The 137,051-nt window shown below is 54.7% G+C and overlaps 7 protein-coding genes, 1 long non-coding RNA gene and 2 pseudogenes across 26 annotated transcripts; 3 read left to right on the top strand and 7 right to left on the bottom strand.

Moving 5' to 3' along the window:
* Positions 1–12,466: 12,466 nt before the first annotated feature.
* Positions 12,467–24,058, bottom strand: CALY (calcyon neuron specific vesicular protein). 2 transcript variants are annotated; one of them, XM_033842192.2, is made up of 6 exons: positions 23,975–24,058; positions 16,276–16,418; positions 15,234–15,350; positions 14,509–14,622; positions 13,145–13,510; positions 12,467–12,777 (listed from the first exon to the last, which is right to left on the bottom strand). In XM_033842192.2, the coding sequence occupies exons 2-5, from the start codon at positions 16,396–16,398 to the stop codon at positions 13,178–13,180; spliced, it is 687 nt and encodes a 228-aa protein (XP_033698083.1). In that variant the 5' UTR covers positions 16,399–16,418; positions 23,975–24,058; the 3' UTR covers positions 12,467–12,777; positions 13,145–13,177. The 2 variants fall into 2 exon arrangements, with proteins under 2 accessions (XP_033698083.1, XP_033698084.1); XM_033842193.2 differs by lacking the exon at positions 14,509–14,622.
* PRAP1 (proline rich acidic protein 1) lies at positions 22,922–38,539 on the top strand. 2 transcript variants are annotated; one of them, XM_073793764.1, is made up of 5 exons: positions 22,922–23,094; positions 36,746–36,812; positions 37,463–37,512; positions 38,045–38,148; positions 38,278–38,539. In XM_073793764.1, the coding sequence occupies exons 1-5, from the start codon at positions 22,937–22,939 to the stop codon at positions 38,499–38,501; spliced, it is 603 nt and encodes a 200-aa protein (XP_073649865.1). In that variant the 5' UTR covers positions 22,922–22,936; the 3' UTR covers positions 38,502–38,539. The 2 variants fall into 2 exon arrangements, with proteins under 2 accessions (XP_073649865.1, XP_033697717.1); XM_033841826.2 differs by lacking the exon at positions 22,922–23,094 and adding an exon at positions 34,260–34,371.
* A 4,235-nt stretch (positions 38,540–42,774) lies between these two features.
* On the bottom strand, positions 42,775–46,422 carry FUOM (fucose mutarotase). The gene is given in 7 exon segments (XM_033842333.1): positions 42,775–42,850; positions 43,125–43,198; positions 43,781–43,848; positions 43,851–43,878; positions 44,078–44,148; positions 45,542–45,701; positions 46,414–46,422. Coding segments are annotated over 7 exon segments (486 nt in total).
* Positions 46,423–52,243: 5,821 nt separating this feature from the next.
* Positions 52,244–59,481, bottom strand: ECHS1 (enoyl-CoA hydratase, short chain 1). The gene is made up of 8 exons (XM_033842409.2): positions 59,340–59,481; positions 57,970–58,167; positions 57,368–57,495; positions 56,437–56,536; positions 55,108–55,212; positions 54,519–54,638; positions 53,341–53,408; positions 52,244–52,398 (listed from the first exon to the last, which is right to left on the bottom strand). The coding sequence occupies exons 1-8, from the start codon at positions 59,425–59,427 to the stop codon at positions 52,333–52,335; spliced, it is 873 nt and encodes a 290-aa protein (XP_033698300.1). The 5' UTR covers positions 59,428–59,481; the 3' UTR covers positions 52,244–52,332.
* Positions 59,482–59,538: 57 nt separating this feature from the next.
* PAOX (polyamine oxidase) lies at positions 59,539–75,572 on the top strand. 14 transcript variants are annotated; one of them, XM_073793754.1, is made up of 9 exons: positions 59,539–59,619; positions 63,997–64,084; positions 65,030–65,198; positions 68,056–68,542; positions 69,428–69,627; positions 71,189–71,441; positions 72,161–72,276; positions 73,013–73,170; positions 75,184–75,572. In XM_073793754.1, exons 3-9 carry the CDS (start codon positions 65,063–65,065, stop codon positions 75,385–75,387), a joined length of 1,554 nt encoding a protein of 517 aa, XP_073649855.1. In that variant the 5' UTR covers positions 59,539–59,619; positions 63,997–64,084; positions 65,030–65,062; the 3' UTR covers positions 75,388–75,572. The 14 variants fall into 14 exon arrangements, with proteins under 14 accessions (XP_073649855.1, XP_073649856.1, XP_073649852.1 ...); XM_073793755.1 differs by having other exon boundaries at positions 64,995–65,198; XM_073793751.1 differs by having other exon boundaries at positions 63,997–64,700.
* A 122-nt stretch (positions 75,573–75,694) lies between these two features.
* On the top strand, positions 75,695–91,890 carry MTG1 (mitochondrial ribosome associated GTPase 1). 4 transcript variants are annotated; one of them, XM_073793759.1, is made up of 11 exons: positions 75,695–76,375; positions 79,297–79,363; positions 81,788–81,890; positions 83,821–83,901; positions 84,429–84,485; positions 84,704–84,794; positions 86,049–86,110; positions 86,495–86,591; positions 86,894–86,975; positions 91,071–91,161; positions 91,422–91,890. In XM_073793759.1, exons 1-11 carry the CDS (start codon positions 76,132–76,134, stop codon positions 91,506–91,508), a joined length of 1,062 nt encoding a protein of 353 aa, XP_073649860.1. In that variant the 5' UTR covers positions 75,695–76,131; the 3' UTR covers positions 91,509–91,890. The 4 variants fall into 4 exon arrangements, 3 of the variants coding, with proteins under 3 accessions (XP_073649860.1, XP_073649859.1, XP_073649862.1); XM_073793758.1 differs by having other exon boundaries at positions 75,903–76,375; positions 91,071–91,183; XM_073793761.1 differs by lacking the exon at positions 75,695–76,375 and adding an exon at positions 78,016–78,252 and having other exon boundaries at positions 91,071–91,183.
* Positions 91,891–92,029: 139 nt separating this feature from the next.
* On the bottom strand, positions 92,030–96,043 carry SPRN (shadow of prion protein). Its single transcript, XM_033842410.2, has 2 exons — positions 95,807–96,043; positions 92,030–94,983 (listed from the first exon to the last, which is right to left on the bottom strand). Exon 2 carries the CDS (start codon positions 94,965–94,967, stop codon positions 94,521–94,523), a length of 447 nt encoding a protein of 148 aa, XP_033698301.1. The 5' UTR covers positions 94,968–94,983; positions 95,807–96,043; the 3' UTR covers positions 92,030–94,520.
* Positions 96,044–99,854: 3,811 nt separating this feature from the next.
* On the bottom strand, positions 99,855–100,678 carry LOC101321301 (ganglioside GM2 activator-like; annotated as a pseudogene).
* Positions 100,679–101,270: 592 nt separating this feature from the next.
* On the bottom strand, positions 101,271–102,649 carry LOC117308527 (olfactory receptor 6B9-like; annotated as a pseudogene).
* A 3,542-nt stretch (positions 102,650–106,191) lies between these two features.
* Positions 106,192–118,979, bottom strand: LOC117308514 (uncharacterized). The gene is made up of 3 exons (XR_004522590.2): positions 116,992–118,979; positions 115,075–116,209; positions 106,192–114,809 (listed from the first exon to the last, which is right to left on the bottom strand). It is a non-coding gene; the product is annotated as an uncharacterized lncRNA (long non-coding RNA).
* Between the last annotated feature and the right edge of the window lie 18,072 nt (positions 118,980–137,051).

The following is a 137,051-nucleotide window of genomic DNA, read 5'->3' as shown; positions in this document are numbered from 1 at the left end:
CTCTGGTTACCAGTGAGCTTCCTTTAACTCTATCTTGCCCATATGCCATCTTGGTTTTTTAAATGGAGATACAATACACATACCACAAAGTCTTCCATTTTAAAGTATACACTTCAGTGGTTTTCATTGTATTCACAAAGTTATGCAGCCATTACAATGATCTAATTCTGGAACAGTGGTTAAGAATCTGCCTGCCGGGGCTTCCCTGGTGGCACAGTGGTTAAGAATCCGCCTGCCAATGCAGGGGACACGGGTTCGAGCCCTGGTCTGGGAAAATCCCACATGCCGCAGAGCAACTAAGCCCGTGCACCACAACTACTGAGCCTGCGTTCTACAGCCCGCGAGCCACAACTACTGAGCCCGTGTGCCACAACTACTGAAGCCCACGCACCCAGAGCCCGTGCTCTGCAACAAGAGAAGCCACAGCAATGAGAAGCCCACGCACCGCAACGAAAAGTAACCCCCGCTCGCCACAACTAGAGAAAGCCTGCCGTCCCACCTCGAGGACTTTGAAGCCCAGAACCCCTTCTGGGGTCGTGGGGCAGGCCCTGGCCGGGGGCGATCCCTGAGCCTGGAGCTGCACCTGGGGGTGGGCGTGGTCCAGGTGTGGACACAGCTGACCCATGGCAGAGGGGCCCGTCATGTGTGGAGTGACATGGGTGGAGCTCGGTTCTCCCTCCCTCCCTCCCTCTCTTCCCAAATACATCTGCTGCCTGGCAGCCTGGACACAGAGATGCCTGCCGTGTCCACGAAGACTCCATGCACCCAAAAACAAATAAATAAAATAAATCAATTAAAAGAAATAGAAATAATTAAAAAAAAAAAAAGAAATTCAGGCAAGGCTGTACTGGGGCCCCTGCTGCAGCAGGGGGCAGTGAGAACAAACAACAGGCTCCCTTGCTTGCTTGCTCCCTGGCGGGCCGGGGAAGAGAGGGGGCGAGCTGGCTCCTTATATGGGGTGAGGGTAGGGGCGTGTCCAGGGGTGGGGCCGGAGGTGTGGCTTAGGTGGTTTGCCCACCCCTAGGTGGTGGTGTGTGCAGGGGGCATGTGCAGTACTCAGCTTTTGCTCCAGGGCCCCTGCTTTTGCTCCAGGCTCTTCAAAAGTGGCAGTTGGGTTTTTTGGTTTCTCTGTACCTTTTGTCCAGAATTTGTCCCAGCTGCCATGCACGCAGTTCTTTTTAGTCCCACACAGTTTTTTTGCATTTTGTTGCTCCAGGAGATGTGTGTCCAGGTGCAAGCACTGCTGCAGCACTGCAGCAAACGGTCCCAGGTCCCAGCTTGTCTCACCTGCAGCCCTGGGCCTTGCTGAGAAGCAGTCCACAGCTGGGCACTGGGCCTGACCACCTGCCCGGCTGGGAGAGGCTGTGGCCCCAGAGGGATGACACAGGGGTCAGGGCGCACAAAGCTGGTGGCCCTGGGAGTCCTCTTGGGAGGCCCAGAGCCAGGCCCGGCTGGGAGGGCAAGAGGCCCTGAACGGCCTGCCCCTGTGCCGCCTGGAAGGAGGCCTTCCAGCCAGCGGAGCAGTGCTTGCTAATGCCCTGCAGCAAGAAACGCCAGAGGCGGGGCCCCAGAGCCAGGGAGGGGCAGAGAGTGGGGTGCCCTCCCTCTGGGTGAGAGCGGGGCGGCAGGCAGGTGCAGCTGTCGGGGGGTGGGGGTGGGGCTGACTTGGACAGGGCGGGCGCATGTCCCCCCCCACCCGCCGTGTCCCACCAGCCCCCACCCAGCCCTGGACCCTCGCCTTCATTCAGAGCAGATGGGCCCCCTGGGCCACTTCCTTTCTCTTCCTCTGAAGCGCCTTCTGCTCTTCTCAGGGAAGAAGAGCCCGAGGCGGCCGCCCGGGACTAAGTCCAGCCAGCCAGTAAGCCCAGCGGGCAGCTCTGGGTCCTGGAGGCCTTTTCTCCTGTGACCGAGCCTGGTGCCAGTTTCGGCCGTGAGTACACGATGAATTTTGCCTTACTTCCACCCAGGCACCTCCCAGGCCTGTGGGTTTCCTCCCTCCCTGGAACCTTCCGCTGCACTGTTGGGGAGGGGGTCTTCTCTCCAAGGCCATTAGCAGTTGGACGTGTCTCCAGTGGGACATGGGCCCTGAGACCCACATGCAGCTGTTTTTTAAAAGAAAACAAAATTTGTATTCGTGGCACTGAAGCTATTGAGAGGCAGGTTTTCAACGAACACAGTTAAAAATGAGCCACGGAGGTGGGGGCACCTGAGCTGGGGAGAGCCTGGGGACCCCGGGAGCTCCAGCCCTACCCCCTGCATCATGGGGCCCAGAGGTGTTGCCCCTCCTGGGCCCCTGAGGGAACCCACCAAAGGCCGGAGGCAAAGCGGGCGCTGAGGGAGCACAGAGTCCCACCAGGAAGCTCCTGAGGACCACCGGACACTTCCTGGGTGGCCGCGGGAGGCCTGTCGGGCTGGGGGCGCTGTGAGTGGGCTGAGGCACTGGGCTTAGGGTGCTGCTGTGAGCTCCAGGCGAGCCCCCTGGATTCCAGAGCCAGACCCAGGTGGACGAGGGCGCCAGGGACAAGCGGCCTGGCTCCCGAGCTCCCAAACCCTGGGGCCGCCACAGGGTGACCTCGCTGTTACAGGCCTTAACTGTCGCGTGGATGTTTCTTTTCAGGTTACACCGTACTCTGACCATGCTCCCCACCCAGCCCCAAACTGGAAGTCGGAGGTCAGTGACCTGCCAAGCAGAGTTAAGACAAGGCGGGGGCGGCGGTCAGCTTCCGGCCCCGCTCTGCTCACCCCGTCCCCACTCCCCAACCCTCACTTTATCCTTCACCCCTACCCCCACCCCCGTGGACCTGGTGAGTGTGAAAGCCGGACAGAGATGTGGGAGGTTTGGGGAGGTGGGGAGGTATACGGGGGTGGGGGGCTGGAGGAAGCTGGGGTTCCCACGTGCTTCAACCCAGAGCCTGGTGGGGCTGTGCAGCCAGGAGGGCTCTGGTTGGTGGATTGACCCACGCAGACCCCGGGGCTTGGGTGCCCCCAAAGCTGTGGGTGTTGGGGCGTCAGGGGGCTCCCACACAACCTTTCCTGGAGGACTGCCCCGGCCAATGACACTGCCCCCGCCCCGGGCGCCTGGGAGTTCTGCCCCGGGGACCCCACCCTCTGCACAGGTAACGGAGCGGCTGAGTCCCCACCGCTGCCCTCTCCTTCTGGCCTGCTAGCCAGCTGACGAGGAAACTGACCCCTCCCTGCCTTGGGTGCAGGTGCCTCAGGTGGCCTGTCCCCCTTGCTCTGGAAGAGTCCACCTGAGTCGGCGGACGGAACAGGACCCCCAGGAAGGGACGAGTAGTGAAAGTCGTTTTCATCCTTCGAAAGGTGGCGACGCTGGAAACGTAGGTCCCTTGAGATCCCATAGTCCAGGCACAGAGTCGAGTCAGCCGCAGTTACAGCACCTGCGGGATTTGGCCCTCAAAGGGCAGAGCCCTCTTTCCAGGCCTCCGGGATCACAGTACCGGTTCTGTTCCAAACCAGAGGGGACAAGTCTGGCCACCGCAGCTGACCGGCACTGGGCTACGTCATCAGTTCTGGGTTTGGCGGTTTTATGGGAATAAAAGAGTGAGTACCACACTGATTTAGCGTGTTTCTTCGTCAGGTATGAGGTTGAATAGCTATTTTTTAAGTGATCACATGGGCCTGATGGGAGCCTTTGAGGGCCACCTTCCCCAGGTGGGAGGGAATCATCAAGGGGCAGGGCCCCAAGTGACAGCAATGGCCACTCCCCGGGTTACTTAGCGGAACTGCTAAGGGGCCAGGTGGGCTTCCGGAAGCCACAGGAGGGTGCGGCTGCCCCCTCCCCTGGGCCCCAGGGGCCGGGGAAGTTACTGGAGGAGAGTGTGGCTGTTTGCGGAGGGTCACCCAGCAGCTGGGATCTTCCCTTGGAGGAGCAGTCAGCCCCAGGGCACCGAGGGTGCACTCCCAGCCCTGAACCCCTCCAGGCCTGCCCCTCTGAAACCGGTCACCCCAGCCCTTCATGTCGCTGCTTCCAGCCGGAGGGGCTGACCCAGCCCCGGGAAAGCACGGGGCTCCTCCAGGGCGCCCTGGTCACCTGGCACCACCATCAGACGGATTTCGAGAGCACCCTGGCCATCCTGCCTCCCCGCCGTCCGGGGTCCAGCCCGTGCCTTTTCCCAGCGCCTCAACCCCTCCTTCCTCAACCCGCTTCCTTCTTTCATTTTCTCGCTGTTCGTTAGTTTTAGCAGAGATGCCTTCAGAAACTGTTGGCTGAAGACTTCCTTCTGTCTGGGGGAGCATCCCCGACTGCCCCCAGGCCTCCTCGGAGGACTGGGGTGAGGAAGTGGGCAGCGTGAGTGCAATATTCAGACCGCTGGTGCCCAGGACAGCACAGCGGTGGCCTCCGCCTCCTGGACGCCTGGACGCTATGGAAGGAGCGCCCTTCCCCGCTTGGAAGTGCAGGTGAGAGGATCTGGGGGGCGGGCGGGGGACACGACCCTGAATGCCAGGCTCTCCCACCGTGTCCCTCAGAGCCTCCTGCCCTGACGCTCAGCTGCCACCTCCAGGAGGGGACGGCTGCGGCACAAGGGCTTGCTAGCCAGGAAGGTGTGGTGTCTTCCTGCCGCAGGGCAGGCGGCGTCAGGGGTCCCTGTGGAAGGGGAGAGTGGGGAGACAGTTTCCCGGAGCTGCTGGCTAGACCGCACAGGCCTTGCAGGGCTGGCCTAGCCCTCGTGACCCCACCCTGCCCACCCAAGTGGGGAGGGGTCTCAGCTGGGGGCCCCCGGCTGCAGGGAGGTCACAACCCACCTCGCGCCTGCGGGTTTGCAGGGCTCCAGCGGGAGGGCCGCTTGCTGGGGTCACCATGGCTGGCCGTGGGCACGTGAGAAAGCTCCCACGATTGAGCCTTGGGGAGGTGGTGCTCCTAGAGACAAGCAGACAGACCCAAGTAAAGGCAGTTCAAGCTCAGCCCTCCGCTCACTGAATTGGAGCAGCGGCATCTCGATGGGAGGGTGTGTGCAGAGCAGAGGAGGTCTAGTGCCCTGGACAGCGTGGCTGCCCTTCCTGGGCATGCTGTGGGGTGGGACCCGGCCCAGTCCACTCAGCTGCACCGCACCACACCGCAGGAGGTGCTTACACAACACACGGTCACGTCCCACCGCTCCAGAGGCTGGAGGCCCCACAGACCAGGGGCTGCGTGGTGTGGTTCCCTGAGGCCCGCTTGCTGGCTCCTTGACACTGGGTCCTCACGTGGGCTGGGGGAGCTCTCTGGGGTCTTTTTTATAAGGACACTGACCCCATCATGGGGGTTCCACCTGGTGACCTCGTCACTTCCCAAAGGCCCCGCCTCCTTAGACCATCACCTTGGGGGTTAGGATCTCAACACAAGAAGTCTGGGGGGGACACAGACATTCAACCTCCCATGACCACTGACACATGAGCCACAGGTGACTAGAAGGTGTGGCCACTGTAAGCCCCAACCCTTTTGGAGCTAGATGTCCTGTGGACGTCACCGGAGACCCCCGGGTGGGCACAGCAGAGGCTGGTTGCCCAGGGCGCGCTGGAGTGGGGTCCAGGTCACTGGGGTTTGGCAGGCCGGGCAGTAGGAGGCTTCCTAGTGGGAAGGGGGCTCAGGCTGCCCCCCGGGAGGCTGGGTCCTGGAGGTTAGTTAGGGGAGCGTTGTGACTCTCTCTGGTGGGTCCCGAGTTGGAAGGGGGAAGAGTGACAGTCGTTGGCCGCGTCCTGGTGGGTTTGGGTTGTTTGCGGCTTCCAGGGCTGGTAGCAGCTGGTCGTGACTGCGGCTCCACCTCTATAGATGGTTGGCCGTAGTCCATCTACACAGCCAGCCTGTCTGTCTTCGTCTCTTTCAGCCTAAGGGCAGTTTTCTCCACAGGGACCAGAGGCAGATTCAGGGCAGTGCCTGTGGGTTCCAGTCCCAGGGAGGAAGGCGTGGCCCTGGCCATACCCCCACTGAGGCCAAGCGAGAAGTCCCACCTGTTTGTGAGTTACAGCGGCGTGGACGCCACGTGGACCCACGGGCTCTTCAGTCCCTTGGAGGCGGACCACGCGGGGCTGAGGGTCTGCCTGCACGAGCGGGACTTCACACCGGGCAGGAACGCGCTGGAGAACGTGGCAGACTGCATCCAGCAGAGCCGGGGCTTCGTGCAAAGCCGGCGGTGGCTGCTGGAGGCCGACTGTCCCTCTTGGGCTCCTGCCTGGAGGGGAAGCCGGTCATCCCGGTCCTACTGAGGGCCTGCCGGGTCCCGCTGCACGTCGGCCTGACCTACCTGGAGGCTGCAGACAGCCGCTTCTACCCGAAGGTGGCGCAGCTCCAGTGCCTCCCCAGCCACTGTGTGGCGCGCCCCGGCCCTGCGCTCGGCCCCCACCCTCTACAGCGGGGAGACCCTGCTGACCCTGGACTGCGTCAACAGGGGCAACCTGCCCTCGTGGAAGGTGGGCACCTTCAGCACCCTGGGTGCTGGAGGACCCCGAGGTGTACAAGCGTGCCGTGGGCATCGTGAACGGTGCTCCGTCGCCCGGGTCCTGCCTGCGGTACTGGGGCTGCAGGATCACACTTGGCATCGTCCTGACTCTTCTCTCCTTGGCATCACTGTTCCTCCCCTTGCTTTTAGGGCTCAGGGAACACCACCCAGCTCAGCGGTTCCTCCTGATCACCGCCAATGCATTTTCCGGCCCCTTCCTCATGGTCTTAAGTGCTAACACCCTGTGCTGGTTCCGAAAGTTTTCTAAGAGGAAGATGCGGGAGCTGGTCCGCAGAGCTGGGGAGGCCAGCCTGCTGCTGGCGCCGCATTCGGCGCTGATGGGCTAGGAGACCAGAAACAGACTCTGCTTTGTGTATGCGCTGCTGGGGGACTGCAGGCGGGCCCTCCTGGGTGCCCCCGAGGGCGAGGCCCTGTTGCAGGAGGCCCCACTGCAGTTCTCGTCCGGTTACACCTGCTGCCTGGCCCACGCATGCCGCCCCCACCGCGAGGATGCCGCGGGGGCCCCGGGCCACGTGGAGCTGGGCCTGTGCTTCTGCCAGTTCATCTCTCTGTAGCTGAAGAGAGTCGGGGGGCTCGGGGTTAAACCCGTGTGACGGCTGGAGGGCAGGGGCCGGGCCTCTTGCTGCATGTCCGGTCACCCCTCGGCGGGCCCTGCGGACGGGGCTGTGCTGAGCCCTGGCTGGTGTGCACAGGCCTCTCCCCTTGGTTCCCTGTGCTGAGTGTGGCGGCCTCAGGCCCCTGCGTCCTGCCAGGCCAGAGCAGGACTGACTGCAGACCAGGTGCCCTTTCTGCTTGTGGCCTCCCCTCCGGCTCCGCCCCAGCTCCTGAACTGGAGACCTGGTGGCTTCTCCTTCCCCTTCGGGCGGAGGGCGTGCCTGGGGCTGCAGTGACGCCCCCTGGAGCAGGTGGGGTCCATCCACCAGCGCTGCCCCTGAAAGCTGGCTCCGCTTCTGCTGACACTGTTCATCCCCAAGAGAGCAGCCTTGGAGCGTGAACTGGTTCTGGGTGCGGGGATAGCCGGGCCACCTGAGAGTCCTGGCTGAGCGGTGTGGCTCCCATCACTCTGTGCCCCCAGGGGAGCAGGACTCTGGCCGGTGTCCCCAGAGGTCCCTACGCACCAGGGCAGGACGTCGGAGGTGCACAGTGGCCCTGGGGCTCTGTCCTGGGCCTCAGTTTACTGATCTGTAGATGAGCAGCTGGCAGAAGTTCCTGGCCCTCCTCGGGGAGCCCCCGGCCCGCGGCCAGGTGCTGTGCTGGCGAGAGCTTAGCTAAGCCCCTGCGTGGTATAGTGGCCCTGCAGACACTTCATTTGGCTGGCAGCCTTGCAGTCAGCAAGTGCAGGCCGCGGACAGCAGCCCAAGAGTCACAGGCCGGTGCAGCCTCCTGAGGGGCCTTCCCAGCAGCCCGGTGAGCCACAGCGCCCTCCCTCCCTGGCCTGCCTTCCCCTGGCGCCCCTGAGATGAGACCCCCAGGGTGGACCGAAACCCCACTCTTGTGGTTTGAATTGACCAATCCGGCCCAGCGCAGGGACCCCAAAGCACTGCCCCCGTGGGCCCTGATGCAAGCTCGCGCTGCCTGCCTGCCTGACCTCCCCTGCGAGTAATAAACTCGCCTGTTTCATTGGCTCTTGTGGTCTGTTGTTGAACCCGGCTCACCATCCAGCACCCTGTGCTCCGCTTAACAAGGGTTAATTGAACGAAATCATAACACGAGTGTCTTGCTGGAGGCTGGCACAGAGGCTGTACTGGTCGCCTCCGCCCTGGGGCCAGGATCGCACAGAGAGGCTCCCCCTCCAGAGGAGACTGACCTGCAGAGTGAGAGACAGAGAAGAGGAGGCTCTGGGTAGGGGGCAGCATGAGCAAAGGCGCCAGGCAGGCCCCGGACCTCGGGGGCCCCAGAGACGGGCCCTGACACAGCCTCTCTATGCCCGTGGGGCCGGGCTCCCCTGCAAATTTAAGGGTTGGGGGCTGATGGGGAAGCAGCATGGCCAGGACGTGGTGACGGGCACAGCCAAAGGGGGAAGTGTCCTGTGAGCCCCAAAGCCTGCTGGGTGGCTTGGGCGCCGGAACGTTTTAGGGCACAGTGCTTAGCAGCAAGAGCCACCCGAGGGTCCCAGCACCTGGCCTCTGAGATGCCCAAGGAAGGGCACCATCTGGGTCTCACATGGAGAAGGAGCCTCGGAACAGTGGGGGCTCCTGCTGCCTTCCAGCAGCCCCCCTCCCAGACCCCACTGGGTCCTCCATCCCCAGCAGAGTCTCAGCATGGGTCCACCCACCCCTGCTCCAGGCCAAAACTGCCTCTCGGACCGCACAGGTGGTACCACAGTTACAGAGAGGCCGACCCCAGGCCACACTGGCCACGCCTGTCCAGGCCGAGGGTCCACTCAGTGCCCAGAATGTATCTGTGCCAGAGAGCACAGGAGCCCTGGGCACAGAGCTGGGCACTGGTCAGCCTTTAGGGATCAGACTCCTGGGGGCAGCACAGGGAGCCCTGGGAGGCAGTGCCTGGGTCCGGGGACAGAGGCCTACCTGTGTGCACGCACCCACATGTATCCGCACATGCCCACACCTATGCACACGTACCCACATGTAACCTGCACACGCCCACATGTAGGCCCACACACACCCACATGTATCAGCACGCGCCCACATGTATGCACGCACCCACACGTATCCACACGCACACACACATCCACACACATGCACACGCACGGCCCCTTGGCTCGAGCACACCGCTGATGACGTTGGCATTCCTGCCCAGTAGCACCGAGCCGTGCAGCCGAGAGATGGGGAGAGGGACAAAAAGAAGGGCAGTCTGTCACTTCAAAAGGCTGGACTTTTTGTCATGAAATAGCACATTTGTGCAACAAGAAAGGGGAGACGTTTAAACGAGCCTTTCTATGGGACCGTCATCTGTAACGTAGGCTGTGGGAAATCCAAGGCTCTTTTGCACTGTGCCCGCGGCAGGCAGGCCCCGCCTCAGACAGCCCTGCTCCAGTTCTCGGGGCCTGGCCACCCCCAGTACGGCACAGATCCCCCCACTGGGGCCGGGCAGCTCCAGGCAGTGGCGGCGCTAGACCTGGAGAAGTGGTCCCCCCAGAGTGCCCGCCGGGGACCAGGGTCTGGGGGGCCCCAGGCTCGCCAGCCCCCAGCACCCACTCCAGGGCCGTGGGACCCAGGCCTGCCACTCCAGAATGCCAGGACGCCTGCCCACCTCCCCGCAGCCTGGACTCAGGGCTGCCCAGGGTCACACTGCTTGCTCTGACCCTTCGGCCTTGCCACCCGCTCCAGTGGTCGGTGGTTGGGGGGCACCCAGGGCTTTCACGGCGGGGGCAGGAGGAGAGGCCCCTGAGTGCGCAACCTCCGCTGTCTGCCCCAGGACAGAACCCCAACTCACCACCCCGGACAGCTGAGGATGCAGGTGCAGGCTCCGTGGACCTGGGAGCTCCACGCCCTGTAGACGCCCCAGGAAGCTCCTCTGCTGGGTCCTGGACTGGTTCTCAGTGGGGTGGCCTCAGGCAGGCTGGGGCCTGTGAACCCCAGGGAGGGGCTGAGGCTCTAACCAGTGCTGGGAGCCCCCTCACAAGGCTGCTGGTCACCAGGTGCTCCGGCAGCTGTCCGAGGCCGACCCTGCATCCTGGCGCGCCACCCGCTGGTAGCCACCCCACGGGGCCTCTGCAGCAGCCCCCATTTCAGCCCCGCAGTTTCCCATGAGACAGGAGAGGAAGGCCTCCAGGATGAGGCTGCCACACCCTGGTGACCCCCGTCCCAGCTCAGGCCTGGATTCAGCAGGGGTGACCTGAAGCTCTGAATGGACTGTCCCCAGGGCCCCATACGACCCTCCAGGGCCTTTTAGGACCCCCCGACATCCCCAGGACTTCCTAGGCCCCTCCACTGACCCTCCACCTGGCTGGGCTCTGCCCTGCGGGTCAGGTGAGCCTTACCATGGACGGTGGGGCTGGGCCAGAGCTGCCCTCTCCAGGATCCTCCCCCAAGGGGACAGGGTGGGGGTGCAGCGCCCAGGTCAGCAGAGGGCTGTCCTGTACCTGCGCTGGGCGTCCTGAGCACTGGGTCGAGGCCATGAGCCAGGCGCTCTCCCCAGAGGTCCTCCCTAGAGGGGAGACGTGGGCGGAGCCGGGGGGCACCAGGCCCAGCTGGGACGGAGTGTGAGGGCAGGTCCCAACCGCCTTGCTGAGAAGCATCTCCAGAGGTCTTGGGGTCCAGTGTAGTTGAGAGTCTCTTTGGCCAAGGAGACGGCGGAGCTGCGTGTTGCTGTAAGGGGCCCACGCAGGTGACGGGGTTGCCATGAAGGTGGCAGCAGTGGGGTGAGGGGTCCCTCAGCAGGATGCCCTTGGTGGGGCGGGTTGCAGAAGGCACCCTGGGAGCGGGTTGATGTTGGCGCTGCCCAGCGGAGCCTGGGTGACCCCAGGGGCACAGAGAGCCTTGTTCCGGAGCGAGGGAACCCACATTCGTGAGAGCGGCCCTGTCCCAGCACCCCCACAGGCGCCAGCTTGCCTGGGTCCCCATTTTACAGACGAGGAAACTGAGTTTTCAGGGGTCTGGTCCCAAGAGACTGCGCAGCCCCCCGTGGTCGGACCGCGGCTGACTCTCTTCTCTGGCCTAGGTCCCCCGCCCTCCGATTCCCAGCTCCTAGGTGAATGGCAGGGACCCTGAGGCGGGGCGTCCCATCTGGGGGCACAGCCACAGCCAGGCGGGTGGAGGCCGCTTCTGAGGGGAGTCCACTCAAAACACAAGCCAGGAGTCCCCATCCCAGTCCAACACCCCAGGACAGCCGCTACCTCTGCGGGCCTCCGCCCACCGCCCCAGCTGGGGAAGGGTCTTCACCCCAGAAGAACATGTGTGTGCACGCGTGTGTGGGGAGGGGGCTGCATCACCAGACACCTGGGAGGGGGGTGGTGGGAGTATGTGTGCACGCGTGTGTTGGCATGTGTGCGTGTGCCTGTGTACACGTGACTGTGTACCCTCAGGCTCCGCATACGAGGATTCAACCAATTGCCAATCAGAAATATTAAAAAAAAAAAATTCCAGAACTTTCCAAAGAGCAAAAGTTGAATTTGCCAAGCCAGAAACTTTTTACACAGCATTTACATGGTATTAGGTATTCTGAGTAATCTAGAGATGATTTATCGTACATGGGAGGATGTACGTAGGTTATGTGCAAATATTACACCATTTTATATAAGGGACTCGAGCATCCCTGGATTTTGGTATCCACAGACTTGGATATCTGTGGGGTGTCCTGGAACCAATCCCCGTGGTACCGAGGCACGACCGTATGTGTGCACGTGAGTGTGTGCACTTGTGTGCAGAGGGAACCCTGGAAGGGTCACCACATCGCAGGCCGCAGGGCGGGGGAAAGAGTCTTTGCTCGCCTGTTCGACTGCAGGGTCTGCACTGTGGGTCACGCTGCGGGGCCGGGGCTACCGCAGGGGGCCGGGCAGGCCACCCAGAGCCGAGCCCCAGCCCACACCCTGACACTGGCCAGAAGCCACGGCCCTCTTGGCCTGGGTCCGTCCCAGGAGCCTGTCCTGGTGCGGCGAGGTGGTCCGCGGGACCCCGCACACGGCGCGGGGAGGGTGGAGCCCTGCTCCTACTGCCCGTCTAGGCTTAGGTTCGCCCAGAAGTGGTACCAGCAGCATCAGTTCCTGCTGTTCGCTACTGAAAACCAGGGGAAGTCTTAAGAGGATGCGGCACAGGCAACTCGTTTTAATTTGAAATGGCTTAAATTTCATCTCAGCAATCCTGGGTTTTAGTTCCAGGAGGTGAGAGAATTTCAGTTTAAGATCTGACTCCGACCTCGCGGTGTCAGGCGGGTGGGGTCCGCGCTGTTAGATGCTCAGAGGGCTCCTGGGGTCTGAGAGCCATAGGGAATCTAATTAATGAAGTTGTCACTTCTGGGAAATGTCTTTAACAGCTTAGAGAGATTAAATGTATAAATTAATGGCGTATTAATTAAAGAATAAGTGAAGACATACACAAAGGTTACTAGGTTAATAAATGCTTTTAAATTGAGCTTTAAAGCTTGAGAAGAGCTGGGCAACGGGGGACAGAATTCGGGCCCTCGCCCGAATGGGGTTGGGGGGTCAGGAAAAAGGCCGGAGAGCCGAGGATGCTCAGGAGAAGCGCGAGATCCAGGTGGAGGTGAATCTTTACTCAGAGAAAAGCGACAGAGCTAGAGGCTCACGGGGCGGGGGGCGTCAGCGAGGGGGCCTGGGAGCAGGGGCACGACCACGGCGACCACAGCGACCACAGAGCGGCGAGCGTCGGGCGAGGGCGGTCACAGGTGCCGGCGTGGGACGCTGCGAAGACAGAGGGGAGGAGGGGTGAGGCCGGGCAAGTTGGGGCGGGCGCACGACCACACCGCCCACCTGCGTGCGAAGAAATGAGGCTGAACCCCGCCCTCCCGCCTCCAGTTCGCCTGACCCCGCCCCCCGCCTGACCCCGCCCCCCCACACTCCGGTCCCCGACCCCCGCGCCTTGCCCACGCCCCCCATCCCCCATCCTGCCCTGCCCACGCCCTCGTGCCTGCTCCCTGCCCGAGACCCTCACGCGGTCACAGGGGTCGCCAGGGCGGACAGCACCCCTGAGTGAGCCTCCGGCCGACCGGGCCGGCGCCCTGCCCCTCCCGGGGGTGGTGGGGCGGATAGGGAGGAGGGTCCCACCTACCCGGACGGGCTGCGACCCGGAGGCCAGAGGCCATCACTGGGGGGCTGGGGGCGGCGCGCTCCCCTCCACCTTCTGCGCCGCCTCCTTCTCTCCTGGCGCCGAGGCCTCCCCCGAGGGCTTCCCCGAGGGCGTCCCCGAGGGTTTCCTCGAGGGCTCGGTGACCGCCGCCATGGCCGCGCGGGCGGGCGCCTTGTGCGCCTTGGGCGCCTCCTTGAAGGCGTGGTAGCTCGCGGACAACCACGGGGTCTCCGTGCCGTGCTTGCGGCCCACTGGGTAGGCCCCGATGGCCGCCAGGAGGCTGCGGTGGTGCTCAGGGTCCAGCTCGGTGTAGTACATCTCCAGGGTCAGCGGGGTGCAGATCTTGTGCTGCGGAAGGGGGCCGGTCAGGGGCGGGGGTGGGGGGAGGTGTGGCGGCCGCGCCCCTGGGCTCGGGTGTGCAAAACGGGGTGCATTTTTTCTCAGTGGCATCAGCCGCGATGCGGGAGCCACGTCCGTGGGCCACCCGCGGGCGGGCGGTCACCTCTGCTTTTGAGCAGTTCGGTCATACTGTAGACAGTGCCCCTAAATACACTGATTTCTGCCGTAATTTCAAGCCATCAGGGGTAGGCCTGCAATTCAGACCTGGAGGCTCCGCAGAGAGCCAGCCCTTCTCCGAACGCACCGGTGGCCGGTGGCCATGGCCTCCTCCTGAGTGAAGGGGAGGGGGCTCGGCGAGTGCCCCGCGGCCCGCCCCCACCCCGCGGGCCCCCGAGGGAATCCCAGTGAGTGAGGGCCGTTAGCAGCCCGGTGCACCCCTGGAAGTACAGTGGGGGCTCGTGGCCTCTGTGGGGGGAGCGCTCCCCTCTCGGAAATCACGGGGAAAGGGGGACGATTTATCTACTGAAAACTTAGAGTCTTGAAAAAATACACTGAAAATGGTAAAAGTCACCATAAGCAAAGCTGCGAGAAAAGAAACAAGGATGGGGGAACACTTTCCAAGCATACAGAAAACGTCAACATCCTGTGACATAGAAACACACCACATACAAGTGAGGGAGGCTTCCCTCCACCTGGACCTCCTTCCTTATGCTTTACTTTTTAAATTACAAGAAGAGAAAACCTCTCGCTAAAACACCTTTTCTTTTAATTTTTCTAAAGATAGGACTTGAATATACCTGGAAGGTGACGGGGCTTGAGGGCCTTTGCAGGTCACGTTCCCATAGAGCTGGGAACACCCTAGACCAACCCTCCTGGGGGTAGCTTGGGGGAGAGGAGGGGAGGCACCCCGTCCTTCCACAGGACACCCCCCTGGGACCCTCCCTGGCACTCTGCCTGCAGGGCGCGACTGCCCTTCCCAGCCCCGGTGCCCTGTCCACCGGCCTTACCCGAAGCAGGAAGCCGTCGGGGCAGCTGAACTGGTCATACCAGATGGCCTTATACATGATCAGGAGGCAGCCCATGAGCGCCATGGTGAAGGCGATCATCCGCCCTGTGGGCATCTGGGGGTGGGCAGGTGCGGAGAGGAGAGGTGGGGTGGTGAGGCTGTGCAGGGCCCGGGCCGCGAACCTCAGGGCCGGCGCCCATCGCGCACACAGCCCAGAGCTCACCGGCCTCTCAGAAAGGATGGGGAAAGGGGAAAGGGGCAGAGTTACTACTGAGAAATGAAAGGCTTTAGAAATGGTACCCTAAAAGTTATAAAAAAGCCACCATTAGTAAGCTGAAGAGCTAGAAAAGGAAGGGAAAACACATTTGCCAGAGACACAGCAGGAAAAGTGAGCCTCCATCGTCTACGGGAAATCGCGAGTCACCGAGGAAGAGACGAACGACCCACTTGGGAAAGGGTGCAGGGCGCAAGCAGGCACTGTGTCTCCTGCCAGGGGCTCCTCCGAGGGCGGCGGCTGCCCGCACCCCACGTTACAGCAGTAGCAGGGAGGCCGGCAGAGCCCTACCTCTGATGGGGTGATTCCCTGTCCAGCTCTACTGAGAGCAGGGCCCTGACCAAGGGCCCCCAGCCCACCCAGTCCAGAGCCTGGGTTCCCACAGCTTGCAGCTGCCTCTCCACCTCCCCTGCCCTGACTCCCCATGGAATTGGCGGGGAGGGTTGGGTTACCCTGCTACGTGCATCCTCTGGGTGGCCGCCGCCCAGCTTCTGGGCCTCTAGGTCGGAGAACTTTGTCGGCTGGTCCGCGGAGGACAGCTGGTATTCCGTCTGTGTCTTAATGACAACCTGTGGGAAGAAATGATGCAGGAGGACCCTGAACTAGGGGGGCTGGGAGGGAAAGGGGGCAGGGGGCAGCTGCCCGCAGTGGTGTGGGTGCTAGTGGCAGGGCTCTAGTGGCTACCAGCTGACACCAAGGGAGGGGGACACTGGAAGTCGGCCAGGGCCGTGGCAGCCCAGGGCCTGGCCAGATGATGGAAAGAGCCCCTACGTCTGCTGGCTGCCTTCGGCTCTGAGTACGCTAGCTGTCCCTGCCAGAGGCTTCCTCTTGCAGGGTACCACAGCTTGGTCCCCTCCTCCAGGAAGCCCACCACTGAGCCTTCCCTTTGGGAACCAGGTCCAGAACGGTAGCAGGCATGGTCGAAGCCCACACAGATCGCTGGAGAACTGCCCTCGGCTCATGGGAGCAATGCTGGGACGTGCCCCCTGCCCTCGCCAATGGCTGACGGGGGCCTCAGGCTGGGACAACTCTGCGTGCCATTCACTCTCCAGAGCTCCGGTGGGGTCAGGCAGGGCTGTGCCTGAGCTGAGCTCTGCTTCTTACAGGTCCCTTCTGAGAGCTCCCCCTCCACCCACCCCTTGCCCAAGGACCTCATCTCAGGCTGCAATCCAAGAAAGAGCACGCCCAGCAGAGGAAGGGGGTAGTTTTTGCTGCTGAGCCCCTGCTGGACCGCAGGCAAGCTGGGCACTGTCTGTGAGAGCATGTGAATCCTCACCACCACCTGTGGCCAGTTTACCCTGGTTTGCAGATGAGGAAAGGGCAGTTCTGGGTGGCGGGGGGAGCCGATCGGGGCACACAGCAGGCTCAGCCTGGCCCTTCCTCCACTTGCTCAGCTACCCCTTAGAGGAGGCCACACCTAAAGCCACCTTGCTAACGCCCGTGTGTTTCCAGGGCAGGATGACACAGGCCTCCACGCTGGCCCAGGCCCCTCACCTGGTCGGAGAACGCAGGCTGTAGCTGGCTGACATCCAGGGGACTGATCAGAGGGACGCTGTCCATGGTAGCCCCATCCCCGGAGCCTGTCTTCCCCGAGAAGCTGCAGTTCAGCTTCACCATGGTGGATGGCAGTCCTCGTCCTGTCCAGAGGCAGACACAGGGTCACTGGCCACATAACAGATGTCCACACCAGCTGGCTCTGGAGTGAGAGGGCCCCAGGCTGGCCCTTATGCTCCTCACGCCAGAGGTGGGTTGGGCCGTGGGTGGCCAGGCCAACCTCCCCAGGACAAACCGGGTGAGTCCAGCTGCAGGATTCTAGTCCCTTCCTGCCCCCTGGACTCCCTTTGGCCCCCACAGCCGTGCAGGCGAGAGTGCCTCTGACTGGTGACTGCCTGGCAGAGTCTTCCACTGGCCCACCTGCTCCAGGAGATATTCTAAGGGCAGCAACCAACAGAAAACAATCCCAGATAGAAGCCTGGAGAGTAGGGTGGCCAGTACGGTACGCCAGGTTAAATCTGAATTTCAGATAAGCAACGGATGCTTTTGCTTTTTATGATATATCCATGTAATATGCAATACAGGAACATATTTATACTAAAAAGTATTGTCTATCTGAAATTCAAATTTAACTGGGTGTCCTATGTTTTATCTGGCAACCCTACTGGAGATGCAGGAAGTAACAAAGAGCTACAGAAAGAGGATGCTGGTGAATGAATCCAAGAGCTAACTGCACAGAGCGTGGTAGTAATGGTGTACATGGACTGGACCATCTGGGGAGCTGGAACGCCCTGACAAGAACAGGAGTGGGGGGCAGGCAGGAGGTGGGAGGGACCTGCATGGCTTGGAGGAGCACAAAGCTTCCTGGGGGAGGTCAAGATGGTTTCACTTCTAGGCTGACTGATAAGAGAAAAGGAACACAGCAAATGACTTGAAACTGAAAAAACAGAAACACAAAATATACTCAGTCAATCAAAAGGAGAAAGAAATGGTCCCATGTCCACTAAGAAATTAAATCTCTTGTTAAAATCTTCCAACAAAGAACTCCAGGCCCAGGCAGCATCACCCCTGGATTCTACCAATCATTTAAGGAGGAAATCATGCAAATTTCATACAAAACTCATCCAGAGGAAAGAACACGGGAGCACACCCCAGCTTGTGAAGCCAGCACGACCTCTATCTCAGAACTCGGCAAGGACAACGAGACAGAAGACCTCGCAGGCCATGCTACCCACCAACACCAGTGCCAAGGCCCCAGATAAAATGCAAGCATGTGGAATCTAGCAAGATATTAAAAGGCTGGGTGTATTCTGGAAATTTCACATCTGAAAGCAATCATTATTTTCACCATATGAACAGAATAAAGAAGAAAAATGATCTCATCAATTTCAATAGTAGCTGAAAAAGTATCTATTGGAATTCCCTGGTGGTCCAGTGGTTAGGACTTCATGCTTTCACTGTCGAGGGCCCAGTTCAGTCCCTGGTCTGGGAACTAAGATCCCACAAGCTGCGCGGCACAGCCAAAAAAAAAAAAAAAAAAAGAAAGGGAGATACAAGGCCCTTTATTATCAGTTCTATAAATGATGGTGATTTATAGAGGTCCTAGCCAAGCCATATGGCAGGAAAAAGAAATAAGAGGTACAAAGCCTGGATGAGATTAGGTAAGACTCTCATTATTCACAGAGAAAGCATCTTCTGTGTGTAGAAAATCTAAGAGAATCTGCGTATAAATTATACGGGTTGGAAAGTGAGTTCAGCAGAGTTGATGGGCTTAAGGTATTCAGAAATCAGTGCTGTTTCTATGTATCAGTGACAAAAAATTAAAACATAATTTGTTGAAATATTCCACTTACACAGTATCAGAGATATCGAATGCTCAGGAGCAGGTCTAACAAGAGATTAGAAGGACCTCCCTGTGGAAACCCAGAAGAAACCTCTGTCAAGACACTATTGACTGGGACTTCCCAGGTGGTCCCGTGGGTAAGACTCCACGCTCCCAATGCAGGGGGCCCAGGTTCGATCCCTGGTTAGGGAACTAGATCCTGCATGCCTGCCACAACTAAGAAGCCTGCATGCCACAACTAAGACCCTGTGCAGCCTAAATAAATTTTTTTTAAAAAAAGACATTATTATTATTAATTTATTTTTTGCGGTACGCGGGCCTCTCACTGTTGTGGCCTCTCCCGTTGCGGAGCACAGGCTCCGGATGCGCAGGCTCAGCGGCCATGGCTCACGGGCTCAGCCGCTCCACGGCATGTGGGATCTACCCAGACCGGGGCACAAACCCGTGTCGCCTACATCGGCAGGTGGACTCTCAACCACTGCGCCACCAGGGAAGCCCCTAAACAAGACATTATTGACTGAGACCAAATAACTCCTAAATTCCTTAAATAAATGGGGAAATATATGGTCATGGATTTTGGAAGTTTCCATGTTTAAAAACATCATTTCCCCTCAAAGTGTAGCTATAGAATCAATAAATCCCAATCAAAATTTCAAGGTGAAATTTTTTAAAAATATATCAATAGTTCTGTATTTTTAAAATAAATTTATTTAATTTATTTTTGGCTGTGTTGGGTCTTCGTTGCTGTGCGTGGGCTTTCTCTAGTTGCAGCGAGCGGGGGCTACTCTCATTGCAGTGCATGGGCTTCCCGTTGTGGTGGCTTCTCTTGTTGTGGAGTACAGGCTCTAGGCACGCGGGCTTCAGTAGTTGTGGCGCATGGACTCAGTAGTTGTGGCACATGGGCTTAGTTGCTCCGTGGCATGTGTGATCTTCCTAGACCAGGGCTCGAACCCGTGTCCCCTGAATTGGCAGGCGGATTCCCAACCACTGCGCTACCAGGGAAGTCCTTTTTGTGTGAATTTGATAAACTTTGTAATTTTATATGGAAGGCAGAGGGACAAGGATACTCATAACATCTTGGAAAAGACCGAGGGGGGCACTTGTCTGCCAGGCGTCTAGCTTGTCACATAGCCGTGTGGTATCACTGCGTGATGTACAAAGACCCATGTGACACACCCTATACACACGGACCACGGAGATGTCACTGCAAAGCTTGGGGATGGCCACCCAACGTCCACATGGCAAACAGTGGACCCAATCCCCACCTCACACCCCACACAAAAATCTACTCCCGGTGGATAAGCCAAGATGGAAAAGCGTCGTGGAGATAATACAGGAGAATATTTTCCTGGTCTCAGGGAGGGAAAGAGTTTTTCAGTATCACAAATAAGCGCTAACCACAAAAGAAAATATTGATAAAAGAACTACATTAAAATTAACAGCTTCTTATAACAAACGTATGGTTACCAAAGGGGATAGCAGGGGTAGGGGGAGATAAATTAGGAGTTTGGGATTAACATATACACACTACTATATATAAAATAGGTAAACAACAAGGACCTACTGTGTACCACAGGGAACTATAATCAATATCTTGTAATAACCTATAATGGAAAAGAATCCAAAAAGGAATAGCTATATATGTATAACTGAATCACTTTGCTGTACACCTGAAACTAACACAACACTGTAAATTAACTACAGTTCAATTAAAAAATTAAGAGCTTCTGCCCATCAAAACACAGCCTTCAAAGAATGGAAACAGAAACCAAGACTGGGAGAAAATATTTGCAACCTGCAAATGAGAAAGGACTTGTTGTGGGTTCAACAACAAGACGAGCCCAAGCCCTAACCTGGGCACCTGTGAACGTGATCTTATTTGGGAATAGGGTCTCTGCAGATCTAATCAAGTTAAGATGAGCTCATACTGGATTAGGGTGGACCCTGATCCAATGACTGGTGTCCTTATAAGAAGGGAGAAATTTGGACACAGACACACACAGGAAGGAAGCCATGTTGAAGATGGAGGTGGATACTAGAGGGAGGTGGCCACAAGCCAAGGGACTCCTGGGGCCACCGAAGCTGGAAGAGGAAGGAAGGAGCCTCCCCTGGAGCCTCAGGGGAGCTCGGCCCTTGCAGCATCTTGATGTCCCGCCTCTTGCCTCCAGAGCTGCGCAAGAACGAACGTCTGCTGTCTGGAGCCACCCAGCTATGGTGGAAGCCAAGATGGGTCAGGCATCTACCGTATAAACAGAGCGTCTCAAGTTGGTCAAGAAAGACAGGCAGATCACCCAAGAGAAAAATGGACAGAAGAGGATTTCCAATGGCCATGAATACTGAAATGCTGCTCACTCCATTATCCTTGAAGAGACAAATTGCGGGGGTGGTGGTGGGGGAGCGGGGCGGGGGGAAGCCGAACACCAGGACAGGGAGAGCAGGAACACAGGCCGCCACAGGGTGGGGTGGGGCCGCTTTATCTAGGGTGTTGAACCTGTGACGGCCTCACTCACTCCTGGGCAGACACCCCGCAGGAAGGCAGGTGTGCACCCACGTGCACAGCAGCACTGCCCACAGACGCGCGCACCACGGGGCATCTCCACAGTGGAACAAGCACATGAATAGAGGCGTTTCTGCGAGGTCGTCAGAGCAGGCAAGGGAAGGGACCACGCTACCTGCAAGAACAGCCCTGAATCACAAAGCCAGCGTCGGCCAGAAGAAGCCAGGCACACATGAAGGGTCGAGAATAAAGAAACACAACAGCCTTGTTTAGGACCCCATCCCGCGCTCAGGAGCTCGGAGGTGCGGCCAATGCTCCTGCGTCTGCAGAGTCCCCGGTGGTGCCCTTGGGGGAGGGGAGCGGCTTCGGGGCGGGGCGGGCGTTTCCGGTCTTCTCTTGGATGCTGGACGCCTGGGGTTCACTTATGACGAATCATTAGGCTGCACGTTTGCTTCGTGTCCTCTTCTGAGTTCGTTATATTTCACAACAAAAAAGGTTAAAAACAAACAAAACCAAACGACAGCGGGCAGGTAGCAGAGGCACAGCCAGGCCACGCCCTCTCCCAGGACTGAACAGCCTTTTGACAACTGTGCCCTGGCTGTCCACTTCCTAACGAGGACCTCGGGCTGAGCTTTCCGCCCTGGCCTCCGAATGTGGCCCCTCCCTCGCCACTGCCTGCATCCACCCTGCAACCCCCAAACTTCTGTCCTGAGCGACCCTCCTGGGCATCAGCTCCACCACCGCAGGTGCCTGCCAGGCCCTCACTCAAACCCCAGCAGCCAGGCCCTGCTGTGGGTGCCGGTGCGGGCAGGCCAGGTGGGAACGCAGAGGGGGAGCCCCTGCCAGCGGCAGAGTCAGACAGACCTGCAGGACGTGTGGGAGGCACTGGGCAGGGAGGCTCGGGGCGGTCACTGTGGGGAGGGCAGGAAGCCCCCGGCCCAGGCTGGGAGAGGGGCCGCCGCATCGTGGACTCACTCCCCAGGCGCCCGCGGAGGAGGCTTCTCTTAGGGTCTTGAGCCGGCGCCCTTCCCCGGATGTGCGCGCCTTGCCCGTGCCGTACAGACCGGCAAAGCGTCCCCACTCCCCACCCACCCCAGGCTGAGGCGGTGTGCTCTTCCTGAGGTGGGTTGAGGCCTGGCCGGGCCTCGGCCTGTGGATGACGTCCGGGCACCTGGGCACCTGCCCCAGGCGGGCGGGACATCTGTCCTTCTTCGCTCGTACCGCGCGTATATGACGTCCACGCTCCACGAGGCAGAGACGGACAAGGAGCCATCAACATATAAATAAAAGAAGGTCGGGCGATCCGTGCGAAGAAGGAAATAGAGATGAAAACCGCCGAAAGGGGGCCGCGGAGGAGGGCGGGGGGGGGGAACGACCGGGCACTGCAGGGGAGGGCTGTGCGAGGTGGGGACAGCAAGCGCCCCGGCCTTTAGGGGAGCTTGGCGAGGGGCTGGGGGGGGTGCTCTCTAGGGGGAGGGGGCTGGGGGCCTTCACGCAGCAGACGCCCCGCGACTCTCAAACCCAACCTGCGGTTTACAGACAGGAGCCGGGAGGGGCAGAGGGGGCACAGCCCCCACCCCCGCAAACCTGTCAATCTCAGCTTGGTGGCCACGCCCCCTGGAAGGCGGAAGGCCGAGGTCTCCCCCTCCTCTCCCTCAGGACGCCCCTATCCATACGAGCTCCGCCTCTGGGTTCCCTTTAAGCCAAACGTAAGCTCCAACTCCTCTGCCTCTGCATGACGTCCACGTTACGTCATCTTGGGTTTCCATGGCAACAGAGACAGGCAGGCAATGACACGTCTTCTTGAAGAAAAGACTTGGGGGCCCAACGGACCCTCTGTGTCTGACTCTAGGCGCCTTGTTCCAGGCAGAATGCTGGGGTAGGGGCTGGGCTGCATCTGGGAAGCACCCCCCCCGCAAAATTCCTTTCCCTGCCTGAGTCATGCAGACCCTCTGGGCAGGCTGGCTGGGCTCATTCACACGACAGACACTTAGCTCCGTGGAATGGGAGGGGTCTTCCCTACTCCTCCCACCGGCCCCCTCCCTCCACGCTGCGCTGTAATTGTGCCTTCGACAGCGGATCAGCTGCTCCCCGCTCGCCGTAGGCTGCTGGGCTGGGATGTGGGGCGGTGTACGTCTCCTCTACGAGGCTTGGGGAGGGGGCACAGGTTGAGCAGTGAGGTTGTGCTGAGGCTGCGATGGGTGGCTGGACGGGAGGGCACGGACCCTCAGCCGAAAGCCCTCAGGAAGCTTGGCTGCAGGTCACGTCACAGACTCGCTTTCACACATACGCCACCCTGGGATGCTGCGTCACTCGGAGGTATGCACCGGCGCCTGCATGTGCGGGCGGGCACGAGCGTCCTGTGTGCATTGGGCGTGCGTGTGACAACGGAGCGCGGGGGACCTGCGCGCTTTGCCGAACCCGCAAGGCCCCCGGCCCCGCGCCGCCCCTTCCAGGCCCAGCCACAACGCCCACCCAGGTGCGCTCCCACCCGTTGCCCTGCAGGCCGATGGTGGGTTTGACTGCCGGTTGAAGGGCAGGTGGACTGCAGGCGCCAGCCCAGCCCTGAGAGGCCCAGGCGAGCGGGGCAGGTGGGGGGAGGTGCAGGTCTGCCCCCGGCTTCAGCGTCCCAAGTACCAGCCACCTGTGGCTCCGCACCGAGCGCCCGCGGCAGGCGGTTCTGGACAAACGCCCTCTCTCCGCTTCTTGGCCACGTCCCGCCTGCCACGCAGCCTCCCTCACCTCCGCCACCACCGTGCCGTTGCCGGCAGCGCTTCGTGATCTGGTCCGTCGGAAGCCCCTTCTGCCTCCCCCACCCCCTCAGGTAGAGCTGAACCTCAGGTAGAGCTGGAACTGGCACCCCTTCTCCACCTCGGGACGCCCATCTCCCACTGGCTCTCTCAGACCTGCAGAGGTGGAGCTGGCTCGCGGGGAGGGGGCTGCAGTCTCCATGGGACAGGGGGAGCTGATGTCCAGCAGTCCTACCCCCACCCGAGCTGCCCCGCTCTACCGCGGACGGGAATCTGGGAGGCACGTCGGGTCTGCGCAAGGCTGGACACCCACGGCCCTTCTGGAACATCCAGGCAGGGACTCTTCCCGCGGAGGCCCTGGATCCTCGGGGGGGCCTGAGGACAACCTCCTGCGCTTGGGCCGACCCCTGCCCGGCCGGCTGCCAACGGGTCAGCCGCAGTTCCCCCCCCCCCCCCGCCACTCTCTTACCCCTGCACACGCCCCTCGCACATCCGTGCACACACACCAGTATACCTGCGACCCCCGCACACCCAACACTCGTGCGCACACTCGGCCCCCCACCCGCCCCCCAGCTCCGCTCCACAAGGACAAATGTGCAAATGGCTCACAGGCGGCTCCAACGGGCAGCTGCAGCAGGATGCAGTCGCAGGACAAGGATGCGGAGGAAGGATGCGGTTCCAGACGCTTCTCAGCTGGGGCGCGGCGGGGGAGGGGCCGAGCCCCAGACCGAGGCTGCCGTTGTTGCCAGGGAGATGCAGGCTGGAGGAGGCGAGCAGTGCGTCTGCCGCCGCCGCCCCGCCTCCCACGCGTGCCCGTAGGAGCTGTGCCGCCCCCCCCAACCTGTCACTGGCTTAGACACGCACACCGCATCCACCCACGGCACACATCTCACACACACACCATTCACACGCTGCACACACCATATACATACACCTCACACACTCACACCACCGCACTGCAGGCGGGGCGGGGAGGGGACAGACTCCCTGGCCAGCATCCTACCCTGGGGATGTCCAGGCTCCCAGGCACCACTTCGTCGGGCGCGCAGTCTTGCCCCCTTTGGTCCGCTTGGTTCAGGCACAGCTGGGTTGGGCCCCCACCCGCCCAGAGGGCCTCCTCCTCACGGCTCGGCGTCCAAAGCCCCGACTGTCCGCTTTCGGAGGGCAAGCCTGTGGCTCCTGGTAGCCGCTGTGGCCCAGAGCCTGCACAGCGCCAGGCATAGAGCAGCCGCCACGCAGGCGCGTTGTCCGAGTGAGCAGGTGAGCGGGGCCCGTGGTCTCAGGACCCCGGGGCTCAGCCCAGCAGGGTCGGGGCTCCACACCTGGGCTCACAGCTGGCCGAGGAGCGATGGCGCGGCTGTGTCATGCCTTTTTGCTGTTGACTAGTGCCCCGTGTTGCGGATGTGTCCCGTCTTATCTATTCAGTCGCCAGGCTCTGGACTGTTCGTCCCGGGTGTGTCTACTGTTGACAGCGTTGCTGCCAGCGTTCTTGGACTAGTGTTTGTGTGGACACAGGGCTTTCATTTCTCTTGGGCAGGTACTTAGGAGTGGAATTGCTGGGTCGTATGGTAGTTTACATGTAGTTTTTAAAGAAAATGTTTTAACTTTTTTCCAAAGTGGCTGCAGCATTTCATATTCCCATCAGCGGTGCAGAAGGGCTTGGCTTCACCCCCGCCCCGGACGCGTGTTACCATCTCTCCTTTTTGCTGCAGCCGTCTGTATTCGCTCGCGAGGGCTGCCATAACTAAGTACCACAGACCGAGTGGCTTAAACAACAGGAATTATTTCCTTATGATTCTGGAGGTTGGAAGTCAGACATCAAGGTGTCGTCAGGGTTGGTTTCCTCTGGGCCTCTCTCCTTGCCTTATAGAGGCCCGCTTCTCCCTGTGTCTTCAGATGGCCTTTCCTCTGCGTGTATCTGTGTCCTAATCTCCTTTTCCTTTTTTTTTTAAGCCTTTAAAAAATAAATAAATAATTAATTATTGGCTGCATTGGGTCTTTGTTGCTGCGCGCGGGCTTTCTCTAGTTGCAGCGAGCGGGGGCTACTCTTCGCTGCGGAGCATGGGCTCTAGGCACGTGGGCTTCAGTAGTTGTGGCTCGCGGGCTCTAGAGCGCAGGCTCAGTAGTTGTGGAGCACAGGGTTAGCTGCTCCGCGGCATGTGGGATCTTCCCGGACCAGGGCTCGAAGCCATGTCCCCTGCATTGGCAGGCGGATTCTTAACCACTGCGCCACCAGGGAAGTCCCTAACCTCCTTTTCTTATAAGGACACTAGTCAGAATGGATTAAGGCCACCCATATGACTTCATTTTAACTTAATTATCTCGTTAAAGACCATATTTCCACATACTGTCACAGGCTGAGGTCCTGAGGGTTAGGGCTTCTACGTATGAATTTTGGGAGGAAACAATTCTGCTCATAACGCTGACCTCGTACCCACTAGTAGGATGAGTGATATCTCACCGTGGTTTGAATCTGCATCCCTAATAACTAATCTAAGGAAGAAATAGAGAATTTTATTCAAGGCAACCTGAGGATTATAACTCAGAAAACTCTGAGGACTGTTCAGCTTGCTAGAAGTTGAAGGCACAGCTCTATACATTTTCAAGACAAAGCGTTGTTCATCGAAATGACCCTGACATTTTATGTAAAGTTCACCGAAAATACACACTCCAGCTCTACACGTATGAATCGAGTGCAGGTCACCATGACCGTAACAGTACTAGGAAAAGAAGGAAGGAGGGAAAAAAAAAATGATCTTTTTGGTGAGGCAGAGATTCTTGCTCTTGAGGAGGGCCCAGGGCGGAGAGTATGGTCTGCTTAAATTTTCTTGTCTTGTCTTAAAAACATACATTTTATTCCATCATTAACTATACATCTCTTCGTGGGTTTCTTAGCCACCTGTATATCTTTGGTGAAACGTTTGTTTAAATGTTCTGAACATTTTTCAATTGGGTTGTTTGTCTTGTTGTTACTGAGTTTTAAAAACTCTTCATATATTCTGGATACAAGTCCTTCAGCAGGTAGAAGATTTGCAGTCTCCCCCAGTCTGTGACTTGTCTTTTCACTTTCTTGATAGTCTCCTTTGAAGTGCAAAAGCTTGTAGTTTTGATAAAGTCCAAGGAATCAATTTTCTCTTTTATGTGTCGTGCTTTTGGTGTTGTGTTAAGAACTGACCCAAGGCCATGAATATTTTCTCATTTTTTCTTCCAGTGGTTTTGTAATTTTAACTTTTACATTTAAGCCTATGATGCATTTTGAGGTAGCTTGTGTGTACGATCAAGTTATAGGTCTAAGTTATTATTATTTTTTGCATGTGGATATCCGGTTGTCTCAGCACCTTTTGTTAAAATCACTAATCTTTTCATGTTAAGTTGTCTTGACATCTTTGTCAACAACCAGCTGTCCATACATATGTGGGTTCATTTCTGGACGCTTAATTCTGTTTCACTGATGTGTGTCTCAATCCTTATGCCTACAGTATGTCTTTTGCCACTGGGGCTTTGTAGCGTTTTGAAGTGGCGGAGTGTATCTGTTCTAATTTTGTCCTTTTAGAAATTGTTTTGGCTCTTCTGAGTCCTTCCATTTTCATATAAACTTTAGGATCAACTTGTCTATTTCTACAGAGTTCTGCTAGAAATTTGATAGGAATTGCATCGAATCTATAGATTAATTCTGGGAGAATCACCATCTGGACGAAGACTTGAGTCTTCTAATCCATGAAGAAAGACTATCTCTCCATTTATTTAGATCTGGATTTTCCTCAGCTCAAGTCTCGTGCTTCTTTTGTTAAATTTATTCCCAAGTATTCTATTACTTTCAGTGCTACTATGAATGAAAAATTCTCCCTAATTTCATTTCAAATTGTTCATTTCTAGTATATAAAAACAATTGATTTTTGTATATTGATCTTATATCCTGAGATCTTACTAAACTATTTCTAAGTATGGGATCATATCATCTGTAAATAAAGACAGCTATTTTTCCATTCCAATTCAAGCATGATCTTTTCTTTGTCCTGCCTTGTTGTGCAGGCTGGACTCTACAGCACAATGTCGAACAGCAGGGTGAGCGTGGACGGTGACGTCTCCTCCCCACCTGAAGGTGAGAGTTGGTGGTCTTTCACTACTGAATATGATCACCACTGTAAGTTTTTCTGTACATGCCCTTTTACCGGGTTTAGAAAGTTCCCTTCTACTTCTACTTTTTTGAAAGTATTTTTTTTTAAATCATCAATGAGTATTGGCTTCCTGAAAAAGAATTTCAGATTCTTTTTGTGTCTATTAAAATGATCATTTCTTTGTCTTTCATGTTATCTATATAGTATAGTACATTAATTAACTTTTGGAATATTAAACCAACATTGAATTCCTGGGATAAATTCTTTTTTATGTGTTGCTGGATTTCACTGGTAATTTTTTAAATCTCATAATAGCTTTTTATTATGATTTTTAAAAATCAATTTATTTATTTAATTTATTTATTTTTGGCCGCGCTGGGTCTTCCTTGCTGCGTGGGTGCTTTCTCTAGTTGCAGCGAGCGGGGGCTACTCTTCGTTGCGGTGCGTGGGCTTCTCATTGCGGTGGCTTCTCTTGTTGTGGAGCACAGGCTCCAGGCACGCGGGCCTCCGTAACTGTGGCCCACGGGCTCCAGAGCGCAGGCTCAGTAGTTGTGGCACACGGGCCCAGCTGCTCCGCGGCATGTGGGATCTTCCCGGACCGGGGCACGAACCTGTGTCCCCTGCATTGGCAGGCAGACTCCCAACCACTGCGCCACCAGGGAAGCCCTCGCTGGTATTTTTTATTAAGGATTTTTGTGTCAATGTCCAGGAGGAATGTTGGTGTGTATATAGCTTTCTTTCCCCTGTAATGTCTTTGTCTACCTTTGGACGCAGGAGGTGCTCTCACCTCCTCTACAGGCTGTGAAAGGTTATTTTTGCTGTTATTCCTTCTCAAGCATTGTCTGCAGGCCTCTGGTGTTTCTGACAAGAAGTCAGCTTTAATCGTGTTGCTGGTTCTCTGCACAGAAGGAGTAGTTTTTCTCTTGCTACTTTCAAGATTTCCTCTTTGTCTTTGGGTTTTAAAGTTTAACTGTGGGCTTCCCTGGTGGCACAGTGGTTAAGAATCTGCCTGCCAATGCAGGGGACGTGGTTTCGAGCCCTGGTCTGGAAAGATCCCACATGCCACGGAGCAACTAAACCCATGCGCCACAACTACTGAGCCCGTGCTCTAGAGCCCTCGGGCCACAACTACTGAGCCCACGTGCCACAACTACTGAAGCCCGCGTGCCTAGAGCCTGTGCTCAGCAACAAAGAGAAGCCACCGCAATGAGAAGCTCGCGCACAGCATCGAAGAGTAGCCCCCGCTGGCCGCAACTAGAGAAAGTCGGCACGCAGCAACGAAGACCCAACGCAGCCAAAAATAAATAAATAAAATTAATTAATTAAAAAAAAATTTAGCTGTGATACATCTTTGTTTTTATCCTATTTGGGGCTCATTGAGCTTATTGGGTTCGTAGATAAATGCTTTTCATCAAATTTGGAATGGTTTTTGCCATTAGTTATTGAAATACTTTTTCTGTCCCTCTCTTTCCTCTGCTTGTGGGACTCCATGTGTGTGTGTGGTGTGTGTGGTGTGTGCCTGTGCGCGCGCATGTGTCTGTTGCTGTCTCACAGGCTCTGGGCCACCAGGGAAGTCCTTGGGATGCTTTTCATTGTTCTTTTTTTTCTCTTCCTTCAGGTTGGATAATTTCTAGTTATGTCTTTAAGTGTTGATCTAACTTAAAGGTATATACTTAAATATGTCTTTTATTAAGCCCTCTAGTAAATTTTTTATTTTAGTTATTGTTTTTCAATTCCAGAATTCCCGTTTGATTCTTTTTAAAATGTCGTTTATTGAGATTTATTTATTTAAATCACTTTCATCATATTTTCCTTTAACTCTACACATGGCTTCCATTCATTTTTTGCTCTAAGTCCAATGCCTAGGTCCACTAAGAACAGTTTCTATTACCTGCTTTTCTCCTGAATATTGGTCACACTTTTCCTGTTTCTTTGCCTGTCTTGTAATTTTTGGTTGAAAAATACACGTTTTAATTGGCTCATCATTTGTAACAAATATACTAACCAATGTCAGCTACTAGGAGGGGAAATGGGGATGGGGAGAGGGTATTATGGGAACTCTGATTTTCTGCTTAATTTTTCTCTAACCCTGAAATTTCCTATCAGGGGACTTCCCTGGTGGCCCAGTGGTTAAGAATCTGCCTTCCAAGGCAGGTGACATGGGTTCGATCCCTGATTGGAGAACTAAGATCCCACATGCTGTGGGGCAACTAAGTCCTGGCACTCTAGAGCCCACGTGCCACAACGGCAGATCCCACATGCTGCAACAAATATCCCACGTGCCGCAACTAAGACCCGACACAGCCAAATAGATAAATAAATATTTTTTTAAAAAGTCTATTAACCAAAACAACTAGCTGTCTTAGATTATATTTTGAAACAACTATGGATTATGGTATTTTCCCCTGAGGGTAGAGGTTAGCTGTTCAGCAATTTCCTGGACTAAATCTGTAGGCTGTTTCCTTGTGGTGTGTGGCACTGATCTCCCTGCCAGGGCAACAGATAAATGACAAAGACCCTTCCTCTTAGGACGTTATTTTCAATGATACTTGTTAGCGGTACAAGGACCAGAATTAGAAAAAAATACAGACTAGATTCTATGTGTCCAGTGACAATAAATGGGTGATCAAAGGGTTGTCCTCTGCTTCATATTAGTGTCAGTAGGTCCCCTACAAGTACTCAGAATAAACATTGCTTAAGGGGTCGGAATGTTATACATTGTTGTTTTGTTGTATGAAGTATTGGGACAATTGATAAAATTAGGATTGAGAAGATTAAGGACAGTGTGCTCCCTGTTTGTTGTGAATGGATCATACAATTGTGTTTGCAAATAAGAAGTACCATTCTGGCTTGATGCGGGGGGCTGTGTTGAGGAGGTTAGGAGGAGTATAATGGTCTGGGTCCCCTAGAAGTTCGGATGAGACTAGTACCAGTATTAGTGAGATTAGAAATAGGAACAAGGCATACCAGATATCTTTAATTGTGCAGTGTGGATGAAACGGGATTTTGTTCATATCGCATTAGATCCTTGTTGGACTCTTAGAGCCTGTTTCATGAGGAGTAATGGGTGAAGAACTACTAAAGCTGCAGCAATCAGTGAATGGGAGGATAAAGTGGAAGGTGAAGAGCAGGGGAAAGGGTGGCTTTATCCACTGAGAATCCTCCTCAGCTGCATTTGACTGGGTTAGTGCCAATGTAAGGAATTGCTGGAAGGAGATTTGTAATGTAATGTAACTCGCCACAACTAGAGAAAGCCCGTGACAGCAACGAAGACCCAACACAGCCAAAAATAAATAAATAAATTATTTTAAGAGAAAAAAGCTATTAAGCCTCATGATAAGACATAACCTGTAAATGCTGTGGCTATTAAACAGCAGGATGATTCCAACATTTCATGTCTCTCGGAAGCTGTAAGATCCGTAATACAGACCTCTCCCAACATGGGCAAACAAGCAAGCAAAGGATATGGAGACTCCATTTCCATTAAGTATCGGCGAATTCACCCATAGTCTCCATCTTGGGAGATACGGGCTATGGACAAGAAGGCAGTTATTGATACATGATAAAGTATTGCTAGGAATAACCCTGTTAAGATACGTAAAATTAAACAAATACCAAGCTGAGAACCAAATTTCATCATGATGAGAGATTTAATGAGCTGGTAAATCAATAAATGAATCGTTGACAGTTTTGCTTAATGGGTAGGTTTTTCTAATGTTGGTCATTAGTGGGGTTTTTTAAATAAATTTATTTATTTATTTATTTTTGGCTTCATTGGGTCTTTGTTGCTGTGCGTGGGCTTTAGTTGCGGTAAGCGGGGGCTACTCTTCATTGCGGTGTGCAGGCTTCTCATTGCAGTGTCTTCTCTTGCTGCGGAGCACAGGCTCTAGGCACACGGGCTTCCGTAGTTGTAGCACGCAGGCTCAGTAGTTATGGCTCACTGGCTGTAGAGAGCAGGTTCAGTAGTTGTGGTACACAGGCTTAGTTGCTCTGTGGCATGTGGAATCTTCCTGGAGCAGGGCTTGAACCCATGTCCCCTGCACTGGCAGGCAGATTCTTACCCACTGTGCCACCAGAGAAGCCCTGGTCATTAGTGTTTATATAGTTGAAAGACGATGATTTTCATGGCATTGGCCATGGTTACACTCCACATAAGAATAATCATGACATACGCTGGATTTATTTTAAGTACATTTTGGTAGTTAGTTTTGAAGGTTTTCCTTCAAAAGCTTCCTTACTTATGGTGGGCTTGGGTTGATTGTGAGTGGTCGAATTGGTTCTGGCATTGTAATAAGTTTTGGTGGGTCGTCTTTGAGCTTAATGGTTTCTAAGTTTCTTTAGTGGGACTGTTGTTAGTTTGTGGTTATACAACAGCTGTGCCTACGGAGCAGTAGCCTGAGCCTTGTGTTTCTAACAAAACTGTCTTAGGGCTGTTTCTTTTGGGGTTGATAATGGGGCGTGCAGTGATCCTTTTGCTGAAAAAGTTGAGGAGCAGGGATTGTGTTTCAGTTTAAGGGGATGGGAACTGAATAATTTATGCTACGGGAGATTCCGACTTTTTCTGAGGAAGCTGCAGGAACGCTGTGTGGTGTAGGTACGGTATGTGACTGGTGACTGTTACGGGTTGGTCCCTGCTTATTGGTGCTCTGGTTATGATGGAGATCACCCGTGGACATTAAATAGGGTTGTACTTAAGTGTGACGAGGAAGGAGAGCAAACGTAATTTAACTGGGCCTATATGTGTCTGCCGTAGGCTGTGAATAATAGCTTTGGAGCATATACAGAGCGTGGCTTTGAAGAACGCACGTGTGAAGCTGTGGAGCCATGCTAGGCAGGGTTTTCGCTGTCAGTAGTTAGTACAATGAGGCCTAGTTGACTTGAGAGGAGTATGTACGCTGAGGCAGTGATGAATGTATCGACCCCTATTAGGATGATGGGGATGTTGGATCCTGAGATGACGTTGCTGCACCCGAGCAAGGGCGCTTGTCCCCTCGGAGCAGAAAGCAACTCCTGATAGCAGGTGTCTGCAGCAAAGAAAGGGTTTATTTGCAGGCTTTAAACAAGGGCATGAGAGACAAGCCTCAGATCCACTCAGACCAGCTCAGATAAGCCTCCGACCAGCCTGATCTTTGAGGGGATTTTTTAAAAAGGGGAACAAAGAAAGAGGCTGGGATTCATCACTGTTTTGTGACATTTCTGTGACATTTCTGAATCTAGTTTCAGGAGTCAGGCTGTCTCTGGTTTACATTCTCAGGCCAGGCGGTCCATGGCTGGGGGGTCTGTGAGCTCATCTTGCCCTGGAGAAACAACCTGAGTGTGTATTAACGATGGTGTCTACAAGGGCAATTTCAGTACATTAGCGATGTTATCAACAGCAGCCATCTTAGTCACCTGACTCTGGTTGATTAGTGCTCAGTTAGCACAGGATTGAGGTCAGAGGGAACAAGAAAGGGAATAAAGTTTTGGGTGGAGAGACGAATCATGAACTCAGTAAGGGAACTCGGCTTTAGGGGGACTTGGTGTCACTACTACAAATAACTCTCTAATTAAACTGATTGCTGGCGGCAGGGCTGCATTGGTAAGCCTTGGTAATAGTCGTCATCGCCATTAGTGGAAGAAAGGTTTAGGCCATGGGCTAAAATTATGGTACGGCTGTGAATACGTGCGTGATTTGAATGTGCCAAGGAAAATAGTATAGATGATGTGAGGCCATGAGCAGTTCTAAGCCCCTGCAACATCAAGGTGTCCGGTAAGAACACGCACTGCCAGTGTGGCCCGCGGAGAAGCAGCGGTGAGTGGGTTGCGCTGTTATAATTATTCCTCATTAGGATGATGTAAGGATTGGATCTGCTCTGTGGCTTTAAGGGGTTTGGGAGTTTGGGTGCTGCAGCTGCAGGAACCGTAGATCCCACCGTCGGGGCTTCTACACCCGCCGTGCAGTCAGAGGTGTAACGCGTAGAGGGGTGTTTTTACTGTAAAAGCTATTGTGTATGTTAATCGTATGAAAATATTGAATCGAGAGTCAGATGTTGCTTGGGTTCGGTACTGGATCATTAAAAAGTTTGGGGAGGGCTTCCCTGGTGGCGCAGCGGTTAAGAATCCACCTGCCAATGCAAGGGACACGGGTTCGAGCCCTGGCCCGGGAAGATCCCACATGACGCGGAGCAACTAAGCCCGTGCGCCACAGCTACTAAGCCTGAGTTCTAGAGCCCACGAGCCACAACTACTGACCCCGCGTGTCACGACTACTGAAGCCCGCGTGCCTAGAGCCCATGCTCTGCAACAAGAGAAGCCACGACAATGAGAAGCCCACGCACCGCAACGAAGAGTAGCCCCCGCTCGCCGCAACTAGAGAAAGCCCGCGCGCAGCAACGAAGACCCAGTGCAGCCAAAAAAAAAAAAAAGTTTGGGGAACCAGTGATATATCCGAGGGGTCCAGCAACTGCAGCTGAGGGCCCAGAGGGCAGGGTGGGCTGGGACGCCCTCCGGCTTCCATCCAAGCAGTCAGCCCTGCTTCGGGTCCCATGCCCCTGGGTGACAGAGCCCAGGGCCAGGGTGGGGCGGAGGCTGTGCGAGTTCCCGCGTGTGGAGAGGTGGGGGGAGGTAGGGCTGCGTCAGGTGGCTGTAGCGGGCAGAAGTCGGGTGCTGGGGAGGGTCATGCGTGTGACATACAGGTGGACTCAGTCACCTCGTCAGCCCAGTCAGGATCCCGCCCCGACCTCTGTCCAGACACGCCCACACAGGGGCCATAAAGCCTCGAGAGAGAGGAGAGGGCAGGGAGAACGAGGACCGGACGTCTGGATCCCTGGGCCGCTGGCTAGCTGGGTCTGCAGCTGCAGGTCCCCCAGAGCGCTGTCTACACTGAGGAGGGGACCCCAGCATGAGGAGGTAATGCCCAGCGCCTGCAAACCCGGGTCCCCACCCAAACACCCCACCCACAGCTTTGCTGTGTGGTCACTTGGGTCCAGGAGCCCTGGACTCAGGGAACAGCCCCTGAGGCACCTGGGTCCCCAGTGCAGGCCGGTTTCAGAAGGGAGTCGGGGCTCTGTCTGCGAACCAGTGTCTGGCTGGTTCCCAGGAGCGCCGGCTCCTCCCGGGTGTTAAGGGCTTGGGGACAGAACTCTTCCTCCCGAGTCCTCCAGAATGATTGTAGCCCCTGGGCTCCAGCTCCAAAGGCCACCCCTGTGGCTCCCGAGAGAGACCACTGTCCCTTGGGGTCCCTTGACCCTGTGGAGAGTCACCCGGGAGCCCCTGGAAGCGGGTGGGAGGCACCAGGGCCAAAGAAGGCAGGTCTGTGACTGACGAAATGAAAGTGGGGGTCAAGACGCTGAGCCGGGGCTGGAGGCTGGGGGGCGATGCGGGCAGGGCAGCTGGAGCCCAAGGGGTCGTCACCCCGGGAGCTGGGGTGTGAGCCCCAGGGAAGCACTGGGGCTCCTCCAGGACCCTGAGGTCAGAGGCCATTTCTCCTGAGGGGGGTCTCCCTCCGCCCCCTCCACCTGTGGCAGGGGTGGGGGGCCCCTCCCCCTCTAAGCCAGCGCTCTCCCCGGCCCTCCTGTCCTGGGGGTTTCTCCTAGGGACCCCAGCGTGGGCCAGGGGCGGGCTGATCAGTGACATGGGGACCTCTTGGTGTCCAGAGCCTCTGTCTGGGGAGAGGCAGGGTAGCTGACCAGACTGGGCCAGTGCCCTGCAGTCCAGGGCAGGCCCCTGCCCTTTGCCCCCTGGGAGTGCAAGGGAACCTCCACCCCAAAGTGCTGAGTCACCGGGAGGAGCGAAGGTCTTTGTGGGGCTGGAATCGGGGCATCAGGCAGGAAGCCTTGATGGGCCGCCCCTGGCCCCTCCCCCCCAGCCACGTGCTCCCAGCCCGGCCCAGCTGCGGAGCAGAAACTTTCCTGCCCACGGACTGACACTGCCGAGAGATAGATGCACTGAGGCGTGTCAAACATTCTGAGTTTATTTAAGCAAAACTCGATTGAAATCGGGGCGGCATCCAATCTAGCAGACAGAAAGGAGCTCCAAGGAGCTGGACAGAGTGAAAGGCTTCTACAGGCCGGGGGTGGGGAGGTGGGGTGAACAAGGAAGTTCCTGTAAGCGAAGGGCGCTGGTTGTGGTCGGGTCACCTTCCTTCAGGGGAAGGCAGGGCCGCGAGTGTCGCCTGGCGGTTCCGGATTGTCTGGCTCAGGATATTCCATCGCGGGGAGGGAGGGGAGGGAGGGGAGGGGAGGGGAAGGGAGGGGAGGGGAGGGGAGGGGAGGGGGGGGAGGGGAGGGGAGGGGAGGGAGGGGAGGGGAGGGGAGGGAGGGGAGGGGAGGGAGGGGAGGGGAGGGGAGGGGAGGGCAGCGCCCACCCGGTACTGAGGCCTCAGTTTGGTGATGAAGGCTCTCAGCCCAGCAACTCCACTGGGGGCCTGTTGTCTTGTATTTTAATAATGCAAAAGACACGGGGCACATGCACACCACACACGCGCACGCTACGCACACCCACACCACGCACACGGCAATGCACACGCACAGGCACGGGCGGGTACCGTAGCCCAACGCCACGCATCCCCGCCGCAGTCAGCCCCGGCCGTCCTCTGCTCTCCCGACCCGGTCTGTCTTGGGTGAGGCCTCCTCGCTGCTGAGTCCCTTAGTCGCCTTCTGTCCTGTGCGTTCCTCCACACTTCCTGCCTTCGGCCATTGCTCCTCAGAGCCCCTGCTTGGGCTGGGTCCTCGAGCTCCTTGAGGTCAGGCTAGACGTGTCCCGGCGGAGCACCCCATCTTCCCCGCCCCTCCTGGGCTTCCCGCCCAGGTAACGGCCCCGGCGTCCACCCACGGCTCTGGGACAGAGCGAAGTGCTACCTGCCTCTGAGGAGCCACGGGCACAGCCTCAGGGCTGCTGCGGGCTTGAGCGCCTGCCAGCTGAGCCCCAAGCCCGCGCCCCATCAGTGCTACAGCCCCACTGCGCCAGGCCCCGACGGTGCGGCCGGCACAGGCCGCGGAGCCAGAGGCAACGCTGGGACCACCAGATCCACGTGGTAACCCGGGCCTGCAGGGTGGGGTCCGAGGGCCCGGGAGCAGGTGTGGGCCTGTGGAGGCCCCATCTCTGTGCCTGCGTGGCCTGCTCTGTGACGTGGGGGACAGTAAACCACCTGTGGACCTGATCAGGACCCGGCCCTTGGCCCCCCTGGCTGGACCATCGCCAGCCCTGCCAGGCATCATGTCTGGAGGTCGCGGGGCAGAGGCAGAGCCTTGCCTGTCTCTCACTCTCCTCCCTGGTTCCCCAGGCTTCTCCTGATCACCAGCCTGGGTGCTGTGTTTCTGCTACAGGCGAGCTCAGCATGGACCCCCCAGGTACGTGCGGGGTCCTCACCCAGCCGCCCCGTGGCTTCTGCCCTCAGCCCCACCAGCAGGGAGTGGAGAAAGGCACCAGCTGGCCTAGGGCAGGGGAGGCGTGGCACCCATGGGATTGCAGGTCCTGTGCACCGGGCGGGCCCGTGGGCACTGGGGGGACCCTCAGGATGAGGGGAGCGGCCCCTCTGCGGGGTCTGATGGACAAGCCACAACCACCCCAGGTGAGCCAGGTGGAGGAGGGGGCCTGATGACGCTCACCTGTGCTGTGAAGCCCAGGGCACTTCCACATGCAGGGCTGCCCAGGGGCCAGGACTGTGCTGGGGCCGTGTTCTTCACCAGCCGTACACCCTGGGAGTGCCAGGCGAAGACGGAGACACAGGAGGACCAGCACAGCTGTCCCACAGCTGCTGGGCACCGGTCACTGGGCTGGGTCACCCGTTTCATTTGCTCCCCTGCCCCACTGGCCCCGCAAGGAAGTACGGGCAGAGGAACCGGCCCCCCTTCCTCAGGCCACCAGGGGACAGGTGGTGCAAGTATAGACCCCATGCTGTCCCCAAGTCTCCCCCAAAGCCACACGGCCTCCAGCCAGTCCCCAGAGGAGGACCCTTGGAGGACCACACTGAGCCTCACTTGCGACCTCTCTCTCCCAGGTCCTCGTCCAGACCAAAGGCAAAGCTGGGGCTGAGCAGGGCACAGAGGAGTGAGTGTCCCCGGCAGCCTCTTGCGCCTTTCCCTGTGCCCCCTTCGGGCCTGCCTTGAGCTGGGAGCCTTCATGCATGGAGGGGGGATCCTGTCCAGCAGCTTTGGGGAGGGGAGGCACGGGAGCCCCTGAGATCCGTGAGCAACCGAGCAGAGCGCGGGGCCTGGAGGATCCAGTCCCCCCTCCTGCCCCGCCCAGCTCCCCTGCTCCCCCGTAGCCTCCAGGGTGGCTCCCGCCCGGGGTGGCCAAGGCAGCAGACTGAGCCAGCCGTGCCCCCTTCCCCTACCCATGTGAGACGGCCGGCCAGGCAGGAGGACGCAGCACCACCTGTAGACTGGGCTCCGCTGACCTCTGCACAGGAGGGAGCCCCGGCCAAGCCCATGGAGCCTTCTCAAGGCCTCCCCTTCGGGGACCTTCCCGGGCCCGACGTCGGCACGCCTGGCCCGAGGGTCTGGGTTGGGGGTTGGGCAGGGGTGCCGTCCTGGGGTCTCCCGCTGCACACAGTGACCTGACCCAGACGCTCTTGCTACAGGGCCTGGGGCGCCCGAGCGGTGGAGCCTCCGGAGAAGGACAGCCAGCTCATGTGGTTCCTCATGGCACCAAAGCTCTTGGCCACCACCGGGGAGAAGCGGCAAGGTCAGGGCAGGCGCTGTCCCCTGGGGAGAGGGGCGCAAGTTCATGGCAGGGGGCTCGCAAGGGGCCGACTTGGATGAGTGAAGCCTCGGGAGGGAAACTGAGGCCACACTTCCCTGTGTCTGTCCCTAGGTGCCGAGGCCCTGGCAGAGACCGAGGACACCCTGGGCCGTGTCCCAAGCCCCAGGTGGGGCCCTGAGCCTGACCATGACAGCCTGCACCACAGCTGGCCCGAGGAGGCCCAGGGGGAGGCAAGGCCCTGGGCTCGGGTGCTGCCACCTCAGCAGGTGCTTCAAGGGCCAGAGGAGGACCGAGACCACATCTACCACCCCAAGGAGGAGCCCTGGGAGCCTTGACCCCCCCACAGCTGCAAAAATAAACCCTGCAAAGAGGCGGCGGCCACATATGTCTTCAAGAACAGTGATTGTGGACCCCACCTGCTCTGTCTGGGAGAAGGGGGGCCACAGGCTGGCCCCGGGCAGCCCCAGGCTGACGCTTGGCTCCTTGCACCCAGCGCCCATGCGCTGGGAGCTGTCTGCTTCCCCCAGGCCTCCTCATGTGCTGGGGTGCGGACGGAGCTACTCTGGGCTCCCCACGGACAGGACCGGAGAATGGAAAGGACTCAGGAGCAGGGAGCCCAGTCGCTGACTGCTCGGGGACGGGGGGGCAAGTGGACAGGTGCTCAGGGGGACGGGGGACAAGTGGACAGGTGCTCGGGGACGGGGGGGCAAGTGGACAGGTGCTCAGGGGGACAGGGGACAAGTGGACGTGCTCAGGGGGACGGCAGGCAGGTGCACAGGTGAGTGGGGGTGGACTTGGGCCCAGCCTTTCTGTCCTCATTTTCTGGGCAGTTGCCGGCGCTCTCTGAGGTGACCAGTTCTCTGACACGGCCTGGCTCAGCAGGCCTGATGTTGCAGACGCAGGTATAGGGTCACTGGAATTTTCCACAAGTTGTACATGTGCTGGGGTGTGTGCAAGTGCAGGCGGGGTTTCTGTGTAGCAGTCGCGCGCCGGCATCGGGCGGGAAGCACTTGGTACCTGAAACTTCCCTGCCGCCCAGACTGAGCCTGCTGGGGGCTAAGACAGAACGAGGCTCCCGGCTGCTCCAGAGGCCGTGGGTCTGTCCTGGGGACCTCGCGTGCCCTACAGCTCCTATGTCACCCCACGGGTCCCAAGCTCCTGGAGGCCTCAAATGGCAGCCTCACCCCAAGATGCGCTGCTCAGAGGCGTACATGCCTCCCGGCTTCGAGGCCCCACAGACAGAAGCTCTTTTGCCCCCAGTGCCAATGAGGAGACTGAGGCCCCGGCGGTGACCTGCTCAGACCTGAGGTCGATGGTGGCCACGGCCCTGGGCAGCCCAGGGTGGTGTTCGTGGCCAAGTCTCTCTCCAGCCCTGCTGGAGCCAGGTCCCCAGTGGGCACTGCCTGCCCCGAGGGCACAGCCAGAGACCCACAGGAGCAGGGGACTTGGGGGTGAGCAGGAGACACTGGCAGAGGCCACAGGCCAGCTCAGCCCCCTGTGACCCCCGCCCCCCAAACTCCCAGGCGCACTGCCGCTGCTCACCCCTTCTACAGAGGGTGCTGAGCGTGGATCCCCTGCCTCTGCTCCCCGGCGTCACTAGGCAGTACTGCTTCTGCAGAGTGACCGCTGCTGGGTGAGGCATCCAGGCAGGGAATAAGACACCTGAGGTCCTTCCCGGGAGCCGCAGCCCTGGCTCCCCTGATGTAGTGTTCCTGCCGGGGACCCGGGATGCTGCACCTGCGTCTGGGGGCACAGGCTCTTGGCCAGGCAGTGCCCAGCGACCCTCATCCCCACACACCTGAGCCACAGGGCAAATGTGACCCACCACACCTGTGGAACGTTCTTCCTCAGTGGACAGCTGGCAAGGGTGGTCTGTGCTCTTCCCTGAGTCTGAGCATTGGGCTGAACCCAAGACCCTTCTGGTGGGCACTGGGGCCCCCCAGCAAGAGCCTGGACTAGTGGAAAGTACTGTCATACTGTGACTTACAATCAGAAATGTGCGCGGTCTTCATCCCTGATGCTGGCGCCAAGCTCCTAAAACCCTTGGAATTTCCCGAGTGATGGGCGTGATAAAGTTGTCCTTTGCTGTGTGACGGAGGTGACTCTGGGAAGGTCCCTAAGGATGGGGTCGGTTGCAGGGAAGTGACCAGGAATAGAGATTTGGAACCTCCAGCCCCACACCCAGACCTCGGGGAGGGGCGAGGGGCTGGGGGTCAGATCAATCACCAGTGGCCAGTGACTGAATCCAACAGCCTGCGTAGTGAAGGCTCCACAGAAACCCAGGAGGATGCGTCTGGAGAGCTTCGGGGTGGTGAGCACGTGTAGGTGCGGGGAGAGGGGCGCTGGAGAGGGCACGGAAGCCCCTCCCCGTACCTCGTCCACCTGGCTGGTCCTGAGTCCTATCCTTGTAGGATAAGCAGTGATCTAGGGAGTGAATGTTTCCCTGAGTTCTGTGAGCCGCTCTAGAAAACTAACTGAGACTGAGGAGGGGTCAAGGGAACCCTCTATCTACAGCCGGTCGGTCAGAAGCCCGGGTGCCCCCCTGGACTTGGGACTGGCATCTGGAGTGGGGGCATCGCGGGGGGCAGTCCTGTGGGACTGAGCCCTGAACCTGCGGGATCTGACGCGTCCCCGGGCAGGGGGTGTCAGAACCAAGCGGACTGCAGGACACCAGCTGGTGCTGAGGGGCTGCCTGGCGGTGGGGGGAGCCCCCTGCCCTTCCCCCCACGACACATAGTGGAATTGGTGACCGGAATCATTAAACACCCTAGTGCCAATTGGTGACCGGAATCATTAAACACCCTAGTGGGCAAGAGATTGACCACTCATGTCACCAAAGAAAACAGAAGGCACACACACCCATGAGATGTTCAACGCCATTAACGGTCAGAGAACTCACCGCTACAGTCCCCTTAGAGCGGCTCACGGGAAAGACGGGCAGCCAGGATGAGGGCCAGGGGCTGGAATGCACATTCCCAGGGCTGGGGATGTAAACCAGCTCAGCTGCTTTGGAAACGGTTTCGGAGTTTCTTACAAAGTCACACATACACACGCCCTACGGCCGAGACTTGACCAGAGGTGTTTGCTCCAGAAATGAAGGCTCGTGTCCACGCAGACTTGTGCGGGTACGTTCACAGCAAGCTTATCTGCGATAGCCAAGAGCTGCCTGGATGGAACACAGCAGCGTGTGCACAGCAGAATCCCGCTCTGCAGCAAAGTGGAATCATCGATGCACACAGCGCACGCAAACACACACACCCCACCCCACCGCGAGCACGCAGAGGGCATGCACGGCCTTCCACTTACACAGAGTTCTGCAAAGTGCACATTGACCAGCAGGGAGGGGGGCGGACCAGTGAGGGCAGGGCAGAAGGGGGGGATGGAGGTGCTGGTCCAACACCCAAACGAATTTAACTGAATGCTTTGAACGTGAACAGCTTACTGACTGCACGTCAATTCAACCTCAATAAAGCTGCTTCAAGAGGCCCGTGTGTGGCTGGAAGCGGCTGGCCGTGGGGTCAGGGGTCTGAGATCAGCCCCGGCAGTGGTGGGCCCAGAACGTGGTCCCTTCCCCAGGCTGAGCCCCAGACCTCCGCCCAGTGGACCTATCTGCCTACCAGGCCCACCAGCCTCCCCCGAGCCCTGGGGATCCCTGGTCATCCCAGCTCCCACGCCCACATGCTGTGAGAAGGTCTGGAGGAGCAGGGAGAAGGCCCTCAGGGAGGGACCCTGTGCAATGGCCAGTGGGAACCCCGCCCACCCCGGGAGACCCAGTTTGAGAACATGCCGGGAAGCCGTCACAACCTCGCAGGCCCCCTTTGCCTGGGTGCCTCGCGTCCTCCTGTCCTCTACCCGCCGCCCCGGCCATCCCCAGACCCACTCGGGCTCATGCGTATTCAGTAGGCGCTCAGCCACCAGAGCGAGGGAACACAGGCACCGGGCCCAGCGCCCCCCACCCCAGCTGACGGTGTGGTCAGCTCCCGGAGGCTCCAGACCAGTCTCTGGGGCTGAAGGAGCAGCCCTGGCCCCCTCTTCAAGGGCCACCTTAGTGACTGCAGCCCACTCAGGGCTGCCTGGGTAGCTGATGCACCCACCCCCAGGCCCCCTTGCCATGTGCTGCGTCACCCAGGCCCCTGCCCCGGCCCTCTGTGAGATCTCCCCACGCGAGGGTCTCGACCTGTGTGAACTCTCATCCCAAACCCAGGGACTTGCCAAGTCAGGTGACCCAAACCTATCGGGAGGAGGGAGGCCTTACTTCCCACCTGAGGGTTCACCAAGAGTGGGTGGGGTCTGCCCTCCGGGGAGCCCACAGCCGCTGTTGCACTCAGCACAAAACAGGCCTTTGTGAGTGAAGATGGAGCTCCTGTTTAAACCTTTGGACTGTATGTTGGCAAGTCACTGCACTTTTCCATCATTTTCCTGAACTGGGATAATGCCAGCCCTGGTCAGCAGAGTCCCCCCCAGGACCCGCTGGGCCCCTGGAGCCCCTGGCTGGGTGAGCTTTGAGCGCTGCCGGGCAGGGCCAGGCCAGTTCATCTGCCGCTGGGCACGCCTGCTGGTGGCGGCGTCGGGTTCAGGGTTCCAGATCCCTCCCTGGGCGGGTGGTCTTCAACAGGCCTGGAACAGGGCATCGGGGGCCGGCAACCCCTTCTTGAGGATGAGGCTTCCGTAGAGGGCCGCCTCCCTGCATAAGGAGCAGGCTGAGTGCCGAGCTGGGATGGACAGGCCTGGGGTGCCCAGAGCCCTGCTCTGCCACCCACCCTGTGCACTTTCAGCAAATCCCTCGGCTCTGCCATTCCCCGTGGGGCATCTAGTCTCCGATGGGGCAGGGGCTGAGTAGAGGGTGGGGAGGGCTCTGCAGTGGGAAGGGGTAGGGGCCCAGGCTCGGCCCAGATGCAGCCGGACCCAGCCAGACCCAGGAGGACCCAGTGGACCCAGCAGGTCCAGCCAGAGTTCACCCAGTTGTCACAACAGCAACAGCCTTTCTGGTCCACTCATAAAACTCCAATCTCTCTATCGTGGCCAGGGGGCTCTGGAAGGCAAGGGGGGCGGCTGAGGGCCCCAGGCCCAGTGGGGCATCAGCACATTCTCCAGGCTGGGGTCCCCAGGACGCTGGGCTCCTGACCTGCGAGGGCTGGGCGGACAGGTGCACAGGGGGCTGTGGTGGCCGCCTGCCTGGGGCCCTTGAATCGTCTGAGCTGCCCTGGGGGTCGGGGTGGGGCTGCTGTCCAGGACAGGAGCCCCGGGTCCTCTCTTCAGGAAGGTCCTGCCCAAGATCTGCTGGTGGGTGGTGCCGGGAGGACAGGCCCGGCCCCTTGAAGGGTGGGGGGCTGACAGGCAGCATTGGGCCAGGCCTCTGACCACAGATGGGGCTCCCCGCTTTCCCCTGGCTCCGCTCGGACAGGCTGGGGTGGGTGAGGACCCCCGGGCAGAGATAGGTCAGGGTCCTGGAAGGGAGCGGGGAGGCCGGGGCAAGGGGTGGCCATACGCCCGGGTAGAAGCTCGCACAACCATGGTGCAGGGTTCGGGGGGGGCCTGTCTTTCACTTCTCTCGGGACTCCAAGGAGGCACAGAGGATCCCTGACCCCTTTCCTGGTGGGGATCTCAGGCTCACCGCACAGCCGGCCCTGGAGAGGATGGAATGGTAGCTTGGCCACACTGGGGTCTGCAGGCCCCTCTCCCGTCGCTGGGCACCAGCTCCACGACCACAGCCTGGAGACAGAGGGGGGGTCAGCTCTGTGGCCCACTGCTCCTGCCCTGGGTGCCTCCAGGACCCTTCGTTGGGTGACAGCTCAGGGCTCCTCTGATCAGGCTCAGGGGTCTTTGGGGACACGGGTCCTGCCCCCTACCCAAGGCAAGTGGCCCCCCTGAGTTCTGGCAAAGGGTAAACTGAGGCCCAGAGCAGCCTTACCGGGCTCTCCATGTAGCAGTCCAGTGGTAGCGGCTGCAGCACAGCCTCCAGGCGCTGAGGGATGCCCAGGCCTGAGGGCAGAGTGCCGACCTCAGACGCCGCCGTCTCCCACCCGGCCACCTGCTGCGCGTGGGGTGACACTTATTGAGGTCACATTGGTGTCTCCCCACCCTGGCCACGGCACCTGTCACTGTCTTGGCCCTGCGCATCCCCCTTCACTCTACCACACGGGTTGTTGTTGGTGACCCCCAAACACTCGTCCACCAGGAGGGGCACCTGGGCCACCTCCTTGAACCCAGAAGGGCCTGGAGATGACCTCCTTGTGACGAGGACAGTGGGGTCTGGAAGAAGGCCCCTCTGGCCCCAGGCTGCCCCCAGACCTGCCCCACTTGGCTCCAAGGGCCCCTGCTCTCCCGAAAGTTGGTTTCTGATTGTTAAGCTAACGCGCGCTCATTGTACAAAACCAGGAAAAACAGAAGCGCACGAAGAAAAAGAACCGGCTGTGATCTTACTACGTAAAGGAAACCCTGCTACTGTCGGAGTGCATTTCCTTCTGCCGTTTTCCCTCGTTTCAGCAAGGTTAGACTTTTCTGCACATTGGACGCTGAATGCTAACTGCTTGTTTGCCGGGGTGTGTGTGTCACTTCTGGGGGCTGCACCGTGATTCACTTATGCCTTCCTTCTCTTCCACCATTTGGGCCTTTCTGTGGCCCACCCCGCGGAAAGGGAGGAGAGCACCTCGGGTTACCTGGCTCAAGGTGTAAACCAAGGCACAGCGGGCTCAGCTCCCTGAGCAGGGGGGAAGCTGGGGCCACCAGGTCGGGAGCGCCCTGTCCAGGGGGCTGCGTTTACCCCACATTTCACATCTCTGTGCCTTTAGTGGCCTGAACTCTGCAGGGAGAGTCGTGTTCCTGCCTCACAGCATTGCTGGGGGTGGAGGCATCCAGGCACAGCCCAAGCCCAGCCCATGCCCCCCGTTACCCTCAGGACTGCTAACCCCTCTCTTACTGTTACCTCCTGGACCTGGCTCCAGGGCCCTCCCAGCCTCACCTCCCACTGGCCCCTGGGGGGATGAGAGGGTTTTAAGAGACGGAGTGTGCGGACACCTGGAACGTTTGGGGCCCGGTCACGAGTGGTGGGATTCTAGAGCAGAGTAAAGGCTGAACACCTGACCTGGACCAGGAACCGCTGCCCAGCCAGCCAGGACGGTGCCAGGCCTTAGCTTCCCCATTTGTAAGAAGACACCAAGTGGTGTGTGAGATGGGGCAGGAGGCCCAGGCTCACTTCTGGGGACTGGGGGCTGCAAGGAGAATCCTGAGGGTCCTGGCACTGAGATTTCCTGGGTCACTGGTGGGTTATTGAGGAATTGGTGGGGGTAGGAGCAGAGCTGCAGCACCTGGGCAGCCCAGAGGCCGGATGACAGCCCACCCTCCCCACCAGAAGCTCTGCGCCCGCCGCGCTCACCGATCTCATCTCCGTGCCCCATCCGCGCCAGGGCGTAGAGCGGCTCGGGGGACGGCAGCGCGGGGACGCCCTTCAGCACCACCCTGCTGGCTGGGCCTGAGAGGGCGGGGCGGCCACGAGGGACGGGGCCGGGGAGGGCGGGCCGCGTGTGGGGTGGATCCTGGAGGGGAGAGGGGCCAGAGGGGGCGGGTGCATGTAGGGGCGGGGCCCGGCGGGAGATGGGCGTGGCCTGAAGGGAGGGTCCCCCGGAGTGCGGAGGACTTAGGGTTGCCTGGGCCGCCTCGGGGCGGGGTCGACCCCAGCCCAGCCCCGCAGGCGCCGTCTTTCGAGGTCTCGCTTACCCGGCCAGGTCCAGGACCCGGGCACCCATGTGTGTTTGTGTTGGAGCTCCCCAGCGCCCTCCGTGCGTGAAGGCCTCCTCTCCAGCCCCCGTTCCGCCCCCAGGCCTTGGGGACTCGTCCCCCACCCCCTCTAGCCCGCAGGGTCCGTGGCGCCCTGGGGTGGGGAGGGCTGGGTGGCGGCACAGGGAGGATTTACTTCTTCACCCAACACTGTTCACACTGGAAGGACCCTGAGGACAGGTGGGTGCGACCTCTGGGCCAAGCGGGTGTGCTGAGAGCACCCCTGCGCTGTCTTCCAGGCGTCAGCCTGCTGAGACTCCTCAGGTACCTGGCTAGGGTGCCGCACCCCTGCCCAGGGAAGCAGTGCTCTGACTCCCCGTTGGGGCCCCAGCGACCTGGACTCCACAGGACCCGCCCCACTCCCGCCCCCACGCCCCCCAACCCTAGGTGTCTTAATTTTGCGGGGGAGAGGTCACCTTCAGCTGGCCAGCTGAGGTGCATATAAAAGGAAGGATTTCAAGGAGCCCATACATCTTGCATCTTCCCATACATAGGAAAGCACTAAATTCATTAACTTGAGATGTCTGGTTTTCTTTAATTAGCAGTAATATTTTGCTGTTCAGACTACCTGGTTTTTTGTTTTGTTTTGTTTGCAAAAACTCCTGTACATACTGGCTCCTCCTGTTACCCGAAAACTGGGTTCACCTCTCGGTGGGTGTCGAGCCGAAAGACAGCCAAGCCAGCAAAGGTGGGGAGAAGGAAGAATTTATCACAGCAAATAAGGAGAGCACGGGGGCCTTCCCAAAGCAGGGTCCCCCCCCAGCAAAACTGGGGACGTTTTAAGCTAAGGGCACATGCATATTCAGGAAGGGGCTTGAGCAGAGAATTTAGCATAAAGTTGGGGCAAAGGTCAGGTCGACAGAGTCACGTCTTTGTTGATTTAAGTCAGGACGGTCAGCATCACCATTCCACCCTCCACCTGGGTAGGGACCTTAGTTCCTGCACAACTCCAGGTATATTATTATGTTTATCCCTTGAGGAGGACCTAGGACTCTGCTTTATCACTGCCTTTTCTCTGTCCCTGTGTTCCTCTGTTCGTTTAACATCACTGATTACTGAGACCTGTTCAAGGGCAAGCACCAGGGCCAGGCTTAGACCACAAAATGGCACAGGCCAAAATGGGTTCTCATATGTTCAGAGAGCCATTCCTGGTTCTCTTTCTCCGGGGACCCCCTGCCCTATCTGCTTACACTCCCTCACCTCTTCGGAACAGTCCCTGAGGGCTGAGAGGCTGTATCCTGGGCTTAAGTCCTCAGCAAGTCCACCGAATAAAGCGTAATTCTCAATTTTTAGGTTGTGCATTTATTTCAGTCGACAGGTATGATTGTGTTTCCCCAAAATGGCAGCACTGCCGCCATGTTGTATCTGACACGCCACAGTGAGCGACGCGCCTCCCCTGAGGCGGGTTTGTCCCCTTGCTTGAACCAGGTGGACCTTTGTGTAACTGCCTCCAATAGGATGCTTCACATGCTGCTGCCTGGCTGCTGGGGGCAGGTCATAAAAGGCAGTATAGTGGGACTTCCCTGGTGGCACAGTGGTTAAGAATCCGCCTGCCAATGCAGGGGACATGGGTTCGAGCCCTGGTCCAGGAAGATCCCACATGCCGTGGAGCAACTAAGCCCGTGCGCCACAACTACTGAAGACCGCACGCCTAGAGCCCGTGCTCCGCAACAAGAGAAGCTGCTGCAATGAGAAGCCCAGGCACCGCAATGAAGAGTAGCCCCCGCTCACTGCAACTAGAGAAAGCCCACGCACAGCAACGAAGACCCAACACAGCCAAAAAAAAAAAAAAAAATGGCAGTATGGCTTCCTCCTGATTCTCTCTTCAGAACACTTGCCCTGGTGTTATAATCAAATGCATCTGATTTTCTCCCGAGGAGACAAAACCAGTTAGACAAGCACAATTTAATTTAGTTTATTTTGCAGGACAAGAAAGGTCAACTTGACCTGGGACAGTTCTTGTTTATGCTTCTGAAAATCATAAGCAAAACTTAAACAGTTCCCCCAACTGGCATGGGGTAACCACTAGCCAACTCTCTTTCATTTAAGAAAATTCGAATCTTGTAACCAATCACTATAAAGAATCACTGCCCTCACACTACATATGCTGCTTTGTAACAACATCCTCTGAGCCTCATCCCATGTTTTGGTTTGAGTACTCCTGGTTTGCAAACTGTCTTTCTGGTGTGTGCACAATACACTTTTACTAATCTCTACCTAAGTAATTTGTTAGTTTTCCTTCTGTTTTTTGTGAACTTCTGCCACTGGGAATGCAGACACGGTGCTGGCAGGAAGCCGAGGGAATGAACGTGGTGAGCCCTCCTGTGGGCATTCGGCCCACAGCCCCAGCTCAGCCCAGTGATGCTGCATCAACCACCAGGCCAGGGAGCGATTGCTCAGGCGGGGCTCCAGCTGAGGCCCCAGACTTTGTGGAGCAGAGACACGCTGACCCATGGCGGCCTGTCTGGATTCCTGACCCACACAAACTGAGAAAGGAGAACTGATGATTGTTCCTGTAAGCCACCGAGTTTAGGGATCATTTATTATGTGGCAGCAGCTGACTAATGCAGGTGGCTCCTGTGCCCTGCCGAGATGTCACCAAAAGCCCTGCTGACGCTGCCCTTGGCCTTCAACCCTGTGTCTGCTCTCTCTCTACCCCGCTCCACACATGCAGGCTTGAGTGCAGACCCCAGTGCAGATGCCCGTGCCTGCACCGGCCGGATCATACCCCCGCTTAAGAACCCCAAACCTAACTTCACTGCCCAGCCTGCAAACGGGCTCTCGCTCAGGCTAGCTGGCTCTCAGCCCTCCAGGCTCTGGCCCTCCTTACGGGGCTGCCCGGTTTGCCTGCCGGCCACCTGAGTACTTACTGCTGCCTGTGCCGCAGGAAACAGCCCAACCCAGAGCCGGGACAGGCCAGGCTCTCTCCCCTCGGAGCCCGCCCCCTTCCACCTCATTCCCAAACGGACCCTCAGCCCTGCGGTGACACGCCCGGAGGCCTGGCAGCTCCTGCGGAAGTTCTGTACGTGAAAGATGGCAGAGAACCGGAAGTCAACAGATAACCCATGTCCACTGCCCGGCCCTGCGGAGCCTCGCTGGTCAAGGAAGCTGCCCAGGGAGGTGGTCCGCAGGGCCCACACTCAGGCCGCCCACAGTGGCCAATTCCACCCAGTGTGAGCAGTTTCTCCTCCAAAACCTGAGTGGAGAGACTTGAAGTTAACATTCCCTGAAGCTTATCTTTTTAGTAGGAATATAAGAGGGAAAAGCCAATTTTATACGGGTAGATGAGAATGCAAGGTCTCAGCTTCAGAAACAAATCAAAACCTCCAAACAATATGGTGCCAGAGGTCAATTAACTCAAGAGGGAGTGGAGGGCTCTCTGGAGCTTGTGGTCCTTGAAGTCCTGCTGGGGTTTGCCTTCAACCCCGCCACCCACAGCAAAGCACGCAGTCACACCACTGGACGGTCCCCAGTCTCCCCAAGTAGGGGCCACCACGCAGCCTGAAGAGAAGATCCTGTTCCCTGGGCCTGGGGCTGGGGCCCCGTCCCTGCCACGTGCTGGATCCCAAACGACCCTGTGGGTGCAGACCTTTGAGACACACACACTCTCATGTACGGGTTCCACGTCGAGCCCTTTCTCGGCTTCCGGCTGAGCTGCTGAGACAAGGGTACCCGCGAGTCTTGGATGGGCCCCTCACAACTGGCCCCCCAGCACTTGGAGCTCTGTTGTTCGGAATCGGTTATGAAGGTCACCGCCCAACGCGTGTGAAAGATTAAACTAATGCACGGACTTTCTCAACTCTAAGGTTTCCTGCTGCACATACCTCTGCTTGTTCATTCTAGATGGCATGTCACTAGTGCAAACCCCGGTTACACAGCTTTAACAAATGGGGTTCCCACCTCTACTGCCATGAAGACCGCCCGGCTGGGCCCGGCCTTCCTGACCCCAGGGGAGAGCCTGATCTCGTGGTCCCCTTGTACCTACTCCCTTGCCCACCGTTCAAGGGCGACTCCATCAGAACTCTGTCTGCTGTCTGGGGAGGGTCTTGTGCCGTAACAGAACCACTGCGCCCTTCTCAAACTCCCGACCACGGCACACACTGCAGAATGACAGGGCCTGGGCGGAGACTGCAGAGCTAACCTCCCCAGGCAGACGGTCAGCAGAGCAATTCTTTTTGGGCCCCCCAGCTGCGCAAATATGACCAGAGCACAAGGGCGAGTCATTGAAGGTGCTGGGCGGCCAGAGCTCCACTGGCCATCTCAGCTCTTCCTCAGATGCAGGTGGGTCTCTCTTGGGTGTTCAGCATGGGTCCTGGGTAGGGGGAGGGTACACACTCTGGACCCAGCCCTGCCCAAGGCCATGACTGCAATCCCACATTCAGAAACCTCCGCTGGGCAGGCTGGTCAACAGGCTACCTGCCCATGACTGGCAGCAGGACAAGGTGGAGGAAACGCCTGTACCAGGTGCTCAGGTCTTTGCTGGGTGGCGGCTCCCGGAGGAGGGCTCTGAGGCCCGATTCCCAGCAGGCAGGCGCATGTCTCACCGTGCAGCGCTTGCTTAGGCAGGGCTCTGCCCTGGGTTCTGAGCAGCACCCGTCATGCCGACAGCTGAGGCTCTCTCTGCAGAGCAAGATGGATGGGGTGGGGGTGGGGGCACAACGAAGCCAGCAGAGCTCACCCCTCACCTGGCCGTCTGTTCACCTGCAGCTGCCTTGCAGTGGGCACCGCACCAAGATCCAGGGGGATCCTCACGGTGCCGGCCTTCGCTCCCAGAGGTGCAGCTGCTCTGGCCTCACCTTGGAGGGTCTGAGGACATTCTGAGGTTGGGGGGCCCTGACCCAGGCCAGTGACTGCCGTCTTCACCTGTGCAGCCCTCCCAGGCAGCAGGAGGATAAGGGCCTTCATCCTGTGCTCCAGGACTCATACGACTCTCCCCCTGGACACCTGCTCGAGAATCTGGTGTAAAATGGAGGGTTTAGAGTTCCGAGCTGGGCTGTGACTTGAGGATTAAACAGCAGACGTCTGGTCGGGGCAGAGGCATTTCCCGGTACCTCGGTCACTCATTCACCCAGGGTCCTGCAAGGTGACTGACTGCACGGTGGCCCGGGGGACGCAGCTGGCCCTCCCGGGGATAAGGCCAGCAGAGGAACCTTGGTGTGTAAACTCTACGTCCTCCCACAGCAAAGGGCACTAATCCTGCGCCAGGTCTGGGAGCACGCATTTTAAACCAACGCCCCAGGGATTCCGACACAAGCAGTCCTCACACCAATCTGGGAGCCTCGGCCCCCAGCAGCCCAGCCCCACAGTGCCGCCCTTCCCTTCCAGACGCACTCGAGCTGAAATGCAAGGATTTGTGCAGGGAATGTTCGCTGCACCGTCGCCACGGCGGCTCTGAAACAAGAAGCTGGACACGGTCTAAACATCCAACACCATGTGAACACGCAGATCACGACATACACACATCATGAAATATTTCAGGGCCACTGAAAGGAGTGCTAGTAGGAATAGTATTCAGCCATGACACGAAATGAAACTGTTAGTGCTACAACCTGACGGACCTTGGAAATATTATATTAAGTCCAGTGACAGAAAGAAAGTGGAACAGAGGGCCCCAGGGCCGGGGGCTGGAGTAGGGAGTTAGTGTTGAAGGGGTGAGGTTTCTGTCTGGGGTGATGAAACAGTCTGGAGATGAAGAACACTGTGAATACACTGAATGCTGCGAAAATGTACATTTAAATATGGGAAAAATGAAAACAAATGCTAGTCAAACAGAAGGATAGGGTGCATTTGTGTGCTAGGAGCAGACGGTGATCAGTGCACCTTGCAGAAACGTGTACGTGGAGAACCATTTCTGTTCAAAGAAAACGGAATTTCACACCGGAGCATGTGTTCATGCTTGTGGGCACAGAAAGACACCTGGAAAGGCACGAACGTGTGAGCAGTGGTTACCCTCGGAGTGGGACGTGGGTGCCTTACTTTAAGAGCCTTGTTCTGTTTGAATGTTGTTACTGAGAATGACAAGATTTAAAAAGTGACAGAACATTCAAATCTAGCGATAACTAAAAGAAAGGCATAATGTGACCTGAAGTTTGTCATTTAGTCAAGAGCACGTCTCTTTAAAGGCTCAGCAGCGAGGCCATCCCTCTGAGCGGCCACGTCCACCGGCTGCAAACGACACCGCGACCAAGCTGGGGGTCCTCACGAGAGCCGGGTGAAGGCTCCCTGCTGCTCGGGGGGGGTGAGAGCCCACACAGCCCCCCAGGGCCCCTCACAGCTGGAGAGAAGCTGTGTGTCACTGACACCGCGTTTGAAAGAGGATTTATTTGTTCTGAAGCTGACAGGCCATTTTTCCTCTTTAACTTGAGGAGCTGAGGCACAGGCAGCCAGCTCCTACTGGTCCTTGAAGCTGGCCTTTCTCTTCTCCACAAACGCGGACATCCCTTCCTTCCGGTCTTCCTGGTGAGAGAAGGGGAAGGGCAGAGATGGATGGTCACTCTGCGTGGGGTCCAGGCGCCAGGCTCTGCCTGTGTCAGGGCTGCTCCCTGCCCTTGGCCGTCCACTCACTGGGTTCTGCAGCGGGATCACCTCGAAAACTGTGAATGATCCCAGTTCCCAGGGGCGGCTTGGGAATGGGTATTTTTCCATTAAACACCCCCGCCCCGCCTTTGTGATGGTCATTCAGGAACCACTAACCTATGAGTCGAACAAACTCCCATCTACAGAGAACCTCAGATGCACATACTTGGGTCATTCACCAAATCATGACCTGGATTTAGCCACGCTCTAGGTCAGGTGGTGTCCTGAGGGTCAGGAAGCAGGACACGAGAATCCAAGCTCTACCTCTGCATACCTTCCTCTGTGTGCACATGTGCACACACGCACCTGCACTTCCTCAAGAGCTAAAGCCATTTTTAATCTTTTATAAAACACCTAGATATGACTTTCTGATAATAAAAGATCAGTTTTAATGACTATTAAGAGAATGATTTCCTTTGAGTTACTGGCAGATATCCTAGAAAATAATGCTCCAAGGCTTCAGATTACGACAGTATAATATATTCGAGCCCCATTCCAGGTAACTGGAACAATCTAGGAAAATTATGAGTAAATGGATTGCATTTTAAATACAGGAGTTGCTGTTTAAGGGTGCAATTTGTAAGATCTTTTGTAATAGGAAATAACCCTGTGTAAGTTTCTGTACTTTTGAACTTCCACACACTGTACTTATTTGAAAAAAAATCAATGCTCAGTGATAGAACACATGTGGTCCAGTTACAGGGGAAGCTAAGAGTTCTGACCAAAGAGAAATGGTATTTAGTGATAAAACCGATAAGGAAATGCCAGGAACGTCTATGGCTGGACCGTGTGTGATTCTCCACGTGAATGAGGCTTACTTACGGTAGCAAAAGTTGAATAGAAGAGTTTCTTCTCCAACTTAACGCCCTCTGTTAATGTCATTTCAAAAGCTGAAAAAGAAAACCCTGAAGTTAGGAGCTGAGATGCCAGATGTGGGAACGCAGAACGTTTTCGTGGAGGCAGGACACACCCTCGGGGACTGATGTGGACTTTGACTTCACCGATGACGTTTAAAGTACAGCCTCGCTGCTCAAATGCACCACCCCAGCCGAGATGCCCAGTGAATACTGCTCCCGGCCTCCCAGTGTCCTGCACGGGGACCTGGATGGAAGGTGGGACGGCAAACTCTGTCCAGTCACGAGAGGGCTGAGGAAGCCCACGACACTGAACTCAAAAACCATGACAAATAATTAAGGACAACACCCAGAAAACAGAACTCTGTGCAGAACAGAGTGAGTCCCGGGCCATCTTTGCAGTGGAGGTGATGCAGGTGCGAGGCTCACGGAAGCGTTTCCTTGGCGGCACCTGTAGCTGGGTCCCTGCGGCCAGCGCCCAGCCAAGGTGACAGGTGCCTTGGGCCTGGCGGCACGTCCCCTCCCCTGCTGCACGCTCCACACGCTAGTGCCTGTGTGAACGCTTTGGCCGAGGCCGGGGGCCTGGGAGGCCGGTGAGCAGAGACGGGGGGCAGAGCGGCTCGCCGCAGGCACACACGGCTGTCCCAGCTCACCGTCCTCTTGAAAGGTGACACGGAGCAAAGGGACAGCCTCACTCCAACGCTGAGAACAAATCGTCATGTTAACACTCTAGCGATTCTGAGGAGGGGCGGTCAGAGCTGCCCCGCCGGCAGAGAGAGGACGCCCAGTCCACAGCGACAGCCGGGAGCATGCTCTCTGCCCCCAGCTCATCCCCGACAGATGGGCGGAGCTGCTGGCCGAGAGGAGCCTCTTCCTCCCAGGTTCCCCAGGTGACCCTTCCCGGGCTTCCCCTGCACGCCAGCCCCCTGCCGCCTGTCCCCCAGGCTGGCCCTGTTCTCGGGTCCTGCTTCCAAGGGGAGCTCAGGCCATTTCAACAGAATTTGTGAGCGAGCAACTAGAAACCAGAACTCTACGAAGAACCAAAATCGAAATACCAAGAATCCTAACAATTTTTGTCGAGACCGGTTAAGATGCATAATTCTGACCCCGCGCTGTCAAGCCTCGCAGCTCCGCTCTCCTCCCTACCTGCGTTCACTGACTCTTTGGCCATCGCTGCTACAATTTTAGAGTTGCTGGCAATCTTTTCTGCACACTTTATGGCTTCTTCCACCAGTGTCTCAACAGGAAAAATTTTGCTTACAAGACCTAAAACACAAAAAGGTAAACAACACGTGGCAGCAGCTGGTTCTCGTTCTCTAAGCCACAGCACAGGCCTCTGGGTGCCGACAAGGCAGTGGGGACACAGGAAAGGGTCCACGGTGTCCCCTGGTAGGGCCGCCACCCTTGGCTGCTGCGGTCACTGGGCTCTTACAGTCACAGGTCACTGAGGGTCCAGGAGAGGGCATGCCTGCGGAGGGTCTCGGAGACCCTGTTGCTGACCTTGGCTCTGGGAAGCGGGGCGGTTTCACTATTGCTCTTTAACCTGCATGCATGTCTCAGTCAATCCTTTGAGCATGTGGTATTTCAAATAAAAAAACAAAGGCAGTGAGTCTCCTGGGCTCCCAGGACACGGGAAAGCTCTGTGCTCATCACCGGTGGGAGGCCCTGGACGCAGCCCTCCCCCCTCCACTCAGCTTCCTGAGGGGGCAGCTCCACGGGAGGCTGTGGCCCGTACCTGCTTGCTTGGCATCCTGGGCCGAGATCCGGTCACCAGTGAGGACCATCTCCATGGCCAGTGACTTTCCGACGGCACGGGTCAGTCTCTGGGTGCCCCCTGCACCTGCAGGGCAGAGGGCTGCTGGGCACGGATGGCTCTGCAGCCAGGATGCACAGACGTGCTGTCCCCAAGTGCCCCAGGGCTGAAGATGGGCCCCTTGGGTGGGGTGGGTGGGCAGAACCCAGGCGTCCAGCAGGTGGGGAAGCCGGGGGAGGCTCCTTTCCACACTCGGGACCCCTTGCCTGGTGCCCTGGGTCCCCTGCACCAGTACCTCTCATGCAGAAGTCAGACTACGGACAGACACAAGGAGCTCGCGGCCCAGGGCCCCAGACCCTGACTCAACCCAACCCAGGGGGCAGCTGGGGGGCAGCCTTCGAGCACGGCTTGCTCTGCTCCAGGTGTGGGACGACGCTCCTCTCTTCCGGGTTCCCGCCTCCCTGGCCTCGCTCCCCACCCGCTCCTGCTCACTCCACGGCCTCTAGCTGGAAAGAGAGTGGTCTGCCCGGTCATCCGCCCGTGGTGAACCCCAGGGCTGCCAGACCGAGCCAAGGAGCCACCTGAGGGGGGCAGCCACAGTCCAGCAGACTTGGACACTGCCTCAATGCAGTGGAGACCTCAGGCACTGGGATGGGAAGACCCTGGTGGTCACTCTCAGCTGACCTCAGACACGCTCTCCTGACCCCACGGCTGCTCCCTGCCCAGCCCAGCTGGCTCGGGAGAGGCTCTGGGCTCCAGGCTCTACACCCAAGGCAGAGACCCCGTGGGGACACAGCCCGAAGTCCTCGTCAGGTGGACCGAGGGGCAGAGGTGTCACTGTTGGCCCACTGTTCCTGTCGCCCTGCCCATGGGGGATCTGATTCCCTGCTCTGAACCTGGGTGAGGCTATGGGACTCGCTCTGGCCACTGAAACGTGAGCTCTCAGTGTTGCCCCGTGGTCAGCGTGTTCTCTTCTCTGAGCTGCTGACCAATAAAGATCCAGCGCAGATGTGGCTCATAAGCAAGACTCTGCGGTTAGAATCCACCATGTGGCCAGCCTTTCCTATTCGTGTCGGACAAGGGACCCAGCCACTCCAGAGGAGCCGGCACAGCTCCGAGGCCCCCAAGCCACTCTCAGCGCTGCTGTGCCCACGTGACCTTAGTGTGCAGACAGGCAGCCACCATCCAGGCTCACACGACAGCCCCACGTGCTTTTGTCTGACACTGGAACAGCCCAAATGCCCCCAAGATGCGGGCAGATTGTGGACGATGACTTGAAGAACCAATACCAAAGCTACCATCAGTCTTTACCTGGGATGGTTCCTATTAGGATCTCTGGCTGCCCAAACTGGGCTTTCTCTCCAGCATAAATGATGTCACACATCATAGCAAGTTCACAGCCACCACCAAGCTGCAAAACAGCACGAGGTTCCACAGAGGAACCCGGTCAAAAATCACTGCTTATTTGAATTTTCTATTAAAGTGAAACACAGTCTAGGGTACAGCAAAGATTAACACAGAGATGCAAAGTTAGTTAACTGTTCCCACAAATTACCTATACAGTGGATGCCAGCAAACTTTCTGTAAAGGGCCAGACAGCAAATGCTTGCGGCTTTGCAGGTCCTACAGTGTCTCTCGTGGCAACTCCACTCTCTGCCGGGGGGGCTCGAAGGCAGCCAGGAGGGGGAGAACCGATGGCTATAACCTCTGCCCGCTGACCCGCTGACCCCAAGGGAGCTTTACTAAGGAATCGTGAGTTCAAACGCCCTCCTGGCTTCTCTACAGGCCACAACCAGTCCCAGAGCCTCTGAGCTGTCCAGGCGCCTATAGGAGACCCCGATGGACCAAACAGGGGAGGCAGAGCTTTCAACAGTGATGAAAGAGGTTAGTGTACAGGGCAGTGCAGGTTGGGAAGCCATCAAAACTGCACAGAGAGCCAACACGTGTGCCCTTAACCTTGCCGTGGGGGAAAAGCACTCCCGGGGAGCCTCAGGACTGGGGGGACTTTACTAACAAAGGAATCTGAAGCCCAACAGCTGAATCCCCACTAACACGGCAGATGCTGAAACACCTCCTCCCTTTACAGCTCTTGGCTCTTCAGCGTCACTAGTCAGAAAAGGCCTGCGAGCCTAGGAACGAGACTCAGGTCTCCCCCAGATAAAAATCAGTTCTACTGCACACACACAAGTACAATTCCTTCAGGTGTTCTGAGTGCAAGGAGGTGGCATGGGCGGGCACTCACGGCGTAGCCATTGACAGCAGCTATGACCGGCTTCTTGACCCGAGAGAGTCGGTCCCAGTGGCTCAAGAACTTGCTGGAGTAGCAGTCCTGGAACGTTAGATTCTGCATTTCCTTGATGTCGGCTCCAGCTGTGGTGGAAATGAGGTCCCAGTTACCAGAGCAGAGACCCCACAGCAACAGGTAGCTACTGTGTGTGCCCCGCCCGCAGGCACCAAGGGTTGCAGGGGATGGCCACGTGGACACACAGCTGGGCTGGGGGTACAGTGCAATACGCTGTGATACGAGCTGATGGAGGTGATGCAGACGGATGTGGACAGGAAACAGAGCGGAGGGGGACTCAGAAGAGGCAGGGCTCACTCACTATTCACCCGCACCCGAGACGTGACTGCCCCTGAACAGACTGGTTTTGCTGGCGGGGCACATTCAACGTTAAACGTCAGACGGGCCCCTCCAAGCAGCCTGGGGTTTGGTCCCCTTTACGTAAGTAAACCCCTGAGTCGCAGAACCTTCCTGATGCATTCACGGAGGTGTAAGGCTGCCTGCCTCATGCCATGGGTGCGACCGCACACCTGGGCAGCCTGCCACCACACTGCCCGCCTCACCTGCAAACGCCTTCTCCCCGCCCGTGAGGACGATGGCCCCCACAGCCGGGTCCTCCTCGAAGGCCTGCAGTGCCTGGTTGAGCTCCATGATCAGGCCATCGCAGAGCGCATTGAGTGCCTTGGGGCGGTTCAGCTGGACCAACCCCACGTTGCTGTTCTTCCCCTTCTTGGCTGTGATGATGTATTCAGAGGCTGCGCCTGGGGGGAGAGGGGAAAAGGGGATGTCCACTCACGGAGGCACCAAACTGGGGGGATGCACCCGTCAGTGGACAGAGTGACCCTGACAGGACCCCTGAGGGCCCCTGCTCAGTCCCTGGTGGCTGCATCATGCAGCTTGTAGCTGCATGGGTGGCTTTTACAGTGCTCTCTGCTTTCACAGATATTGGAACACTTCCTTAAGTTAAAAAAAAACCCAGCAATGAAGAGCAGCCTTCCTTCTCCTGAATGCCTTGGTCAGCGCTTCCCAGGATGCGCACTAGAGACAGACTGGGATCCTGTAGAAACAAGGAATGAGGAAACGCCTTCTTTAAACAAATGCCAACTAGGTGAGGGCAGTTAAGCTGCAAACAGAACAGAGTTCCAGCCCTGCTGGGTGGACAGCCTGGTGGGAGGTACTCAGGCAAAGGGCAACTGCCAGGGTCTGGGCGGGGGCGGCCCGCTCAGAGCTGGGGCCAGCAATGACCTGGAGAAGAAGGTTAACCAACGTGGTGGCTTCCTTGAATGGGGAATCAGGGATCGCGGTACCTATCCCATGCGCTTGTGAGGACGTGACTGAAATCACACGTGTAAAGGCAGCATGCCTGTCACATACAAGACCAGGAATGATGGCTGGGTACAGGCCAGGATGTAGAAGCGGGTGGTCAAAGAGAACTCAGGTAAAACCCACACGACCTGGTAGCTAGGTCAAGTGGACACACAGGTGAAGGCAGAGGCCGCAGAGATTCTTTCCCAGCGACATCGACATGGCCAAGAGTTCCTGCTAAATGAGGGGTGGGGGGGTGGCGAGTGCGCTCAGGAGAGAGGAGGAGGGGCGCCCGGCTGGCTGGGGTGGGGCAGAACCGGAAAGACACACCCGGGGAGAAGCCGTGGACATGGGGAGGCCTGGGCAGGAGGCACTGCAGGACAGCACGTGCGACCCTTTCCAATTGCAGAGGCGCTAACCGCACGTTCTCTTAAAGTCTGAGGACTTTCACACCGAACGCTGAAATGGCCAGAGGTCTTGGCACTCCGTCCCGAGTCCTCGGAGTTGAGACGCTAGTGACCCCAGGGCTCCGCGAGCTCAGGCAGCAGGTGCTGGGAGGGGTCCGGCCCTGGGATGAGGGCCCGGAGGACCCCCACCGCGGGCCCGCCCCCCTCGGCCCCGCACTCACTGGAGGCGAAGGAGCGCGGCGCGGGGCAGCCGGGCCAAGTGCACAGCAGGACGCGGACGCTAGGCTGCAGGGCGCGCAGGGCGGCCATGGCTCTTGCGTGACGATAGGTCGCTACGGCCGCCCGCCCCGCGGAGCCACCGCCCCCCGGAGCCGCCCCCCGGCCGCACCAGTCAGGGCCCGCCCCGCCCACGGGCCAGCATCGCGAGATCTCGCAGGTCTCGCGAGATAAGCCGGGCGGCGGAAGTGGCCGGGGCGACGGGCCTGAGGTTTAGGAGTGAAGGTCAGTGTTCGGGGACAGGGGTCAGGGGGCGGGGGGAGGGGCACCGGTGTCCAGGAGGAGGGGTCAGGGGGCGGGGGGAGGGGCACCGGTGTCCAGGAGGAGGGGCCGGGGCGGGGACGAGGGCTGGAGGTTCAGGTTCAGGTGGGTACCCTGATCCGCGCCGCCTTTGGCGGACCCCAAGCCGTAGGAAGTAGCCCTGAAGACCTGAGAGCAAACCCTCCGGGCTGGCCGAGCCGTGGGGGTGGAAAGACGCGTGGACCGCGCGCCGCAGCCCGAGCTCGGGGTGTGACCGCTCGGGGCCGGCCGGGACGCCCTCGTGGTCGAGAGGGACCGCCGGGAGGCCTCTCGAGTGCGCAGGCCCGCGGTGCTGGCCCGCCGGGCTCCTGGCGGAACTGTCCGCCGGCCTGCGCCGCCTCTGTTCTTCAGGCCCCGGCAGTGCCCTTAGCCTTTGGCCCTTCCCGCCGTTTCCGGGAAACGGCGTGTGTCTGGGTGCGGGGCAAGCGTGTCGTCCCCACACCCGGGTGACTGCGCCTCGAGCCACAGCTGGGTCCCGGATTCGCAGCTGGAGGCAGTGGCTGTGGGGCATGGAAAGCCAAACTTGCTGAGGACGGGTAGACTGGAGCTCGCTAGAGCTGGGCGGATACACTTGTGACCTGAAGTCAGCCCTCAGGGCAACGTGCAGTTGTAACCAGCGCAGAAAGCCAGACTCTGACAGCGGGCGTTTATAGGACATCAAGCAAAGGAGTGGGAGACAAGCCTCAGATCCACTCAGACCAGCTCAGATAAGCCTCCGACCAACTTGATCTTTGAGGGGATTTTTTAAAAAGGGGTACAAAGAAAGAGGCTGGGATTCATCACTGTTTTGTGACATTTCTGTGACATTTGTGAATCTAGTTTCAGGAGTCAGGCTGTCTCTGGTTTACATTCTCAGGCCAGGCGGTCCATGGCTGGGGGGTCTGTGAGCTCATCTTGCCCTGGAGAAACAACCTGAGTGTGTATTAACGATGGTGTCTACAAGGGCAATTTCAGTACATTAGCGATGTTATCAACAGCAGCCATCTTAGTCACCTGACTCTGGTTGATTAGTGCTCAGTTAGCACAGGATTGAGGTCAGAGGGAACAAGAAAGGGAATAAAGTTTTGGGTGGAGAGACGAATCATGAACTCAGTAAGGGAACTCGGTTTTAGGGGGACTTGGTTTCAATAGCACGGAGAAATCAGAGATAATACTGCTAAGCAGTGTGGGAAGGAGTTGAGAGGCACAAAGTAAGTGCTTAGACAAGGAAAAGATAAATTATTAACAAAATGCTTCCTTTTAGAGGCATCATGTAACTGAGTTTTTCATTGCCAAGCACTGTGGCAAACATCCACCTTCTTATTTCTCTTCCTGTCCCATTTCGTGGTCCAGGTGCTCATGAAGTGTGTGCAGTATTATTCATAGCAGCTGCACGAGGTGGCTGAGGAACATTTTGCAACATTAAACAATTCATATCACTCTGAAATGTATGTATTTATAGGTCTAGATATAACAGGAGTGCAGCATAACACTCTTTACATTGGTAACTTGGTATCTATTGAACACTAGATTGTGAATAGTTTTATTTGTATAAAATAAGATGTAATTAAACTTTAACAATGAAATCATTAAATTACTTTGATTTATAAATTTCAAATGTTTAGACACATATTATTGGCCTCCGTTTGTATTCGTGCCCAAGTTCTGCAAATTCAAGGGTGGAGATAAAAAGATCAAGTACGTGGGAATCCCCTGGCGGTCCAGTGGTTAGGATGCTTTCACTGCTGCGGCCCGGGTTCCATCCTTGATCAGGGAACTAAGATCCCACAAGCTGCGTGGGGAGGCCAAAAAAAAAAAAAAAAAAAAAGAAAGAAAGAAAGAAAGAAAAAGGTCATCTACAAATGAAGAGCAAAACGGATATTTTCAGGTAAATAATAAAATCCAAATCAGAATTGAATACTCAGCAAAACTTTATTTCAGGGCTGAGGATAGACTAAAGACATTTTCATGCAAAGAGAAACATTACCAAAACTCTTTACCAAAGGAGCCTCTGTCTTAGTATGGGCTGCAGTACTGTGACAGGTACCCAAAGGGAAATGGCTCGAAAGTAAAGGAAGTTTTTTCCTAACCCCCCCAGGGCTGGTGTTGAGGTCAGGTGGCTGCTATCCTTCATGAAGTAATTTAGGGACAAAAGCACAAGTGACAAAAGAAAAAAATATATAAATTGGACTTCACTCAAATTAAAAACGTTTGTGTTTCAGAGGATACAATGAAGAAAGTGAAAAGCCACCCCACAGAATGAGAAAAAATCTTGCAAGTCATAGATCTGATAAGGGTCTTGTGTCTCGAATATATAAAGAATACTTTCAACTTGCTAACCTAAAAAATAAAACAGCCAGTTATTTTACCAGTTTTCTCTATTTTATAGAGAAAAAGGAGGAAGTTGGGAGGGGTTGTTTTGAAGAAAAGTCAGTTGGAGGAAAAGGAGAGCTCAGGGTGCTGACAGCTTCTCGTTGGCCTGGCAGCTGCGCCATCACTTTCCTGTGAGATGCAGTGAATCTCCTGTTGGTGATCCTTCTCCTTAGGTCTGTAACTGACAGTCAGGAGGTACCTGCCTGGGCTTCCCTGGTGGCGTGGTGGTTAAGAATCCGCCTGCCGATGCAGGGGACACGGGTTCGAGCCCTGGTCTGGGAAGTTGTGCCACAACTACTGAAGCCCACGCGCCTAGGGCCGGTGCTCCTCAACGAGATAAGCCATCGCAATAAGAAACCTGCACACCACAACGAAGAGTAGCCCCTGTTCGCCCTTGACTAGGGCCTTGACTAGGGCCCTTGTTGCATGGCCAGTGGCAACTGTGAAGGGATGGGAAAGCCAAACAGAGGACACAGGGTAGTTTCAAAGGTGACAGAGTCAGCTGATGGGACGAGGACAGTGGGGCTGCAACCTGAGAATGTGGCGGCAGCCATTGGGCCCCGCTGGCAGCCCAGAGAGAGGCCCCAGTGTGCCCGGAGTGGCCCAGGCCCAGCAAGGAGGCCTCCTGCACTGCAGGATGAGCACACAGACATGCTTCTCACAGCCCCACGAGGCTGCACCAGTAGCTTGATTTCAGGGGTTACACCAGGGACCTCACTGTGGGCATACCTGTGAGGGACCCAGAGACCAGTGGTGTATTTGTCTGTGGAGCTGGGACCCAAGGTCTGCAGGCTGAAGCGTCCCCAGGGTAGACCAGACCACTGGGACGTTGGCAGCAGCCCAGTGACCCCGCTGGGCTTCAGCTTAGCTGACCCTTGGGGGAACCTCACAGGAGGGAGCTACACTGAGCTGGGGACTTTGCTTCAGGTGGCAGAATGGGGGGTAAAATTTCCCCCTGCAAACAGGGGCACCAGGGTCAGGGTGGCTGCACGCAGATGGGCTGTTTCATTAGAGTAGCCAGGTTGCCTGGGGTTTCCTCATTAGTTGCGGGATGTCAGGCTGAGTGACAAGGCCAGTGTCTGGCTCAGCGTTATGGCTGGTCCCAGGCCCAGCGCTTTAGCTAGGAGTTGGCGCTGCTGACCCCGCGCCGCCTCTGGGTCCAGTGGTCACTGCCATCGCCGAAGGCGCGACTTGGGCTCCCTGCCGGGCTTCGTGCCTCTCCTGCCCTGCGGGGACCGGACGAGGTGAGCCCCCGCCCGGGACGGGCACGCATGGCGTCCTCTTCCGCTGCGAGCGGGGCGCTTCATCCTGGCTCTTTCCCTGCGGGAGGTGGGGGGACCGCGACCAGCGTGAAGCGCGCGGGGCGGGGTGGGGGGGGTCACCAGCCATCTCTCGCGGGCCGCGGTGGGGTAGGAGCTTGGGGAGGCAGGACTCAGAGACGGGGGAAGGGCAGGGGGTGCTCCGCGGGTTGGGGTGTGCAGGGGTGGAGAGTGAAGAGCCCAGGGCCACGGGCCCAGCAAGCAGCACGCAAGCCACCCTCCGCTGCTGCCGGCCCCCGGGTAGCGGGCCATTGCTAGCAGTCATGCCGCGGGCACCTTGACCTGCTTGGCGGCCTGTAAGACCAGCCACCGAAACTGCTCAGGATCAGCAGCCGGTCAGCCTGCAGTCTGGGCACAAAATGGGAGAGTTTTCAGGGACTGCTTCGGGTCCACGGCAACAGCTCTCCCCAAGCCTTTCTTTGAAAGGGCAGGCATCCCTTGCATGCACATTTCATTGGAGAAACGACCACATATTTATGCGACTATTTTCTGTCTCCACTCACTGAGCTCCATGAGGGCTGGGATTCTGTCCATTACTCAGGGGTGAGTCTTCACAGCTTGATTATTTGCATAGGTACTGTCTTATTGCTTAAGAAGCAGTTAGATTCCTAAACCCCTTTTCACATTCCAGGAAGTGGCACTGGGTGACTGGCAGCATCCTGGGAGGCTATTCTCTGCAAACAGGGATTCCAGGAAGGGGACAGCAGGCACAGTTGGAGGTGGGTCTACTGCATCCAGTAAGCTGACCCTCCCCACTCCTGTCCACTCTTTGGCTCCCAAAGTATTGGCAGCCAGGTCTATATGCTCCACGCAGGAGACTGGAAGACTCTTCCCAGGGAGCATGACCAACCCAAGAGGAAAGACCTAGGGATATGGATGGAGGTTCCCCAAATAACAGCCTACCCAGAATCAAGCTCAAATTTGATGAGCCCCACTCACAAACAGCCATCTGGTCTACCATTCCTCATCACCAGCAGACAGACAAACATAACCTGACATCTCAGAGAGCTTCTTCCTGGAAGACAGAGCCAAAAGAAACAGGAAGAAGAACCCAGAGCACAGCAACAGAGCAGAAGCATAGCACTTCACGCCTCCAGACCAGCGAGGACAATCTCCCTGGAAGATGAAGCAAGAAGACACCCTCCCCTTTCTAAAAAGAAGCATTTGTACGAGAAGAAAGGGCTCCTGGAAATGAACACTATGACAGCAGAAACGAAAGCCTCAATGGAAGAAATCACACAGAAAGTGTCACCGGGTTGACGTGCGTTATAACAAAATAGCGCTAACCAAGGAGGTCAACGGAAGACCCGGACCAGCAATCTTGGTTCCGCGATAGTAAGCAAAGAATAGCAAACTACCGCTTTAAGCTTAAGCATAAAGCTAAGTCTATTTAAGCATAGGTACACTCCCAGAGAGGGGGAGAGAGAGAGGGAGAGAGAAAGCGGGCTGTTTCAGCGAAGTGAAGCAAGACCAAAGCAAAGTTTATCAAAGCAAAGGTACACTCTGAGAAAGAGAGAGAGAGAGAGAGAGAGAGAGAGAGTGGGCTGTTTCTGTGAATTGAAAGCAGCATTCCCGTACAGGCTTAAGGGTGATATTTATTTATTTATTATTTATTTATTTATGCTGTAGCGGGCCTCTCACTGTCGCGGCATCTCCCGTTGCAGAGCACAGACTCCAGACGCACAGGCTCAGCGGCCATGGCTCACGGGCCCAGCTACTCAGCAACATGTGGAATCTTCCCGGACCGGGGCACGAACCCACGAACCCGTGTCCCCAGCATCGGCAGGCGGACTCTCAACCACTGCGCCACCAGGGAAGCCCCCAGGCTTAAGGGTGCTTTTAAGGAGCATTTTGCAGGGAGGCGGGGGCGAGTGACGGGGATCATTATTTGATCGACAGTCCCAAGCTCTGTAACAAGTTTACTGCTGCGCATTCTCTCATCCTTCAATCGCTAAGAAACGCCCATGGGGGCGGGGGGCAAAACCATACATGGATTTTATTATAATGATGGTATAATGAGTTTGGGTTTACTATAGGTTATACACCTGTCTGGTCTGGGCATGCGCAGCCCAGGGAAGTTCCCTTGTGTTACTGTGCCCCTCTTTAACAGGATAAGCTGCCCACAATATGACCATAGTTTCAACTGTTCTGGGTGGGGTCAGGGGAGAGTCCCCAGATGGTTGGGTGTGACTCGATTGCTTCTTCTCGTCTTTCTCGCCACTGTCACCTCCTTGCTGCTAATGTCTGACTAACTACCTAACAAAAGGAGAGCAGAAATGTAAAGGTGGGAAACAGGAGAGAACATACGTGAGCATTCAAGGGCCAGGCTCAAAGTCTGACAGCCTGAATTAAGGACTTTAGGAAGAGGTAAGAGTAAACCCTCAAGAGCTTGCTTAGGGATGAGTCATCAGTAGAAACAACTGATTAGTGAAATAATCAATGACATCATTTGCCAGGATTGAAGGATGGGAGTTTCCAGACTGAGGGCCCTTTGAGTGCCCAACACAGTAACAACCGAGGGACATGGAAGCACCACGTTGTGAAACTTCAGGAGAAGATCTTAAAAACTTCCAGGGAGGAAAATGTCCCCACTGCTTGTAAAGGATTAGAAATTAGAATAGCTGTGGATTTCTTCACAACACTCCTAGGAGGGAAGAGAAAGGGAGCAATGCCTTCAGAGTTTGAAGGAAGGAGATTCTGACCTAGAATTCTATGTCCAGGCAAACTACAAATCAAGTATGAGGGCAAAATGAAGACATTTTCAGCTTTGCAATATCTTTAAAAAAATGATCTCCCAGACACCTCTTTTCAGCTTCACCAAAACAGGAAAGTGAATCCAAGAACAAGAATATATGGCTGAGGAGGGCAACACAGGGAGCGAGAAGGGCTCCTCCTGGAGAAGGAGGAACACCCCAAACAGAAAGACTACCTACCCAGCCTGGGAGCTAGCTCCTCTCCCTGACTACCCTCACCCCACAGGGAACAGGTGGCCACGGAAAGTCCACGGAGGCACGGGTGCGCCGTGGTTTGGAGCAGCGGTACCCAAGTGTGGCTGAGAAGGAATGATGTGCCCTAACTGGGTTTACAGGGAAGCCTGAGGACCCTTTTAGCAGAAGGCAGGAGCTTTCTAATCCCTGCAAGGCAGTAGGGGAGACCTGCGGGAACTAGAGGAATTCTCCAGAAATGCCGCAGGCTTGAATGTGTCTTCCTCTCCTGGGGCCGGAGGGGGAGGGGGGACGTAAGACTTGTTTCTCCATTTACCGTTTATCTTGAACTTTGTACTTTATGTGTGCTGCATCCTGTGTTTGTAGACTTGTGACTGTGTATATACACACACACAACACACAAAAGTGTCGTCGCCTGGAGGCTTTCTCCCCGTCCCGCCCTGACATCTCAGCACCCACCGTCCACGCGCTCCACCGGGTCGGGAGGTGACGGCGCTCGCCTCCGCGTCTGAAGCTAGGAGGCTCCTCCTCCGCCTTCTGGTCGCCGTCCCCACGTCTTCTTAGGAAGGGGACACAACCCGACTGGCCAGCCGGCCGCCCCGATTCTCCCTCGGTGGGGACGCTTGCCCACACCGGCCGGTACCGGGGAATACTCACGGACCCTTCTGCACTCGCCCTCGCCCTCCCCGGCGGCCTTCCGCTACCATCCTAGGGCGTGGGCCAGACTCATAGGGGCTGCCCCAGGCCCAAACCAGAGGGGCGCGCGGAGCGAAGGGGGGCCGACGCGGGGGGGCAGCCTTGCCCCACGCCCCTTGCTCCACCTCCAGTCCCGCCTTCCGCCCCGCCCCGCGCCCCCATCCACTTCCGGCCCCGCCCCAAGTGCCCGGCCCCGCCCCGTGTCCCGGCCCCGCGCCCTGAGCCCCTGTCCACCTCTGGCCCCGCCTTCTGCCCCGCCCCGCGCCCCGAGCCCCCTTCAAACTCCGGCCCCGCCCCGCGTCCCGGGCCAACTTCGCGTCTCTTCCCGGCTCTCCGAGCCTCCGAGCGGCGGGGACGCGCGGGAACTGCCCGGGACGGCGCGATGCAGTCGAGTGACCGTCAGGCGGAGGCCCCTGGCCGCGGCCCGCGGGTGCTGGTGGTGGGCGGTGGCATCGCGGGGCTGGGCGCGGCGCAGAGGCTCTGCTGCCACCCGGCCTTTCCGCACCTGCGGGTTCTGGAGGCCACGGCCCGCGCCGGTGGCCGCATCCGCTCAGAGCGCAGCTTCGGTAACAGCCCTCCCGGAACTCCTTCCCGGACCCCCTTCCCAGAGCCCAATCCGTGCCGCCAGAGCTCTGCCGACTCCTGGCTCGGCCTCCGTCCGGGATTAAGCGATCCGGAACCCTTATCTGGCCCCTTGAGTGAATCCTCGCACTGCTTCAGTTAATAAACCGAAGTTCACTGGTCCCCGAAACTCAGCTGCCCGCATGAGCAGGGCCGGCCCCTGCCGTGCATGGGGAACCCGTGGCAATGCACAGTTGCCCCCGGTTCTGGCCCCGCAGGTAGCTCCCCCTCCAGCCTCCAGGTCGCCCCTCCCGGGTGTTCCTCTTAAACTAGGTCTGATGGGCCCTGCCGGGAGAGTCTGTGGTCCTCAGGGACCGTGCGGGCCTCCGGCTGATTTTCAGAGCATATTTGGGAAGGGCAGGGCTCCGTGTACAGAAGAAGGGCTCAGGTGAGGGAGCCTCACAGTCGCCTCTCCTGCTCCCTCCCAGGTGGTGTGGTGGAGGTGGGCGCTCACTGGATCCATGGGCCCTCGCAGGGCAACCCCGTCTTCCAGCTGGCTGCCAAGTACGGGCTTCTGGGGGAGAAGGCATTGTCGGAGGAGAACCAGCTGATCGAGACCGGGGGTCACGTGGGCCTGCCCTCTGTGTCCTATGCCAGCTCCGGGGGAAGTGTGAGCCCTGAGCTGGTGGCGGAGATGGCCAGACTGTTCTACAGTCTCATAGACCAGACCAGGGAGTTCCTGCATGCGGCTGAGACCCCCGCCCCCAGTGTCGGGGAGTACCTCAAGAAGGAGATCCGCCAGCACATGGCCGGCTGGACAGAGGAGGAGGAGACCAAAAGGCTCAAGCTGGCCATCCTGAACAACTTGTTCAACGTGGAGTGCTGTGTGAGCGGTACCCACAGCATGGACCTGGTGGCCCTCGCACCTTTCGGGGAGTACACTGTGCTGCCAGGGTTGGACTGCACCTTTCCTGGGTATGTGCGTGCCCCACCCACCCAGACATTCCTCCGTGTACCCAGACCCCTCCGTGCCTCCCAGGGGTCCCCCCATGCACCCCAAGTACCCCCCATGCACCCCAGGGGTCCCTACCCGTACCTCAGGCCAAGCTTTGGCAGGCAGGGGATGGGTGGGAGAGACATGGGGCTGTTTGTCTTCCCTGTTTTAGGGAGATTGGTCATTTACTTCCCTAGTTTTGCTCACTTATGAAAAAGAAAAGAATTGTTCTCAAAAACAAGTGATTAAGGGCTTCCTTGGTGGCACAGTGGTTGAGAGTCCACCTGCCGATGCAGGGGACACGGGTTCGTGCCCCGGTCCGGGAAGATCCCACATGCCGCGGAGCGGCTGGGCCCGTGAGCCATGGCCGCTGGGCCTGCGTGTCCGGAGCCTGTGCTCCGCAGCGGGAGAGGCCGCGACAGTGAGAGGCCCGCGTACCGCAAAAACTCCTCCCACATTTAGGAGGCCGCCTGCTTGTAAGCACTGTGCGGGGGCTTCGACCTCAGAGATGGGCAGACAGGCCCTCCTCTGTGTCGATGTGGCTGTTCCCCCATGGGGCACTCACAAGACTCTCCAGGACTGCCCTGCACAGGGAGGGCACTGTGACCAGGCAGATGCCCAGAACAAGAGCCCTGGGCTTGGTGAGGAGGGACCTGCTCTCCACAGGTTACCTTCGCATCCCTTTGCTCATTTAACCCTCCCATGAGACCCCCTCCCTCCCTGCTCTCCCCCCTGGCTGAGCCAGGCCCCCAGGCCAAGACCACAGCCCCTTGCAGCTCCTTGATCTGGTGTGAGCTTGGAGGGCTTGTTTCAGAGACTCACCTCCAGGGCCTGGTCGAACCACGGGACACCTCTGTCTCTCCCAGAGGCTACCAAGGACTCACAGACCGCATCATGGCCTCCCTGCCCAAGGACGTGATGGTTTTTAACAAGCCAGTGAAGACCATTCACTGGGATGGGTGCTTCGAGGAAGCTTCTGCTCCTGGGGAGACGTTTCCGGTGCTGGTGGAATGTGAGGATGGAGGCTGCTTCCCAGCGCATCACGTGGTCGTCACCGTGCCGTTAGGTAAAGGCTCTCCAGCTCCCACCCCAGGGGCCCCTGGCCTCTGGCTTTCTTCAGCCTCATTGGCTCTGGGGCGTTTGTTGGCTGCTAAGCCTGCGTTTTCCTTCTGAGTTTAGGACAGAGTTACTTGGTTGTGCTTTGTAGCAGTCGAGTGCTTTGGAATAAAGTTTCACAGGAAGAGAAAATGCAGGGCAGCAAGTGTCTTACTCCTTTTGGAGGTAATTTATGGAAAGGTTGGGAGGTTCACCAAACTGCTTCCTTAGCGGTGGAGAGGGCGTGAAAGCCAGGTCTCGAGTTTAGGTCCCGGTGGTAATCGAGGAAGGAGTCGTGTGTATAATCCTATTTGCTTCCAGATCTGATGCTTCACACGCAAGTCTTGGAGTAGGAGTGGGCAGTTGGGTAAAAGGTGGAGATGGTTGAAAGCAAGTCTGTGCCTGCTCATCTCATTTACTCCTGAGGCAGCCGGGGACACATCTGCCCCATCCCCATTTGACAAATGCGAACAGAGATAAGTCACTTAATTGCCCAAGTTCACAAAGCTAGCAGGTGCCAGAGTGGATGGAAGATGAAGGGCAAGAGTCTCTGCCCATCTCCCACAGGTCCCGCCTGTCCCCTCGCAGAGAGTTGGGTGTGGATAAGCCTGCTCAGTGCCCGGCTCCTTTTTCCCACGGTGGAATCACACCACGCGTGTTAGCACAGTGTTCTGCTGCTCCTTCGTTTCCGAATCAGCACAGACAGGTCTATCGTGGTGTGTTTTCTCTTACGTGGACGCCTTGTTCATGCACAATTGTGGTGCGTGGTCACTGAAGCTGCTGCAGTCAGTAGGTGCATCGCTACGGCTGTGTGGTCACTGTTCACAGGGGGCCAGGCACCTGTCCCGTTTGTTCTTTACAGCCACACTGTGTTTTCTTGTATGTAGGTGTCGTTACTTGATACTGATGCAAATTTAGATGGTGTTCACTTGTTCTGTTGCACACAGTGTTGTACACGTGCGTGTTTAAAAACACTTGTGGGCGCGTATGTGTAGGATCAATTCCAGTAGCAGGAACTACTGAGTTGAAGCTCTGCACTGAGAGGGCGGCCGTGGAGGGACGGTCCCCTCTGTGCATGCTCACGGCTGGTGCCTTGTTTCCTGTGGGGTTGTTCGTCCTTTTCTTGCAGACCTGCGAGGTTGGCTTGTGCTGCGAATGTTTCATCTCCTCGCGGTTTGACTTTGGGCTGAACCTGCTTAATTTTCAGGTGGCTTCTGGGTAAAGCCGGTATGTCTCGCTGCCCCTCCAAGCTAACCCTGGGCAGACTGAGAGGCAGAAGGCTCAGGGGGGAGAACTGTCCCCACAGAGGAGTCCGGGGGCCATGCGACCTGTTCCTGCCTGGCCAGGTGTTCAGGGGGCCTGTTGTGTCCCTCCGCTGAGGTGCTGGCCAGGATTCCCGATGGCCAGCCTGCGTGGGTCCCAGACACCTCTTTCTCTGACTCCTGTGACGGGGTCAGGGTGCCTTACTGTGGCTATCAGTTCTGGTTTAAGCGATTGACGTGGTGTAAACCGAGTCTACTTATGAATTCCAGGTTTTCTTAAAGAACGTCTGGACACCTTCTTTGAGCCACCGCTGCCCACCGAGAAGGCGGAAGCGATCAGGAAAATAGGCTTTGGGACCAACAATAAAATCTTCCTGGAGTTTGAGGAGCCTTTCTGGCAGCCAGACTGCCAGCACATCCAGGTGGTGTGGAGGGACACGTCGCCCCTGGAGGACGCCGCCCCCAAGTTGCAGGATGCCTGGTTCAAGAAGCTTGTTGGCTTTTGGGTCCTGCCTTCCTTCGGGTACGTGCTCTTCCCAGGTTTCTCCAAGGAAACCTGGTGTGAGCTCTGCGTGGGGTCCAGCGCTATGTCGATTCTCTGTGAGGTGTTTCTGGAGAGTTGGAATGGGTAGGGATCCCAAGGGTACCTTGAGTGGTGAGACAGACACCCTGGGCCCACCCCGTGCAGGGACAGATGGAGACCCACTGTGTGCTGCTTGTCAGCATCTCTTGGGACCTGGAACGTGTAATAAATACTTGCAGTTGTTTTCCTTGTAAGAGACACACTTTGCTCATTTACAAGAAAGTGTCTGCCAGATACCCAGGCCCGAATGCCCCTGGCAGCCGAGCCAGGGTCCGCATGGTGTGCCCCGTCCCCTCCGGCCCGTCACACGGGGTATTAGGAAGACACGCACCCGAGGGTCAGGACTTGATACAGTTAGTGACTCGCTGCCTCACGGGACACTGCAGTGGTGGGGCGTTTCCCAGTGCGTGTGGGTGGCAGGGAAGCCACCGGCTCTGTTCATAGGTTCTGTTGAGTCCCCGAAGGTGCTGGGGGTGGCCGTCCCCACCGGCGCTCAGTTGTGGAGACAGAAGGAATCGTCTTAGTGCCCCGAGAGTTCTGACCTTGCAGACCCCATGTCGAGGGGCCCTGGGAGTTCACGGCCACACTGGCGGAGCCACTGGCCCTGGTGGAAGCCGTCTGGGTGTTGCGGGTCTGGTCCCAGCGCTGCTTCTCTCCAGCAGGGCCAGCCAGGCGCTCTGCGGCTTCATCGCAGGGCTCGAGTCTGAGTTCATGGAGACGCTATCGGACGAGGACGTGCTCCTGTCTCTGACACAGGTGCTCCGCAGGGTGACAGGTACCGACTGCAGGGGCCATGCCGCCTCCTGCCCTGGTGGCTGGTCTCTGACAGGAACCAGACCTCTCACCAGACAGGAACTGGGTTCAGCCCTGAGTGTCTGGGGACTGTCCTTCCCATTAGTGCGTCACTAAGAGTTCTTGTCTCTGAGGGACACTTCCCACTTCTCTTTTCTAAAATTTGCCACCAAGATGAACACAGTTGTCCCTAATCAGAGCTTCACAGACAAGACGCTGAGGCTTGGGAAAGGCGGCGGTGCCTGTCGGGGGCTCTGCTTCTAGGGCCTCATGCGGGGAGCCCCTTACTAACACCCTCCGGGCCTTGGTTTTCTCCCGGGCAGTATCTCTCGCTTTTAGCTGCTAAGAGTCCTTAAGGTGAGAGGCTCCTTGGTGTTGCTGTTGTTGTTGTTGTTTTAATTAATTAATTAATTTACTTTCGGCTGCGTTGGGTCTTCGATGCTGCGTGGGCTTTCTCTAGTTGCGGCGAGCGGGGGCCACTCTTCATTGCGGTGCGTGGGCTTCTCATTGCGGTGGCTTCTCTTGATGAGGAGCACGGGCTCTTCTAGAGCGCAGGCTCAGTAGTTGTGGCGCACGGGCTTAGTTGCTCGCGGCACGTGGGATCTTCCCGGACCAGGGCTCGAACCCATGTCCCCTGCATTGGCAGGCGGATTCTTAACCACTGCGCCACCAGGGAAGTCCCAGAGGCTCCTTGTTAATGCGAGTGTCTCTTGGTCTAGGGAATCCCCGGCTCCCCGCACCCAGGAGTGTGCTGAGGTCCCGCTGGCACAGTGCCCCATACACCCGGGGCTCCTACAGCTATGTGGCCGTGGGCAGCTCCGGGGACGACCTGGACCTGCTAGCCCAGCCTCTCCCTGCGGACGGCAGGGGTGCCCAGGTAGGACGCAGCTGCCTGGCGAGGGCACTGGGGTCCCGCTGAAGGCCCAGGGCCCGGGATAGGTCCCACGAAGGCCAGGGATGCTGGGTGCGATCAAGTGGGGGGCTGGGGCCCCGAGACTCAGAATCCATTTTCTTTTTGAAACTAACAGTAATTTTACAATGTGTTATTTTTATCAGAATTATACATACATGTGGCTTAAAGCGTCAGAGGATTCTATGGTGCTGGCTAACAAAATGAAATAAACAAAATACAGCACTCTGCTGGGGGGCATGCCGTTGCCCCTTCCCGGACTGTTCTTCAGGCTGATTCTGCTCTAAGTAACAGGCTTGTGCTACCACTGTTTTAAAGCCATTTTATAAAATCGAAGTATAGTTGATTTACATTGTTGTGTTAGTTTCAGGTGTACAGCAGAGTGAGTCAGATACGCACACACACAACACGTATTTTTTCTCAGGTTCTTTTCCATTATAGTGCTACCACTTTTTACAAAACATCTAACTGTGTAAAACTTTAAATGTTACAAAGGTTGGCAGAACCTTTGGGTTCCTGTCTCCAGCTTCACAGCTGTCTGTTCCTGGTGTCTCACTGCCCTGGCCTCCCCCATACCTTTACTAGGCATGTCCCACAGGTGATGTCATTTTATTTGCAGATGTTTCAGTGTGCGTCTCTAAAAGATCAAGGACACAGCACTGTTATCACACTTAAAAATTCACAATAGTTGCTCCACATCATCCAACATTCTGTGTTCAGTTTTCTAAGCCTTTTTCTTTTTTGGCCGCGCCTCGAGGCACGGGGGATCCTAGTTCCCCGACCAGGGATCGAACCCGCGCCCTCTGCACTGGAAGCGCGGAGTCTTAACCGCTGGACCGCCAGGGAAGTCCCTCTAAGTGCTCTTTGATTTTTCAGTTTTAAGAATTACTGATTGAATTCTCACCACGGCACATAAAGTTTTAGCTTTCTTGCACTCATCTGCCCACCCAGCCCTCAGACCTCTCCCCACCCTCCAAGGTGTGCCGCAGTAATTTTGCTAAGACTGCTACTCACTGTTGACACATCCTGTTTGCCGTGGGCACTCTCCACACCTGAGCTGGCAAGGGTGCCTTTGTTTCTTTTCCAGCAGTGGAAACAACCACTTCTCTGGGCCGATGGATTCTGTAGGTGGGCACCGTGGGACGGTTGTTTCTGCCCCACGACATCTGGGGTCTCAGCTGGGAAGATGACGGGCTTGGGGTGACTCAGGGCTGGGGCTGGGGTCATCTGAGGCTGCCTCTCTCATGTCTGTCCTGAGCATGGCTGGGACGCTGGCTGGAGCACCTGCCCCAGGCCTCTCCATGTGGCTTCCTCACAGAGTGGTGGCCGTCACGCTGCCCTGTGGCCGCCTGGGGCTCCAGCGCAGGCCTTCTGGGGAGGGGCAGCTGCATCGCTCCAGTGACGGAGCTGGGAAGTCAGGAAGCACCACTCCTGCCACACCTGCTGGACAAAGTGGTCAGGAACCTGCCCAGATTCAAGGGGCCGGACACAGACCGCACTTTCTGTGGGAGGAGTGTCCGAGGATTCACAGCCGTGTAAAGCCCCACGTTGGGTGTAAATGCTGCTTGGAGAGCCATGTCCCTTAGGGTTTTGAAGACGTTCTCCAGCGTTGCTGCTGGAAGCCTGAGGCCGTTCCGATGCCTTTCTTCCCTGTGTCACCTGGTTTTCAAATCTCTGAGGAAGCTTGAATGAGCAGGAAGCCCCACACTCACGCTCACTCCGAGCCCAGCGGCGCTGCCTTCTGGCACATATTCACTCGTCTGGGATGCTCTTGAATTACCTCACCGTGGTTTTTTTTTTTTCCTTTTTCTTTTTCTGGATTTCTGGTTGGATGGTGGGCTTCTGAGTTGGCCCTTGAATTTTCTTATCTTTTTCCTGCTGATGTCTGTCTTTTTGGTTTTTCGCTCTGTGTTTGGGGAGGAGCGTGTGAGGCTTGTGGCCGACCCCTGGCACCCACCCTAAGCCCACCCTTCTTTGCAGCTCCAGGTCCTGTTTGCAGGGGAAGCCACACACCGGACGTTTTACTCCACCACGCACGGAGCTCTGCTGTCCGGCTGGAGGGAGGCTGACCGGCTCATCGCTCTGTGGGATTCGCAGGCACAGCGGCCTGAGCCCGGCTCTGAGCTCGGCTCTGCTCCCCCAGTTCCCGGGTCCCGGGGAGGCTGGCCCCACCCTTTCCTTTGATGGACAAGGTTCAGTCGGGCTTGGGATTTGGGATGTTAATGTCACTGGGGTCAGCTCCCTCCTTTCCCAAGTCGCTGGAGTCCGGCCAGGGCTGAACTTGAGCTGAGCGCGAAGTCTTCCTGGAGAAGGGAGGGGTGGGATGCTGCTGCTGATGCGGTTGGAAGAACATAAACTGTGTAAAAGTGTCCTTTGTCCAGAGTCGTCCTTATGCCTCGGAGCTGCAGCATGGGTTGCTCTGTCCTCATCGTGCCCCGGGCTCAGGTCACTGCAGGGCCCTGTGCCCCCAGCACGTGGCCCGCCTACCCCGGCCACCCTGGACCCTGGGTGTGTTCACGGGTGTCTGAATTCTCGTTGCTGGTGGCAGCAGAGCCAGTGGACCTCCCCGTTGTTCAGGCACTGGCTGCCCTACGGTCTGGGCGAGGGCCAGTGAGTGTGAGACAGGAGTGTGTGGGGGAGGGGGCACCCTTTTCTGACCCGAGGGCCCAGGGCTTTCTGGAGGAGGTGAACAGTGAGGCCTGAAGGGTGCAGAGGAGTGGGTGCCCTGGGCGGCATTGCTGTGAGCGTGTGAGGGTGCGCTGGGCGGCGCTGGGGTGAGCGTGTGAGGGTGCCCTGGGCGGTGCTGGGGTGAGCGTGTCAGGGTCTCCTGGGCAGTGATTGGGTAGATGGTGGGGAGTGTATCGGGGGCCTGGGTGCTGTGCTCAGCTTCTCTCATCTTCCCTCGCTGCATCCTCAGAGCCCCAGGGAATGGGCTGCACGGCCCCCATCTCACAGCTGAGGAAAGGACAGAAGCCTCAGGTGAGGGTGGCAATGGCCAGTCTCATGGCTGCCACGGCAGAGCTTGGGCATCTTTCCAGGACCATCCCGGGGAGGCGGTGCAGCTGGAAGCTAGCCTGTGCAGGGAGGTGCAGGAGCTGCAGAGGCTGGGACTCCGTGTGGCAGGCACGGGGCCCACCGGCCTGGCGCCCACCGGCCTGGCACCTACCTCGAGGTCAGTGGCTCCTGACCCTCCTCAGACCTTGGGCTGCAGGGTGTGTCCTGCTTTGGGTTGGGGCCCTGGCTCCCTGGAGGAGTATATGCATGCCTGGAGAACTGCCTCTGGGCTTCTCTTCAGCCCCAAGTGGCCAGGCTCTGGGCCGTGGTGCCAGACACGCCCTCCATCCTTCATCCTGGCACCTTCTTATTGACTTCTCATCTTGGGTCAAATCACCCTCCCAGGGACCTTCCCTCTGCCCCCAGAGGTCTGTCTGTGTGTCCACTGCTTTGTGTCCCTGGAGTTGTCTCACTTGGGGCACCTGCCTGTCAGACAGCTGAGAGAAATCTGGGCTTCAGGAGGGTTTTTATTTTCGTTCTTTGGTCCTAGGGCCATGGAAGAACACAGCGTGCATCAGGCACAGAGTTCTGTGTTGTTGACGTCTCACGTTTCATGAGTCTGGGTGCAGGACTCAGGCTGTCTGGGCTGGCTCAGGAGGGGTGCTGGGAGGCCTGGCAGGAGGCCCAGATGGTCTCAGTCAGGCACCTGGAGGGCTTGTCTCAGCCCCAGGAACCATTAGCTCTGAGTATTAGGAGGTTTAAGGCCATCAAGATGACAGTAGTGATATCTTTGTGCTGAGAATCTGAGCATCTTTGGAGTTTTAGGAGCTTGTTTAAAAAATTCCATTAGGGCTTCCCTGGTGGCGCAGTGATTAAGAATCCGCCTGCCAATGCTGGGGACACGGGTTCGAGCCCTGGTCCGGGAAGATCCCACATGCCACAGAGCAACTAAGTCTGTGTGCCACAACTATTGAGCCTGCGCTCTAGAGCCCGTTGGCCACAACTACTGAGCCCATTTGCCACAACTACTGAAGCCCACATGCCTAGAGCCCGTGCTCCACAACAAGAGAAGCCACTGCAGTGAGAGGCCCGTGCACCGCAATGAAGCGTAGCCCCCGCTCGCCGCAACTAGAGAAAGCCCACGTGCAGCAACGAAGACCCCACGCAGACAAAAATAAAATAAAATAAAATAAAAAATTACATTATTGTCATACTCTTGTAACTCGAAGTGCAGTCAGTAGTTACTCAGACTTGAGGTATAAAGTTAAAATCTGGTGGCCTAGTGGTTAGGACTCTGGGCTCCCACTGCCATGACCCAGGTTCAACCCCTGGTTGCACAACTCAGATCCTGCAAGCCATGCTGCGCGGCCAAAAAAAAAAAAAAAAGTTAGAATCTGACTACATTTATACAGAGTGTTGGGACAGTGAAGGGAATTTTGAGGCTGTTTGTACTAATAGGTTTAATTTAGCAGAACTGCAGTCAGTTTTTGCAAAGGTTTGTTTGTTACATTAAAATCCAGAGTACTTAGAAAAGGATGTTACACTTGTAAGTTAAATGTTAAATATCTGAAAAATTTTGACCAAGTTTGTAAAAAGGGACCAAACTGACAGCGGACTGCTAAATTTTGTTACTTATGCTCAGGATACGCTTAGGAAGAACCAGGATTTTTTAATTTAATGAATTACTGAACCCTGGACCCCGATAACCCCCGGGACTGCGTGGGTCCGCCCCTGGCTCGGAGCCACGCCCCTGGCTCATAGCCCCGCCCACGGGCCCCCGCCCCCTCTCGGGGTCCGCCGCTAGAGGCAGAGTCGTTCGCGCACGCGCTGGCCGCGCTGCGGAAGCTTGGAGCGTCGGAACCCTTGTGTGGGTCGCGGGCCCGGCGGAGAAGTCCGTTGATGGAGCGGTCCGCGGCTCTGCGCGGAGCTCGGGACGCGGCGCCATGAGGCTCACCACGCGCGCGCTGTGCGGCGCCGCCCGGGCCGCCTGGCGGGAGAGCTTCCCCCTAGACGGTCGCGACGTGGCGCGCTGGTTCCCGGGCCACATGGCCAAGGGTGAGGTCCGGCGAGACGCGGCGGGGCCCACGCTGTTTACCCGGCTCTTCGCAGGTCGCCCGCGAGCGGGGAGGGCGGGGGTCGTAAGGCCCTTCTGCCACTCGGCTCCTGAAGCCTCAGTTTACACATCTGCTTTGGAAAAGATAAAGTCCTGACGTTACTTTGGAGACTAGATGAAGTAGGGGTAGGAAAGCACTTTACAAGTTGTATTCAGCTATTCAGTCACCTCAAAACCTTTGAGACGTAGATCGAGTTTGTTGTCTTCTGCCCAAACCTCTCTGGGAGTTTCTTACCGTTCATTTGTCAAAGTTTGGCCCCAAGAAGACATGTAGGACGGGTCCAGCCCTTCCCCGTGTGACGGATTGCCACGCTCCCCCTGCTCCCGCCCCCTTTGGCGCCTGCTCTGCCAGGCTCGGTGACGGGTGCTCCGCGCGTCGGTGCTCGGGAGGGACGGGGCGCCCGCGGGGGGCGGCATGTGGGGTGAGGTGAGATGTCTGAGGATGTGCATAAATGACAGGGCTTGGCTGTGGGAGGGGAGGCTGAGGGGCGGTGTCACTGCTGAGCCGCAGAAGAGGAGCATTGTTGTGTTCCTAGTGCGGGGTGAGTTCAGTGCCTTGTGTGTGCGTCGTCCAGGGTGAGTGGCTCAGGTTGGTACCTACACCATCGTCATCTCCACACAGTATTGAGGGCCCCATGAGTCAATTAGTCAGTGTTTCTCTGCTTTATAGATGAAGACCCATAGAGGTTAAATATTCCACCTAGAGTCGCCCACTTGTGGAAGTGGTGTAGACGGATGGGCTCTGACCTCACCCTGTGATGTGCAGGTGTCCCTCAGGCAGGGACCTGAACTTTCTCTCCTCAGCCACCAGGGTTGAATTTGAAGGAGACACAGTTATTGTTTAATAGAGCACTGCACTCAGATGTATTCATTTTAGGTTGTTTATGATGGTGTGTCATTCTTGACAGTTCAACTGAAATCTTCTACCTCTCTTAAAAGGCCATGGACCCCTTTCTTCCCTTAAGCGTCCTTCTTCTGTTTTCCAGGGCTGAAGAAGATGCAGAGCAGCCTAAAGCTGGTGGACTGTATCATCGAGGTCCATGATGCCCGGATATCCTTTGGTGCTTGTGACATTGTGACTTATAATAAGCAACACATATTTGGTCTGTGTCCTGGTTCTGGCACAGAGCTCCTGAAAGTCTTGGAATTTCCTAAGTGAGGAGCTCGTTAAGGTGTCTTTTGTTATGTTAATGAGGTGATTTTGGAAAAGACCCTAAGTCACCTAAGGTGGGGAGCTGGTTGCTGGGGGAACCAACCTTGATATGGGAGCCTTAGAACTTTCAGTCCTACCCTCTGACCTTACGGAAAGGAGAGGGGCTGGAGATTGAGTTCAGTCACCCAAGGCCAGTGATTCATTCTGTCCTGCCTGTGTAATGAAGCCGCTGTAAAAACCCAAAAGGTTGAGGGGTGGGCTGGGGACAGCTTCTGGGTTGGTGAGGTGTCGAGATGCAGGCATAGTGGCATATAGAGGGAATGGAAGCTCCGGGTCCCTTCCCCGTCCCTCGCCCTATACGTGTTTTCCATCTGGCTATTCCAGAGTTAGGTCTTCTTATAATAAGCCTGATCTAGTAAGTAAAATGTTTCTCTTAATTCCTTGAGCCAGTCTGGCAGACTGATATTGGTAGGACCCAAGGAGGGGGTCGTGGGAACCCTCCTTCCATAGCCCGTTGGTCAGACAGCATGTTGGTTGTCACCAGGTGACAACCTCGACTTGCAGTTGGTGTCTGAAGTGGGGGGTGGTAGCAGTCCTGAGCCCTTAACCTGTGGGGTCTGATGTCATCTCCAGGTAGATAGTGGCAGAACTGAGTTGAATACTAGGACACCCAGCTGGTGGTGGTGGAGGATTGCTTGGTGGTGAGGGACGTCCCCCAACCCCATTGGCATTGGGTGCAGAACTGTAGTGCAGGGGAGACCCTCCTGAGTCAAGCAGGAGGCATTCCTGGCTTGTTACCTTGTTTCTGTCTACCTCCTCTGGTCCCTGCTCTGGTCCAGTCAGCACCACAGTGGTCAGCGGCGTCACCTGTCATAATTATTGGCATTTGAAGCAGTGGTTCTCAGTCCTCGTTACGCACGAGAATTCCCCCAGGAGGCTTTTGAAAATACCGATATCTGGGCCCCTTTACAGGCCAGTGAACCAGAATCTCTGTGGGGCCCAGAAAGCTCCCCTTTGCTATGCAGGTGGCATCGTTTCTCTCAGACCTCTGCCTGGCACGCCCAGGCCTTCCAACCCAGTCCAGGTGGGATATGAAACCTCCATTAAAACGTTCCTGCCAACCAGACTTTTCCCGCTGTACTTGAGGCGTGGATTGGCAAGATGTAGCCATCTCGCTCAGTATACTTTTCAGAGCCTGCTTTTGTTGTACTTACCTGAGCTGTGTTTAGATTTTCCTTGTACGGCGAAGGTGTTGGCTTGAGAGTCATTGCCATCTCTAGGGTGGAGGGCGAGGGACTGTTTTCTCTTTCAAAGGCCTGTGGGAATTTCTCTACTGTAGGCTAAATGTATCAGTTCGTACAATACCTCATGCCAGTCCGAAGGGCTTACTGGCAGTTATATGTCTGATTATTGAAAAACAACGAAACCTGCCCTTACTGCTCCGTGTGCTGTGATGAGAGGCCGCCTCTGCTCCTTTAGTCCCTAGACGTTCGATTTCTCCACCAGGTCGGCGCCGTGAGGGAGTCTGGAGGCTCTCAGCGTCATGAATTAGCACAGGCTTGGCTAGCCTCTGAGGGAAGAGGGCTGTTTACGGAAAGTCCCTTTGTTGTGTGGGTGAGGGCACAGCACTTGACTGGGTGCCTAGACCCAGGGCACGTTGAGGCCTTGGCCTCGTAGTAGACAAGCACCAGGTAGGGGCCGAGTGCTCACGAGATGAAGACACAGACAGACCTCCCTCCTGCCTGGGTCCGTGTCATGGGAGGTGGCACTTGGCAGTGAGCGCCAAGGGCCCCTGGCTGAGGGAAAAAGGGCCTGCCCATGGCAGTAAGGAGGCAGGTTCACTGGAGGTCTTCGTGGGAACTCCACAGGGTGGTGGCGGTGGGTGGCGGCGGTGGTCTGACATATACTAGTTAGGACTCTGTGGGAGGGACTTTTTTTGAGCCATCAGATCGTTTTGGCAACTGAACAATGGTCTAGTCGTAAAACCTTCCAGTGGGCTTTGTTTTTTGCTTTTGCCACCGTCGTTCCTGTTTGAGAAGCCACTTGAGGGCCACCGCCCTGTCTGTGCTCTGCCTCTTGTCCACAGGAAGTGGCGAGGGGCCTGCAGTGGCTCCTGGCACTGGCGGGGCAGGCACGCTGGGGGGTTGGTCTTGGTGGGAGGCTGGGCTGGCCCGAGCTCGCTTGCTCCCAGACTGGGCTTCCTCTGCCCTGTCCCTTCTGAAGGTTTCCTTTCGAAGGTGGTCCAGTCTGCGTAACAAGACGAGGCAAAGTACGTTAATTGGCTGGTAAAGCTTTGAAGGAATTTTGCCTTAATTTGGCCACATCCCACTTTCAGGCCGAAACCCTCTGTTTCAGGAGACCCTTGGGCTTAAGCCTCACTTGCTCGTCCTCAACAAGATGGACCTGGCGGATCTGAAGGAGCAGCAGGTAATGCCCCGCAGGGCCTTCCGCGTGAGCGCCCCTGAGTCGGACCGGATCACTGGGCGGACGTGGTGTCAGGCCGCCCGGGCCCGCCGGCTTTAGCAAACTACCCTTTGTTTAACTCATGATCCAAGTGATCGAAGCATGCGCCTCCTGTAGCAGGTGGCCGGGAGGTGCGGCCGGAGCCGAGAGCCCCACGTGGCGGCCACTGGACCCGCGAGGCTGTGAGCACGTGGGTCGTAGTTGCTGCTGTGAGGCCGACGTCCACGTTTTATTTCACTTTCATTCGCTAACGTTTCTGTTGCCTCATGAGGTGAGTGGTCGTCCCCCGGACAGCGCTGGCCTGGAGGCCTCCTGGTGGCTGCATTTGCCCCTGGTGTCCTCGCTGGCCAGCCCCACGGCTTCCCAGACCCCTGGCTGACCTGTGGGCTACCTGCTGCCCACCGAGTGATCTGGAAGCTGGAAGGCGGGTGGCCCAAAGCAGCTAGGGGATTTCCCTCAGCCCTGCGGGACGGGGATACAGTGACCAGGCCGGAGGTATGTTTCGCCTTGTCCCTGAGTAAGAGAAACGTGAAGATTCAGGAAATGTTACTTGTGAAGTGTTCTTCTCTGCTTTTCTTGCTGTTATCAAATCCTTTGTAAAGAGTAGGTGTCAGAATCTTGAAATCAAGCCAGTTTTTTTCTTTTGTGGAGCTTTTCCTTTCACAGCAGCAAGAACACGTTCCTGGTTTCTTAGTTGGCTGTGGTACATTGAGTTATTTAAACCCCTGCCACAGGCCTGTAGCACCCGGTTTCCAGGGAGATGCAAGTGCTGAAGCCACAGGGTGCTTTGTTCATTGAGAACCCGAGCGGAAGACGTCGCCCATCAGGACCCTGCCCCTGCCGTGCAGGCGTCTGCTCACTGAAATCCCTCCTGCCGAGCGCGCTCCGCTCTGAGAACAGAACCCCACGGGTTTCACTGCAGGGGCAGTTGTAGTTACTGGTGATCACAAGTTTTCAGCTGCTTTGCTTCGCTGAGACTTGGGTCGTATCAGCCATCAGTTGTTCCTGCTCCAAAATGCTGATTTTTGTGGAGTGACGGGCACACTAGGTGGCCTGACAAGGGGACACGGGGGTGGGGGGGTCTCACCTGTGGGAGGCGGCTGGGGTGTTTGCCCCTCCTCTCAGGTGCTGCGGCCAAGGGCTTGGGGAGGAGAGGAGAGGAGAAGCCCCCAGGGTGGCCCTCCGTGTCTGCCTCTGTGGAGTGGGTGGCAGCGTCCCGTGCAAATCTGTACACTTGAAGCGCAGCTTCACGTGTGTCTGTGATGCCTGACCTTAATCTGCGTCCTCATAACAAATAACATAAATGAGTAAAACTAAATGAATTAATGAACGATTTCTTTGTTCCTTTAAGTAACTCAGTAGCTGATCAAAGAGTGCAATACTGGTTGTAAAAATATCAGTCATGCGCTGATGTTGCTTCACGTTACGGCCAGTAAGTTCATATTAACCTTAGTTTACTTAGGGGCTTTTAAAGTATTCCTTGTACTTTGTAATCGGATGGGGCTCAAAGCTTAGTTTCAGTGGAGCTCGTTGTGTGGAAGCTCGTTAGGAGGAGTGGGAGGGATGGTGCGACCAGACAGAGACCAGCGCTGAGCAGTTCCAGTGCTGGGAGTGACTTGGAATGACCTGGTGTGGCCTCCTCTCTCTGTGTCCTCACATGGAGCCAGCCGCCCAGGGCCACCCCGGGGCCAGGCTGCCCTCCTTGGACGTCTCCTCAGGCAGCCTGGCCCTGGTGCTGCGTTGCCCCTTGCGCTGCCCGGTGGGCCCAGCCTCCTCCCTGAGTCCCTGGCCGCTGCGGCTCTGGGCTGGCGAGCAGATCTTGGGCGTTAGCGTGTGACACTGCCCATGTCTTCATTTAGTGTTTAAAATGGAAATTTCGTCTTGTCTCTTTCAGAAAATTATACAACACTTAGAAGGAGAAGGCCTAAAAAATGTCATTTTTACCAACTGTGTGAAGGATGAAAATATCAAGCAGGTGGGTTTTTCTGTTTTGTGCTCTAATGCTCTGCTTAAATACGTTAAAGAGACGCCACGCATTAGGCTGTGCTTCTGCAAGAAGCACAGTGTCGGAGACGACCCGTAATTGCTTGGGTCTGGGCACGCTCATCTCCCGGTGCCAAGGGCAGCACGGGCCTGACGGCTGATGGTGGGAAGGGAGCAGAGTCAGCCTGCGAGACACGTTCCGGGGTCATAAGGTGGAAGGGCCTGTGGAGGGTCTAGTGCCTGTTTTCCCAGTTGTATTTGAGAATTTCACCGGCTGACGTGCATCTTGTTAGCAGGTGCTGGCAGTCACAGCCGTCGCCCCATGGGGTCTGTCCTGCTGGTTCCTGGTGGAGGGACGAGGTGGGCACAGGCGACCCCCACCTCCGCCTGCCGTAGCGCAGCCTGAACCTTGACGTGTTTGGACCTGAGCTGTCCGGTGCTGGGCGCTGGAGTGTCCACCTCCAGAAGCTAAGGGTGGCCAGTTCCCCCAGGAAAGGGCCTGTGGTCTGTTTCTTGCAGATAATCCCGAAGGTCACGGAGTTGGTTGGGAGCAGCTACCGCTATCACCGAGGAGAGGTTGGTGGTGGGCCAGTGCCAGCTGTGGGACGTCCCTCCCGCTGGGGAGCCCCAGACCCAGCTACCGAGCACAGCCTGGGGAGCCCCCTGTCCTCCGGGTCTCCGTAGGTGGGTGAGCAGGGCTGGTGCAGCGACTGTCCTTCCTGTTAAGCTGGCCTGGGCGTGCGTGGGTCTGGGGGGTCTGGCTGGGCCGCTGATCCCTGCTCTCGCGCCTGCAGAACCTGGAGTACTGCATCATGGTGATTGGGGTCCCCAACGTGGGCAAGTCATCGCTCATCAACTCCCTGCGGAGGCAGCACCTCAGGAAAGGTAGTTCCCCGGGGCAGGCTCTGGTTCTTGTGCTGGGACAAACTTCAGAGCCCGAGACCCCAGCTCGTCAGGGGGTCTTTTCCCACCAGGAGGAGGTGACAGCCTGGCATGCAGTCAGCTGGTGAGACACAGTCATTCCCTTATACATTTTATGCTTCATTCGCGTTCTCTCTTCAAAACTAAATGCTTAATTATAGTGTTTAGTATGTGCGATGACTTTCCTAAACGTTGGTAGTCTCGTCCTTTCATTTATCTGTCTCTGACCCGCTGTGCTCAAGGTGTGTAGGAAACGTGGGGTGCGACGTCAGGCCGGGACCTGGGGAGGGGGAGCCCCAGGCCTGTGTCCTTGTCCCACGCCTCTCAACTTTTGAGACCAAGTCTGCACGAGTGTGTCCTTCGGGCGCCACCCCAAAGCCCGAACAGTGCCAGACCGTCATCTCGGGCTGTTTCGCTGCCAACTGGGGAGCTGTTACAGTCAGCTGTTGTTTTGTTTATTTTTCTTTAGTTGTGGCTTTAAAAAACATCATTGGCATTAAGTACGTTAAGTGCTGTGCAAACATCACACCACCTATTTCCAGATTTTTCCATCATCTCAAGCGGAAACTCTAGACATAAATGGTAGCTGCCCTCCTGAACTCCTGGGAGCCTCTGGTCTACTTTCTGTCATGTGGACTTGACAGCTCCGGTGTCACATAACTGGAATCACAGGATTTGGCCTGTGTCAGGCTTATTTCACGGAGCCTAGCTCTACAGGGTCCACCCGCGTTGTAGCGTGATTCATAATTCATAATTCCCTTCCTTTTTCGGGCTGAATAATACTCTGTGGTGTGGACGGACCACATTTCGTTTATCCGTCTGTGCCGACGGATGCATGTGTCTCTTTGTTCTTGTGTTGATTCAGCAGAGGGTGCAGAGTCTGCTTGGGACACACCCTGAGCTGGGCCCCAGGGCAGCCAGTGTTCAGAGCACAGGCGGCCTCTTGGTCAGGAGTGGCCCCACCGACAGGCTCTTCTGGGTGGTGTGGGGGCAGATGCTTGGGACCCGGTCTTGCAGGGAGGAAGGTGATGGCGGCGGGCAGCTCCGGTCCAGACGTCACGGCCGTTGCTTAGCAGGTGCTGGGCCACTCTCAGGGCCGGGAGACAGTTCTCTCCTGGTGTTGGGGGGCCCTCCAGGTCTCCACGTGTGTCGTTGCTCATTCTGTAGCTTACCTGCCTGTGTGTTTAACAGACACTGACACCCTCTTTTATCCTGCAGGAAAAGCCACCAGGGTGGGCGGCGAGCCTGGGATCACCAGAGCTGTGATGTCCAGGATTCAGGTAGGGGCCCTCGGCTGCCGGGCCTCCACCGCCCCTTCCCTCTACTCTGTCCGCCAAGCGCTGCCCCAGTCCTCACAGCAAGCCTGGGGGAGGGCACAGGTGCCACCGCATCTCACAGGTGAGGGAAGCTGCCCGAGGGCACACAGGGTCAGGGCAGAGCCCGTCCTCCTGGGAGGAGGGCAGCTGCTGGGTTCCTGCTCTTATTCGTTCTCCGCATCACGCGGGAGTGGCATCCTGTGGGGTAGCTGAGAGCTGGTGGCAGTGACGACACTGGCGGGCAGGCTCTGGGGCCTCCTCAAGCCTGTGGGGCCCAGCAGAGGGCCTGGCGGGAGGGGCTGCTTGAGGCTGCTCGAGCGGCTGGCCGACTGCCCTCTGTGCCCACAGGTGTGTGAGCGGCCGCTGATGTTCCTGCTGGACACCCCTGGGGTGCTGGCTCCCCGGATCCAAAGCGTGGAGACAGGCCTGAAGCTGGCCTTGTGTGGTGAGCCAACCCCCCACAATAGGCCCCCAGGCCCCCAGGCTGGGCGCCTCGTGCCAGCCTTGGCCCGGCTGCCATAGAGATGTCCAGAGTTGTGGTGCAGGACGTCTCGGGCAGCGTGTGTGATCCTGGCTCACAAGTGACACACTCTGCACCCTCTGACGCCACCAGTCCTCTTGGCCTGCCCTGGAGGGGCGCCCTCCTCCTGTTTAACAGGTGGGGCGGGGCTGGTGGGGGCAGGTCAGGCCACGGCTTGGCCTCCTCAGCGGCACGTGTGTGCGCTCACCCTTGCTGCCTGTTCCCAGGAACCGTGCTGGACCACCTGGTGGGCGAGGAGACCCTGGCTGACTACCTTCTCTACACCCTCAACAGGCGCCAGCTCTTGGGGTGAGTGTGGGAAGGCGGGCCCTTCCTCTCCCATCCCAGACAAACGTGACTGAAAAAACAGAACCGTTAAAGTACTGTAGACAGATAGCGTGCAGTCCTTTGAAGTGTACAGTTTAATAGACGTGTGAAAGCGTTCCACAGTCCAGAAAACCCCCCCAGTTCTTATGCTGCTTTGTAGCCCCTCCTTCCCGCCCCTTCCTGCCCCATCTGCTTCCCATCACCTAGAATCTCACGAGTGGAGCCACATGGTGCGGACTCCCTGCTCAGCCCCGTCGTCTCGGGATTCATCCGTGTTCTAACACTGGTCACCACTGGGAGGTTTCATTGTGCAGACATCTGGTTGGTTCGTTCTTGCTGCTGAGGACGGTGTGAGCGCCGGTGTCCCGTGGGGCCCCAGAGCTGTCCTTTATCACAGGGGTCCCCAACCCCCAGGGGACCCAGTACCGGTCTGTGGCCTGTTAGGAACCGGGCCGCACAGCGGGCGATGAGTGGCGCGTGAGCGAGTGAAGCTTCCTCTGCCGCTCCCCGTCGCTCCGTGTCGCTCGCGTTACCGCCTGAGCCACCCCATCTCCCCCCAACCCCGTCCGTGGAAAAACTGTCTTCCACGAAACCGGTCCCTGGTGCCAAAAAGGTTGGGGACCGCTGCTTTATCACCTTGAGGACATCAGGCACAGGTTATTGACTGTCCCCAGAGAACCAGCTTTTGGTTTCATTGACTTTCTGTGTTCTCTTTCTTCCTGGTTGCTGTTGGTTGATTGCTGTTCGGTCCCTGTTCCTTCCTTGTTTCCGTGTTCCTGACTCTCTTCCTGTTTGTGCTGCCCGTGGGGAGACGGGCTCTCCCACCACCGCCTGGGCTGCTCTCTTCCCCTGTGTACGGCCCCGGGCGTCCCCGGGAGTCCCGACCAGCAGGACAAATCCTTGTGAGTCCGAGGAGGAACCTGTGGGGGTTGAAAAAAGGGGGAAGGGCAGGAGACGCGAAAGAATGGAGGCAAGACAGAATCCTGATCAAGCCTCAAACTTTTATTGCTGCGGTAGCTGTATTTATACACTGCAGAGAAAGGGGGGCGGGATTCAGAATGAGGGAAGTACTTGGCTAATCATCATTGGTGCTGCGTGCGCGGGCTTTCATTTTAGGCGCGAACTTCTATCTCATAAATCAGGAAGAGAAGCAGGGTGTCGGCCATCTTCTAATGGCGAAAACTTCTTGGCTCCCAACATTCCCCGCTGTCCTGGCAGCAGCTGCTTCATGAGTTTCCAGGCTCCGTTGTCGGGGGTGGAAAGCGTCAGGAGGTCATTGGGTTCTTCTGGTGGTTTGAGGACGTGACCCCCCTTATCCTTCAGGAGAGTCTCTGTGTGCTCATCTTTCCTGTCGCGTTGCTTTGAGCTTGTGCGTCTTTACTTTTAAAATGTGTTTATCGGCTGCTTGTAGTTGGGCCTTGCTTTGTACGCAGTCTGACCGTTTCTGCTTTTATTTTGGGTAGCCCATTTACATCTGATGTGGTCACTGACGTTAGGTTTCCATCTGTCATCTTGCCATCTGTCCCAGCTATTCTTTGTTCTTTTTTCCTCTCTCTCTCTGGCCTGTTTTATGATTCCCCTTTGTCAGCTTGTTACCTGTAGCTTTGGAGGAGGTAGCTTTAGGGTTTGTAGAACACTTTTCGGGGGTGTTAATGCCGGGTGTGGTGTGAGGGCCTTTCCGCTCTCCTCACCCTCACCTCTGGGCTGGTCTCGTCACACCTTTTGCTTTTATGTAGCAGACGTGCTGCCGAGCTTTGTTTATGCACAGATGTAAGTGGAGGCTCGATCTCGGCAGTTTCCTCTGAGCCTCGCCAGTCACGGCTCCTTGTCTGTGTGTGGACCCGCCCTCCCTCTGGGGCCATCTTCCTGCCCGAGGGTTTCCTGTGACGCTCACAGTGACGCAGGTTGCTGTTTGTCCGAAGATGTGCTCATTTCACCTTAGTTTTTGAAGGGCGTTTGCCCTGCGTGTAGATTCTAGATGGACGGATTTCCTCAGTCCCGCAGAGCGGCTGTTGTTTCTGATGAGAAGTCTGTCTGTCTGTCTTTGTTCTCTGTATTCATGGCCCTCTGGCTGCTGTTAAGATTTCTCTTTATCAAGTTTTTGAGCAATTTATGGCGCTGGGCCTTCGTGTGGTTTTCTGCATGTTTCTTGTGCTTTTAGTTCCTCGGGCTCTCGCATCTGTTGTGTAGTTTGTATCACATTCGGATGATCTCTGGCCATTCTTCCTCTCTCCCAGGACTCCACCACCCAGGCACTGGCCGCGGGTGCCGCCGGCTCAGCAGTGCTGGCTCTCCAGTCCCCTCACCCTCTCTTCTGCAGATCTGACCTGCTTTAATCCCGAGTGTGTGTTTTCACAGTGCTCTCCTCTAGATACTGGGTTTGGATCATTTTGTTTTTACTATCTTCTGCGTGTTTTCTTAACTTTGTAACCACGGGAACGCAGTTCTAATAACTGATTCAACGTCTGGGAGTTCTAACATCTGGGGCAGTTTCAGGTGACTGGTTTTCTCCTCGTAATGGCTCTGTTTTCCTGCTGTGTGTGCCTGACAGCTTTTGACGGGGGGCAGGCACGTGAATCGGACCTTTCTGGTGACAGGTGTCTTTATATTCCTGTTCTGGGACCGTTATTTGGAAACACTTTGGTCCTTTTGGACCTTCCTTTTACAGTTTGTCAGGTGGGCCTGGAACAATTCCCAGGGCGTCCCGCCCCCTCCCCAGCCTGTGGATCTTGGGTTCCGTCTGTCCCGGCTGCTCCCCTCCTGCCTCTTGGGTGGCTCTTCCTGGCCTCTGGCCTTGGGAAACTTGCTCTGCTGACCATCTGAGGGTGGCTGTCTGCCAGTTTCCCGAGCCCTCTCCCTGGGCAGCTCTGCCCTGTCTGACTCGCCTGCAGCCGGCAGCTGCCCTTGGTCCCCAGCGCCGTCTCTCCGCTCCGGGCTCCCCGGGGCCCCTCCCTGCACTCCTCCTTCCCATGGCTACACTCTTTGTGGCCTGATGTCTGGGCCTTGAAAACCATTGTTGTGTGAAGTTTTGGTTGTTTCTTCCTTTTTTGTTATTCCAGGTGGCGAGTAGACCCAGTCCCTGTTAGCCCATTTGCATGGAAGTGGGATTTGACATATGTGGGTTTTTTTGGGTTTTGGTTTTTTTTGGCTGCATGTGGCTAAGCGTGTGGGATCTTGGTTCCCCAGTCAGGGATTGAACCCGTGCCCCCTGCACTGGAAGCACGGAGTCTTAACCACTGGACCGCCAGGGAAGTCCTGGAAGTAGAATTTGAAATGTCATGTTTTGCTTGATGTTCGAGGCATTCAGTTTGGACCTCCGCTGTCCTCGGTGTTTCTGGGAAGCGTGACAGCCGACTCCCTGCGGGTGGCAGGTCTTGGGCGTGTGTGGGTGGGAGTCTTCCTTGCCTTTGATCTCTTGGGGACAGAGGGGCCTGCGCAGCTGCTGCTCTGGGAAGTTTGATTTTGGACGCGCATTCCTCGGGGTTGTCGTTCCGAGACCGGCTCCGATGCTCACGTGGGGTCCAGGCGCGAGGCCTGAGGCCCGTCCGGCCTCCCCCACTCTGCAGCTGCAGTTCACATTGCAGCCCTGCCTGCCCGGCGGGCGGTGAGGGGGAGGGGCCAGCGCAGGTGCTGGTCCAGGGGTCCTGGCCCCGGGGCTCAGGGAGGCACGTGTCCGTGGAAGACGCTGGTCTCCTTTGGCCTCTCAGCCTCTGATGTGCCGCACCCGTCCCGTGCTGGCTCTTCCCCCCAGGCCCAGAGCACCAGTCAGTGGGGAATACCACCGTCCATCTCCGGCCAGCCGCCTAGAGGCACCAAGGCAGCCTCGGCAGCAAACTGAGTGTGTGCCAGTGGCCGGGCTGCCATCGTGGGAGGCCAGCTCAGGGCCAGGGGATGACACCGCTGGGAGCAGCAGCCTTTCTGACCGCCGCCCCAGGACCCCGGTGGGGGAGGGGGTCTCGGGCAGCTGGTCGTGGCCACGCGGAAGGCAGGTGTCGGTGAGGCCCCCAGGTCCACGTGGCGGTCACCCGCACCCACGAGGGGTCATTGGTGGAGCTGCTGACCATCGCCTGTGTGCAGGTACGTGCAGCACTATGGCCTGGGTGAGGCCTGCGACGACATCGCCAGTGTGCTAAGGCGTGTGGCCGTGAAGCTGAGGAAGACCCAGAAGGTGAAGGTGCTGACGGGCACTGGTGAGACCCGGTGGCCCCAGGCTGGGCTCGGGGGGCGGAGCTTCTGGGGGAGGGGCTCTCGGTCTGGGCTGGGGCTGGGGCAGGGTGCGTGGGGCGGCCCCACCCTCTTCCTGTGGCTTCTGGAGGCTCCAGCTTCCCAAATGAGCAGCGCAGGCGCCCACCTGAACGGGCCTGAGGTGGGTGGGCTAGAGCTCCCGAGTGGGGCTCCGTCCTTACTGGGCCCTCCTGCTTTCCCCAGGTGACGTCAACGTTGTCCAGCCCAACTACCCTGCGGCCGCCCGAGACTTCCTGCGGGCCTTCCGCAGCGGGGTGCTGGGCCCCGTGATGCTGGACCGGGACCTCCTGCAGGGCCCCCCTGTGGCGGAGCCCTGACTAGTCCAGCAGGAGGGCCTCGCGGCTCCACGGCCAGGGGTGGGCACCCGGGAGTCCCCTGTCCACAGGCTCCTTGCTGGTCACTGTATACTCCCCGGTCTCTGCTCTAGGAAGGAGGCCATGCCCTCCTGCTGCCCAGCCCAGCCCCTGCTTACAGGGGACTGAGCCTGGGTGTGGACATCAGGGCAGTGGACGTCCCTGGGTTCCTGGCGGGGGGAGGAAACTCACTCATGTTCAGTATCTCCTAAATATTCTCTTGAGGAGAAGCTGGTGTTTTCTCAGAAGGAGTTGAAAGTGTAATCTGTAATTTTAAAATTAAAAGGCCTGTCTCTGTGGTTGGCCCTTTCGTTGTGCACCTGTGCAGCCCCTTGGGCCCCTCACCAAGGAAAAACGGAACGTGAACCACTTAGTACCCAAGGCTCTTGTGTAAGAATCCCGACACGGAGTCCTGGGTCCTGCAATAAGAAACAGTCTCATTGGCAACAGAGTGTTTATTTCACTACTAAAACGTGCAGACACACACGGACAAGAGGTCCCAAGTAGCCGTGGCAGAACCCAAGGACCACCTGTCCCCTCGGTGGCCGGGGCCGCTCTGCTCACAGCCCAGCTGCACACAGGCCGGTGTGGTCAGCGGAGACCCTAGGCCTCCCCACCGCCTCCCAGCACCTTCCAGCTAATGAGACAGCAGGACTTTTTCCCGGAGGCGGTGCTCAGCATTGCTGTGGTCGCACCTGAAGGGGTGCAGGAACATGACCACCAGCTTGCATTCTGGAGAGGCCGGAGGGGGGAAGGGGTGGGGATTGGGTAGGCTGCACCTGGTCAGCAGCCCCGGCCCTTCCTGTAGGCGCCCCTCTAGGTCCTGCCGCCCCGTGTGGCTGCCCCACCCCCAGCGCACCTGCCAAGTCTCCTGAGACACCCACCGGCCTCCTGCCGGAACCCTGACCCATAGGGGTGGGAAGCATTCAGAGACTCGCAGCTGTGCCAGATGCCAGATGCCGCTGGAGTCGGGCTGGTGTGTGGAAAAGCTTGACGAGTGTGCTGGCGGCTCACGCTGCAGAGGCACGTGAAGGTCTGGGCCAGCCACAGTCCAGGTCCGGGTGGGTCTCTGAGGCTGAGCACAGCCTGGCCGGGCCCATCAGGGAGAACTGAGTCAACCGAGGGGCCGCCCTGATGGGTCCCCCTGTTCAAGATTTTAAAACGGTCACGCTGCCTCTGAGGCCCCGGCCAGGGCTTGGCCACGACCTGTTGGTCTTTGGGAGCGTTGAGCTTGGTTCGGGAGGACAGAGCGCATCTGGGCGCCGCACCCAAGAATGCTGGCAGTGTGGACACAGGAGGCTGCAGGGAGCTGCGTCCTGCAGCGGAGCGCCTGGGTCTTCGGAGGAAAGTGCTTGGTCCAGGTCCCGCGGATAATCTGGAGACCTTCAGTGTAACCAGAGCCGAGTGCCAGCTGTGGGAGAGCAGAGGTGGCACGGCTCCTGGGAGATGCTGGTCTTGGCACTGGCGTCCATCAGCTGAGCCCAAGGGCCCTGCAGCCCAGGGGCAGGCGAGGGCAGATCCTGGAGGCAGCCCTGCCGGGGAGGCTCCTGCTGAGCACAGGAGAGCCTGAGCCGGAAGCCAGACCCCGGGGCCGTCCTTCCGAGGGACAAGAGGCTATTCAAGCCACAGGACATGTGAAAGAGCTGGGGCCCCAGGCTGAGCTCACGGCCAGTGGACCAGGCTGGCGGCTTGAGGGAAAGGCACCTGAGAGGTGAAGGGCTGGCCTTCCGCGCGGGTGTTGAGTGCCAGCCGCAAACCCTTGTCAGGAGGCGCCCTGTGGTTTCTTCAGAGGCCGCTCTGGCCTCGCTCTGACAGCCCTCGGGGTGTGGAGGAAGCTCAGCTTCTGGGCTTTCTTCTGCTGGACAGGTGCCCTCACATCTGGTGGCACTTGCTGGGCACTGGGCCCTGCCTTGTGGCCATGCCGGCCGTGGGTCTGACTGGAGCCCCGGCCCCTCCGGTCCACCTCGCCCTCAGCTTCCGAGGGGCTGCCTGCCACAGCTGCCGTCCCCGAGTACAGGCGGGGCTCTTATCCTGGAACGTGGACCTGGAGCTCAGAGCAAATGCAAAACTCTTGAAGTTTAAACAGATTTTCTTTTTCTTCCAAAATAGGTCCAAGAAGAGCTGTTTCAAGTCAGAGCAAAGTGGCTTTAAGGGAGCCCCTGGCGACGGGTCTCGCAAAGCGTCTGCCCGTGGGGGGACACGGGCACGGGCCCTGGGCCCAAGGGCAGGGGCAAGGCGTGGGCAGTTCCTGTGGGCGAGGGTATCCTGGGAGCCGTCTGGAGAACCACGGGGCCACGTCTGGGCTCACTAATCCACAGATGTGGCCCCCTTCCTTTCTGAAAGGCAGCACACTACAGCCTGCGAGGGAAACCTCTCCTCTCCCCCAAATCCTCAAGTCCTTTGGCCCACTGGGGCTGTTTCTGGGGGGGATGCCACCACGTCCTCAGGGGTGTGGCCGAACCAGCCCAGCCTGAGGGCCCACCTCTCTGCCTGGTGGTCAGCACCGTCCACACCTCTCAAGTGTCCAGGTGGGGTCAGGGGAGCTAGAGTGGCCTGAACAGCTTGTAGAGTGGTGGGCAGCTGGCCAGGATGGTGCAGGAACCTCAGGACACCTGCCTTTCTGGCTGGGGGGGTACCCTAACCTCCAAGTGGCAGGCAGGGCATCCTGGAGCTGAGGGGCCACTGGTCCCCTGGTAGGGTGGGAGGTGCGGAGGCTGGGGAGGGGATCGGGCAGGAGGGGGAACAGGAGGTGCCTCTGGGTCATAGGAGGAGAGGCTGCTGGACTGTCGGGAGTTGGCCACGCAGCTCCTCTGGGCTCAGAGGCCTTGGGCAGTGGAGGCAAGGGGCGCTCAGTGCTGGGCAGCCTCTGTGGTGGCTCGCGGGGCAGGCGCGGGCTGGGGGCAGATCTGGCCCCCGAGCCCAGCCCGGCCTAGGTCCGCAGCAGCCCCAGGGCGCCCAGGGCACCGCCCAGCAGCAGGCAGAGGTGAGGGTCGCCCATGGGCCCCGCGCCCGAAGTCCACGCCCGGTAGCTGTAGACGCTTCGGTTCGTTCCGTTGCCGCCGGGTGCGCCGTCCTCGTCGTCGTCTGGGCCGTGCTCCCCGGGCCCCGCGGCCCTCCTCCAGCTCGAGCCCGCCGCCAGGCCCGCGGCTGCCCCCGCCGCTGCCCCCGCCGCCGCTCCCGCGGCCACGCGCAGCGAGGAGCCGGCGTAGCGGGGCGCAGGCCTCACGCGCACCCTCGAGGCCCCGCGCGCGCCCCCGCGCAGCCCGCCCCGGGCGCTGCCGCGAGCCCCGCCACGGCCGCCCTTGGCCGCGCCGCTGTCGCAGAGGAAGGTGGCCGCTAGCAGCAGAGCCCAGCACGCGGCGGCAGTCCAGTTCATCTTCGTGGAGCAAAACCTGCGGGAGGATGGAGGAAGGGACCTCAGCTTCTGCGAGGCCCAGGGCGCCCGGGGCCTGGGGACAGGGGCTCAGCATTTGGTGGTACATGGGGCCCCAGCACCTTGGAGCACTACCGGACCAGGCTGGCGTGGGCTAAGAGGAGGAGGTTGTAATGCCTGAGGATTAGGGACTCAGGCTTGGGGAGGGCGTGGGCTCTTGTTCAGTAACTGGGAAGGGGCGGCAGGGGGTGAGAGGGTTCAGCACCTGCGGGTTATTCTGTGCTTGGGGGGGGGTGGCGTAGGGGCAAAGAATGGGCGGTGGTGAGCACCCTCCGGTGGACGGGGGGCGCTCAGGCCTGGGGAGGGGGCCCCGTATTCTGGGCTGCTCTGGAAGGACCGACTCCGGTCTCCAGGGCTCGGCAGGACCAGAGGCCACCCTGGGGTCTCAGGGACCGAGGGTCCCCAAGGAACCAGATCGGGGTCTGGAGAAGGGACCAACGGTGAGACTCGACCCGGCCCTCCCACCCCTTCCGGGGCTGCGCGGGGCCAGAGCCGGTTCGGGCCTCGCGGGCTCGTCACCCTGTGCGGACCCCGCCCCGCCGCCGCAGGCCCGGGCCCAGCTTAGCGTCGCCTCCCGCCCGCTTCTGCCTCGCGCTCCCCCCCCCCCCCGCCCCCACTGCCTGGCTCAGCTGCTGGGCCGGGGGACCGGGATGCGACCACCTGCCGGAGGCTCCACCCTCCGCCCGGGCCCTGTCGGCCCCTCGCTGCGTCTTCATTTCTAGCCCGGCGGGCGCCAGCCCCAGCCTCCCGGTGCGCGCCCACATTCCGCCGCCCGGCCTTACCAGCCACGGGCCTCGCTCGGAACCGCGGCGGCTGCTCCAGGGACCGCTGCCGAGCGGGAAGGACGGAGCTGCGGCGGAGACTGCACGGAGCGCCGAGCGCCGACCGCCAAAGCGCCGACCGCGGAGCCTGGCTTTTGCGTGAGGCATCCGCCCTAGGCTTGGGGGTGGGCAGACGCGGAGGCGCATCCCCCGGGAGACGGAAGGGAGGAGATAAAGGCAGGCGCTCCGAGGCGCAGCACCCCGTCCTAGCGGCCCCCCCCGCACCCCCCCCCCCGGGTCCTGTCTCTCGACAGGACCCTCTCCCCCGCTGTCTTCAGCACCCGGTGCGCACACCGCCACCTTCCCACAGTCCATCCCACTCCACCCGCCCCAAACCCTAACCTCTCCCACCCCACCCTCTCCCGTTCCTCATTTCCATCCTTCCCGGGGTGGGTGTGTCCCAGACACAGGGACCACAGAATGCGACGTCGGACCCTGAGCTCCTGACCGCGGTGCACAGAGAGGGGAGGACGGCTCTCCAGGGCCGAGTCCCAGAGCAGCACCCCCTCGTGGGCCCCCCTCCTCCCGCCCTTTAGTGCCCACTGTTCAGGCTCCTCCGGGGGTCCTCAGGTAGCCCCGCCACCGGTAACCCGACTGCTCAAGCCAGCGGGCCTCCCCGGTCCCGGCCGGATGGGACTCTGGGGCCACGTCTGAAATGGTGCTGTCTTGCTTCCCAAGGTTGGTTTGTCCTCTGGAATCTCTTCCCCTCCACCCACTGACTCTAGGCCTTCACCCCAGCCACTCCACCTGGGGACACCAGGCCCTCTTGATGGTGTCGGAGGTGGGCACAGGGACCTCCTGAACTTCAGAGGGTTGTTATGTGATTCGATCTCTCAGCTTCCATCAGACCCTCGTGGTCCCTGGAGGCTCAGCACCGCTGCTCCACACGTTCTCCTGGGCAATCTCAGGGCCTGTGGGTTTCAAATGCCACCTGGGCCAGAGGGGCAGCGGCCAAGTAGAGAGCCTCCCGCCCAGCCTCAGGGACTGGGCTGCTGTGGTGATGGATGGCAGGAGGGGTAGGGACAGAAATGGGGGTTCGTCCAAGGTTTGCATTCTCTGGTTGAGCCCCCCCCACCCCCGGTCCCACGCACAGAACGGCCCCCAGCGTGTTGCTCACCCCAAGGAAACAAGGGCGTTTCTCTGACGGTATCAGGAAGCACCTGGAAGCCCCGGCGCGGTGTGGGGCCTGCTGGGGACAGCTGCCGCTTTGGCCTCTCAGCGTCCTTTCCCTGTTCCGGTCAAAGCATCCTTGTGTGTGCCCTGGGGAGCCAGCCCTCTCTTATGTTCGGCCCATGGGTCTGACTGTGACTGCCCCCTCCCCTGGTCTTGTGAGGGGATGTGGCATGCCCTGTGGCTCTTCCTGGCCACGTGGAACTGCTTCCCGGTGTAAGGCCCCTGGCCGCGGTCTGAGCTGCTGAGAGAGGCCGCTCTCCTTCCGCGGGAGGCTGTGCCTGGAGCCGTTGCATGCGAGGACCTGTCACCCTCGTGGAGCCTTCACATGGAGCCCGAGGGCAAGTGAGTCGGGCCCTGTGCCCCCTCGACCTCCCGGGTCAGGCAGCGCCACAGCTGACGCCGTGGACCTTCTCTGGATGAGTGCTTTCCGTCACCTGCACTTAGAGGGTCCCCAGCCCGATGGCCCGTCCCTGCCCCCTCATTCTCAAGGGTCCTGCCGAGCACAGGGAGCTTCCAGGTAGCCTTCCCACTGCTTTGCTTTAAAGTGTGAACAGCAAACAGCGTTTATCAGGCATCCAAAGACAGAAAGTCTGCAACACAACAGAGAAAGGCCAAGGTAAAGAAATGGGGTGAAAAAAAAGGCTCAAGAAGTTTGAGGAATTAGAAGAAAACCTAAGAAACAAACAAAAAATATTCCAACTCATAGGCTCAGAAAAGCTGGGGGGATACTATTTATATAAGAACAGGATGCTGTGACAAAGGTCGCGGCTAAGAACGAACCTCTGAGAAACAACCAGGAGAACTGAATTATAAAGGTAAGGAAATTTCCCTGCATGAGCAGCAAACGATAGCAAATATGAGAGAAAGGGCACGGTTTTGGGCTCTGAGTCTGACAGATAGTTGTTCGGAGGAGAGAGAAGAACCAAGGGCACCACGTAGGAGGAGCCACGGGCTGAGGCTTAATTAACCCTTTTCGAGACCCTAAACCTTTTCTCTTAAAATATGTAAGGGAAGCACAGAAAAAAATTTAGACTATTTTATGTTTAAATATCAACATGAAAAATCTAAATAAAATGTTAGCCACTGAGCCCAAGAGTACATCGGAAGCAGGTCGCACCACTCAGGTCCAGGTGCTTTCAACATCGTCAAGTATGCGGACGTGCTTCACTCACTGCTGCACCAAGGGAGAAGAACGCTCATGATTTTCTCAGAAGGAGAATACAAAGCATTTCATTTCTTAATTTTTTTTGTTTGTTTTTTGGGGCGTTTTTTGCATGTGAAAATGTATTACTATCGTGCCGTCACCATCAAAACTTACGATATTGGTCCTTTCTTCTAACCTTTGCGTTAAGGCCAAAAGAGAGACATTGGCTACTTTGACAACCTACAAGACGACTCCAGGAATGTCACCAACAGCATGACCTTTGCGACCAAATCCAGCAACCAGAACTTCATCATTTTCCTCCGTAAAGTTCAAACAACCATCACTGGGTGCAAAGGCTGGGACTTGGGGGCCATCCTTCATTAACTGAAGCCTGACACACTTCCCTACGGCAGAATTTGGCTGTTTGGCTCCAACCCCTACTGTTCTGAGCACAGTTCCCTTTGCGTGAGAAGCGCCTCCGTAAGGGCTGGCCCTCTGGGCTCTGGTTCTTGTACTGTTTATCAGGCCACTTCTGATCTTGTCAGTGGCTACGGAGCTTCCTGGCAGGATGAAGACATGCCATGGGCCTGAGCAGAAGAGAGCCATTTCTTAATTTTTAAATGTTATTTTTTAAATTGAAATACACATGACATGTAACATGTTGTAAATGCAAGGTGTCCGACATGTTGATTTGGTGCATTTGCATATTGTCATACGATCACCACTGTCAAGCGTTTGATTTCCATCAACGCTCATTGGTGGGAAAAATGCCAAGAACACTAGTCGTTGAAATGAGTTTTTTAACTCGATTAAGGCTGTATTTCAAAAAAACCCTCAGCAGACATCATACTTAGTGGAGAGCCTTTAAATGTGTTCCCTTAAAAAATAGAACAAGAAAAGCTTCCTACTCTCACCACTTCTGTCGATCAGAGTAAAGTCCGGCCTGAGACCAGGAGACAGCCATGCGCTGGAGAAGCCACAGGCTCTGCAGTTCGACTGCTTACCACCCCCCGCAGCTGGGGAGCCAACGACCAGGCAGAGCTGACGAAGCCTGCATCCTCCTGTGGTGCTTACTGGCTAGAGCTAGACAGCAGCTGTCCCTACGGACCGGATGTGCCCTTTCCAACTCACCCCCGTCCCCTCATCCCTGATTATACCCCCAGCTCCAGACTGGGCAGCAGCTGCCTCGGATCGGTTATGTTATACGAAGGAAAGGATGGAAGATGTGCCCGGAAACAATGTGATGTTCTGCGTGGTCCACTGATGTCTTGCGCTTTGCCCTGCAGGCACCTGAGATCGCAGACATCTTAAACACATAGAGCATTCTCAGATATCTCTCCCATCACATGCCGTGCCTCCCCAGGATACACTGTGCCCCACTGTTAGCTGGGCAAGTCTAGAAAAGAACACTAAATCATAGAAGTTAATGGAGGAACAGACTGAGATCGACTCCTTCAGACCCTTCATTGTAAGAGGGGGTGGGAGTAAAATGAAAACTGTTAGTACTCTCACTCTGCTTTTAGGTCGGTGACACACACACAAAATCAATGAGAGAAGTCATAAAGGTACTTCAGGAGACCAAGACTGGGTCAGTCTGAACAGGGGGTCACAAAACACGTTAGCCCCCTTCCTTGACTGTTTAGAAAATGAGTTGAGTTCTTAGAGAGAAAGCCACGGGGGTGAGGAGGAAAATGCAGGGGCCAGCCCAGTAGACGTCCTGGGCTGTCAAAAACCACCAGGCTCATCCTCGCTTCGGTTAGGGCTGCTGGCCCACGCCTAACGATTTTGTAGGTGGCATAAAATGACTTTCAGCGGGGGAGTGTCATCATTGTAGAAAGGACAGAGAGTAGAATCTGGCCTTGGCCAACGTAAGACAGAGGGAGAGGATGCCTTCCTCACACCCCTTCATTCTGCTGTGACAAGTGCCACCTTATTTGCCCTTTAGGGAGGCGGAGACTCTGACACAGCCCAGACGCTTCCCGTTGCTCAGGATGATCTCCGACGGGTAGTTCCCGCTGCTGAGCCAGCTGGGCAACTGCAGGGCAGGCAGGAAGAAGTTAGACTTGGGCAGTGAGTAGGTGCCTTCTTTGAAGGGACAGTGACAGGGAAGCCCACAGGTGTGCAGGGGTTCTGGACAGGGATTCTCAAGGGGAGTTAACACTTCAAGCACATTACGGAAGTTCTCGTAGGCGCAGCTACCAAGTTGCTCCACACCTGGGACTTTGACCCAAAAGCCAGCCACTTCGTTCTCCGGAGCTAATACCACTTTCAGAGGATCTTTGAGGCCCACAGTGGTCCTGACCGCAGCATTGATGGTCACGTTCCTGGGAATGACAATGGGGTCAGGTTCCACAGTCAGGCTGTTGACCACCGCAGGGTGCTTCCCCTCATCGCAGTTACCCCAGGAAACGCCACCGAGCCTGGAGAGCCTTCGAGAGGATGTGTGCAGGAGCTGCTGGGCCGGCGAGAAGCAAGCCCAGGGAGATGGGGAATGGGGCCTGCATCAGGGCGTTCATCACAGAGGGTGGGTCCTCACTGGGTTAACTACAAGTTCTGTGGAGGTGACAACGCCTTTAAATGCCTGCCCGTATTGGTTATGCAAAGCTGTGCGTTCCAACATACACGCACTTCTGAAACCAAAAGGAGAGGAAGGAAGAATAAGGCAGATGCAGTGTTTAAGGAGGTAATGGCTGATAACTTTCCAAGGCTGATGAGAGAAAGCAAGTCTCGAATTCTAGAAGCGTGACAAACTCCAAGCATGATAACTACACACGCACACACACACACAAGCATACCCTGGACACCAAACACAACAAGAAGATCTTGAAAGCTTCCAGGCGTGGGGGAAAGCCAGAGATTGACCAGGTCACAGGTGGTCGGGGGAGTGAAGGTGGAGGGGGACCTTCCCGGGAGCTCGGAGTGAGCTCGTCCTGGGCTGAGGAGCTGTCCCCTGATCGGGTGCTGAAGCTCCCTGTGAGAGGCAGCTGGAGCCTTCGGAGTTTCGGCAGCTCCCACTGTGCTCCCGTCTCAGGGTGAGGGGGGAAGAGAGGAGCTTGCTGGCTGCACTGGGAGAGAGCCATGGCCTGCCTGGTGTGGGCTGGTGGCTGTGAGCAGATGCCGGGGGACGGATTTGAAGTTCCTCCCCCTGCAGCTGGTGCTAGGAGGGGCCAGGGGCCTGGTGGGGTTTGGCCAGGGCCTCGCTGATGTCGTGGTTCGGCAGGCAGTAGATGTTGGGGTTGAGCCGTGGGGTCACAACCAAGTAGACCCTGAACACCAGCTTGTTGAAGTCGAAGGAGCTGACGGCGTGAGGCCAGGTGTGCGTGAAGATGGTGGTGGTGTAGAAGATGGCCACCAGCGCCAGGTGGGAAGCACAGGTGGAGAAGGCCTTGTGGTGGCCGGAGCCTCCTGGAATGCTCAGCACTGTGGCCACGATGTGGGCATAGGAGACCACGGTCACTGGCAGGAAGGTCGCGAGCACAGCCAGGGCTGCCACGAAGTCCAGCACTTCGATGGTGATGGTGCCGGAGCGGCAGAGCCGCAGCAGGGGTGAGATGTCACAGAAGAAGTGGTTGAGGACGTTGGGGCCACAGAGCCTGAGGCCGGAGGTGAGAGCCATGGACACAAAGGAGACCAAGAAGCCACCCAGCCAGGCGCTGAGGGCTAGACTCAGCAGAGCCTCGAGTCCGTGATGGCCGGCTAGCGCAGCAGGCGACAGATGGCCAGGAACCGGTCACAGGCCATGGTGGCCAGGAGGAAGCACTCAGGGGAGCCAAGGCAGAGGAAGAGGAGCAGCTGGTGAGGCAGCCTGAGAAGGAGACGGTCCTCGCCGAGGCCAGGAGGGCAGCCCGCAGCTTGGGGACAGTGACCGAGGTGTAGAGGGTCTCCAGCACCGACAGGTTGGCCCAGAAGTAGGACACGGGTGTGTGCAGTGGCTGGCTGGCTCTGATGGTCACCACGATGGCCAGGTTCTCCAGGACAGTCACCATGTAGATCGTGAAGAATGACCCGAGCAGTGGCCCCTGAAGGTGGCACAGCCCAGGGAAGCCCAGCAGGATGACATCTGTCACCAAGGTCTCAGTGGAGTTGGTGGAGTTTCTCATAGCCCTCCCTGGCAGGGGGGTCACTTCTGAGTACCCTGGACAGCAGAAAGATGCAGGTGTGATGTGTGCTGGGCAGGGGGCCGGGCCGTGAGAGCTGCATGGGGCACTGTAACCCTTCTCAAAGCCGCTGCAGCACTGACCCCCTCTCAGCCCAGCACGCACCTCGCCCTGAGCTAACACCTGGCAAGGGGGCCTCGGTGCCTGCACACCGCTGCGCGCAGATACACCTCTTACCTCCACACTCATGTGGGTGCTCTCAGGTGCGTACTGTTCCCTGTCCCAGCACCAGGTACACGGACAGGCATGGGAGTGCGTGTGCCCGTGCGCACACACACACACACACACACACACACACAGGTGCACTCCTGCACACACCCCCAGGTACATGCACACACACTCACACACAGGTGTATGTGTACACATAGCAGGAGAGAAGACCCATTCTGCCTGCCTGGTGTGCCGTCTTAGGCTGTGTGTCTGGGCACTTCCCTGGCCTCCTCCACGTGGGCCCTCAGGGACTGCTGATCTGTGCTGCTCTCTGGCCAGGGCCCCTCAGGCCTCAGGAAGGACACCACTTCCATCAGATGGCCAGCCGGCTCTCCAGGGGTGAGCAAAACCTGGGCCAGGGGTTTGCAGGGCTGGGGGTGTGGGGGGAGGGGTGTGGGGGAGGGGGTTTGGGGGGAGGGGGTGGGAGGGTTGATCCCCACTTTTGGTGTCCCCACATGACTCTCCGTGAACCGACCTGAGGTCTTTATCCTGTGTTTTCTGAGCATCAAAGTGGCCTTTGGGGGATGGTGGAATCGGTCCACTCAGAGCCTTTCAAGGGCCTCGCAGTTTGGGACTTTCGTGCCAGGACGCCCAGGAGTTGGGTGTCTGACGGATGGGCGAGTGGCAGGGAGGTGGGCGGGCTTGGGCGGAGCCGGGCAGTGCTCCCCGCTGGTGGGTGAGGGGCTCCTGGGGCCTCAGCTCCTCTTCAACCCCTCCCCCGCTCTGCGAGGTTGGGGTCTGTCCAGCAGGACCGGGGGCGCGCTGGAGGGGGAGGGTGATTCCCGCCGGCAAGTGTACTTCTTGGGCGACCCTCAGCCGGTTCCTTCTACATTGACCTTCCCTGGGCCGGGGCTGAGCTGGTGGCTGCTCCTGGCTCACCTCGAAGGGGCTTGGAGACCCCCACTGATGGCGCCCAGTGCCCATCCCCCTGGGATGGGGCTGCAGGAGGGCTCAGAGCTGGTGGGGGGTGCAGAGGGGACTGAGGACTGTGTCCCAGTCCCTGGCGATGTGAGACCCGTCGGCGATGCGGCAGAAGAGGCTGGGCCTGAGAAGGGGCTGCAGAACCGGGGTTGGTGGGCCAGCTTGGACATGGGACATCAGGGCTGGGGGCTCCAGGAGCCCGTGCCCTGCTGTCTATGCCGTGCAACTTGGTGGCAGGTGTTGGGGGCACCCAGAAGGTGCTGCCCTCGTAGCACCCCCAGACCCTTTGCCTCAAGACCAAGGTCACTGCCAACCTACCCCACCCCTCCCCTCGCAGAAGGTCTCCAGGGAGGGTCTAGGGGAAGTGCCGCATCTCATTGGGTCCTGCTGCCTCAGGGCCCAGGTGGCTTTTCTGGGGCTCATTAGAGGCTTTGCCCCCCGCCCCCCCAGCCCTGTCTTCTGGAGGATGCTAATTGGCATTCTCACCAGCGGGACTCAGAGCAATTTGCAGGGTCCACGGAGGGGCTGTGAGGGGGGAATATGATGTAAGGGGTGGGACAAATAGAGCCCGGCCTGTCACCTGCCCTCCAGGTGTCCTGGCCCTGGTGACGCCTGAGACTGGCTCCCAGTCTCAAGGCCCTTCCCTGAGGTCCAAAGGGGAGGGGCTGCTACCCTATAGCAATCGTTTTATTTCCTCTCCATGCAGAGCATTTATTTATTCGTTGGTATAAAATAAGGTAAGGGACTCTTGTAAACCGGCTCTCCACTCAAGACCTACACAGTGGCTAATAAGTGACCTTAGTTCCTCCCCTCTGCCACCCCTCCTTCCCTCTCAGAGGGACCACTCACGGGGGTTCCCCTGCTGCCTAAAGCATTTTAATTATAGATAACACATTGCTTAGTTTTGCTCGTACTCAAACGTCATAACAAAGGGTATCATGCTACATGCTGTCTTCTGCGTCTTGCTTTTTCTGTTGCGAAGATTCTTACCCTTCGTGGCAGCTGTGCTGCGCTCATTCTGACGCCTGCGCAGTAACATTCTATCGTGTCTGCCTCGCGGTCTGTGCATTTGCTCTCTGTGCGCAGCTCCTGAGTGCGGGGCGCCAGGGTTTCTCTTGCAGCCACCCCTATGAATGGGGGTGCTGGGGCTGAACTTCACATGCAACTGCAAGAAAATGCCAAGTTCTTTCCTCAAAGTGGCTGTAGTGATTACACTCCTACCATTGAACTACATCCTCTACAACAGATGGTGTTGGTGGATTTCCTAATATTTGCCAATTTGGAGGCTAAAAATAGCATCTCACTGTGAATCGTCTTTCGCTGCTTCTCTTGCTATGGTTAGTGTCAGTGAGTGTTTCTGCTTCTGTGAGATGCCTGTGTGTGTGAGTGTGTGTGTGTGTGTGTGTCTTTTGCCCATTTCTCTCCATGGTGCCACCTTTTACTTATTGATTTGCAGGAGTTCTCTGTATATCCTTTTCTAAATTTCTTTATTGAGGTGTAATTTACACAGTGAAGTGCACAGACCTTAAGTGTTAAGTTTGATGAGTTTTGACGAATGCACACACGCATGGAACCCGCACCTCATCAAGATACCCCAGAAGCATGCTCCTTCCCAGTCAACCCTTAATCCCCCACTTCAAGGCAGCCACTGTTCTGATTCTTTTCTTCATAGATTAATTCTGTTTCTTTCCAGAATGTAAGAGAAACGGAACCACCCAATATCCCCTCTTTTGTCTCTGGCTTCTGTCAGCATGTTTTTGAGGCATGTCCAGGGTGTCTGTGCCCGTTCCACTATATAGATAGACCATGGTTGTCTGGAAGAGTGTTATTTAATTTCCAAATATTTGGAAATTTTCTGGAGATATTTCTCTAGATATTTTAATTTCATTGTAATCAGAGCACATCCTTTGCATAATTTTGCATCTTTTAGAGTTTGAGATTTATTTAATGCTCTAGAATATGGGCCTGTATTGGGAAGTGATCTGTGTTCATGGGTCTATTTCTGGATCCTGTTCGGTTCCATTTGTCCCTCAGCTCGTCCTCTCTGACGCCGCACTGCCTCGATTACGGCAGCTTTACAGGCTTGAAGCAGCTGGTGCGAGCGCTCTGACTGTTCTCGTTCTTCAAAGTAGCTTTGGCTCTTTTAGTTCCTTAGCTTTTCCATAAATTTTAGATTCAGCTACTTGATTTCTATAAAAAAATTCTGTTGTAATTTTTATTGGAATTGCATTGAATCTAGATCAGTTTGGGGAGAATTAACATCTTTACAATATTGAATCTTCCAATACATGAACATGGTCTATCTCTTCATTTTTTGGTTCATCTTTGATTCACTTCATTAGTGTTTTTTAATTTTTACCATGTTTTGCAAATATCTTTCCCCAGGTTATAGCTTTTCTCAGTTCCTTTAAGATGTCTTTTGATGAACAGAGTTCTTAATTTTTCAGTTATTTTAGAACAGTTTTAGATTTGCAGAAAAGTTGCAAATTTAGTACAGACAGTTCCCGTATACCCCATACCCAATTTCCCCTAATGCTAATGTCTTACATTAGTGTGGGGTATGTTTGTTACAATTCATGAACCGATGTTGATACATTATTATCAAGTAAAGTCCATCCTTTAGTTGGATTTCCTTAGTTTTACCCGACGTTCTCTTCCTGTCCCAGGACCCCCTCCAGAAAACCACTTTACATTTAGTTGTCATGCTTCCTTAGTTCCTCTTGGCTGTGAGCTTCTCATACTTTTCTTTTTTTTTGACAGTTTTGAGGAGTTTGGGTTATCTCTTTTATAGGATGTCCCCAAATTAGGGTTTGTCTCATGTTTTTCTCATGATTAGACTGGGGTTAAGGATCTTTGGGGGGAAGACTACAGAGATAAAGTGTCCTTCTCATCACGTCGTATCAGAGGTCCATAGAGGTCCATACTGTCAACAAGGATCGTCAGTGCTGGTGCTGACCTTGATCACCTGGCTGAGGCCGTGTGTCATCTCTCCTGTCAGGTTACCCACCAGCCTTCCACACTGTCCTCTCTGGAAGGAGATGATTACATCAGCCCACACTTAAGGAGTGTGTGGGGGGGGGGGGCGGTCACGCTCTCCCTCCTTGAGAAAGGAATATAGACCTAAATCACTTGCAGTTCTTTTGCATGGAAGATTGTCTTTTCTCCTCATTTCTTTATTTATCCAATCAGTCCTTTATATCAGTACAGACTCACGGATTTTATTTCATACTTTGGGTTATAACCTGATGCTATTCTAATTATTTTGTTGCTCGAACCATCCCAGCTTTTGTCACTGGGAGCTCTCAGATGATTCCTGGGCCCCTTGGACACGCCCCGTCATTTTGGCTTTTCTTTTGAATACTTACTTTCTGGTGCTGAGATGCCCCAGGCTCATCCTGCACATTTCCTGCTATACCTGGAATCAGCCATTTTCCCAAGGAGCCCTGGTACCTTTTATTATACGATGATATTAGAAACCAACCTCTGGGGACTTCCCTGGTGGTCCAGTGGTTAGCACTCCGAGCTTCCACTGCAGGGGGCACAGGTTCGATCCCTGGTCAGGGAATTAAGATCTCTTGTGCCACGAGGCATGGCCAAAAAAAAAAAAAAAAAAAAAAGAAAGCAACCTCTGGGTGCCAGCAGTGCCTGTCGCTACTAGGATACTGTTATCTCTAGGCCCCCTTGCCTGACAGAGCAAGGAGACCTGTGTGTACAGTAACCTGTGTGCACACACTTCCACACGTATTTCTGTATGTAACACCTGTATCTGTGCTAAGCCAAACAGGAGACCTTACTGATGTCTCCAGCTCTGATCCGTCACCACATGGACCATTCCATCCTCCGTGCTGCGCTTATCTGTAGATGTCCACTCCGACAGTGAAACCCCTGGCTCCCACTGCCCATCATCCATTAACTTAATTGTCCAATTCCAGTTACATTCCAATTACATGCAAAGTGGTGGTAGAATTGTTAACCTGTACTCTGCTAGGAAAAATCTTTGTCAACTAGAGCACAGTGCTGTGTAGTTTCTCCTGCCATTGGTCTTACAGACTCCACTCATTTCCACGGTTACTTAGACTAGCACCTTTACACCCCACGTCCTGCAGTGAGGTTTTTCTTGCATTCCTTATACAGTTCAATTGTTTGCCACCTTCTGCATTCCATCTAGAGTCCCCGAGCCTCCTAAATGATTTTTTTTTAAGTTTATATACATTGAAGTTCACGTTTTGTACAGTAGAGTTCTGTGGGTTTTAACAAGTATCAATATCATGTATCCACCATTACACTATCACAGAAGAGTTCCGCTGCCTTAACATCCTCCGAACTTCACCTGTTAAACCCTCTCTCCGCCCCCAGCCCTTTGGCACTTACTGACCTTTACTGTCTCCACAGCTTTGCCTTTTCCAGAATGTTATAAAATTGGACTCACACGGTGTGTAGCCTCTTCAGACTGGTGTCGTTCAGTTAGCAATGTACCTTTAAGATTCAGCCATGTCTTTTCGTGGCTCGATCGCTCATTCCTTTTTAGTGCTAAATGACATTCCACTGGATGGAATTAGCACTAAGTGGACCACAGTTTATTATTTGCTCACCTATTGAAGGGCATCTTGGTTGCTCCCAGTTTTGGGTGGTTATGGGTAAAGCTGCTGTAAACACTGGCATGCGGGTTTTTTCGTGGGCATAAATTTTCAGATCAGTTGGGCAAATACCTAGGAGTGTGACTGCTAGATCACATGGCAAGACTACATTTAGCTGTTAGGAAGCTGCCTAACTATCTTCCACAGTGGCTTTTTCATTTGCTTTCCCGCCAGCAATGAAGCAGAGCCCTTTTGCTCCACATCCTTGCCAGCATTGTGCATTGTCAGGCTTTTGGATTCTAGCTGTTCTTATAGGTGAGTAGTGGTATCTCCTTTTTAAAAAATTTATTTATTTATTTATTTGGCTGTGCTGTGGGGCATGTGGGATCTTAGTTTCCTGACCAGGGATCGAACCCGTGTCCCCTGCAGTGGAAGCGCGGAGTCTTAACCACTGGACCGCCAGGGAAATCCCTGCTTTTTTTTTTTTTTTTTGCGATACGCGGGCCCCTCACTCTTGTGGCCTCTCCCGTTGCGGAGCACAGGCTCCGGACGCGCAGGCTCAGCGGCCATGGCTCACGGGCCCAGCCGCTCCGCGGCATGTGGGATCTTCCCGGACCGGGGCATGAACCCGTGTCCCCTGCATTGTCAGGCGGACTCTCAACCACTGCGCCACCAGGGAAGCCCATCCCTGCTTATTTTGATTTGCAATTTTCTAGTAAATTTTGTTGACCATCTTATCATAGGCTTCTTTTTCATCTGTGTGTCTTCTCTGGTGAGGTGTTAAAGGTCATAATTTTAACACAGTCAAAATTTTCAAGATTTATTTTTTTACAATTCACATTCTTTTTTTTTAATAAATTTATTTTATTTTTTTAAATTTAGTTCTGGCTGTGTTGGGTCTTCGTTGCATTGTGAGGGCTTCTCATTGTGGTGGCTTCTCTTGTTTTGGAGCATATGGGCTCTAGGCTCATGGGCTTCAGTAACGGTGGCTCGTGGGCTGTAGAGCGCAGGCTCAGTAGTTGTGGCGCATGGGCAGAGTTGCTCTGCGGCATGTGGGATCTTCCCGGATCAGGGATCGAACCTGTGTCCCCTGCACTGGCAGGCAGATTCTTAACCACTGCACCATCAGGGAAGTCCCTGATTCACATGCTTTTAAAGGACATTCTTGGCTACTCTGAGGTTAGAATAATGTTCATCTATATATTCATGGAAATATTTTAAGTATTTCCTTCTTTTTTGACATTCTTTTCTTTTTTCCTTTTTAAAAATTGAAGTGAAATTCACATAACATAAAATGAACCAGTCAGCTCCCAATTTGCTTTCTGTCTGTGGATTTACCTATCCTAGATATTTCGTATAAATGACATCAATATGATATGTAACATTTTGTGTCTGGCTTCTTTCATTTAGCTTATGTTTTCAAGCTTCATCCATGTTGCAGCCTGAATCAATACTTCATTCCTTTTTATGACTGGATAATATTCCATTGTAAGTATATACCAACTTTTCTTTCTTTATCCATCTCTTAGGGTTGTTTCTACCTTTTGGCAATATGTGAATAGTGCTGCTACGGACCTTCGTGTACAAGTATTTGCTTGAGTACCAGTTTTCAATTCTCTTGCACCAGAAAGTGATTCAGTTATACATACATATACATACATACATATATATATTCCTTTTCAGATTCTTTCCCATTATAGGTTATTACAATATATTGAATATAGTTCCCTGTGCTATACAGTAGGTCCTTGTTGTTTATGTATTTTATATATACTAGTGTGTATCTGTTAATCCCAAACTCTTTGGTAACTGTAAGTTTATTCTCTATGTCTGTGAGTCTATTTCTGTTTTGTAAATAAGTTTGTATCATTTTTTTAGATTCCACATATAATTGATAACATATGATATTTGTCTTTCTCTTTCTGACTTACTTCACTTAGAATGATCATCTCTAGGCCCATCCATGTTGCTGCAAATGGCATTATTTCATTCTTTTTTATGGTTGAGTAATATTCCATTGTATATATATACCACATTTTCTTTATCCATTCATCTGTCGATGGACATTTAGGTTGCTTCCATGTCTAGGCTATTGTAAATAATGCTGCTATGAACATTGGTGTGTGTGTATTTTTTAGAATTGGTGTTTTCACTTTCTTTGGCTATGTACTTAGGAGTGGAATTTCTGAATCATATGGTAGTTCTAATTTTAATTTTTTTGAGGAAACTCCATACTGTTTTCCAAAGTGGTTAATATCATTTGCAAATATTTTTCTCCCATTCACTAGGTTGTCTTTTCATTTAGTTGATGGTTTTCTTTGCTGTGCATACAATGGAATATTATTCAGCCTTAAAAAAGAAGGAAATCCTGCTATATGTGACAATATGGATGAACCTGGAAGACATGCTCGGTGAAATAAGCCAGGCACAGAAGGATGAATGCTGCGTGACTCCACATATACGAGGCATCAACAGAGTCAAACTCATAGAAACAGAGGAGGATGGAGGCTGCCAGGAGCTGCGGGAGGGGAAAGGGGAGCTGTGTTTCAATGGGTATAAAGTTTCTGTCATGCAAGGTACGTTCTGGAGCTCTGCTGAACACATGGTGCTTATAGTTAACAATAGTGTGTTTGCACCTTAATTTTGAAGAATGGGACAGTGGTGTGGTGATGGGGCCTGGGGTAGCCTTGTGTTCCCGTGCTGCACAATCCCGAGAGTGGATAGGAACCTTCCCCTGCCCCCAGAGCACGGACTTTATTGTCCAGCTAGTTGCCAGGTGTTTAATGAGGCCCGGCTCTTGTCCTAGGTACACCATACTAGGTGTAAATACAGCAGTAGGAGACACAGTCCCTGTCCATTTGAGGCATATAATCCAAGTATTTCTCAGGAATTACTCCATGGTCAGAAATAAAATCTGGACTTAGCTGCCTGTATTGCAAGGAACATTCTTTAAAGTCAACATTTTAAGGAAAAACATTACACCCTGCACTTACATAGTAGGAAATTTCTTCCTGGTAACATCAGCTTCATCATTATCAATAAACAAGGTTTACTTTTGTTAAAATTCACCTTACATTCCCCTCCTCTGTAATTTGAATAAAGATTTTTAAAAAATTAATTAATTAATTTTTGGCTGCATTGGGTCTTCATTGCTGCCTGTGGGCTTTCTCTAGTTGCAGTGAGCGGGGGCTACTCTTCGTTGCAGTGCACAGGCTTCTCACTGCACTGGCTTCTCTTGTTGTAGAGCGCGGGCTCTAGGTGCATGGGCTCAGTAGTTGTGGTGCACGGGCTTTGTTGCTTCATGGCATGTGGGATCTTCCTGGACCAGGGCTCGAACCCGTGTCCTCTGCATTGGCAGGCGGATTCTTAACCACTGTGCCACAAGGGAAGTCCCATAAAGATTTTTTGAAAAGGGAATTTTATGAGGTTAAGCAGTGGAAGGAAGGGCTTAGGTATAAATTTGGCCAACAGTTGTCTGGGCAAAGGAGCTCTAGGGTGTTGAGTGAACCCAGCTCATCTCCAGGCCATTTTTACTAATATTTTGAGGACAACAGAAAGCCCCTGAGGGTGGATGGGAACCAGTAAGCATGCAAAGGTGGGGGGCTGTCCCTCCTGTAACCACGGTACGTCCTGTAAGACGCTGTCTGAGCTTGGCCCTGCTGGTCCTGAAGAAGCAAGCCACCATCATGAGAAGGCCTGTGGGAAGGCCCCAGGGCAGGGCACGGCGGTGGCCTCTCGGGCCGAGAGCAGCCAGAAAGAAAATGGGACCTCAGTCCCACAGCTGCAGGGAGACAAATTCTGCCTGAGGGTCCGGCCCTGGTCAAGCCTCAGATGAGAACTCAGCCCACCTGACTGCAGCCTGGGGCCCCGAGCAGGACCCAGCTCAGCTGTGCTCAGGCCGGCGCCCCACAGAGACCGTGAGATAACAAATGTGTGTTGTTTTGAGCCACTAGGTTTGTGGTGATTCGTCGCTCAGCGCAGAAGAACACAGGTGGTGAAGGAAAGGGTGCTGGTGATTCGTCGCTCAGCGCAGAAGAACATAGGTGGTGAAGGAAAGGGTGCTGGTGATTCGTCGCTCAGCGCAGAAGAACACAGGTGGTGAAGGAAAGGGTGCTGGGCTGTAAGACTGAAAATATTTTTAGAATCAGCAGTTACCTGAAAGGCGTTCCTGTGTCTGCTCTAGCAGGTCTTCACTGAGAGTAACCTGAGGCCTACAGCACCTCTCCAGGTCCACACAGGTGCTGTTGATCAGGACCAGGGGAGGAGCACAGCAGCCAGAGCTGGCGGGGCAGAAGAGAGCCCCCTCAGGAGTCTCCTTTGAGGTCTGTGCCAGTCGGTCCTGAATGTCTTTACAAGTGGCAAATCCCCGTATCATCAATTTTATTGATGCTCTCAAAGAACCAGCATTTGTTTTCATTGATTTTCTCTCTTTTTTTTCTGTGCTCCATTTCACTGATTTCTGCTCTGATCTTTATTATTTCCTTTATTCTGCTTATTTTTGTGCTTAGTTTATTATTATATTTCTAGTTTCTTAATATGGAAGCTGATATCATTGATTTAAGGTCTTTCTTCTTTTCTAACATAGGTGTTTGATGCTATGAATTTCCCTGAGTACTGCTCTAGGAGAATCCCACAATTTTTGATATGTTGTGTTTTTATATTCATTAAAAACAGTTTCTTATTTCTCTTGATTTCTCATTTAACTAACAAGTTATTTAGAAGTGTACTGTTTCCAAATATTTGGAGACTTCCCAGGTATCTTATTCTTTTATTGGTTTCTATTTTAATTCTATTATGATCAGAAACATACACTGCATCACTTTCAATTCTTTTAAATTTGAGACTTGTTTTACAGCCTAGAATAAGGGTCTATCTTGGTAAGTGTTCCATGTGCACTTGAAAAGCATGTATTCTTCTGTGTCTTGTGGCGTGTCCTCTAGGTGTCAAGTAGGTCAAGTTGATGGCTGTTCAGTCTACTGTGTCCTCCCGCTTCTGCTTGTTCTGCCCCCTTGGGTTTCGTAAATACAGTTGTTTCGTCGAGTTTCTCCTGAGTCCTATGCTGGCAGCTGCTCGTCATCTTTCACTTCTTCACGCGCCTTCTCACCTTTGATTTTGTGCTGAAGATGATATTTGAAGCAATATTTGAAGGAATGACTGGCATTACTCTGATGTAATCCCTCCCTCCAGGAGGGATTTTGTTGGTTTTTACTTCCTCCAGACACATGGTGGTGCTGGTTGTTTAGAATCCTGTGACTCCAAGTTCAAAGTCTGCACTTTCATGCTCTGAGGATTCTCGACTTGTGGTTGTCCTGGGCCCCGGGGAGCTGGATCTTGCCTGAGTCACCCTCGTTCCCAGGGTGCAGCCCCTCCCTAGGCAGGCTGTGGGTTTGCAGGGTCACCGTGTTTGTGGGGTCTGTAGGGCCTCAGCTGGCCTGAGGGCCGAGTCTGGGCTCCCCGCACTAGACACCGGTGGTCTTTGTTCCTCAGCCTGGCAATTTCTCACTGACTCTTGTCCCTTTGCTGCTTTTAGGATTAAAACGTGGTTCACTCCCCTTATCTGGTTGTCCTCCAGGAAAAGGTTAATCTGAAGTGCTCAGTTCTCCAGCCTGGGTCTGGAGCTCCCCATGGTTTCCTCTGCGTCTCTGGTACTCTTGCTTAGATATCAGATCTCCAGGCCAATTCCCTGATTTTGAAACGTGTTTGGTATCCATTTTGCATGTCAATTCTTGCCTTGATTTTCTGAACGATTTCTTCAATTCACTTCTAATCCTTACTGAGATTTTATTTCTGCCATCATATTTCCAGTTTGCAAGTTTCTCCCTCTCACTCTCTCTCTCTCTCTCTTTTTAAAAAGTTTTTATTGTTTCAACAACGCAATCCATGTTTTCTCATGTCCGAGGATATTCACAAAATTCTTTCCCTTTGAGCTCTGCTTCCTCTGACTTCCAGTCCTTCCTTAGTTTCGCTCCATCTTGCCTGCTAGAGGCTCTCATCAGATGTCTGGTGACCCTCAGCTCTCAGCCTGCACTGGAGAGGCCCAAAATGCTGACTATACCCAGGAAGGGTCACTGGGCTGGGGCCCCCACTGTCAGTGTCCTTGGTTCTGGGCATTCGTGGGAAGTTTTCTCAGAGAAGTTCCATCCAAGCTCCCATCTGGAGGGACCAGGGTGCAGGACTGGGGTCTCGCCATCAGATATCTGGGTGTGTCCTCCCTGGGCCTCTGTCTCTGGAGTTCTGGGCACGTGTCACCACCAGAGCAGCTGCTCTGCTCCCTCCTGTTGGGTCCCTACCCCCTGCCCCACGTCAGCCTGTCGCTCAGTCCCAAGAACGGGCCCTCCAGACATCCTAGTGAGCTTCCAGGTCTCCAAAGCCCATTTAAAAGTCAGTCCAGGGACTTCCCTGGTGATCCAGTCGTTAGGACTCCACACTTCCGCTGCAGGGGTCGCGGCTTCGATCCCTGGTTGGGGAACTAAGATCCCACATGCCACATGGCGCGGGCAAAATAAAAGTCAGTCCACTCATTTGTAGTGTGGCTGGGGTTTTAGCTTTTTGTCTGCACTGTACGGGACTCAGAACGGGGCCCTGTGTGGGTCCACACACTTGACGTTGAAGTAACACCCAGTCGAGAGCCGGCTGCCCAGCGAGGGCGGGAGGGGAGCCGACTTCTGTCTTTAGGACCTGGTCCTTTCAAGCCCGTGAAGACAATTCCTTGTAACAGGGGAGATGCTGCCGCCAGCCCTGGCCCCTGCTGGAACAGGCTGCATCACGTGTGCAGGATGTATCTGGAGAACAGAAACCTCAGCCTCGTATCTCTGCCCTTGTTTCGTGTCTGCTCCAGGTGGCAGGAACCCCCCGTTTTCATCCTGCAAAGACTTTAGGAGGTAGCAGGGCCCCGAGCTCCAGGGTGTGGGCTCTGGGATGGGCAGCTCGGGTTCAAACCCTGCCCTCCCCCGGCCACCTGAGCCTTGGACAGGACAGCTGCCCTCCCCGCGCCTCTGCTCTCTCAGCTGTCCCGCGGGGTCATGGCGGGACCCTGGCTGAGCTCACCTGCTACAGACCCTGGGGTGCCTGGTGGCTACAGGGGCGGCGGCGACTCCAGGCAGAAGAGGGAGCCTCGTCAGACCTCGGTGGTGTGGTGTCAGCTGCCGGTGTGGCCAGGGCCTGGGTACCACTACCCCGGGCCCCCGTCTCCACTCTCCCACTATGGCTCCTGACAGCCATGTCTGCTCTGAGCTGCCGCTGACTGGCTGTGGGACTTGGAACAGAGATCTGTACTCACCCAGCTCCTGTTTCTCAGTCTGAAAGATGGAGCAGAAGGGCCACTTCTTTGATGGGGTGGGAGGTGGGCCTGAGTTCTCATCACACAGATGCACGGGGACAAACCACAAGGTCCCCGTCTTGCACCACCATGTACCAGTCAACACACGTGCTCCCCAAACCCAACACGAGCGCAAGAGCCACACACCGTCCCCCAGACTTAGATTCACTCACAGGTGCCTGCACCCTCCGCGCCCAGCCCACAGGCCCCCGAGCAGAGCAGGCATTCACGTGGACACCACACCCCCCGGCAGATGAAGACACAGAGACAGCAGTGCCCGTGCCCCAGAGAGACACTCAGACGTCCCTGTACACATGCCACCTGCACAGAAACACATGGACAAACACGGCTCTGACACAAGGGTAAACCCCCTACCACAGACACGCTGCCCTGCACACGGGGGCCAGTCAAGACACGTACCCGGCTGCCGACAGCCCTGGCTGGCTCGCTGCCCATTGTTGCGGGAATGGGCACACACAGGCATGCGCTCGGACACGGGAACACAGGCACACACACCCTCAGCTCCACCTGTGCTGAGACTGATGCAGTCTCAGGCGGTGGGGCTGGGTTCAAGCCCCAGCCCTGCCCACGCTCTGCTCACCTGTCATGGGGCGCCCGATAGTTCTCTGGGGCAGGGGCCTGGCAGACGCGGCTCCTTACCTGGTCCCGAGCGCTCAGAGGGACTCAGGTTCTGCACGGGTGTTCGGTTGGGTCAGGGCAGGCAGAGGCTGACCAGGGGCTCCTGCAGCGTGTGTCCTGCTGACAGCTGAACCCAGCTCTGGACGCCGGGCCTGCGGATCTCCCCATCCCAGGACTGTTGCGTTCCCTGCGACCATCCAGGTGCATCCCTCCCAGGATAGAGCTCTGAGGATGCAAAAGGGATGAGCCTGGCTGCAGAGATTCCCTCCACAGTAAAGAGACCGTCTCGGGGGAGACAGCAGCCGATGCCTGAGATGGAAGCAGGCGCCTCCTCTGAGGTCCCTGTTTCACAGCAACGGGAGTCTGGTCTTCTGGGAAAGCACAGCGGACCACAGCCTCCTCTGTGCGGGGAGAGCGGCCGGGGGCTGGGCAGCCTGGGAGCCCACACCACCCGCCTCCCAGCCCACGAGTGTGTTTCCAAAGGATAACCGAGTCTTAAATGGGAGGCTGACGTCGATCCTCAGTCACTTTCTTCTCACATGAAAAGAGCCCACAGAAGGGAGAGGCAGGCGGAGGAGGACAGGGCCAGGCTCCTCCCCCTCCAGCCCCCACCCGTCCCAGGGGCCGGTGCACAGGACACCCACACGGCCCGCAGCTCCTCCTGGGAGGCCAGGCCTCCGCCCAGGGGCCCTCCTGTCCTGTGATTAGCTCTGTCAGCCAGAGTGGCGGGAATCAGAGCCCAGAGGGAAACCTGCCCTCCCCCGCTGTCCTTGTGGGACCACAGCCGGTGTGACAGAGGTAGGATGTGGGCGCAGGTGGACACCCTGCCATCCAGCGGCCGCTCAGTGCAGCAGAGGGGGCTCGGGTAGAAACCACTGCCCACCCCTGGCCAGAGCTGGGGGCGCAGGAGCGGCCTGGGCCGTGCCCCAGACCCTGCTGTCCTGGGTGGGCTCCACGCTGCCTGCTCCGAGTGGCTGGGGCTCCCGGCCGGCCGCATGGTCACCTACCTCCTTGCTCTCCGGTGGTCCACTGTGAGGGTCACATGAGGTGGACGGAGAAACCCTTTAGTGAGGCACGAAGGGGTGTCGGCCCTAGGACCCTCTGCCCAGGAACCCGCAAGGGGCCTCGGCCGCTTCCTGGCACGTGGGGCGCAGACCTCGCCATCAGTCTCTGTGCTGAATCAGAGAAGGGGTCCCACAGGCTGCAGGGGACAGCTTACCGGCCCCTTAAAGGTGGGAGAGGGCCCTGCTGCCACTCCAGCTGCCCCGCTGGTCCCGGGTGGGGGTAGCTTGGCTGTGTGTCCCTCTGCCCCGAAGTCATTTTACAGAAGTCCTTTACTCCTTCATCGTTCAGAGGCGTTTGCTGGGTCCTCACTGGTCTCCGCCTGGGCTCTCAACTTCAGATGCAGCAGTGAACAGACAAGTTCCTGCCACGCGGAGCTGGGGTGCTGGAGGAGGTGGATGGCAGGCTGGTGAGCAGGCCCTCCTGGGGCCCACGGGTGGTGACGCGTGCCGGGTGCAGGGCAGGGCTGTGGCTCGTGCCGACTCCTGAGGGCCCAGGGGCACTGGAGGTAGCAGGGGAAGGAGGGCCAGGCAGAGCCAATGGTGACTGCAAAGGCCTCAGGGTGCTGCGGCGTGGGCTACGTGCTGGGGAGGGGCCTGGGGCAGAACCACGGCCGAGCTCAGAGGTGGGCGCCCCTCAGTGGTCAGTGCACATAGCCTGCTGGTGTCCTCGGCGCTTGGCTTTCTCAGGGAGAGGTGCAGGGCTCTGACCAGAGCGGGGCCAGATGCATCTTTGCTTTAAAGGAACGAAGCGCCAGGGTCTGGTCTGGGGCTGTGGCTGCAGGTTGTAGCGTGCACTCTAGTGTGACTGTGGTGGGTCAGTCACATCCACCACAGGATGGATTCTGGGGCAGAGCCCGTGGGCTTGGCTGATGGATTGGACGTAGGTGTGGAAGAGCCAGGAGTCCCAGGCTCTGGGAGCCATGGGATTGAGGGGTTCGGTGGAAGTCAGAAGTAAGTTTTCTGTATGCTTATTTGGAGATGAAAGGACAGTCAGGTGGAGACGTGGACGTGTGAGACTGGAGTCCAGAGCTGGGCTGGGGGTGGAGGTGAGCCTTCGGGGGTCCGTCTGGGCACGATGGCATTTCCTCACGAGGCTGAGAAGAGGCCCAAGGCCTGGGGCCTCCCACGGCCGAGGGTGTGGGATGGGAAAGGAGCCTGGAGCGGGCAGGTTGGCGGGGAGGAGTGAGCCCCGGCGAGGCTGGTGAGGTTGGTCTTCTTTAGCTGTTGAGGATGTCCTTAACCTCGCCTGGTCCACCATGTTCTCAGGATGCCAGAGCTAATGTATTCAGGATGTAATTTTAAGTGACTGAGCACGTGGCCAGCCCTGATGACCACGGGAGGACGCTGAGACGTGGCGGTGGTGTGGGTGGTGTGTCCACTCTCACTCTCTTCCTGCTGGGCCTGGGCGCAGCGGCGCAGCTGTGGGCTCCGGGGCAGGGCCGCCCACCCTGTGCACCTCTGTCTGCAGCACCGTGGCCTCAGCCTCCCCCGGCTCTGCCTGCGGCGGAGAGGCCGCTAGAACCTTCCAGGGGGTGTGGCTCCGGCCCCACGTGAGCCTCCCTGGCCGCCCACCCGCGCCACCAGTCCGCTCAGGGCTTGCTCTCCTAGGGCAGGTCTCCCCACCGCTGCGCCTTCCTACCTGCCTGGGACCTGGCACCGCCGCGCACCCACAGAGACTGACGGGTCGGATGTCTCTCCCGGAGGCCTGTTCGGCACGGGCTGCCTCAGGCTGCAGAACTGCTGGGACTTCTCGCTTGTTTGTTGACGATTTTGGCTCACGGTTGGAGATTTTCTTCTCGGGAGCCCAGGCATCCGTGGACAGCCCTCTCGGCTCACGGCCGCTGGTTCAACCTCCACTTCCCAGGGCCCTGGACCCCACGCCTCGTCAGCCCCTCCGCACTGACACCCCGGCTTCCCACGGCCCACAGCTTCCGCTCTTGGCCTGCCTGTTTCTTGGGTCACTCCCACAGCACCCCTGGTCCCACCGCAGTGAGCGCTGCCCCCCTCTCCAGGGTTGGCACTCACCCACCCCCTGCAGAGCCCCCATCTCTGGCTCTGCAGCATGAGCTGCCTTCCCGGAAGGCTTCCTCAACTCTACCCCCAACCCCTTCTCGGAAAACAAGCCACAGGCTGGCCGGACTTCCTGCCTCCCCCAGAGACCTTATCTTTACCCAGTAGTTCCTGCGCCAGGGCACGCTGAGCTCTCCACCCCAGCCCCACACCTCCAGGGCCCTCGTCCATCTCGGCTCCTGGGTCTTCACCTCCTTTCCTTCCAGCATCAGCATGGAAATTCCCACCTCTGCCCCTTGGTAACCGGCACCCTTACTTCCTCACCCCACGGAGGCCTGCCTGGCCCCTGGAGGTGCCTGGTGGTGTCTGTGGGGAGGAGGGAATGTACTCCTAGACGCTGCTCTCTGCTTCCACCCCACGCTGCCCAGCTGGCCCTTGTAGGAGACCCCCGACCACCACGGACCGCGTCCAAAAGGGGCTGCTGAGGGCTGCTTCTAGTTGACTTGGATGATATTCCCACTCATTGGATTCCGTGTAAATTTTAGAATCATTCTGTCGTCTAGTCCCCCTCCTTCAATAGTTTAATTCGGGAAAATTTTACGTCTTTGCAAGACTGAGTCTTCTGTGAACTTGGTGCCTTTCCTTCCTTCCTTAAACTTTCCTTCAGTGTCACTCAGTTTTCTCATAAAGCCTCCACCTCTTTCATTAGAGTAATTCCTAGATATTTAATATTTTTGTTGCTTTTATAAAGTGTATCTAGTTAAAAGAATTCATTTTCTGTTTATTCTCACATATAGAAAAACGAGTGACTTGTTTATTGACAAGTTATCCAGTTATCTCGATAAACTTTCTTCTGAGTTCTGCTAACCTATCTGCAGGTTCTTCTGGATTTTCACATTCCCAGTGGCCTTGTCTGTGAGAATGACAGTTTCCAACACTTATGATTTTCTTCTTAACTTACTGCGCTGGCTAAGACCTCCAGGGCAAAGTCAGATAGAAATGGTGAGAGTAGTCTGTTTTTGATCTCAGAAAGTAGGACGTTGGCTGTGAGCTGTGTTCTGGTGACACTTCTTATCAGATTAAGGAAATTCCCTCCCACTTCTAGTTTACAAAGTCTTACCTTATTTATTTATTATCAAATGTATATTGAATGTTATATACTTTTTTTGCATCTCTGAAGATGACTGTGATTTTTCTCTCGTAGTATTTCAATGTGGGAGTTTACAGTGATTTTCTAACGTTAAACCGACATTGCGCTCCTGGAGAAAAGCCGGCTTGGACGTAATTAGTATGTTTTGCACACATTGCTGATTCTGTTGCTTCTGGGCCTGGGGTTTTCTCTGTGGGAGGCTTTTCCTTCTTTAAACACAGCATTCTTGAGGTGTAATTGACACACTAAATAGCACACATAAAAAGCATACAGTTTGGTCAGTTTTGACGTATGTGCACACCCAGGAAACCCTCACCACGACCAAGAGAACATGCATTTCCACCAGCCCAGAGCTTCCTCCTCTCCGCCCCCGGCCCCTCCTCTCCAGGCAATACTGACCTGTTTTCTGTCCCTGTCAGTCAGTTTCATGTAAATGGAATCATGTCCCTGTGGCGTGTAGTTCACCCTTTTTATTCTGTTTTTATTCTGTTGTGTGGATTTGCCACATTTGCCTGTTGACAGCCGTTTTTGTTGCTTGAGTTTTCGGCTGTTGTGAATAATGCAGCTATGAACGTTCCTGTACAAGACCTTTCATACGCACAGGCTTTAATTCCTCCTGGGTAACTACCTAGGAGTGAGACGGCGGGATCGCGTGGTGGGGTGTGTGTAACTCGCTGTGAAATGCCGCACCCTCCCCGGGCGGCTGCAGACCGTGAGCGCGGCTGCCCACGTCTTCACCGATGACGCTCGGCGGTCTTTGAATTCCAGTCCTTCTGACAGGCCTGTAGGGGCTGCATTGTTGTTTTAATTTGAAATTCCCCAGAGGGTTATTTGCCATCCATGTTTCTTCTTTGGTGAAGTTCAAATACTTTGCCTATTAGATCATTGGGTGATTTGCTTATCCTTGCGTATGAGGGTGCATTATATCTTCTGAATATCAGTCCTTTCTTAGATGTGTGCTTCTCAAGTATTTTCTCTCGGTCTGTCGTTTGTCCTTTGCGCTCTCTATTTCAAAGAAAAGTTTTAAATTTTGATGTAGGCCATTTATCTATTGGTTCTTTTATATTTTGTATTTTGGGGTCATATCTAAGAAATACTTGCATAATCCCAGGTCACAAAGGTTTTCTCCTATGTTTTCTTCTAGAAGTTTTATAATTTTAGATTTTACATTTAGGTCTATAATGCATTTTGAGTTAATTTTTGCATATGGTATGAGGTATGGATCAAAGTTCACTGTTTTCTACTGAGTTGCTTTGATAAAAATCCATTGTCCATATATTTGTGGATCTATTTCTGGTCTCCCTATTCAGTTCCATTCGTCTGTTTGTCTGTCTTAACACCAATGCATTTTCTTGATTCCTGTAGCTTTATAATAAATCTGAAATCAGGTGGTGTCAGTCCTCCAAATTTGTTACCCTTTTTCAAAGTTGTTTCGGCTCTTCTAGGTCCTTTGAATTTCCACATGAGTCTTAGGATAAACTTGTCGATTTCTACAGACAAGTTTTCGGGAGGCTTTGGATGAGATTACATTGAAACTAGAGATCAGTTTGGTGAGAAGCGATGTATTAATGATGTTGAGGCTTCTGGTCCAGGGACACAGAGCATCTCTTGATTTATTTAGGCCTTTAATTTGCCCCAGTGGTCATCTGTAGTTCTCAGTGTGTAGATCTTTCATGTCTTTTGTTGGGTATATTCCTAAGTAGTTCATATTCTTGGTGATGTTGTAATTGGTATTTTCAAGTTTTAATTTGCAATTGTTTGTTGCTAGTATATAGAAGTACAGTTGATCTTTTGTACATTGATCTCATGTCATGCAACTCACTTAGTAGTCCAAAAAGCGAAGCAGAGACATGGAAGATACATAAAAGATCCACACCAAACTTCTAGAGATGAAAACCAAATGTATGAGATGAAAGTTACACTGGATGGGACAATATATATTTGTTAAATAAATTATAAGAAAAGATGAATATAATGTGTAAGGAGAGGAGAGTTTCAGTAAGATATGGATAAACAAGAAGAAAAACAAATGAAAATCTTCCAACTGAAAAATACAGTATTTGCTATTAAAATCATTAACAGAATTAGTATCAGATAGGATGTGAAATAAAAGGATCATGTGAAATACTACAATATTAATTCAAGACACGCTGTCGTGGGTTTGGGATGCTTATTGTATAAGAAATATAGCTAAAAAGTCAATAGAAATAAAATGGAATACTAAAAAAGCAACCCAAAAGAAGTTAGGGGAAGAGGAGCGAAGAGCAGCTGGACAAATAGAAAACAATGGTACGGCAGACCTACACTCTACCATGTCAATAATTGCGTTTAATGTAAATGGACCAAACAAGCTAATTAAATGGTGGAATGGCTAAAAAAACAAGGCCACGTTTCATGCTATTTACAAGAGATGTACTTTAAATAGAATGACACAAATAGGATAAAAATTAAAAGATGAAAAATGTATACCATGCAAACAGTAAGTATATGAAAGCTGGTGTGGCCACACGAATGGCAGATAAAATAAACTTCAAGATGAGGCGTATTACTGAGATTGAGGAGCGTCTTGTAATGACAACAGGGCCACCTCTCCAGAACGACAAGGTAATCTTACAGGTGAATGCAGCTATTAACAGTTTCAAGATATGTGAAATGAAAATGGACATAACTAAGAGCAGAAATAGACAATACCACATCATAGTTGGAGGACTTACTGTTCCACGCTCAACCATTGCTAGAAAATGAAGACAAAAGATTCAGTTATTCATAGGAAAAGTAAACAACACTACCAACCAAAATGACCCAAGAAAAATTCATAAACCTTACACTGAACCCCTGCACAGTACATATTCTTTTCAAGAGCACATGGTATAGTCACCAGTGTAGACTGTATGAGGCAATACAGTAACTGTCAATAAATCAGAAAGGATTGAGATCAGAAGAGTATATTCCCAGACCACACAGAATTAAACTAGAAATAAATAACAGAAATATATTTCGAAACTCCCCCAAATACTTGGAAATTAAGCAACATACTTCTCAGAAACCATGGGTCGAAGAAGAAATCACAAAAGAAATTAGAAAATATTTCAAATTGAGTGATGAGGAATACAAAACAAGCCTTTTGACAAAGATGACTTCACTGGTGAATTCTGTCAAACACTTAAGGAAAAATATTGCCAGTCACCCACAAATTGGAGACAAGGAATAGAGGAAAAGGAAATACTTCCCAAATCTTTCCATTAGGCCAGCATAGCCCTCAAAATCGACCAGGAAATACAGAGCAATATACTTTGTGAACATAATATTTGCAATTAGACTTTAGCAACATATAAAACAGATAATATAACATATAAAACAGATAATATAGCACAACCGGTTTCAGTTTGGCCCAGGAATGGAAGATCAGTTTAACATGCAAAAGTCACCACAGTAATCTTTGAAAACACTGAACGTCGTTTTGAGCGCCAGAGTTGGAGGAGAGAAGACGGATTGCCAGCAAGTTGGGTCACTCCTCTGGATGAGGGACAGCACGGCCCTGACAAGTTCATTACCCCATGTTTCCTTGGGTGGTTAGCTAAGGTCCCCCCATTCAGTGGAGGGGTGTGAAATTTAAAGAAGATTGTGTATTGTTAGACTGGGCCAGAGTCTCTCGTGAGACATGTAAGTCTCGTTCCCAAATCCCCCATCCCTGAGATAGGCTTTGGGTATATGTAAGCCAATAGCAGCCCCACCAGTGACCCTTTGGTCTCACAAGTTACCCTTTGGTCTCTGCCAGTTGGCCTTTAATACGTTATACAGGAAACCAGGGTAGCGACATCAATGTCCAACACAACGGACTATGAGGCAGAAGGTATTTTCAGGCATACTAACGTCAACGTACCTGATAAAACAGTCGCAAAGTCTCTCAAAGGAAAACTGATCGGCCTACTGGGAGAGATCTGAAGCTACTAATAGTGCTCTGTCCATCACGAAGTCAAGCCAACAAGCAAGTATTTTTGATAGCAAGAAAGACACTTGAATAACCTCCCCATCACAGCACATGCGGCTGTTCAAGCGCTACCTGAACATTTACATAAATGGGACTCATTTGGGCCAGTGCCTCTCTGACTATCTGTAGTAAAGAGTTGGTGTATTGCATGGTTTTTGTTACTTTGCAACCTGTTATGAGCCAATATTTTTTCAAAACATAATAGAAGTGACTTACTGGAAAAAAAATCATGTGCTCGGTAAGCACAGCAATGTCGAAGTTTCTATGTCACTGCCTCCTCTCAGTTTCTGTCCTGGTCTCAGCACAGACAGAGCAGACCATTCACAGACAGCCTCAGTCTGTGCGCCACACTTAAATTGCATGTACGAGCCATAAAGCCTAGTTGATAGTCATGGGATGAAACAGATTTTACCCTTAGCGCTTACCGTACACAAAAATCAGTTCCACATGGATTTAAGATGTAAATGTGAAAAGTAAAACTTTAAATATGGGCAACTATCTTTCTGATATTTCCAGGGCAAGGACAGATTTTTAAAAACGCCATAGTGTGAAAAGGAAGCCCCCAAAGGGGAGACATATCATTGCAACACACAAAACTGAGAAACGGTCATTAGCTACCATACATAAAGCAGTGCCACAAACCACGAGAACAAGACAGAAACCACAAGAGAAGAGCGTGTACACGAGCACGCATTTTACAGAAGAAGATCCAAGTCTGATGAATAAACATATATAAAGAGATTCTCTACTTCATTCATAATCAGAGAAATGCAAATTGGGACCAGAATTAAATACCATTTTGTGCCCATTAGTCGGGTAAAAATTAGGAACTCCGTTAGTATTAAGTGTTGTGAATGGACAGGAACACTTGGACATGCTGGTAAGAGTTGAACGGGTTCAAACACTTAAGAAGTGACATGGTGTCATGTATGACGTAGACCTTGAGACTCCTGGCCTAGAGATGCTCCTGCAAGGTGTTCCAGGAAGCATGCATTAACGGCCTGAGCATCACTCCTTGCAGCAGCAGGAACGTGGGAATAATCTGATGGGTAGTGGACAGTCCTGGTCACTGACTCCCAGCCACGGCTCACAGGGCGCCTAGAGGTAATGATGGAATCATTTCTAGAAATTCAAAAATAAGAAAAATGAAACAATGTGAAAACATTGGCAAGAAAACCACCGAGAATATCAGAAGGGAAATTCGGGGCAGTGGTCACCTCTGGAGGCACAGGGACAGGACGGAGGCAGGCAGGTGCAGCTGGAAGTGAGGTGCTCGTTCTGGGATTAGCAGCGGATTGCTTGGTGTTCACTGTTCTTATACCTTGATTTACATGAGGAATTCCTCATACATTCTTTTCAACGTACCAAGGATGATATGAAAGATAATAAAGGACAAGTTTGCTTTAGGCTTTTTCCTTTTGCCTCTCCTCTGGGCCCTCTGGTAGGTCCTGCAGTGGCTGGTCCTCTCTCTGGGTCCATCCAGCTTCCACAGGCATCACTGCCCTTTGGGGGACCCTTCTGTTGCCAAGCCCCACCACTGCTCTGTGCTGGCATCTCCTTTGGAGTCTCAGTAAGCAGAAGCCACACCCCTGGAATTCAGGAGCGCGCCTTCGTCCACCACGCGGGGCTAACTCTTCTGCACGTAGGGAAACTGTGTTGCTTGCTCCCGGAATTTTAAACAGCAGCTCTGAGACGAATGCAGAGCCAGGGGACAGATGAGAGAACACACACTTATAATCCCCAGTCCCTTTGATGTGAAAATTCTGCTCCCGGGCCAAGCCAGCTCACCCTTTGGACCCTGGGAGGTTGTGTGTTCTCTGCTTTTGTTTTACTTGGAAGAGATTTTGGCTTTGTCAAGGTCATTCTTTTTAGCCCAGAGTGCATTAAATGTCACATACTTACCTGCCCATATTTCTATGTGGCTCTTCGCAAACCTTTTACCTACAAAGGAAGAGGGAATTTCCAGGAGAGCATCCTATTTTCAGCTCCAACTCTACTCCGCTCCTTCTTGCTTATCCACAGCCTTTTGGGTGCCCAGAGAAGTAATACTTTTTACGTCTGTGGTCTAAGGATTCATGGCTACTGGGTTGCCTCTTAAGGAACTTCTGGGATAGTTGTGTGTCTTCTTGTGAGTAAGAAGGAAGGGGAAGTCAGTGCACAAAATCAACCTGGTAGAAAATACTGTTACCACAGAATCTACCGCTAAGGAGAGCTTGGCCCATGGAGGGAGGTCAAGGAGCCTGCGGGGGTTACAGCCCAGGAGCAATCTTGAGGGGAAAAGGCTCACTGGATATTGCAAACATGTAGTCCATCCTCTCCCCGTAAGACTTGTTTGAGCGTAGATTTTACACTTCTAGGAGGCTGAATCCAAGAAAAAGATATAATGTAAAATTAACAGGCAAAGAGACCAGTAAAGTGTATATTTAAAGGAAAATAATGACTTGATAAGATGGCTATAAATATTCATGCAATTGCAAAAGCTGACTTTCAAAAATAGAAGAAAATAGGAATTTCCCTGGTGGTCCAGTGGTTAAGACTCCACGCTCCCAATGCAGGGGGCCCAGGTTCAATCCCTCGTCAGGGAACTAGATCCCACGTGCTGCAACAAAGACACGGTGCAGCCAAATAAATAAATGTTAAAAAAAAAAAAAACAGAAGAAAATACATTTAAACATACTTAAAACTAATATTATGAAACTAAAATTCCTGAGTCGGGGCAGAGTGGTATCTTGCATGGAAAGTGGGGAGGAAAAGTATGCTGAAGGTCTCTTTTTGCTCAGCTCAAAAGAACTCTTCAGGTTAATAAGTCTATGTGTACTTTCAAACTTAAGGGTAATCATTAGCAGAATGACAACAGAACATAAAGACACCAAAGCATCACAGAAGAAAAGGAACAAACAGAATATGACAAATTCAGCAACTAATAGGGAAAGGATATATGTCATAAGGCCATATTTACCAGCAGTCACAATAAATGTGACATAATTCTCCTGTTAAAAAGAAAGAATTTTTAATTATGTCAAACCAACGCATTGTACCAGGCATTTCTCAAGGACAAAATGGCATAGAGATCTTAAAATGCTGGGATGAACAAAAGAAAATATGTGTCAACAATTATCAAAGGGGACAAAAATATGTTTCTGCTGCTAAAAGGTACAATTTGTTAAAAGATAAATCACCAGTCTTAATGTGCATTGAATATATCAAAGTAACTTTTAAAATAAAGCAGCATTTAACAAAACATGATTATAATGTGAGAAATCAGCACATCTTACTTAGAAATGACAAGATCACATTGATTTAAGACAAGTGTTAAATTACACGATTAAAAAGTAATTAACAGAGACAAAAATATAACAGAAGTGTTTTGTAATCTCAAGATAGAGGTCTTTTTTTTTTTTTTTTAATATTTATTTAGGCTGCACTGTGTCTTAGTTGCAGCATGCATGCAGGATCTAGTTCCCTGACCAGGGATGGAAACTGGGCCCCCTGCATTGGGAGCGTGGGGTCTTAACCACTGGACCGCCAGGAAAGTCCGAGAAAGTCTTTTTAAGCATGATCTAAATTTTGAAAGCCATAAAGGAAAAGTTCTGAAATTTTTAACTACATAAAAATCTAAATGTCTATATGACAAATCAAACAAGAGACTGGGAGAAATTATTTTCAACGCATAAAACAGGAAAATAACAAATATTTATTTGATATGGATATATAAAGAGTTCTAGGACAACCGGCAGTCCAGGGAGCGGGACCCATCGGAATCGCTGGGCGGCCGGGACTCGTCGCCGGACCCCCTGGCGCAGGGCCTGGTCTGGATCCTCTTGGCGCGCATTTCTTCACTGGGGGCCTCCGACTGGGGACCAGGGACCAGGCAACTTTTTTTCCGAACGTTCCTGGGCGCGGTACGACTGCCAGGGAAGGGATGGAATTCTCTTCCAAGTTTCACCGCGGGCCGCCCTCAGCCCGGGAGAGCAAACTGAGCAATTTTTGCCCTGTCCTCTTGGGTCGATAGCACACCCTTTGCGCAGGAAGAAAGTTTCCTTTTTTCCTCCCTCCCTGACGCCACAATGTTTTCATAAATGAAACAAGTAAAAGTATGATAATATTTAAAATAAACCTATACCTATTTTTTAAAAGTTCTAAAAACCTCATAAGAAATATATTAAACACGATGAGGATATGGGGAGGGGGAGGGGTGAGCTGTGACAGGGCGAGAGAGAGGCATGGACATATACACACTACCAAACGTAAGGTAGATAGCTAGTGGGAAGCAGCCGCATAGCACAGGGAGATCGGCTCAGTGCTTTGTGACCACCTAGAGGGGTGGGATACGGAGGGTGGGAGGGAGGGAGACGCAGGAGGGAAGAGATATGGGAACATATGTATATGTATAACTGATTCACTTTGTTATAAAGCAGAAACTAACACACCATTGTAAAGCAATTATACCCCAATAAAGATGTTAAAAAAAAAGAAATATATTAAACACGAATATAAAAAGGGAAACATATATAGATATTTTATTAAATTAAAAATTAAAATAGCTAATAAATGAGTGAAAAGCTGATGAACTTTATTGATCAGAGAAATGCAAAATAGAGTAATGAGATAGCATTTTCTCAGTTGTCAGTAACTGACAGCATCCAGTGTCAGAAAAAATGTGTAGAAATGAGCACGCCTGTGCTACTGTGCAGGGACTACCGTGCAGGGACTGCTGTGCAGGGACTACTGTGGAGGGACTACTGTGGAGGGACTACTGTGCAGGGACTGCTGTGCAGGGACTACTGTGCAGGGACTACTGTGGAGGGACTGCTGTGCAGGGACTACTGTGGAGGGACTACTGTGCAGGGACTACTGTGCAGGGACTACTGTGGAGGGACTACTGTGCAGGGACTGCTGTGCAGGGACTACTGTGCAGGGACTACTGTGCAGGGACCACTGTGCAGGGACTCTGAAGCGCCGCAACCCTTCTGAGGAGCAATTTTATGTATCTATTCACATCTTAAGTCTGCACGCCTAATGATCTAACAACCTCACTCTCACAGAACTATCTTATGGAAATATATGCACTTCTGAACAAAAATACATGTGCAAGGATATCATTGCAGCACCGTTTGTAATGGCAAAAGGTTGGGGGAAAACTAACTGTTCATCAACTCAAAATCGACAAATTATGAAATATTCACAAAATGAAATATTCTCCAGTCATTAAGATGAATGATGAAGAGCTGTATGTTCCAGGTCTAAAAATACATACCTGTGGTATGATTATTGCTAAGAAGATAATTTTGTGATTACTGTGATACAATTCTCTGGGAGGGAAATGTGTGTGTGTGTGTATTTATATAAGTTTTTAAAAATCAGAAGAATACACAGAAGACTGCTAACCATAACAGGGCACACGCTATTAACTGATAATCTAACATCCATTTCCAATCACTTTCTTCTTTGAATACATCCACTTTTTAAAGTCTGGAAAAGCTAAATGCTCACATTCCAACCTCTTTTGCACATAGGAGTGGCTACGTTCTAACCAATAATAAAAGCAATTTCAGGTTTCCTGGACGTTTTTTGGAAAGCTCTTGAATAAGCGCTGACAACGGGATAAAGGGAGAGGCAAGAGAAGCACTTCCAGAATGGTGGATTAAGAACTCTGAAAATCTGCTCCTTCATAACTGTGATGAAAACACTACCAAAATGTCAAAATAAAGAAAGATGAACACTGCCTCGGAAAACTGCAGGACATCATCAAGAATACCCACGTATGCATAATGGAAGCCTCTGGAGGAGAGAAAAGAAGAAGGGGAGAGAAAGACTATTGGAACAAATAACTGCTAGAAACTTCCAAAGTCGAAGACAAACATTCATCTGCATATGCAAGAAACTTAACAAACTCCAAGGAAAATAAACTGGAGTGCCACACCTACACACCTCATGGTCACACTGTCAGAGACAAAGACAAAGAGGGAACCGTGGAAGCAGCAGGAGAAAGTGAACCCCATGTGTAAGCAATCCTCCATAAAATAACAGTTGACTTCTCACCAGAAACTGGAGGCCAGAGGCAGTGAAATGACATAATCCAAGTGCAGAAAGAAGACAGTTGACCCTTGAGCAATGCTGGGGTTAGGGGTTCCCACTCTCCACACAGTCAAAAATTCGCATGTAACTTATAGATGCTCCTCTGTACACTCGATTCCTCCATATCCCTGGTTCCAAATCAACCAACTGCACATCGTGTAGCACGGTAGTATTTACTATTTTGTATTGCGGTATATTTGCTGCACAGTAGTATATAAGTTACAGGTGTGCAATATCATGATTCACATTTTTGAAGGTTACACTCCATTTATAGTTATTATAAAATATTGTCTATATTCCCTGTAGCTTCTTTTATACCTAATAATCTGTACCTTTTACTCCCCTCCCCCTTTATTGCTCCTTCCCCCTTCCCTCTCCCCGCTGGAAACCACTAGTTTGAGTATTTACTATTTTTAAAAATTCACAAAGGGCTTCCCTGGTGGTCCAGTGGCTAAGACTCTGTGCTCCCAATGCAGGGGGCCTGGGTTCGATCCCTGATCAGGGAACTAGATCCCACATGCCACAACTAAGATTTCACATGCTGCAGCTAAAAATCCCACATGCTGCAACAAAAACAGAAGATCCCGCCAGCCACAACTAAGACCCAGCACAGCCAAATAAATAAATAAATATTTTAAAAAACCATAAAACAAAACAAAAAAAATCCACACATAAGCAAGTGGACCCACACGTGTTGCTCACCCATGTTGTTCATGCGTCAACTGTACTGTCAGTCAAGAATTCTATATCCAGAAGTACAAGCCTTCAAAAAAGAAGGAGAGGGGGCTTCCCTGGTGGCGCAGTGGTTGAGAGTCCGCCTGCCGATGCAGGGGACACGGGTTCGTGCCCCAGTCCGGGAAGATCCCACATGCCGTGGAGCGGCTGGGCCCGTGAGCCATGGCCACTGAGCCTGCGCGTCCGGAGCCTGTGCTCCGCAACGGGAGAGGCCACAACAGTGAGAGGCCCGCGTACCGCAAAAAAAAAAAAAGAAGGAGAGATTCAAACATTCTCAGATAAACCCAAATTGAGAGAATTCACCACTAGCAGGCCTGCCTTACAAGAAATCTTAAAGGGAGTACTTCAGGCTAAAATGAAAAGATACTAGACAGTAATTTAAATCCACATGAAAAATGGAAATTGACAGTAAAAGTAACTACATATGGCATAAATGAATTTTCATTTGTAACTCTTTTCTTCTATCTAATTTAAAACACATAACTCAATAATTATAAAAGTGTCAATAGACTTACTATGTATAAAGATGTCATTTGTATGACAAAAATTACACAAAAGCGGGAGAGAGAACAAGGTCAAATTGGGGCAAATTTTGAATAATATTGAAATTAAGTTGGTATTAATAAAACTAGATCATTTTAAGTTAAGATGGTCATTGTAGTCTCCAGGGCAACCAATAAGAAAATAACTCATAATTATAATATAATAATATATAATTTATAGTCTCTATTATAATACATTAATTATACTATAAAGTAATGTAATGTATATGAATATATAGCTTAAACAAAGAATGGAATTAAAATAGCATATTTGAAAATATCAATTTCATACACACACACACACACACACACACACACACACACACACACACATGAATAGAGGTTAGAGGACCAAAGAAGACATCAGACACACATAAAACGAATAGAAAAATGGTAGATGTAAATCTTACCTTATCAGTAACTTTATTAAATGTAAACAGACTATACACTCAAATCAAAGGCAGAGATTGGCAGAATGGATGTTTTTTAATGATTTTTTTCACACGATCTACAAGACATACATTTTAGATTCAAAGACAGCAAAAGGTTGAAAGTAAAGGATAGAAAAAAGTGTTATGCAAACAGTAACCAAAAAGAGCTGAAGTTCTATAGTAATATCCGACAAAATAGATTCTATGACAAAAATTATTGCTGGAGACAACAAGGATATTTTGTTATGATAAAAGAATCAATCCATCAGGAAGATACAGCAATTATGAATATACAGGTACCTAACAACAGAGCCCCAAAATTTAGATTAATCAAAAACTCAGATAATTGAAAGGAGAAATAGACAATTCATCGATACTAGCTAGAGACACCAACCTTCCCTTTCACTAATGTATATAGAGAACAACTAGGCAAAATATCAGCAAGGAGATAAACGACTTGACCAACAATAAAGCCCAACTCGATTTAATAGTCATCTAGAGCAAGGGCTCCCAACCTCCGGGCCATGGACCGCTACCGTCCATGGCCTGTTAGGAATGGGGCTGCACAGCAGGAGGTGAGTGGTGGGCAAGTGGCTGTATTTATAGCTGCTCCCCATCGCTCCCATTACCGCCCGAGCTCCGCCTCCTGTCAGATCAGTGGTGGCATTAGAATCTTGTAGGAGCGCAAACCCTGCTGTGAACTGCACATGCAAGGGATCTAGGTTGCGCGCTCCTTATGAGAACCTAATGCCTGATGATCTGAGTTGGAGCTGAGGCGATGATGCTAGCGCTGGGGAGTGGCTGCAAATACAGATTATCATTAGCGGAGAGCTTTGACTGCACAGAGACCATAATAAATCAACTGCTTGCAGACCCATATCAAAACGCTATCAGTGAGCGGCAAGTGAAAACAAGCTCAGGGCTCCCACTGATTCTGCATTACTGTGAGTTGTATAATTATTTCATTATATATTACAATGTAATAATCATAGAAATAAAGTGCACAATAAATGTCATGCGCTTGAACCATCCCGAAACCATCCCCCCTCCCCGGTCTGTGGAAAAATTGTCCTCCACAAAAGTGTTCCCTGGTGCCGAAAAGGTTGGGGACCGCTGATCTATAACACACTTCACCCATCAGCAGTGACATATACATTCTTCTCGAGGACACATGGAACATTCTCCAGGACAGCCTGTGGATTAGGCTGTAACTTAGGATCTCAATAAACGTAAAGACATTGAGTTCATACAAGGTATATTCACTGACCACAAGAGAATAAAATGAAATATCAATAACAAGGAAATTTTGAAAAGTAAAAAATATGTGAGAAGTAGACAATACACTTCTAAATAACAAGTGGGTGAAAGAAGAAATCACTAAGCAAGTTAGAAAATATTTTTTGGTGAATGAGACTGAAAACACAACATGTGAAAACATAGGAGATGCAGCCAAAGCACTGCTTAGAGGAAAACTTATACCTGTAATGCATATACCATTTATACCTGTAAACACCTACATTAAATAAGAAGAAAGATCTCAAATCAATAACTTAACTTTCCATCCTAATTAAGTAGAAGCAGAAGAGCAAGTTAAACCCAAAGCAAGCAGAAGGGAAGATGTAATAAATTCTAGAGTAGAAATCAATTGAATAGGAATACAAAAACAATAGAGAAAAAATTTAAATCAAAATTGATGATTTGAAAATATTATTTTAACATATATGGCTAGAATGATCATGAAAAAAAGAGGGATGATTCAAATCCTTAAAATCAGGAATGAGAGTGAGAGCATCACAAGTGACCTTACAGAAATAAAAACATGATTCTACGGGATACTATACGGGATGCTACAAGCACCTGTGTGCCAGCAAAATAGATAACCTAGAAGAAATGGACCAATTCCTAGAAAACCAACACATTTCTAGACCAGCTGCCAAAACAGACTTAAGAAGAAAGAGAAAATCTGAATGTACCTATAATGTTAAGAGATTGAATAAGTAATCAAAAAACTTCCAGCAAGGAAGATTCCAGGCTCACATGACTTCATGGTGAATTCTACTAAATGTTTAAAGGAAAATTAATACCAATTGTTCACACACACTTCCCAGCTCATTTTAAGAGAGTTGTATTACCCAGTTACCAGAACCAGACACAGATATCATAAGAAAAAAATACAATGTCTCTTATGACTACACACTCAAAAGTTCTCAGCAAAATACTAGCTAACCAAATCCAGCAACACATAGAACAAATTATATGGCACGACCAAGTAGGATTTATCTCAGCAATGCTAGGTTGATTTAACATATAAAAGTCAATGTAATGCACAATACTTACACAGCGAAAGACAAAAGCTGCATGATCATCTCAATGGATGCAGAAATACTTTTGACAAAATTCAACACCTTTTCATCACAAAAACACTACACAAGCTAAGAATATGTGGGAACTTCCTCAAGCAGATAAAAGGCATCTACTAAAAACTCACAGGTAACATTATACTCAATGGTGAAAGATTGCTTTCTCCCTAAGACCAGGAACAAGACAAGAATGCCCGCTCTCACCACTTCTACTCAACAGAGCCCTGGAGGTGCCCGAGCAATCACGCAAGAGAAAGAAATGAAAGATGTTCAAACTGGAAACAAAAAAGTGAAACTGTGTCTATTCGTAGATAATGTGATCCTGTATATAGGAAGTCCTAAGGAGTGTATAAAAACGATTAGAACTGTATGAGTTCAGCAAGGTTGCAGAATGCAAGGTCAGTATACAAAATTCAGCTGTATTTCTAGACACTACCAATGAACTATGCATAAGTGAAGTGAAGAAAAAGCTCCATTTACAATAGCATCAAAAAACAAAATAGGAAGAAATTAACAAAAGAGGTATAAAACTTGAACACTGAAAACTATAAAACCTCACTGAAGTAAATTAAATCTAAATACATGGAAAGACTTTCCCCCTCTGTGGATCAGAAGACTTAATATTGTACCATTGTTAAGGTGGTGCTATGGGCTGAATTGTGTGTCCCTCCCCTCCGCCAAATCCATATGTTGGACTGCTAACCCCCAGCACCTCAGAACGTGACTGTATTTGGAGACAGGGCTTTTAAAGGGGTGAGTAAGTTGAAATTAGGCATTAGGGTGGGTCCTAATGCAATCTGGTCTGTGTCCTTATAAGAAGAGGAGATTAGGATCCACAGAGACGGGGGGACCTGCGCACAGAGGAGAGGCCATGTGAAGAGGTAGCAAGAGGGGTGCTGCCTGCATGCCAAGGAGAGAGCCCTCAGAAGAAAGCAAACCTGCCAACACCTGATCTTGGACGTATCTTCCAGAACCGTGAGAAGAAATTTCTATTGCTTATGCCGCCCAGTCTACGGTGCTTTGTTACGGCGGCCGCAGCAAACTCATACAGACAGCTCTTCTCTCAAAGTGATGGACAGACTTACTGCAATCCCTTTCAAAATCCCACTTATCTGTTTTGTAGGCATTGACAAACTAATCCTAAAATTCATATGGAAATGCAAGAAGTTCAGAATACCTTCTTTAAAAATCTCTAAAAAGAAGAACTAACTTAAAGAACTCACTTCCTAACTTAAAAGCTTAACACAAAGCTACAGTTATCAAGACACTGTGGAACTGGCATAAGGATAGACATACAGAATAATGGAATAGAATTGAGAGTCTGGAAGTAAACCCTCACATCTGTGGTCAACTGACTTTTGACAAAAGTACCAAGACAGTTGGCACTCTTGGGGATTTCCCCATTCCTGAAGTTTGCTCTTTTCAACAAATGGTGTTGGGACAAAGGCTGCCCATATGCAAAGGACTAAGTTGGACCCGATCTCTTACCATATACAAAACAGCTCAAAATGGATGGTACACGTAGAAGAAAACCTCAGAATAAATCTTCATGAACTTAGATTAGGCAATGATTTCTTAGATACGAACCAAAGCACAAGTGACAAAAGAAAAAATAGATCAACTTGACTTCATCAAGATGTAAACCTTTTGTGCTACTGAGGACATCAGCAAGGAAGTAAAAAGACAACCCACAGGACGGGAGAAAATACTTGCAAATTCTATACCCAACGGGGACTTGTACCCAGAATAAACCATTTGGATGCAACTTCTCTGAAACATGTTTCCTCTGAGTTGTCAAAGTCCATGGTTTCCCTACACAATATTCCTTCTATGCCATTCAAAGTATTGCAGGGTAGCTTTTTAAAAGATATCTGCCATTCTTCCAGGACTTTATTTCAAGTTGCTGCCACTGATTCTGCCAGTGTTGAAGGTGTGGCTCCCCCCAGGCCATGCCAGGGCACAGGAAGTTATTTTAAGTACACTTTAACCAAGATACGTGTTTACATGTGCCTTTTAAATGTAGGCACAGGTCTGATACACAGAATCAAAGTAAGTGCAAAAGAAATCTTTTAGTAGGTATAAAAGAAAGATGAGAAATAATACAAAAGTCGGCAGCAGTTTTTCTTTCTTAATGGGACTGAAAATAGGAGAACTACCGTGGTAGGGAGAGTCTGTACGCTCACATCTTGCTTTATCCAGTTCTGCATTGTTTGATCTGTTACAAGGAGCATGTCTTAATTTCCTAATTGAGATGATATTTGTAATCTTTATAAACAATTGTTTAACTTCAATAAGGCCTGTCCATATTGTTCTACTAGTAAGTTCTATCAAAATTTCAAAGTCCAGATAATTCCCTAACAATTTAAAGTATCCCAGACAATAGAAAAAGATGGAGAGAATTGTAACCGTCTCTAGAGTTAGCACAGCTCTCAGCAGGTAATAAAACAGAAGAAACTGAGCCCAGTTTTGTCTGTGGCTATAGATGCACAACTACTGAAAACACTATTAACAAGTTAAACCCGCGAGCGTGTAAAGAGTATCGTTCCATGAAAATCTTGGCTGTGAAGCGGAACTGTAAGACTGCTTTTATACGAAACAATGTTTTCATCCAGCATCATACCAGCAGGTTTAAGGAGAAAAGTCCTAGGATTGTCTCAATTAAAAAGATATTTCATTACCTCAGCACTCATCCCTGCTAAACACTCC

The sequence above is a fragment of the Tursiops truncatus genome, chromosome 16 (genome assembly GCF_011762595.2).
Source record: "Tursiops truncatus isolate mTurTru1 chromosome 16, mTurTru1.mat.Y, whole genome shotgun sequence".
Classification (NCBI taxonomy): Eukaryota; Metazoa; Chordata; class Mammalia; order Artiodactyla; family Delphinidae; genus Tursiops; species Tursiops truncatus.
Note: the sequence above shows the minus strand (reverse complement) of the source record. Positions and strands in the feature narration are given on the sequence as shown.

Excerpts from the sequence above, each read along its gene's own strand:
- MTG1 (XM_073793758.1), top strand. The coding sequence starts at position 76,132 with ATGGGCTGCACGGCCCCCATCTCACAGCTGAGGAAAGGACAGAAGCCT. Across the intron at positions 86,111-86,494 it reads CTGTGATGTCCAGGATTCAG|GTGTGTGAGCGGCCGCTGAT; the intron begins GTAGGGGCCCTC and ends CTGTGCCCACAG. Across the intron at positions 91,184-91,421 it reads GAAGGTGCTGACGGGCACTG|GTGACGTCAACGTTGTCCAG; the intron begins GTGAGACCCGGT and ends TGCTTTCCCCAG.
- PRAP1 (XM_073793764.1), top strand. The coding sequence starts at position 22,937 with ATGCACCGGCGCCTGCATGTGCGGGCGGGCACGAGCGTCCTGTGTGCA. Across the intron at positions 36,813-37,462 it reads GCTCAGCATGGACCCCCCAG|GTCCTCGTCCAGACCAAAGG; the intron begins GTACGTGCGGGG and ends TCTCTCTCCCAG. Across the intron at positions 37,513-38,044 it reads GCTGAGCAGGGCACAGAGGA|GGCCTGGGGCGCCCGAGCGG; the intron begins GTGAGTGTCCCC and ends CTCTTGCTACAG.
- ECHS1 (XM_033842409.2), bottom strand. The coding sequence starts at position 59,427 with ATGGCCGCCCTGCGCGCCCTGCAGCCTAGCGTCCGCGTCCTGCTGTGC. Across the intron at positions 58,168-59,339 it reads GCCGCGCTCCTTCGCCTCCA|GCGCAGCCTCTGAATACATC; the intron begins GTGAGTGCGGGG and ends CTCTCCCCCCAG. Across the intron at positions 56,537-57,367 it reads CTGCTGTCAATGGCTACGCC|CTTGGTGGTGGCTGTGAACT; the intron begins GTGAGTGCCCGC and ends GCTGTTTTGCAG.
- PAOX (XM_033842399.2), top strand. The coding sequence starts at position 67,389 with ATGCAGTCGAGTGACCGTCAGGCGGAGGCCCCTGGCCGCGGCCCGCGG. Across the intron at positions 68,543-69,427 it reads TTGGACTGCACCTTTCCTGG|AGGCTACCAAGGACTCACAG; the intron begins GTATGTGCGTGC and ends TGTCTCTCCCAG. Across the intron at positions 71,442-72,160 it reads TGGGTCCTGCCTTCCTTCGG|CAGGGCCAGCCAGGCGCTCT; the intron begins GTACGTGCTCTT and ends GCTTCTCTCCAG.
- CALY (XM_033842192.2), bottom strand. The coding sequence starts at position 16,398 with ATGGTGAAGCTGAACTGCAGCTTCTCGGGGAAGACAGGCTCCGGGGAT. Across the intron at positions 14,623-15,233 it reads CAGAGGATGCACGTAGCAGG|ATGCCCACAGGGCGGATGAT; the intron begins GTAACCCAACCC and ends GCCCACCCCCAG. Across the intron at positions 13,511-14,508 it reads CCGACGGCTTCCTGCTTCGG|CACAAGATCTGCACCCCGCT; the intron begins GTAAGGCCGGTG and ends CCCCTTCCGCAG.
- SPRN (XM_033842410.2), bottom strand. The coding sequence starts at position 94,967 with ATGAACTGGACTGCCGCCGCGTGCTGGGCTCTGCTGCTAGCGGCCACC.